This window comes from Haliotis asinina, chromosome 1 (assembly GCF_037392515.1).
Source record: "Haliotis asinina isolate JCU_RB_2024 chromosome 1, JCU_Hal_asi_v2, whole genome shotgun sequence".
Lineage (NCBI taxonomy): Eukaryota > Metazoa > Mollusca > Gastropoda > Lepetellida > Haliotidae > Haliotis > Haliotis asinina.
Window position 1 is genome coordinate 3,153,038 of NC_090280.1, and position 144,179 is coordinate 3,297,216.

The window sequence follows — 144,179 nt, forward strand, 5'->3', positions numbered from 1 at the left end:
ACACCGGTATTGTATCACACTTCCTTCCCATTCCACCAGAGCGCCGACTTTACCTGTGGGAGGACCTCGAGAAAGACCCTTTTATCGAACACGCCGTGAGCTCTATCAGCTGCGGGCTGTACCACAAATATGGTATGTTGTTGGCTCCAGTGACGGCGGCGATTATCACGGCAAAACATTGTCAATTTGAGAGAAAGAATAATAATAATAGTATAGATGGATGCTGCACAGGAAACCCCAGTGGAGGAGACCCCACCCCCAACAGTGACGGTGGAGACCACTTCAACAGTAACCAGGCAGAAGAATCCTAAGAGAGTAGCTGCCGGTAAAAAACGGTGGTGTAACCAACATAAAGTAACCAACCCAACCCGACTGTTGTTGGCTGTAGGTGTAACTGCTGCCGTGGTTATAACATGGTTATACGTGGTGGTACCCTCCCACAGTGAGCCACCACCCAACAGTGAGCCCCCCACGCCGCCGGCAGGCCCCACTATTGATCCGCATATCATGTTATAATTTTAATATTTTATATCATATACATAATGTCTGAGGGGAAAACGTTCGTCAACGACGCATACCACGCCACAGTGGTAGCCAGTCTAGCAGTAGGGTACGCTCGGTTGACTAAAATGGTGCTTAAACAACCAACTATCAAGCTAGATTTCAACCTGCAGGATATGGGTATGCTCATAATGAACCTTGGTATGGCGATGGCCACAAAAGACATCCTAGTAAAACAAGGGATCATACCTGATAATATAATGAAATAAATATAGGATGGCCACGATAGCTATGATGGTCGGTGGGGCGTTAGTGAATGCCCTGGCATTTTCCGGGAGTAATTTCCTCTTCTCGAAACTACGAGATGATCACGCGGCTGAAATACAGGAAGAAAGGAAGCGGCACGATCTCGCTACTGAGAAATTACAAAGGGCACAGGCTGAGTACGCTAAAAAACGCCTCCAGAGGATCGATTTTATTAACGAACAACTCCAGCGTGAAAACCATGCCGTTCAAACATTCAACGATGTCGATGAAGCAATGAAAGAATACTACCTACTAACTGGTAAACAATTGGAACCGCTCAATAAACCCACACTCGCTCAATACTACACACCATCCAAGGGACAAATGAATCGTGAACTGGGCTTCATAGTGTTGGGTATAGCAGCTACTGCGTTGGTTGCGAAGCAATTAAATTAAAATACCTATATAAGTAAACATGAGACCCGCTCCATACCGATGCGAATACATACTTATGGGGAAGACCGAGGCCTGTGGTAGGAAATGCAGGAATCAGGGGTTCTGTTGTTTCCATATGGGAAATCCTAACTACACGTGTTCTGTGTGTGGTATCGGGGTTAAAGGACATTACTGTCTATGTAAAGCTCACGGAGCGAACGTAGTCAGACATCAACTCATCTACGAGAATAAAAAAGGCTACATAAAAGAACGTAGGCGACTGCTCAAGATAGCCACTTAAGGGTTACCTCCCCTTACTGTGAACCAATTAGACATTGGTTCTCTTAGGTGTAAACACGATGTCTACTGTAAGCGAGCTCAAGCGGGTCGCAAAACAGAGAGGTGTCATCGGGTATTCTCGAATGCGGAAGTCAGCATTGTTGAGATTACTAGGTTTAGAAGCCCCTCCTACAGTAAAACAATTAAAAGCTCAAGCAAAACAGCTTGGACACACGGGTTATTCAAACCTGGGGAGAGCCGGGTTAACCGCATTGTTATCACATGCCCCCGTTCCCACTGTAAAACAACTGAAAGCCGAGGCACACGATTTGGGTTTAGGAGGGTATTCCCGTATGAGAAAACCACAGCTTGTAGAATTATTACGACAGAATAGAGCTATTGACCTACAATTCGTGCGCACTGAGCACGCCGTAGGCAATTATTTGAGAGGTTGGCGCATGCGCGTTGATAGAAACATAGACATTACAGATATCAAGCCTCTGATAGCTGATAAGGTCAACCAGGAACTAAATAACCTAGGAAGTATCAAGTTTCAGATCACAGTGAAAATGTCGCTCGATAAGCAGGTTGGGAGTACCACTGAGTATGTTCAGCCTTACTTCCGATGTAAACAAGAGGTCGTCACACATACAGAGACCATTGATACATCAATCGATACCAGTTTTCAGCAGATACGAGAATACCTAGAACGCTACACACACTTAGGGTCCGGGTGGGCTGTAGATAAAATCGATAATGTCTATCTAGACATAGCTAACTACGTGCCGTTCAGAGGAGGGTCATACCTAGCCTTGCCTCCCTACTATAGGAACAAACATGCCATAGTAAACGTTAAGAATAGAGGAAACGATTGCCTGAGGTTAGCTATCAGGTCAGCCTTATTTCCAGCTGGCACTCATTCAGATAGGCTTTCTAGCTATCCCCAAGACGATGGGCTTAATTGGGATGGTATAGATGAACCAACCCCAATATCCCAGATCACTAAAGTAGAAAAACAGAATAATCTGGCTATAAATGTCTTTGGGCACGAAGGTAACACAACAATAGTACACAGGGTCAGCCCGGTGAAGGATCGCCAAGTTATCAATATATTCATGATCCAGCGAGGTGAAAAGTATCACTACACGTGGATAAAACATCTCAGCCGGTTGTTGCTCGACCAGTCGAAACACGTTGGGGAAAAACACTTTTGTGTACGATGCCTACACGGTTTCAGTCGAGCTGATTTATTAGAATCCCACCGGGATGATTGCCAAGGTGTGGGGCAGACGGCCATACGAGTCGACATGCCTAAGGAAGGTGAAAATATCCTAAAATTCAGTAACCACAAGAACCAAATGTCTGTACCTTATATTATATACGCCGACTTCGAAGCCTTAGTTGTGGGGGATTCCCCCACACCCACCAGTGGTGCCGCCGGCGAGGCTCCCATCACCCACAAGACACAAGAGCATAAAGCCTGTTCGTTTGGATACATTGTCGTCCGTTGTGACGGGGAAACGAAAGCTCCGGTAGTGTATAGGGGCCCTGACGCGGCTGAAAGGTTTCTAAAGTGTTTGCAGGAGGAAGAAAAAATTATTAGGAATGCATTGTATAGAATCGCTCCCATGCGTATGACCCGAGTCGACAGGCTAGCTCACGCTAGTAGCACTAACTGTCACGTGTGCGACTCACCACTTAACGGTGATTCGGTGAGAGATCACTGCCACATAACTGGTAAGTATAGAGGCGCCGCTCACAACGCGTGCAACCTCAAGCTTAAAATCAACCCTAAGACAATAAACATCCCCGTTGTCTTTCACAACTTGAGAGGGTACGACTCACACTTGATCATGCAGGCCATCGCGAAAATCGATGGTAATATAACGTGCATCCCCAACAACATGGAGAGATACATCTCCTTCAGTTTAAACGGACTTAGGTTCATTGACTCGTTTCAGTTCCTCCTGTCGTCACTCGACAGTCTGGTCAAGGCCAACAATACCTTCCCTATCACCGATCGATACACAGACGCCGAGACTAGACCCCTGCTTATGAGGAAGGGTGTGTACCCCTATGAGTACATGGATAGTTGGGCCAAGTTCACCGAGACCAGACTACCCCCTATTGACTGCTTTTATAGCAAGCTGAATGAGGCGTCCGTCTCACGAGATGATTACTCGCACGCGACTAACGTATGGAATAAACTGGGTTGTAAGAACCTGGGTGATTATCACGACCTGTACTTGAGGACAGATGTACTTCTGTTAGCCGACGTGTTTGAAACGTTTCGGCGGACGTGTTTAAAGCAGTATAAACTAGACCCCGCATGGTATTACACCAGCCCAGGTCTGTCGTGGGACGCCTTGCTTAAAAAGACCGGAGTTAATTTGGAATTGCTCACAGATTACGACATGCACCTATTCATTGAGAAAGGCTTGCGAGGTGGGATTTCCATGGCATCCAAACGATACGCTAAAGCAAATAATCAATACGTGAAAGGTTACGATCCTAACAAACCAACCAATCACATTCTCTACCTCGACGCAAACAACCTGTACGGCTGGGCCATGAGTCAGTATCTACCTACAGGAGGATTCGAATGGGTACCCCACGTTGATGTTATGGGGGTTGCACCAGATTCGAACAAAGGTTATATCCTCGAGGTTGACTTAGAGTATCCCAAGGAATTACACACATCACACAACAGCTATCCCCTTGCACCCGAACGTATGAGGGTTAACACAGACTGGATGTCTGAGTACCAACATAACTTGTCAGGTGGGCGTGTGACAGACGTTGAAAAACTCGTGCCTAACTTAATGAATAAGACCAAGTACATCGTTCACTATCGCAACCTACAGCTGTACCTGTCGTTGGGTATGAGGCTGACCAAAATACACAGGGTGCTCATGTTCGACCAGAGCCCATGGATGGAGCCCTACATCAGAATGAACACAGACCTACGAAAAAAAGCCACCAGTGATTTTGAGAAAAATCTCTACAAGCTCATGAATAACTCGGTGTTTGGTAAGACTATGGAAAACCTGAGGAAACGCGTAACCGTGAAGCTGGTTAGATCTAGTGAGGAAGACAAGCTCAGGAAATTGATAGCCAGTCCGGCATTCAACCGTAATAAAATATTTACAGACAACCTGGTTGCCATACACATGAAGAAAAGCCACATAAAATTCAACCGACCTGTTTACGTGGGGATGAGCATCCTCGATTTATCCAAACACCTGATGTACGACTTTTACTACAACGAGCTCAAGAAACAGTACGGCGACAGGTGTGAAGTACTGTACACTGACACGGATTCCCTACTAATGGAGATTCGAACCGAGGACGTGTACGAGGACATGAAAAAACACCTCGATTTATACGACACCAGCGACTACCCTAAGACCCATGCCCTACACAGCACGGTAAATAAAAAGGTCCTAGGTAAGATGAAGGACGAGTGTGCTGGCACGCCCATAGCCGAGTACATAGGTTTGAGACCTAAGATGTACTCCATACTGAAAGCCGACAATAGTGAGATCCGGAAGGCTAAGGGGGTTAAGAAGTATGTGGTGAAACAACACATCAAACACGCCAGATTCAAGGAAGCCCTGTTCAAGACCCGTACCTTTAGACATAAAATGAACACACTTAGAAGTGATGGGCATAAGATATACGGACTGACTATAAACAAGACGTCCCTGTCGCCTATGGACACGAAACGTTGGATAGCTATTGATGGTATAAACACATACGCGTATGGACATGAAAAAATTTGAGGCTATTTACTACAGCCCGCGTGGGTACTGGAAAGGAGCTAGCGCAGTAGATAAGCTAGCTAAACTAGCGCGAGTACCCCCGGAGGAAGCCAAAGCGTGGCTTGAAAAACAAGCCCTGTGGCAGATCTATTTACCGGCACCACGCTACGTGCCTAGAAGGAGGTTCGGTATTAACATACCTAATAGCATTCACCAGGCAGACCTACTGTTCCTACCCCACGATAAGAGGTACAAGTATGCCTTAACCGTAGTGGACGTAGCCAGTCGTTACAAGGAAGCCGAACCCTTGACCACGAAAGATTCGGCCCAGGTAGCCAGAGGATTTGAACGCATATACAAACGCAGCCAACTGACGTGGCCAACAGAGCTGCAAGTTGACCCCGGACGGGAGTTCATGGGTGCCGTGTCACAACTGCTAGCCAAACACGATACAAAGGTCAGGCGTGGCACGGCCGGAGCCCATCGCAGCCAAGCCATAGTTGAGAGATTTAATAGGACTTTGGCTGAGCGCTTGTTCGGCTATCAGTATGCTAGGGAGATGACCACCCCTGGAAAACGATCGACTGAATGGGTCACGAGGTTACCCAAGGTGGTGTCGGTAATCAACCATGAAGTCACCCGTCTCACCGGTAAGAAACCGGCAGACGCTATCAAACTAAAATCAATAGTTGCAGAGTCGGCCGCTCCATTGCGTGGGAAGGAGAAACAGATACCAGATAGGGCTCTAGTGAGGTATCTATACCAGCCGGGGGAACACGAGGGTGATAGCCGTAAGCGAGCCACCGATCCTATATGGTCAGTCAAAACTTACAACATAGATAAAGTGGATATGAAAGCCGACGAACCTAACTTGTACTACTTGAGGGATGGGCCGGGTAGGGGGTTTGTAAGAGAAGAATTATTGATCGTACCGTACGGCACAGTGTTACCTCCTACCAAGGCACAGTAATTACCGCCAACTTTTTTGTAGTAGGGGTAATAGTAGCAAGAGCTAATGGGCCCACCAACGTCTTATTTAGTAAATAAGGCGTTGTAGAGACATTTCTTGAAAGTGGTCCAGAACTATCATTCCCTATACTACTCCTCTAAGAAAGTGAGTGAATGAGCTTGTAGTGCTATTACAGCAATATTACGGCGTCGGCAACATAAATGGGCGTCGCCCATAGTACCCATGTGGGGAGTGGAACCCGGATATTCGTCGTGATAAACGAACGCTTCAACCACTAAGCTATCTCACTGACGAAGGAATTCGTTTGATGACTACTTTTGAAATGTCACTGATGAGTATTTTTTATACGTAACTGTTGAGGAAATTCCGTTATTTTCTCATTAATAAGAAATACATTATTCCGCATTTATTGCATCACTTAAAAGAAATCAACTCAAATTGCACACGGCAAATGTATCCTTTATTCACTTATATAATTTATATAAAGGTATGTATTTTCGATGTATTCCTGTGATGTGTTTGCATCTGTTAATTCTGTTTATGCATGTATTGCAGATACGATATTTTAGTCATCGTCATTTTACGTATTGCTGTCTACAGTGTAATTCAAACAATGGGCATATTATGCCCGCTGTTCATCTATTCGTGGCGTGGATGTGTGTTGTGAGGTACACTGCAACAGACTTGTGATGAGTGTAACACCTACAGTTAGGTCATTCGTTTTGCCAAACCAAAGGTTTTCATTAGATCGCAGCCACTATTTTAATCAGTTGTTGGCGAAACCTGTCACAGATAAGGGACGCAACTACACAAGGACTCAACAAATGTTGCAGCTTGTAATTGCCAAAAGAAACAATGCAACATATCTACCAATCTCTCCAGATCTGGAGATGTTCCACACAGGAGTTTGTTTGATTCCACAGATGTGAAGTAAGGAATGCAGTTAGATTCAGGGTATGTTTTTGTTTGCCTGTACTGATGTGCATGGGTAGTTGTTACGACATCTCATGACAGTTGCACGTCGTCCTTCATGCAGCCCGTCCTTCGGTGTATGAAACACCAGTAAAATCTACACTTTATACATATCTTTACGAGTATCTTCTGAATATTTTGTTATTAATTAAGTAATAATTATCATTGGGTCACAACATTTAGTGTTTTGGATGGTAATTATGATGGGGCACATTTCGGTTTAATAGATAGTCAACACTTTTAGGATTCTGGTTTTCCGGAATTTATCTGCTGTTGGTTTTTTATGGGTTTACTTCTTGGAGATGTATTATTCGAGGGCATTCTACAATGTTGACGATTGTCGTAAGTGCCCGAACTTTCGGGAAATGACTGCATATATATAAAAAGGCTGGTTGCCGTGTTGCGAGGAACACTCATTCATATTTACTGGAGTTACATCGCCAACAATCATCAACGCCTGGCCTACAATAACCGCTGTCAGACCGATCGCTGTGTTTACATTCTGCGTAGTTGATTCCCTCTCACACCAAGACTTTGGTGAGTTTGCTACTAAATATATTTTGTGACCCATTGCCTTAGATTTTATCACATATATATTGTATTTGAAATCTCTGTTGTGAAATTGACTTTGTATACCTTGCTCTTGTTGCATAATGATACATAATTTGAACGTTTTACGACTTGTCTTTATTCTGTTTTGCTGGTTCACAGAGGATTTCTTACATTGTTTGCCATGGTAAATTCTTAACCGTAACAAAATTGGGGGCTCGGCCGGGATAGCAATCATTTGACATTTGAGACCTTTTTATGAAATCTATTTCAAATTGACTTACATCAAGCAGCAATATTGACAGATGACTTAAGTTGGCGCTGATCCAACTGTCACTGTTTCGTCGGAGAGTTCAGTTAGTACAGAAAAGTTGGAGGATGAATTTCCGGGTATTTTCCCTCTTCTGCAGTGACTCGTTCAATGTCGAAAGGCATTACTTCCAAGACTTGCAGAATGATACCATTTATGATTTGTCAGATACATGCATGGATCATTCTTTGTATGAGGTAGAGACAGATGACTTATCATCAGAGACTAGTAGCTCTTTAGGACTTCTTGTAAGTCAGATAGTTTGTCAGGTGGTGAACACATTCTTTCCAGAGAGCAGCTTATTAGTGCACAGGGTGAGGATGTTCAAGTGCAGAAGTTGGCTAGAGTTATTCAGTTATTTCAGTATTGTGAAATTGACTTTGTATACTTTGCTCTCGCTGCATAATAATACAATTTGAATGTTTATGACTTGTCCTTGTTCTGTTTTGCTGGTTCACAAGGGGATTTCTTATATAGTTTATCACGGTGAATTCTTAACCATAACAACATACATGTCCGACGAGATTGCTGGTTATGAAATCCTAATATATTGTGATCAGGCGCGTAGCAGGCCATTTGTTTTCATGGAAACACGATAGATTGCAAAAGTATCTTTTCAAACAGTGTTGAGTTTATCAAAAGTTTATAGCAAAAACCAGTTGTAAGTGCCGGCATTGTCCGAACGGCAGCTACGCCCATGTTGACCATAGCGTTCCTAACGTAATACATTCGATGATATAGTACAGACCTTGTGCAGTCACAGGTCCTGGATTTACCAAAGCAATGCTAGTAGTTCTAACTTTATCTAGTGAGTTCGGCAGGACATGGTGTGGAGTCCATTTCTGATGTCTCTTGCTGTGGTATTGCCGGGACATTGCTAAAACTCACTCACTCACTCGCTTACTCTAGACCTCTCTACTGCAACATAACACAACCAGAGTGGTGTTGTACATATTTTATATGCATGTATTTCACAACATAGAAAATGTATTATTTCAATAAATACTGTACATAAAATATGTATGTAACACCCAACATGACGACAACGATGTAGCAGCTTCTACAACCACAATGCAAAAAATAGAAAATATAGAACTATAGAAATATCTCATTCCTTTATGTGTTTAACCCCACCTACAGTATGGGCATGTTGTTGAAGGGGATAACTAGTGACAGTTCCAAACTACATCCTCTTAAATATCTAATGACTACAAAGTTGAAACGCTTTAAACACGTGTAACAAAATTTACTGCAAAATTAGAGGCGTTATAAACTATTCACTATTCAAAGTAACATTTAATAAAATTAATCAAAATATGTGTTCATTATGACATAACGTTAATAATGTTTTTCTACTGGCAGAAACCTAATGGCAGGGCAAAAATACTACTTTATATTATGGTTTGAAGACATTGGCAGATCAGTTGACCTGTGTATGGAAGGAGCTGTGTAACATCATTGCCAACCTGTACCGTTATGCACGAGTGACAGCAGATGATGGCACTGGTATGGCCAGCGATCTTTGGAGGGCACGCTCACACAGACATTACACAGTGAGCTGGGTAAACGAAAAACCGTGTTATTCACATCACAGAAAGATCAGGCTGATTTTGTATCTCTTTGGTGTGACGTTCACAGGTCTCTGGTCATTATCAGAAAAATCTGGAATCTACACAAGCTTTAGGATCAACTCACATAATCCAGATCTGGAGATGTTCCACACAGAAGTTTGTTCGATTCCACTGATGGCAATTAGGAATGCAGTTTGATTCAGGGTTGTCTCAAGACGTTGTAAGAGGGGTTAGTGTCCTAATGATACAGTGCGTATGGCTACGGCTGTTATAGCCAAGAGTTTCATATAATTACCTGTCGAATAGCGCTACTCAAGACGGAGAATGTAGGAACTATTTGATGTATAAAGTTTAATATTCCTATCTGGTGTGCGAATCTGGTGTGCGTCTATATGTCACAGGAAACAAGTATAATCAGGGATTATGTCTAATCACTGAAATTGAAACTTTCAGTAATTTGACATAACCACTGAGTGAAACAGGCATTAGACACCGAAAATGTCAGTGATTATACATAATCACTTACTATATTTGTTCCCGGTAGAATACATGTAATGGAGGCGCATCAGTAGATATGAAGATGCCTCAATGCCTTCCATGAATACAAAGGCACATACAGGTATGCACGCACGTGATCCGTGCTGAAGCTAACTGACTAACCCAACAATCATAGCTGAGGGAGTAACAACGGGGACATTAAAGGGACACGGAGAATATATATACTAGTATTGTCGTTGATGAATCGAACGTGATTTCTCCCTTGTCCTAGGCGTCGCAATATGTGCACATTTGAAAGATTATACCGTTACAAACTACTATAAAAACACTTGCACACCCGCACCCTATTTCTGTTATTCAGTTCACCGAGGTAACATATTTCAACATGCTTCCCTGTGAGTGGACATCACTCAACTATAGACATCTTTGACACAACATTGTCTGGGTCATTACTGGCACTTTGTACTGTCTGTTTACGTTGTCTGTGTCACACCTGTAACAGATGCAACACCCGCAACAGCAACAGTCTGGCACCCGGGTACATAGTCACTGTAACATGAATGCATGCAGACACTGGGCACTAGAATATCTAGTTGTGTAGTCTTAGTAACAAGAGCGTGTGCGGACACTGCATGGACACCCAATTGCGTAGTCATAGTAACGTGAGTGCATGCAGTCAGTACAGAGAATGAAATTAACGACAACGTCTTCCCTCATTAATGTCACATGGTCGCGCTGTGTCAGACGTCAGCGATGTCACAAGGCTGGGTGGACGTGGGCACAAGCGGGAACAGAATATGCACGTCAAGGTCTGGACGGAAGGCACTGATATACAGCAACACGCGGTGCTGAGAGTTCGGTCACAAGATGAGATCTTGAGGAGGAACTTGTCAATAAATAGTAACAATTATATTCACTGTCGTTGATGCTCATACTCCAGTGAAAGGTCATCTGGAATTCACGTATATCACAGCCGCAGCTACATAGTATTTGGTTCCAAGAAATTTATCCCACGTGACGTGCTGGGATTACTCCTCTTCCTCGTCTATAGTATCTGACTTAAGCTGTTCGGTCATGTCACCGTGGTCCTGGCGCTTCCTTCGCTTTTTCCTTCTCCGTTTTCGCCTCTCCTCTGCATTTTCCTCACCGGTGTCCCCACCACCGTAATGTAAGGGCGGTAAGTGGTGTGCTCTAGGAGTGTCATCCGGGTCCTTAATTGATCTGAAATGGTTAATCCATCTTATAGTTGAAAATGCGTTAATAAAGAAATCATATTTGGTAGCGGGGTTTTGAATAGCACTGCTTTAAACAGTACTTCAAGAGATTCGGATCTTAAAACCCGAATGTGGTGGAGAGAGGGAATAGTAGGCCAAGACGGGACTCGAACCCATTGCTATATGATTCTGGATCACCCTAAGAGACACCTTGGACAGACCTGCGTTACAGGACTTGGCAACGCATGATGCCGGAACACCTTCAGCAACCTACAGGTGATATGATTTACATTGGTCTTCCACTATGATAGATAGATGTAATAATGATTATCAAACAGTATTAATACACTAAATAAACAGTCATCACAATTACGATTCCCCAAACAGTGTGCACAACATGCATGGTACATAAGACACTACACGCACGTCGGTTGCTATGGAAACGTACTGGGATCGGAGTAGCTTCTAGACCCGTTGTGTCACCTGTAGAGAGTTTAACTGGTTTAGCTACATTAGTACTTACATTATGGGTCCCCCAGCAGGTGCTCCGTTTGGAATCGCTCCATTTCCAGAGGTTTCATCTTCAATACTGAAATCAGTTCACACATAGCAATCAAGTATGGAAGTTAGGTACTCCCTGCTAGCACCAGCAGCACCTGAGTTGGTATACTTACTTCGGTGGTCATGGTAGCCGTGGCTTGGATGTATATTTGAATGAATGTATTAGGTTGAATAACAAGTACATTATCACCGTGTTATTGTAATATGCATCCAGGTCATATTTAGGATAACAGGTTTGGTTCATGTCATTAGGATGTGTTTTATATGAATCTATGGTTGCTGAATAAAGTAAAGTGACATGAGGACGGAGAAACCTACTTGATTGTCGAACACATATGGATATGGTCTAGTTCAGATATTGCAAAGGATAAACATAAAAGACGTATATAATAATGACACTTAGAAACGAAAGAAAAAAGAAACAACTTAAAAGATTATTTTATTTAACTTTATAACAATGTATATGCAATGAAATAATAACAAAACAATAATCTTATTCATATTTTTATGAGATTCAAAAATATCACATGCCCCAGACGACTTATTAAACATATACAAGTCTCTTGTGCTTATCTACCTGTTGTCTGTTGTGAAGTTATGTAACGTTATAATAATATATTGTAATATATATTGTTTCCCACTACGCAAAGAGCTGTATGACACCACGCTCGTCACTGAGGCGTCCAACGTGTGTCACAGAAATGTTCACATGTGGACAAACATATACTAGATGTTTACATTTATATCATGCGACCCTAAATACTTACTTTAATGTCTAGTGTCTGATCTCAGATTTAGCAACACCACTGTCATGTCACTAAAATATTTGTATCAACAAAATATCTCCTACGACGTGCCTATGTTTGGAGTCATGGCCACATGTTATTGAATACATAACGACATAACAATAACAAACTACCATTGTCGCCACCAGGAATTTTTAAGAAGTCATTTACATACGAACACAAACTATGTTCAATAAAGAATTTGAAAATGTATAATAAACATGCAGGTACCGGTTTGGTCTCCATAATATAGTATTTTCTGAAAGAAATCTGTTCCATATATATTGTCTTAAACCAATCCAGCATTTAACACAACTAGACGTCCCTAAAGAATCCCTGCCCTCTACTAAACACTCCACTAACTTCACTCGAAATGTCGATATACACATATGAACATACATGACGAAGTTCTTATTACATCCCTTAAGGTAATATAATAACACATTGTGAATACATCATAACACTGCTGCCAAGGTAAACGTGACGTTAACTCACAATATGTACATACTCGTATAAAGAGGTAAGGGGAGTTACACACAGGAAGGGAACACACACACAGAACCGAGAAACAATGTTAGACTTTCAGTAACACGCTACTCATGTTAGCTACACACGTGCAGTGTTGTGAGACAGTATAACACAATGAGAACGCAGATTTTTCTCGGTTTCAGATCTTCTAACAAACAAGACGCTAGTACAGAATATGGAACACCAAAGAGTATGGATTGCATCACTTTCAAGGAAGCAGAACACATACTGAACTGCAAAAGGAATGCATTTCTGGCTTTTTGTCAAGTTGTTTTCTTTAGATATAGTCCGTTTGGCTCAAACGTGGACAGATGATTTACAGTCCAGCTGGAAAACTAATAAACATATAATACTCAATGAAACACTGATTGAACGCTTTGGGGCCTGACGGAGTATGAAAGACATAAACATCAACGCTTAGTTTTATGACTTCATTTTTCTTTCTTTCGCAGTTCAATATACATGTGGGTACAGTCTGTTAGTAAACATTACATGTGGGTACAGTCTGTTAGTAAACATTACATGTGGGTACAGTCTGTTAGTAAATATTACATGTGGGTACAGTCTGTTAGTAAACATTACATGTGGGTACAGTCTGTTAGTAAACATTACATGTGGGTACAGTCTGTTAGTAAATATTACATGTGGGTACAGTCTGTTAGTAAACATTACATGTGGGTACAGTCTGTTAGTAAACATTACATGTGGGTACAGTCTGTTAGTAAACATTACATGTGGGTACAGTCTGTTAGTAAACATTACATGTGGGTACAGTCTGTTAGTAAACATTACATGTGGGTACAGTCTGTTAGGAAACATTACGTGTGGGTACAGTCTGTTAGTAAACATTACATGTGGGTACAGTCTGTTAGTAAACATTACATGTGGGTACAGTCTGTTAGTAAACATTACATGTGGGTACAGTCTGTTAGGAAACATTACGTGTGGGTACAGTCTGTTAGTAAACATTACATGTGGGTACAGTCTGTTAGTAAACATTACGGCATAAAACACAAGATGGAAGACATTCTTAAACATAATTATTCTGATCAACAGGTGTACGTTTTAAACTGTGCTGTTGTATATTATACCTGGACTGTAGGCTCGAATTGCAAGAACGTTTGTTACATAACCCATGATCGTACAGCTTGTTCAGCGTGATCTGATCAAGTGAAAACTTGTGACCGTTTCACAAGTCGTTGGGTCTATTTCTGTGAAGGGGTGCACCTTTGTCAGTTGATTGTCAACAGCCAGGAGAAGGTTGCACTTCAAAGTCTGGACGGAAGGTACTGGTATCCAGCAAAACTCCCTGCTCCCTAGTCAACTCGACCTGCCGTTTGTGTCGACTAACCTACTGGGTCATGCATATGCAGAGTAGCTCAGGTCAAGCTGAACGGGCCTAACAGTGTCATAAGACAACTATCACCGGGCGAATACTTGGATACACTCACTGAATGAGGGATTTTACGCCACTTCTGTCAATAATCCGGCAGATGACGTCATGTGGCCCCCATAACGTCCCTGTCTACATATATTGCTCATGACGTATTCATATATACGGAGTTTGCATGATGAAGTAATGGAGTGTAATGTTGGTCATACCCTGGATGAATTAGTTCGTCTACTCGCCTCTTGTAGCCATACCTCAAGAATATAATACAGTGTAAACCCACAGTCATATAGGGAAAGTAACAGAGATAATCGTGGTAAAATGTTAAGCTTAGCGCTTTAGCAACCAATATACATTGGATACAATACCATGTAATACACACTACTAAGGTCATGAGTTTATTTACAGATATATATGGATAGGGTAGAAAACACAGCACACAGGGATTCTACTTCAGTATCTAAGGGAAACACAACATATCTAGACTACCAAAGTACATATTGCATGATAGAGCCTCGTTCTCAAACGTAAGACGCTGTGATTAAGCTCGGTTATGTTCTCTGACTCTCGCATGGGGGCGTTAACAATGAAATCTGTTCAGAATATGGAGACATTCTCGCATGGGGGCGTTCTCATTGTAATCTGCTTAGAATATGGAGACACAAACAGGACATGATACATTTACATAATGGTAACGTTTTGTCAAAACTTTACGGAATTGCATTTAATCTCATAACTGAGAAGTGGCGGACATGCAATATGACACCGTCAGTACCTCACGGTGGGTATACAGCGCGTTCCTCCATCACCTGTCCTGATACAGTACAGATATTGTACACACACAGCACATCGGGCTAACAGAGGAGCGTGTCTACTATCCGTTCATCAGTCCAACAAAGACACGTGGAAGTGAACAACTCTCATAAGGCCACGAACCTTGCATCGGGGATGGACACCGTCTGAACCCAACAGGTGCCCGTTAATGGAACTCTTCAAAGCAGATACACATGTAACAGCAGAATGCTTCATTTTGTGTCATGTGATCCGAGAATTCGTTGGTCCAGGCACTCGTGTCCTCGCTACTGAACTACATATGTTCGTGGGTGATGGGGGAATCCGCTGTTTCTAAGCCGTGAAGTATTGACGGTGTTTCACCTGTACAGTTTTAAAGGTGTTAGTTGTCTCAGATCACACGATATGCATACAGAAAATGAACATGACATGTGGATAAAGTAGTGTATTCAATATGTCCCTTATAGACGTGTAGTTCCACTTGTGGTGTATACACGGTGAAGTAGGTTCTGTTGTGTTTTCAGGCATACCTCACTGTACACCACACGAACAATATGATTTGTGTTTATGCATATGGTTGTGAAAGGACGGACCAAGTACTGGCAAACAGACAGGTAACTATCACACGCTACAGTGACAGAAGCGGGCACACAGTGACTGTATATACCTCATCTTGCCGTGCTCTTTATTGACATGATTATTGACATTGACGTGCACATCCTGCCTCGACACAGCTGACCATTGTGGGCGGGGTCTACAATACAGACATGACATGCAAACACATATAAGTGAGTCATATATATTAGTGCCAGCATTTCAATATCATCTGGCTCCTCTGCCGGTTTCTAAAGTACACGCTTCATGCTATGTACATGCATCCTTTATTGGTGCTGTGTAACCTCCCACGATACAATGTAACATTCCATGGTGCTGTATAACAATTCATGATGGAGCCGTGTAACCTCCCACGATACAATGTAACATGGTGCTGTGTAACCTTCCGTGGTGCTATGTGACATCGTGTGTGGTGTATGTTACACGTGAGTCTTGTGTCTCTCTATCTCTGTGTGTAACGGTGCGAGGACGTGTGTATGTGTGTGAGAGAGAAAGAGCGAGAGAGAGAGATCGAGCATGAATGTGTGGAGGGGCTGGGGGTCTAAGCGTTCTCCCTCGATGTGACCATACACACATGCATGATGTGCTTTACGTACCAATGTGTTAATGTTGTGTGTACAAGGCGAGTCGAGCCATGCTATGTATGGTGACTTACATCCATTCCTCTCACCTGGGCCTTCCATTTACTAAAGACAAAGATGAATTTGTTAGATACCCTGTCATACCCTGGGTGGGCGTATACCCAAGTGTACATGGACATGAAATATCGACTACTCTAGAAGTAACTGACTTGAATAGATGTGTTAGTCAAGTGCAAATATATACGTGCATTTGTACAGCGTCTATATCCCATGATTTTATATCATATGGAGAGTATATGCAAGAAGCTACAATAAGCACTCGATTATACAATATGTTATTTTTTCTATATTAGTCTGGGAGTATTATATTCAGAGTATTTGCATACTAAAAACATTTAACACAGCAGCAACACAATCTAATGATAAGTAAACATTCTTACACATACACATGTCATACACGTCATACATATGTCATCACATGAGCAGCTTTGACTGAAAACGGTGTACAACATGTGGTAATACACTGTGAGATTTTAACGCCGCTCAAACACAGTTAAAGTTTAGATATAAAGTTAATTGTTTTTTCTTGAAACGAATGACGTTTGACATGTATTACCGAGACAGTAACGTCATTGCCGATGGGAGCGTTGGCTTTCAGGCCGTAAACTGTTTCGTTACACCTCCGTAATATTTCCGTAACATTGCAGAGCTCCAGATACGCTTTTGACCATATGAATATGGTACCTATTGTTTTGAAACTACGTGGTATTTCCAATTTCAAGTGGGTATTCTTTTACATACCCACCGTCTTTTCAAAATCCGGGTTTTCATTTTAAATCAGTATAACAGACGCAACAGTTATTAATTCAATACAATATTGAGACAAAAGACTCCCTGCAATGCTAAATTATAGCTCATACAGCTAACCCATGTGTAGTTCCAAAAGTTAATTTAGCTCTACACACCTCTTTTAATCGTAGAATATTTGTTGTTCTATTGTGGCTAAATATCAGTACAATCATAAATGCCTGAAGGGAATATAAATCTAGTTAGGGTCCATACAGGTATGACGATCCTCAGTATTTGTTTATGTTGTATTGTCCTAATTTTAAATCCTATTTTAGAGACATATGCAGGTTTTACTTCTTATTACTCTCATGTACTATTTGCTTTATTGTCCTTTGTCGACAGGTTTCTAAAATTTGGGCATGTATAAAAATTGTTATAAGTTACGATATGGCTGCAATACTGCCGCTGTGACTTTAAACTTGACCTCACTCAATCATTACCTTTGTCTGCTGGAAGAAATATTATTTGCCTTAGTCTGCATCCGTTTGGTGTAATACACGATACCAAGATGGCTATTTAATGATATAACAGTCAGGAATTCACTCTATAAGTTAGGTTTTTTTTATTTTCAAAACCTTGTTCCCATCGATTTGTTTCACTTTCAGATAGCCAATGTTACACACCTGGCAACTGATTCTGATTTGCCTATTAAATTAATTGGTCTCTTTGCTGAAGTTAATGACACTTATCATTTTCAATTTGTGTACAGAAAGCTGTTATTGGATTCGTCAATATTAACAGATAGGACAATCAGTGATTTGTTAACAAACCAAGCTTGGCCTCTATCTCTGTTGCACATTTCAACTGTCTTTAGAATTATTCAAGAATTTGTCAATCGTGATTATTTAGACATCGAAAAGCTTCAGTTTCGACAGGCTTGAACTGATGTGGTACGCAACACGATTTTGACGTTATGTTATTTTAACTAAGCATAAACATAAATATTCAGTGTTTTTCATACCCTGGCATTTATTTTCCTTGCGTAATGCAACCTTTCTACAGCGTCTTTTACGCAAATACGCAACTTATCTGGAGCTCTGTCAGTAACATGTCCGTAACATCTCTGTAATGTCTACGAACGTAATACTGGCGCTGACAGCGCCGCACCATGTACACGCGGTGATGTAGTAACCAAGTACCCGGCTCGCCACCCTTTAACTGCTGGGTAGATATGGCAAACAATTTTACAAACACAATGCAGTTTTGTAACATTAGTGAGTCTTATGGTTTTGTCAAACCATTCTGTTAGAAGACATTAGCATCACATGTTTAAATAACATCACACGGTTAGCACGCAATGACACATTCAAACACAGATAGCAAGTATAATTCAAGACACAACAACACAACACAGAACAGATCTTCATTAGGCACGACAGCACATGTGTTATTTACACACGCAGTCATCGTCAGTATTCAGACGTATATAACACATAGACTTCAAGACCAACAGCAGAGCACAGAACACGTGTTAATCAGGCGTATGGAACATGTGTTAATGGATCACACGTGGATCAGCGATGACCTTCACCTTCATTGTCTGATTCCAATGTCGTATGGCTCCTCTCCAAGTATGAACAAAGCACACGTGCTAATAGACACCATGACACAGATGTTAACAGACGCCATGACACAGGTGTTAATGACACATCTAGACATGTTTAGTCGGCAAACCTGACATACGGTTTCTCGGCGTCAGTAGAGGACGTCTCCACAGCTGTTGGCGTAGCCTCCGTCTTGGCCGTTATAGGGGGAATCACAGGAGCCACGCGACCTTTCGTCTCTTTCTTTTTGCCGCATTTTCCTGGGACAGAAAATCCACAAATTGCATACAGGAATCCGGTAGGGGGGGATATGAGTGTGGTTTGAGGTGAGGATTTGTAAAGTGGATGTGCAGTGAAGGGGGATGTGTCCTTTTGTTGCGTAGTTCACGTTCCGATGCAGGACATACTGACTGTGTATTTAATTTACTTTGTGTTCATGTTTCCGACAGGAAGCAGACACATCGCCCAATTCAGTGGTAAGCTTACTCGCTCACTGACACACTCATTCACGTATTCGCACACTCACTCTCGATGACATCATCCAACAACCCCAGACACACACACGCCACCCACCCCCCACCCCACTTCCCGGCATACAGAATATAGAGGATGGTGTTAGTATTGAGAGGAGCGAAGTTCAGTGGTGAACCATGTGGCCTGGCAAACGCATCTATCGACAGTGTAGTTTAAAAAGGCGACCTACACGTTTCTTTTGTGAATGTCAGTCTGAGAAAGAAGACAGGGACAACATGGCGTCACATGCATCGGCAGGTAGTGTAAGCTCCAGGACGAGTTAGCACACGAATCATTGTTTCGATTCGCACAATTGGGCATAAATTGGTTTAGATTTGGGCATATTTGGATGTTTGTGTTTACACGGAACCGTACAGCTTCAGAATTTATCAACTACACGAGATCGGGAGGAAATGGTAACGTGGATTATACGAACACGCAAGCTGTACACAACTACATCTAACTGTTTCCACACAAATACACAAGTGCGAGACAGAACCGATATAACTAACAGCGGAACAATACATTGTGTTGGTCCTGTGATCGGGTCAGAAATCAGGTGAAATGAAGTGACGTCGAGGTCGGACAGTTCTTGGATGGGTGACTGTGTTGGGCGAGTTGACACCTGTCAGTTTCGAAGACTTTGGTCCTGCCCAACAGCGAAGCACATGTGATACATGTGGTCTCACCTTAGGCAGGTGAGTTTGTTCAACATTGCCTCTGATCACCCAGCCTGGGTTATCCTGAGTAATGAGTGTGGCGCTTTGAGCATGCTCCTCCGGGATGTGGAATTCAGCGCATTACAAATACCTGGTGGCAATATAGGTATAACTTACAAAAATCTACAGCAGTGTATGAAACAAGGCTCGTCCGAAAAGGGCTAGAATTCTCACGGTCTGGTAAACAATTTGTTTGTTCCACGTATAGCTGAATAAATTCACCATATCTTGGGATCTGGTCTGGTTAATCCATTTTCGGCTGGATGTTTTGGGCTTATGTCGTATGCTGATCTATAGACATTCAGGTTGATGTATGATGGTCGCTTATGTTACTGAGAGTTTCACTGATAACAGATCTCACAGTCCGCCTGACACTAAGCGTGGTGAGGAAGTGAGAGGAACTTCAGGAATTGTGGGTTTGTGATGCAATGTTAATATTTCAAGCTAGACAGCCGGACTGGTAACTTTACAGAAAATGCCAATTCGGATAGAAACGTGCGTGTCCGGTTTCCAGCTAGAAAAAAGACCAGGTAATTGAATACTGTGTGTATTATAACGTTTTTTCACGTGGCCTTACAATAGCGTTTGTCAGTTCCAGTTCCCGTGCGAGTCGATGTTGTAGAATCAGCCTCAGGGCAGGAGGAAGATTTTGACCTACCTAGCGCTAACAGGCAGTGCACCGAGTTTAGGTAGACTGAAAGTACGCGCGTTACGACTGGTTAGTGTAAGTGGTTAAAATAATTTTTATAATGCCTTAAGCACCTCAAAATGACAAAAGAACCTGTCTGATATTATGAAATATACAGTTAGAGGAAAAAATGTCTACCAGGCCCCCGGACCGGCCACGTTTGATATTTGACCATCCGAGATGAAAGAGAGTTTATGTGTATGTATGTTTACGTATGTCTGTCTGTGTGTGTGTGTGTGTGTGTGTCTGTGTGTGTGTGTGTGTGTGTGTGTGTGTGTGTGTGTGTACATGTGTAAGTGTCTGTGTGTACATGTGTAAGTGTCTGTGAGAATATATATTGGTGTGATTTTTTGTAAGCCATGCAAAATAACAAATCTGATCAACATGCCAATAGGAGACAAAGCACTTTGTACAAAGCATGGGGTGCGCTTAAGAGGTCTGTTGGTACATTAATTAAACTAAGATCGACAACACGTGAAGTTAGTTAGATACATTCAGAACACGAATTTGGCACAACACTAAGATACGACTTGTGATGTGAACGGGCACGTACAAAAGTTAACAAGTCAAATGTGGTATTGGGTGAGACATGATTCAGTGTGTTATATAATCAATGAAATGACAACATATTAACTAACAGCAGTGTGTACAGTAAAACCTCCAGAATGCCAACCCTGATAATAGGGATACTACATTCTGGACGACTCTTAATTTGAACATAGTGACATTATAAGTTGTTCACTGGTCACGAGGGCGACATTGGTTGATGTGCCCTCCATGTCTGGTTATGTTCTCTGAGGCCTTCGGACACGGGAAACATAAACAAACGCAGAGGATACATCTACTAACGGGACCCGACGAACCTGTAAACAACGTATTTATCTTACCGAAAACCCCAGTGTTAATTTTGAACTTTAGGGATCGGATCGGATAGGGAGTACCAGAATTAGGCAATCAGCTAATACCAGGTTTACAGTTATCTCCCTTCCATCAGACTGCATTCGAAAAACATCGTTATAATTTCCATACATCATACGTGACTAAATTATTCGAGATAATGCTTTACAAACATGGAAGTACCAAATGAATTCCTACAGTTCGGCATTCTTAGCGGGTAACGTTAAAGAATATGTTACGCGCCTGTAAGCGGGGCACACTGAAAATAACAGACCATCACTTAGCCAATCAGAAAATAACAGACCATCACTTAGCTAATCAGAAAAAAACATTTATGTGTGAGATAAGATAAAATCGCTTTTCATGACTGATTAACCCGGAAATATATTTTACTTTCACATTAACGAGGTTTAACTGTACACGTGACGGAGTTACAGTATGAGTACATAGTGACGTATCTTGTCGTCTAGCAGTAAGGGGAATGACCATATCTGTAATCAAGCAAGCGGCTTATAACAGAATCAAACTGCAGGTTTATACATCAAAAGCAGGGAAGTATCACTTCGGGTATGTCGAGGGACAAACCACACATCATCCTACGAAGTAAAAGCGACATTTATGAGTTAGATCCGGAGGAATGTTAGTAAACAGGACCCGTTCTACAAACCGACCACAGCGTCCCAATAACCGGATTGATAAACTGAACGATGAGACGTTTTACGAACGGTTATCTCAGCGCCGAGTCGGTGTTGTAGAACCGGGCTGAGGGCAGGAGGAAGATATCGACACTAAATCCAGATTGAAACATGCAGAGTTCTGTCCCTTCTGAGTCTTAGACCTTAGCCAGTAATATCTACCACAGATTGCCAGTAATATCTACCACAGATTGCCAGTAATATCTACCACAGACTACCATAGCTTCACACTTTAAACGTTTCATTAGTAACAGATGTTTCTAAATATATGCAATCATGTCTTTCAAATGAAGCCTCTGTGTTCAAGTGATGAACGGTCGAATAATACTGGTTTAAAAATGTTTCTTGCATTTATAACAAAAGGGGAGAGAACTCAGTGACCACAGTTACGAAAAGAGGATATAAATGTCGCATTTACCCTGTAGTTTTAGAAACGGCCGCCGCCGCCGAGAAATGGAATGTGAAAATATATTCATGACATCAATGCATGATTTCCATTTGTCCATTCACTTCAACAGGATATATATATGTATGTACATTGAACACCAACGTTGTTATCACTACAGTATATATACCTTACACTGACAAGAAGAATGCAACGGTCAGACAGTCAGATGTGATGTTTGTACCGTCCTCGACAGTAAAGGATATCTGTGTTATGGCATAAAGTGTACATTCCTCAACAGTATAGTATACCTGTGTTATGGTGAACGTTGTACGGTCCTCGATAGTACAAGGTATCTGTATTATGGCAAACATGTACCGTCCTCAACGGTACAGGGTATCTGTGTTATAGCAAACGTTGTACGGTCCTCGACAGTATACGATGTCTGTGTTATGGCAAACATGTACCGTCCTCGACAGTATAGGATATATGTGTTATGGCAAACATGTACCGTCCTCGACAGTATAGTATAGGATATATGTGGCAAACATTCGGGACCTGCTCCCGTCACCAGAGTATCGGGTGTGCGTCACTCTGTCACACTACATGCCTGTTTTAGGTCACGTCTCTCAAATCGGTGCGGTGGAGCGGTGGGTGTAGCATAAAGGTTAAAGCGTTCTCTCGTCACAAAGAAGACCAGGGTTCTATTCCAAACACAGGTATAATATGTAAAGTCGATTTCTGGTGTCTCAGCCTTGACATTGCGGGAATACTGCTAAACGTAGCGGAGAACCAAACTCTCCCATTCACTCAAATCGGTACCTATCTAGTATAATAGCCAGAGGATGCCATGCATATTTATGGAGTTACATGACGCACTCAGCAATGGACAACAACTTGCACAGATGTGTTCAGCTTTGTTAATATATTTCTTAATGACCTTGGTTTTATACAAAAGCTATAAAACACTTATATGTGATGAGAATCGTAAACCATGTAGAGAATTTGATTAAATTAAAAAAAGGAATATGACCTTTAGAAGTAAATTCTTACTCCTTCATCACCTGTGGTACATGCGGTTCAAAGACCGTTACGTGAACACACATATAGTTAAACCATGACACTAAGAAGTCTTACACTACCGGAAAGTATCGCCACTGTGTACTGATGGGAAGACAATAAACTGCTCTGTGCAACGTCAGTAGACCATACAGCCAGCCATGTACTTTGTCGGAACGAAAAACAAGAATGAAGATGTATACATACCTTTCTTGAAGCAGACTATTATGACGACTATTACTATGATGAGGAGGATAAGGAAGAGTAGTACAATTAGAACAATGATCTCCGTGCCCAGAGCTGCCGTTGAAGCGCCAGTGTCTGAAACAAGGGAGGCATGAGGCTGAGTGAGTGAGGTGGGTGTAAGTCGCAGGTGACGGAGGGCCAGTCTACGAGAGGCCAGGTTCAAGTAATGCAGAGTGGACCTTAACCAGTCTAGGGAAACCCAGGTGCCTACCACCTGGCCAGAATCCTGACCATGGGGGTTCTACGATACCAACCATTGCTCACAAGTTTCTAGAAGTCCAGACGGAAGCAACCCTTAAAGGGTATGTCTAGGTCTTAACCGGGAATATGAGTGTCTTAGAAAGCGGCGCCATATTCTTGTCGGTCATCGCTCAAATGCATCCAGCATGCTTCTCCCAAATGATAACCTGAACAAGTCTATCATTTCAGAACATGGGGTGCGAAGGAATGTGTAATATAACAGCCGCCTACAACACTGTAGGTATTCCAGGATATCAAATGACTATGTCCTTATGACATCGTGGCTGCAGTCGATGGAATACTGATGTTGTTAACGTCGTTACCGCCTGTCTGTTCATTTGGGTGCCTCTCTGTTTAACATTTGTATCAGGATCATACTCCAGAAGACGGGTTTATTTTAACACATAAACCACTTATGAGTACTTAAACCATTCATATCTAACTAAACTACTGATATCTTTTTAAACCATTGCTATCTATTGAAACCACGGGTATCTACATAAACCACTCATGTCGAATTATGCAACTTATGTCTTTTTATATATCTGTTTAAACCACTGATATCTATTTAAACCACTTATATCTTTTATAAAATATACCAACTTGGTGGACTCGGTGTTGTTTCCAGCTGCAAGATCAAGTCGATGGGCGAGGACGACCCAATGGCGTTGGTTGCAACACAGGTGTACTGACCAAAGTTGTCCACTGTGGTCGGCGTGATTTTTAAACTGGCTCCAGTCTCCGCCAGCTGCGAGCCACCGAACGACCACTTGTACGAGGAGCTGGGAGGATTAGCCTTGGTCTGGCAGGTCAAGGTCGCGCTATTGCCAATGGTAGTTGAGACGATGGAGTTCTTTAGGATACTACGAGGGCGATCTGTCAACATTGCACATGAAAATAATTTGTAATAGCATGAAAGACACAGCAACTTCAAGTCATATTTGCTTTTTCTTTGAGTGCCATTTTAGAAGTTGAGAAGTATCATATGGAAGGAACTCTATGGATAACAGCTTCTTTTATCCGTGAAAGCGACTCTCCGGGACAGAATCTTGCTCGCGTGAATGTAAGAAGTTGTTGTTCTATATCACATTTACCTTTGACACAATATTGTTCTTGCTTGTTAGCTTAGCATTATGTAAATGGAAGTCTGACATAATGTCATCATCATACAGGCGACACATTGTTGGATGTTATCTGCACACTAACAGTGTATATACCTACTTCAATGTAGAAAAAAGTACAAATTATTATGTGTTTGTGTGAGTGGGTGTCTGTATCCGAATATTAGTTTGTATGGGATTCTGTATGTGTGTATGAGAGAGAGTTTGTCTTCTGTGTGTGTGTGTTTGTGTGTGACCTGGACGTGAGACCTGATTGTGCGTGTGCTTGCGTGCGTGTGGTGTGTGTCTGTGTCTGTGTCTGTGTCTGTGTCTGTATATGTCGGTCTGTGTGTGTGTGTGCGTGTGCGTGTGCGTGTGTGTGTGATAATGAAGAATGGTGATACTGCCTCCATCCTCCATACATTTCCAGTGAGCGGCTAAAGCGTAGGGATTATGTCGGTTATTGTTGAACTAAATAATTTTCATACCAACTAACAAGTCTTGATACCTACTCTCCATGAATACACAATGTAGATTTGAATCACAGTCATTCCCTGTACGGCTTGGTTTCAGTGGGAGGGAAGCCAGTAGTACCTCAGGCCAGTGAACCGTCAAATTTCATCAGTGTTATTTCTCGTGGAACATGTGCTGACGGACCCTACTCACATATTAATATCAAGAAATAATAGTGACCCCACAATGCAGGGGGAGGGTAAGACTCACTGACCTCTCATAGCTTTCTGGTCATTGCTGGACCAAGAAACACTGATTGCAACAAAGATGGGTTTACTGTAGAGTTGTATGCAATACCATGATTCAATACTGCAACGAGTGTGACCATTTTCTGAGGCGTTGTTAATTGATACAGTACCCGTGAAGGCCCGGGGTAGAATAGGCCTTCACGAACCCATGCTTGCCACAAAAGGTGACTCAGGCTTGCTGACTTGGTCGACACAAGTCATCCAGTTCCCAATTACGCAAATCGATGCTCATGCTGTTGATCACTAGATTGCCTGGTCCAAACTCGAGTATCTACAGACCGTTGCCATATAGCCGGAATATTGCTGAGTGTGGCGTAAACCTCAAATCACTCACTGCCTACATCAAATCTATTATCCTGGAAACAACTGGCATGAAGTCAACTCTTCAATACTTACATGACACATTTATGTCAATGCTAGAATTTGTCGTGCCCTTCACGTTCGTTGCTTGACACATGAAAGTGGCATTGTCTTCAGGCGATGCGGACGATATGGACAACGTGGCGCCATTTTGATAGAAATCTCCATTACGCAACCAGGTGTAGGTGGCGGAGGGCGCTGCGCTAGAGGAGCACGTGACTGAAATTGTCTCCCCCTCAGTGACATTGACCTTAGATGGTGTCAGAGAGACTTCCTTGGGAACAACTGGGAGAAAGCATGGATCATGACATGATCAGACAGAATTCAGTTGACATTTCAGGACCAGTTATATAACTACATTGCGATCGTTACCTTGTCAAATGCGAAACAAAATGAAGAGAATGAAAGGAGACCAGCAGCAGACCTCAAGTATTTGTGATCAAGAATGACAACATTATGATTAAAACCAAATTAATCTTGCTGCTTTCATTTATGATGTGTATTCGAAATATTATGACGTTAGCACAAACATATATGCACACCGTTAGACTCACACATGTGTAAAGACTTGGATTAAACGTTAGAAGGCCACAACCATGAGAAGGGATACACACAGAATGCAAAGAAACAGTGCAGAACAAGTGCAGAACAAGTGCAGAACCATGTGAGAAGTGATAACTGTTTCGTTGATCCACTGTGGCAGGGGACCTGGTTAGAACACGTCGACATGGGAACAACGTACACTTGTTAGTATCCAGGATACCTGACCAGGACCACAGACAATGTAGATCTAGACAACGGTCGTGAGGAAGGCATACAATGGGCATATATTTGATGTTGTAACTATCAGTTACCCTAAACTGGTTTTACCAGCAGAATAAGGGCAAAACGTTTTCTTAGGTCGATGCAGTATTTCAGGATTATCATCGGGTTGCATTGAACTCGGGGAAGAGGGGCTGTTCACGAAAGAGGAAAGTTATCAAGGATCACACACTAGATCACATACTGGAATGTAACCATCACTTATACCCTGACACAACCGTTCTGTACAACACACCTGAAATAGTCAGTAAAAAGCACTGTGGGGTAAACAAAATACGTGTTAAAGCGGACATATTTGTTAAAAGTGCATAACAAAAATCACAACAAACACAGCATAAAACGTATTTTATTTATATAAAAAAATGAAACAAACCCAAATTATTGTGTCATGGTCATGCAAGGCATGTGTTAACCCACACAGAATCAACTCAAAGCACCACGGGATCGGCAGGCACAACACTGACCACGGCACACAACACTGACCACGGCACAGCATTACTTACATGTGACCGTCAGCGTGACATACGACCCAGTTCCGGGTCCAATGGCGTTTTCTCCTTCGCATTGATATCGCCCCGCGTCGTCTGGTATCAGACTGTCAATTGACAAAGAAGGACTGACAGGTGTGCTGCCTGTGTATCTGGAGTCAGACATGTCTACAGGTTCCTTGGAGGAACCGTTCAGCATGTTCCAAGTCACTGACGTGACGTTAGGGTTGGCGTCGATCGTGCACAGTATTGTGACGTCATCTCCCGTGTCGGCAATCAGGGCTTCATCCAGGGAAGACACACGTGGGGAATCTGAAAAACAGATGTGACCCACGACTGTGAATATACTTGGCTGGGGAATTCTTCTCTGTCGCCGTACAGACAAATGCTGTAAGAAAGACCAATACTGGAGACATCATTCAAGTTGGTAAGTCTATTATCACTCATTAAACACCTTTTGAGCATACGCGGATGTGATGCTATGTAGAGGTCACCTCTATGTGGAGGTTACTGCAATGTGGAGGTTAGTGCTACACAAACAAAACATCTTCACAGGTTCTGAATACTTCTTGATTTATATTTCCTATTAGGAAATGACGCTTCCAGACTTCCCTTTACTATTGGAAGGAAATGCTAGTCATCGTGTTTCGTTGAATTACAACTTGTGGGGTAATCAGTCTGCAAAGACGCGTATTCATTCTTTAATATTCAAATATTTCATGGTAAATCTGAATGATAAAACTGATCGGTTCATCTATTAACAATACAGAACTGGTGATTTTCAAGACGAAAACCCTGTCACTGTACTTACATTGAATATCCACGAGTGTTGAAACCTCGGTCGTTCCCTTCGTGTTATTAACTTTGCATGTGTATGTCCCAGAATCCTCTGGTGTTGCGGAAGTGATGTTAAGGTAGGCGCCATCTTGGTATTCAACTCCTTCTCTCAGCCACTTAAAACTAGGCGAAGGTACGGCGTTTGCTGAGCACGTGACCAATATAGCCTCATTCTCGCCTACCGTCACAGACGTTTGGCTCACAGTGACGTTTTCTGGCTCGTCTGGTAAGGTATTAATATTATCAAATGACTGATACGGACCATGCAAGTTAAAAACGATTTGTACAAGCATTAGAAGAAGCCGACGTAGTTGTCTGGGACCCTAGCACCACCTCATACGTCAGCCATTGATATACTGTATGGTTACAACAGGTCGGAAAGGTGCGGACGCTTTGTGGACCAGGACACTGCATTGGAAACATCAAATATTTGATATCCTTTACAAATATATTGTAATGGGAACCGATGTACGTGACTCATGTTTAGAAGCTATGGACACATGTTAAAATGCATTAACTACACAATCTTCACTAGTTATGTTCAAACGTGAACTTACAACACTCAAGTCCCAGCATGACAGACTTACAGTGCATAAACCATTGCTTGATACAGTCTAGACACAGTGTGTTTCAGAAATGGCAAGGTCCTGCGAACTTACGAGACAAAAGCATACAAAATGAAGCAACCGAACAATGAACGAACGAATGCAGGGACAACGAACCGGTAAACGGCAACAATATGCAGATTAGACTGGTGCGTTCTGCTTGAAACGAATTGCAGTACACCACAAGAATACATGCACATTTATGCCAGAAATCAAGAAAATAATTCATCGGAAACAGAAGGAGACCAAATCATGAAGTTCTGAAGCAACCGGACAATGAAGGATATCCTGAGTTTTGAACGAACGTAGGGACAATCAAGGACGGCAAAACGGAAATAAGCAGATTAGACTGAATGTTGCCATGTGCACTTCATCAATCTACACACTGAAGTAATAAACAGCAAAAGGAAAATAAACAAGGTACCACTCCAGTTAGTTATTGCAGTACAATAACGTAAAACATGAAGTCATGTCGCCATGGAAACGGTGCAAAAGTGAAGATGTGAGTGCAGGTGACGTCATGGAAGTGATGTCAATGTGAACACGTGCATACATGCAATAAGGTGCAAATACAGCTAGCGACCGTTAGAACAATTGGTTCGTGGATCCAAGTAGAAAAAGAAACAACAGTGCAACGGACGACAAGGGCACCCAGAAAAATGTAACTTACAGCTGATCGTCACTAACACAGCTCTGCTCGATTCCTGACCTCTTGAGTTATTAGCTCTGCAGCTGTAGTTCCCAGCATCAGCAGACGACAACGCTAGTATCGTAAGACCGGGAGAGTCGCTCGTCCCGCCTCCATACTTGCTGGTGTCCGAAAGGTCAAGGACGGCAGAATCTTTCACCCATTGAAACGTGTTTACTGCTGGGTTTGCGTCCACGACGCACGGGATGGTGAGGCTCTTGCCTTCATCAGCGCCGAATGCATCCCCGCCCGGTATTGTAACTCGTGGGGAGTCTAAATAAGCATAGATAGGACATCAGAGCTGGCCAGAGGAACAGAGCAAGCTTCTTTCCTTACTCTGAAAACACACATTCTTACAATAGATGATATCAAAGGGTATAACAGTTTCGACATACGGCATCGTGCGTGCATGTTGTTGATGCAAGCAGACAATTCTAAAAAGTTGACAAACCGTAAGCATTTGGAAACATATGCATGATAAAATGACCATTGTATTAGTGCTAGCATCAACGGACATTCACAAGCTCTTAGTGTGGTCATAACAAACATTTGTCACGTTGTTAATGTCAGTATACCATGCACCTGTCATGCTGTAAGTGTCAGTATACCACGAATCTGTCATGCTGTTAGTGCCAGTATGCCACGAATCTGTCATGCTGTTAGTGTTAATATACCATGCACCTGTCACACTGTTAGTCTCTGTATGCCATGCATCTGTCATGCTGTTAGTGTCTGTATGCCTTGAATGTTTCATCCTGTTAGTGTCAGTATACCATGTGCCTGTCACGCTGTTACTGTCAGTATACCATCCACCTGTCATGCTGTTACTGTCGGTATATAGGGCACCTGTAATGTTGTTAGTGTCTGCATAGCACGCATCTGTCATGCCGTTAGTGTCACTATGCCATGCATCTGTCTTGCTGGTGGTGTCAATATGCCATGCACCTATCATGCGCTTAGTGTATGTATGCCATGAATCTGTCAAGCTGTTAGTGTCAGTATACCATGTACATAATATGCTGTTAGTGTCAGTATACATCTATCAATCTGTAACCCTGTATATTTCTGACGATATTTGATATTTGTGTCTGCTTCAGAGTACAATGTTAACGAGTGTAGGGCATTACACTGCACGTTAATCCAGACTGTCTCGGTGATGTTCCCTTTGGAGTTGGAGCCCACACAGGTCACGTTCCGGTTGTCGTCTGGTCCAGCTGAGTTGATGACGAGGATGGGACGAGATGCTATAACCTGACTTCCTGCTCTCCATTCGTAGGTGGGTGGCGGTATAGCGGCCACGATGCAGGTGAGAGCGAGGTTGTCACCTTCATTGAGGGTTTGCGTGCCACTTGGATTGATAGCAATACTCGCCGGGGGATCTAGAAGAAAACCAACGGAGGAACCCTTTATCCACGCTCAAATATGTAGGCACAATACCGGATCAATGCAGGACAAGTGTAAGGTAAGCGCAAACATAGGAAACTGCCGGCCCAGAGTTGCACCAACGTAGGCAAAGTAGAGGAGCAATGTAGGTACAAATAGATCAATGTAGGTACAGCAGATCAATGTAGGTACAGCAGACCAATGTAGGGATAGTAGAGGAGCAATGTGGGCACAATAGATCAATGTAGGCACAGTATGGATCAAAGTCAGTTCTATCTGACTTGTGATTGCTAGCGCAGCCATCGACCAGGTCTCACTGATATGATGTATAAACGTATTTGACTCAAGTATTGGTTATTAATAACAGCTAATAAACATTTCAAATGCTTTAAGCGAAATGTTCCCGGTCCACTGATACAATACATAAATGCGAGAGGTCCATCATATTGGCAACCCAGTCAACGTGTCTAGTGTCCATAACGAGACGTGTGTCCTTTTTACCACTGAATCTTCACGGGTTGATACAAACACTTATACCTTTAACAAACCAATTTTAATATTTCTCATTTCCTCTCCACAAAGTCTCCACAAAGTCAGCTCCTTGGATTACTTTGCTGAACGGGACAATCAGTACACATTTCTATGACGAGAAAGTCATCTTGATATGAGCAGTACTGTTGATAGTAGACAGTGTGGATATCTGAATATCACTACCATTCTTCATGGTGTGCGCTACTGGAAGAGGGAGTACAACTGATTGACAGACTTGCCAAGCCGCTTATGTGTGTCAGAAAGATTCACCATCTTTGCTGCACACTGTGACCCTCCAGTTCCCCAGACAGTATACAGTGGCTACATACTGGAGTAATTCAATCTGTGAATCAACCCTGGAGTAATTCAATCTGTAAATCAACCCTGGAGTAATTCAATCTGTGAATCAACCCTGGATTAATTCAATCTATGAAGCAACCCAGTGGTAATAGTCTGTGAATCAACCCTTAACCTTACTGACAACCTGATTACTTGAATATATTGATGGCAACAAATAAAGCCAAGTTTTGAATGATTGGTCGGCATGGCACGTTCCACCTACGCCTGACTATATTACACGTTTTATTTATTTACATCAGTATACATGGCTACTTACAGACAACACGAACGGTGACATTGTTGCTGCGGGTCCGCCCCATCTGATTGGGGACCTCGCAGTGGTAGGTTCCCGCGTCACTCTTCTGGATGTTGGAGATCGTAAGGTGGGGTGAGGTGACGTTGGCTCCCCCGGAATATGCAGGGTTCGTCCTGTCGAGGAACTGGGAGTTCTTATACCACGTGACCCCGAAAGGGATGGGGTTGGCGTACACCGAGCACAGGAGAGTCACTGAAGATCCTTCATCAACATCTTGAGGGGAAGAACTGGTGTTGATGATCGGAGGAACTGCGAATAAATAAATCTGCGCATTGGGGATCATGCTCCTCTATCTGAGGATTGGTGCTAAATGATAGCAGGCATGAGGCTGGTAAGTGAACTGAGTGAGTCAGGGACATTGGTTTTACGCCATTTCAAGCAATATTCCAGCAATACCACGACAGGGACACCAGGAACTGGCCTTACATACTGTATTTATATGAATCGAAGCCGGGTGAGCACACGTGTGAACCGGGTAACCTCGGGTAACTTTGGGTGTGCAAAGTTACGTCCCCTGGGTGTTTAGTTTTACAGTTTTCAATCCTGATTTTGTGTCCAGGTTTTTCAAGAGTATCTTTATGATATTAATCGAGGTGGTAAAGGTTTGAGACGCTAACGGACATAACTAAATACAATTCAAACCCCGCCAAACTCACTCACTCATTCAGTAAATATAAACTCACATTTCACGCTGATGCCCACTATGACTGATGCCTGTCCCTTATCGTTCGTCGCCTTGCACGTGTATCTGCCGTTGTCATAAGGCGTGGACGCTGTGATACTGAGGGCGGAGGTGTTGGAGACAGGGTTGGTGCTGTCAGTTTCGAAAAACCACTCGTAGGTTGGTGACGGCACACCGTCTGCAATGCACGTCACCAGGACGTCGCCTCCAGCGTCCACCTCGAAAGCGTTTGGTATTGTCCGGATATTCGTGGGAGCATCTGAACAAATATATCACATGTATGAAAACAAAACAATCTTTTCGTAAAATGGTCAGTATAGAGCAAACGTTATGAACAACAAGTTCTGTATTTCGTGAGTGCGACGTCTCGATATAGAAGTTTGCACCGTTGTCAAGCAGCAACGGTATAAGAATCTGTATCGACACGTTTCACTTGTTATCCATATGTTAGTTCTATACTGTTAGTTCTCAATCTGTAAGATGCCACTCAAACCAGTAAAATGGTCATGCCATCATTTTCTCATGTTAAACATTGGTACACGTCCCTGGAGCCATCATGTTGTCACAGTAGCTAATGAAGTTATCCTCAGCATCGATTGAATTATTGAGTTTTACGCCGCTTCTGGCAATATTCCAGCAATATCACTGCGGCGGACACCAGAAATGGGCTTAACACAATGTACCTTTGTGGGGATGCGAACCCGGATCTTTAGCGTGAAGAGCTAAGTTTTTAACCACTAGGCTATCCCACGGCGTTGTCTTGTCTCGCTGGTCTGTGACAACAGCCTGTGTAACATGGATCTGGATCAGGCAGTGTCACGATCTATATAGCGAACAACGATCCAATCAGGAGGGTTCTGATGACCCGCAGTCTGACAAGCATGACCACCTAATCCACGAATTGTACTTTTCCCAGGAAGTACTGACTCATCGACACCTATTATCATTATTCAAATCTACCGGGTACCCATGTATACAACTTACAACTTATGGCAACAGACACCGCATTACTCCGCGTGGTTCCAAGGACGTTTCCAGCTTCGCACTGATACGACCCTGCGTCATTCGGCTGGAGGTTGAATATGGCCAAGGCTGGGGATGCAACCGTTCCTCCCCCGTACTTCGACCCCGTGGTGATCGGTAGAGTCGTGCCGGAAACAATCTTGTACCACGTCACTGACGTCTCCTTGGGGTCAGCGTCGATGTTGCATGGAATGATGAGAGACGTGCTGATGTCGGCACCATACGACACGTTTGGAATTGTGACCTTCGGTTTATCTGGGGAAAATATAGCATTAATATGTGCTGGAGGCCCACGCCCACGCACGCACGCACGCGCGCACACAGACACACACACACATGCAAGCACACACACGCACGCATGCATACACACACATACAAACACAACTCCACACGTCTACTCACATCGGACGGCGACGGTGACGCTAGGGCCGGATCCTTCACCGACAACGTTGGAGACGATGCAGACGTACGTCCCAGCGTCCTCTGCCTGGGGGTTGTTGATTGTGAGACTGGGTAAGCCCGGGTCGTCGCCATTGAGGAACCTCCCTGACGACCTGTCAAGTACTTGATTGTCCTTGATCCACCGGACAGTGGTCGGAGATGGCTTAGATGCATAAGAGCAGTGCAGATTGCCAGTGACCCCCTCTGTTAATGTGTATGTGGACGGACTGGAGGAAACGGTCGGTTTATCTAAAATGTCAGGATGGGTTCTCTGTAAATACTGAATAAGTCCCTTGTATACGTCAGAATACGTTCCTTGAGCGTTCTACCTTACAATCTCAGTCTTTGAACTGTGATTTCAACTTTGCCACAAACGCCTCTCATCAAGGTGGTAGTATATAACGGGACAACTGATAATCAAGACGTCCACTTCGTCACTCACTCACTCACACAGTGGCTGTTTGTTTCATAGAAACATCGGCAGATTGTAAACGGTTTAGCTAAAGTCAAAGAGTTGTTTCTTATAACATGCCCTGTACATTACATCGATAAGAATTCAAGACAATATACATGCCGTGTACATAGACTGTAAGGATATGATGATCTGCAGGTACACAGTCCATGCTCCATCTATAGACCATGATACATTGTATATTTGACACAATCAGGGCTTTTTACCAGCGCCATTTATGTTATTAATCATCCCTTCATTCACTCCGCCCCACTCACATTGAACTGTGATGGTTTTTGTGACCCTTCTCCCCGTTGTTGCTGGGTGGGACATGTCGCAGTGCAGCTGAATGCCATCGTCGGTGGCGGTGAAGAAGCGGTAGAGGTAGTTCACGGTCCTGTAGGTGCCGTCATCGTTGACGGTGGTTGGAGGGCTGTACCCGTTTGTAACTGACGACGATGAGCCAACTCGCCACCTGAGAGTGGCCTGAGGTACAGCACCGTCAGCTACACACGTGTACGTGACGTTTTGGCCAGCGTTGATGGTGGCGTCCCCGAGTATCTCCGGATACTGACTAGGCGGAGGGACTGCAGTAATAGTAATGATACTTTCATGATCCTGAATACTGATCCTAATGATCATAGAATTAATGCAATACAACACAGACAATCACAGTCTACATGCAGTACAACACAGACAATCATAGTCTACATGCAGTACAACACAGACAATCATAGTCTACATGCAGTACAACACAGACAATCATAGTCTACATGCAGTACAACACAGACAATCATAGTCTACATGCAGTACAACACAGACAATCATAGTCTACATGCAATACAACACAGACAATCATAGTCTACATGCAATACGACACAGACAATCATAGTCTACATGCAATACAACACAGAAAATCATAGTCTACATGCAGTACAACACAGACAATCATAGTCTACATGCAATACGACACAGACAATCATAGTCTACATGCAGTATAACACAGACAATCATAGTCTACATGCAATACGACACAGACAATCATAGTCTACATGCAGTACAACACAGACATTCATAGTCTACATGCAATACGACACAGACAATCATAGTCTACATGCAATACGACACAGACAATCATAGTCTACATGCAGTACAGCACAGACAATCATAGTCTACATGCAGTACAGCACAGACAATCATAGTCTACATGCAATACGACACAGACAATCATAGTCTACATGCAATACGACACAGACAATCATAGTCTACATGCAGTACAACACAGACAATCATAGTCTACATGCAATACAACACAGACAATCATAGTCTACATGCAGTACAACACAGACAATCATAGTCTACATGCAATACAACACAGACAATCATAGTCTACATGCAGTACAACACAGACAATCATAGTCTACATGCAGTACAACACAGACAATCATAGTCTACATGCAATACAACACAGAAAATCATAGTCTACATGCAGTACAACACAGACAATCATAGTCTACATGCAATACGACACAGACAATCATAGTCTACATGCAGTACAACACAGACATTCATAGTCTACATGCAGTACAACACAGACAATCATAATCTATATTTCAGTACAACACAGACAATCATAGTCTACATGCAATACAACACAGACAATCATAGTCTACATGCAGTACAACACAGACAATCATAGTCTACATGCAATACGACACAGACAATCATAGTCTACATGCAGTACAACACAGACAATCATATTCTACATGCAATACGACACAGACAATCATAGTCTACATGCAGTACAACACAGACAATCATAATCTACATGCAGTACAACACAGACAATCATAGTCTACATGCAGTACAACACAGACAATCATAGTCTACATGCAATACAACACAGACAATCATAGTCTACATGCAGTACAACACAGACAATCATAGTCTACATGAAGTTTGTTTGTGGTTGAATGCAATGGGTAGCTATAGTACAGCTCAAGACGGTGCCAAGAAACGATACTTAAGGAGTGAGTTAGTGAGTGAGTTTAGATTAACGTCGTATTCAGCAATACTGCAGCTATATTGCGGCGGTCTGTAACTAATTAAGTGAAGACCAGACAATTCAATGATCAACATCATGAGCATCGACCTACGCCATTGGAATGCGATGCCATGTGTGAACCAGGTCAGCGAGCCCGACCACCCGATCCCGTTTGAAGACAACCATGGTTTACAGCATGGACCCCGTTTCACAAAACTCTCGTAACGTTTAGATCTCGTAACTCTTCTCGTAACTTTTTCCCACTTCCTATGTTACAGTATAGGAGGTACGAATGCTATGAGAAGATGTTCGACCCCGAACTTTACGGATCATCTAGGGAATGAGTGAGTGAGTTAAGTTGTCGCTGTTAACGGGATGTTAACACTGGACGTATGTTGGGAATGGAACCTCGACCCACGGTGTGATGAACGAATGCTACCCCACCGCCATAATATAAGGGTCCAAATTAGAACGATTCTATGACAAGAAAACTTATAAGCACCCGTAACTTTAGTAGCTTGAAAGTTTAATTTATATACTCATATGAAGTCATGTGGGGGAAAGGTCATGCTACTGATAGTATGAGTATGGTGTTATATACCGCTTTCAGCAAAGTTTCAGCAATGTCACGATGGGATACACCAGGAATGGGGTTCACACATTGTACCCACGTGAAGACTCGAACCCTGTCATAGACGTGACGAGCGGAAGCTTTAACCACCGTCACTATATACAGATATGATGATTACGACCACAAAGTCTACCTGCATTAAACCTGGACAATTGAGGGGACAACGAAAGGGAAGTACTAGTAACTGTCGGTTTGCGTGACGTGCTGGGTAACGTTTGGATGACGTAAGCTGTGAATACGTACGGATGAACAGAATGGCGGACAACATACGTACCCTGAATGTAAAAGGTGCCAGTAACACTCTTTGTTACCCCCGTAGGCAAGGAGCCCCTGCAGGTGATATTGACTCCGTTGTCCTCCCACCTGGCAGTCAGCTGGTAGCTGCTGACACACTCGTAAGACACGATACCTTGGGACGACGTGCTAATCACAGTGCATGCCGTGTCTGTACTGAAGGGACTTAGCTCGTCCCCTCTCTGCCAGACATACGTTATCTGGGCACCGTTAACGATGGAGCTACAGCTGAGGGTGTAACTCGTGCCAGCCTTCATGGGGGTTGGCATGGAGAGAAACGGTGTGGTAAAAACTGGAAAAGTTAGTACTACCATGAGAATTTCATGAAACTAATGATGTTGACAGTGATGATGTTGACTAATGATGGTGATAGTGATGATGTTGGCTAATGATGTTGACACTGATGATGTTGGCTAATGATGGTGATAGTGATGATGTTGGCTAATGACGATGGCAGTGACGATGTTGGCTAATGATGTTGACAGTGATGATGTTGGCTAATGATGGTGATAGTGATGATATTTGCTAATGACGATGACAGTGACGATGTTGGCTAATGACGACGACGGTGATGATGTTGGTTAATGATGTTGACAGTGATGATGTTGGCAATGATGTTGACAGTAATGATGTTGGATAATGATGGTGACAGTGATGATGTTGGCTAATGACGATGACAGTGATGATATTGGTTAATGAAGGTGATAGTGATGATGTTGACTAATGATGGTGATAGTGATGATATTTGCTAATGACGATGGCAGTGACGATGTTGGCTAATGACGTTGACAATGATGATATTTGCTAATGACGATGACAGTGACGATGTTGGCTAATGACGACGACGGTGATGATGTTGGTTAATGATGTTGACAGTGATGATGTTGGCAATGATGTTGACAGTAATGATGTTGGATAATGATGGTGACAGTGATGATGTTGGCTAATGATGGTGATAGTGATGATGTTGACCAATGATGGTGATAGTGATGATGTTGGTTAATGATGATGACAGTGATGGTGTTGGCCAATGATGGTGACAGTGATGATGTTGGCCAATGATGTTGACAGTGATTATGTTGGCTAATGATGGTGACAGTGATGATGTTGGCTAATGATGGTGATAGTGATGGTGTTGGCCAATGATGATGATAGTGATGATGTTGGCAATGATGTTGACAGTGATGATGTTGGATAATGATGGTGACAGTGATGGTGTTGGCTAATGATGGTGACAGTGATGGTGATAGTGATGATGTTGGCCAATGATGATGATAGTGATGATGTTGGCAATGATGTTGACAGTGATCATGTTGGATAATGATGGTGATAGTGATGGTGTTGGCTAATGATGGTGACAGTGATGGTGACAGTGATGGTGTTGGCCAATGATGATGATAGTGATGATGTTGGCCAATGATGTTGACAGTGATCATGTTGGATAATGATGGTGACAGTGATGGTGTTGGCTAATGATGGTGACAGTGATGGTGTTGGCCAATGATGATGACAGTGATGATGTTGGCCAATGACGACGACGGTGATGATGTTGGCAATGATGTTGACAGTGATCATGTTGGATAATGATGGTGACAGTGATGGTGTTGGCTAATGATGGTGACAGTGATGGTGACAGTGATGGTGTTGGCCAATGATGGTGACAGTGATGATGTTGGCCAATGATGTTGACAGTGATTATGTTGGCTAATGATGTTGACAGTGATGATGTTGGCTAATGATGGTGATAGTGATGATGTTGGCCAATGATGATGATAGTGATGATGTTGGCTAATGATGGTGACAGTGATGATGTTGGCTAATGATGGTGACAGTGATGGTGTTGGCCAATGATGATGATAGTGATGATGTTGGATAATGATGTTGACAGTGATGATGTTGGATAATGATGGTGACAGTGATGGTGTTGGCGAATGAAGGTGATAGTGATGATGTTGGCCAATGATGGCTCATGATGATGGGTGAGTTTAGTTTTACTCCACTTTTAGCAATATCATGGGAACACCAGAAATGGACTTTTGAAATGAAATGGAGCATTCCGACTGAGTGTGACAGGTAGACACAGGCTGTCAATGGTTACATGGAAACACGGGGACGATGATGACAGGTATATATCAGCGTAAAAGTGAGTAAGGCAGGTTCGAAACGACGTTTACCGGTATCCAAGGATGTAGCCGACATAGGCATCACATGTGGGTAATCGAATGTAAATCTTCGGAGTGACGAGAAAATACTTCTAGAACAGGTTACCCTGTTATTGTTTGAGCAAAGTATCGTAACTGGCGCTCTCAAACTAATGGGAATAACACGCTTGTGTGAGAGAAAACACAGTCTCTAAAACCCAAAACAGCGGAGTTTGAGTGAATGTTGTTTTATGTCGCAATCAGCAGTATTCAAGATATATCACTGTTGAATAGTTTTCGCAAACACGGAACTTGAGAAGATGGGTACTTGAACCAACATGTTGGTCGGTTCGGTTGGCTTGTGACGACGACGACGATGATGAATGAATGAATGAATGAATGAATGAATGAATGAATGAATGAATGAAAAGTGATTGTTAATCCAACACAACAGTACATGTCTACCTATACTAAACCTAAGTACAGACTGCATCACTATTATCATATAAGTCTAGTGACATCTATAACCTGTTGAGAAGACATTTTCGATAATTAGAGTTCAGAGTTTGTTTTCAAGGCAATTTACTTGCCAACCCGAAAAGTGACAAAATCGAAAGAAAACATTCTTAAAACATTATTACAGATGTTTTACTTCGATGCCCGGCACGCAAAACCGAAATCGGTATTCTTAATAGAACACTCTCAAAATAATGACAAATGAAATTCGCTTGCCATAAATTGCAGAGTTTGGAAATCCCTACACAGTTTATGGATTTCAAATATTTCCATCACGACAGGTTATAATGTCGGGTATTAGATTCATATTTCACTCATAAATATTACAAGCTGGCTACAGTTATCAACACACTGTGCGAATACTACATATTATTCGATAGACTTTGCCATGAAAACGTGCAAGAACTTAGATTTCCTAAGATGATCTAAAGAAGAAACTAACTTTGTTTCCGAAGCTTCAAGTGCATATTACTTGTACATGTACTTACTTTGAGCTGTTGATATTGAACATAGAGATAGCACCATTGCAAGCCCTGGCAGCAGGGAAGGTCGGGTTCGGGGCGTCATGACGTGGAAGCTGTAGACGCTGCTGTTGTTACTGTGGGTAAAAGGTGTCTGGATGGCTGGCAGATATCAGACCATTGTTCTGAAAGAAACAAAATGTTGTTTAAATACGTGTTTTTCAAATGGTTCTACGATCTTTCTACGAATCGCCACATCAAATGACAAGTTTATACACACTGTATAACAGATTTGTATACAAAACTTAAGATGACTTCAATACTGGAATTCCATAGACAGGTTGTCAAGAAAAGGTTTGTTTTAGTCATTGTTTGTGAGTTAATGTTTCACGTCTACTGACCATGTTTCTAACGACGGCAGCAAGTATTGTAATCCACAAAACACACATGTACAAGGTTATATGGAAAAGGAGAGTTTTCATATATATATGTTAACATTAATATAAAAACATATAGACTATACAACTATGGTGAGCAGGACCAGTATACAGCTGTAATATTGCGTCGCAAAACTAAACTAACTGACTCTTCAGCAGGGAGCATTAATTTGACATAAATCATATAGCGAGATGACTTAAACACAACTTTATAAAGAGTGCCGTAACACCTGGCATACATCTGTGTTCGATGGCACCTAAATATGAAACAACCCGTTTTAGTTATTTGACAGTGTGATAGAGTTTTTGACACGACCAACACAGTTGTGGTTTTCATGTTACGTTACCAGGTTTTCAGTGACTGTGAAGGTTTGGTAACGTGTTTAGTCAAATCTACCTTTTATCTGCATGCTGTCATTGCCCGTTTATTAATGATAAAGTGTTTCTCACAAAGAAAACAGTAAAGTGATTTTATGGGCATAATGTATTTTTTAGATCCACTTAATAACAAATAGAGAGTGAATTTTGTTTTACCCCGCGTTTAGCAATATTCCACCACTATCACAACAGGGGGACACCAGAAATGTGCTTCACACATTGTACCCATGTGGGACATAGAACCGCGATTTCGTCCTAACGAGTGAACGCTTCAACCCCAAGATACCCCACCGCCCCTCAAAGGTAAGGGATAACGTCGCACCTCCATTTCATCCTTAAAAGGTTTATTTCATATAAACGTTACACCTAAGATCAAACTTACAGAGAGGTAAAAATTCCTTTTCCAAAGAATTTGGAACACGAGCATATTTTTACAAATATTCAGGTTAAACTGGGATCCTGGTAAGAAGGGAGACAATCCTTTCGGTAATCTACATATTAAAACATCACCGACCTGTCTTCTAGGGCGCATCCACCTGACATAACCTGTTAAAACAGAGTGTGTTTCGCGAAATAACTCACAGTACAAACTCCCGTGGGACGTGCTGCAAGTTCCAGAAGCTTGCATGGAACTGCTCTGCTTGACATTCTGTCAGCTATATACATGTAGCGATGCGATATATTGTCAGCGGTTCACGAATCTTCTTCACAAATGTATTAAGCTTTTATCGGAAATCAAGCAACACAAATGAACGAATGTCTTACGTGTGTAAACACACTTCGATCGGCTATTTGACCTACATCACTGACGCTGGTATGCTGGTTCAATTAAGTGGTGCGTGTTTGTCATACGACAGAGCATTGTCATTCCTTTGGATATTGGCACAACAGTAGGGAAAGTAGGTCATCACCAAGAATGTTAATTAAACGACCGCTTATGGTTAGAATATATATGGACTGAAGGGGGAAACTGGTAATTTCCTAATAAAAGAGTACATAGTTGTAGTATTTGATTATTGGACCAACAGACATGTTTTAGCACTTTGAAGAAAAACACCAACATGGGCGTTTTATGAATATATGCTTTAAGGAAAGTAAAATGTAACATGGAGACTATTTTAAGACAGTGAAAAATGAAACGTAAATATTGATGAGCTACCTGTCATACTGACATGAACTCAGAGACAGATCAGTTATGGAACTGTATCGTGTAGCTGAATATCAGTGGTGACAGCTAAATAGTAAGTCTTGCTTCACCAACATCACCTGTCACTCTCACGGAGGTGACAGCTAAACAGTACGTCTCGTTTCACCAACATCACCTGTCACTCTCACGGGGTTGACAGCTAAATAGTAAGTCTCGCTTCACCAACATCACCTGTCACCTTCGCGGGGATGACAGCTAAATAGTAAGTCTCTCGCTTCACCAACATCACCTGTCACTCTCACGGGGATGACAGCTAAATAGTAAGTCTCGCTTCACCAACATCACCTGCCACGTGGTGAGTTATGTAAACACTGACTTGCGTCGTGTGATGGACAATTTAGCAGCCATGGCACTCACTAGTAGCATTATAAGTATTGGTGTCCAACGTCGACCATCGCCATCCCCCTTCCCCGCACCCCTACTCCCACAACCCACCATCAACCCCACACCCCGCACTACCTTCCCATATGATGTACAAGTAGTCATCAGCAGACCGTCCAACAATGCCTCCTGAATGTTTTACCTGACTTCAAAGACTTGATTGTGTTTCAATATTAAACTCTTTCTTAAATGATTATAAAATTATCTTGTTGATACTTTTATTCTTAAACTATATTAAAGACATTTCTAGTAAAAGAAAGTGTTATTCCTGTGAATACGTGTATATAAAAAATGCATATGGTAAATGTATAAACAAAAGCTATAATACCGATCCCTGGAAGACAAAGACCCCAAATATATATATCTTCTCCCATTTAAACGAAATATACATTGCTGTGTCTAATCTAGGATATTCGTAACGATTGTGCTTCTTCACATGCTATTTTAAGTTTCGTGAAACAGAAGTCTGCTACTGAATGTATCAAATACTGAGACGTATTCATAAATGTTCAAGATGACATAGACAGTATATAGATATAACAGTTTAACTATCATCATCAAGTCCGAAGATGTCTATGGTACAAGAACGTGTGCGTGTGTGTGTGTGTGTGTGTGTGTGTGTGTGTGTGTGTGTGTGTGTGTGTGTGTTTTAAGTGGTGGAACAGGGTTATTGATAATCAAATCTTCTTTTAACAACTGCAAACCACCACCCCGGAAGCGAGGCAGACAACAACGGGAGTTTGTGTTTTCCCAGTTCTTTACAAACGTCAGTCAACAGATAAACACATCACACTATAACTAAACTAACCTTTCTTTTCAAAACATGTACAACGTTGTATATGTTCCACACAATGAGCGCCTTTCTTCGGTTGTATATCTCCATTCCTAGCTACTTGAACGATAGACGTGATGCACAATCCGCCGTTCAATACTGCGGTTTCCATGGAGACGAAGCACAACAGAGATAGTTCGATATACTCCACGTGACTGCTGAATTTGTAAGTGGCGTTCTCGGATTTGTATAGAATCATTGATTTATGCTGATAGGAAGTTGCGATTTTTATTTTCGTTTTATGACGATTGACAGGTCACGATTCTGTGCTGCTCTGCCGTGAATAAGCTACTGGGTGTCTGAGTTTGTCGACGACAGGGGGCTTGTCATGCAATTACATCGATTCACATGGCATGACATGTCATCGCTCCTAATGGAGCGACGCTGAACAATGCATTGCATGATCTTCATACAATTATATGTCAAAGGCCGAATTAGTTCCAATTTCTTACACTTGTACGACATCCTTCATAGTATTCGCGTTGCCTTGCCAACCGATCCGAACAAAATAACTGCTCGACCGTCACGATGTGGCCTGTTTCAGTTGCACCATCGCCATTTACAGTCCCTTACATTGTTTGTGTTCAGCAATGTCTCTCACATTGTTCAGCTATTTTCTGTCCTCGAATAGTGTCCTGGGTTATTCTGGATATCTAAATTTATAATTCTCAATCTGGATTATTTGATGCCGTTATAGCTGTGGTCCAATTTGAATGACTCGACTCTATAGAAGAATATGCGATAAGCATGACTAGGATCCAGACAAAACCCTATTTCCATAAGACCAAATGTCCATCGACAATGCCATCTCTTCATCGACAAAAACCACCTCTTCATCGACAAGACCATCTCTTCATCGACAAGACCAATCCAAAGATACGAAGACCTATCTATCGACAAGACCACCTACCGATCAACAAGGCCATCGAACCAGCGACAGAACCACCCATCCATCGTCAAGACCATCTAACCGAGACCATTTACCATCGACAAGAACATTTATCCATCAACAAGACCACCTATCCATCAACAAGACCACCTAACCATCAACAAGACCACCTATCCATCAACAAGACCACCTAACCATCAACAAGACCACTATCCATCCACAAGACCACCTAACCATCAACAAGACCACCTAACCATCTCCAAGACCACTATCCATCAACAAGACCACTATCCATCCACAAGACCACCTAACCATCAACAAGACCACCTAACCATCTCCAAGACCACTATCCATCAACAAGACCACTATCCATCAACAAGACCACCTAACCATCAACAAGACCACTATCCATCCACAAGACCACCTAACCATCAACAAGACCACCTAACCATCAACAAGACCACCTATCCATCCACAAGACCACCTGTCTGCAGCCAGCAGGTATTGGGTCTGTTTTGATGAGCACGACTGGGCCATTTGCATGTATAACTTCCCATAACCTAATGTGAATATATGGATAACTCAAGAAAACAAACGCAGTACTCACGTACAGCTAATGAACTGCGAGATTGTACACCGTTGTTATATAGAAATATCAAATTACAGTCGCTTACGTCATTTGGCACCGTGAAGACAGATTGATTTGGAACATTAAAAGCAATCTTTGAAGAAGTGTGGTATGACAACAGGCGTTGATATTGTGCATTATTGGTGTATATGCTAACACAGACAGCACATGATTGAGGGACTGAAACGCCGTTGTCAGGAGTTTTATCTTCACACTTCCCTTTTTAATCAAACGTCTGACTGTTATGTAATCACAACACAACACGCCCCTCCAGGGCTTCATGTATAACTGAATAGAAGGGCTCGTACTCGGCAGTCCTTGACTTGATGGGGTGCACATGTTCACCTGTAACTAGTACAAGCAAAGACACGTTATGGTAGATATTTCAATATTTGCCGCATCAGTGACGGACGAAATGGTTTGGTTCAGGTTTAAACAGATTCCGTAGGATTGTTTGAACGATCCTGTTACTTATGTTCAACCAAATAGACATTGTCATGTCTTGTTTTGAAAGCACGGCCGACCGGATAAACAAAAATCTCCTGCATCACTGTTGTCCATTATAGGCTGGCACGATGTCGGTTACTGGCAGTGCTGTTATAAACTGTCTTAAAGCTAATGGTCACTCACTCAGCTACCGATGACACACTCACTGAACCATCAATCACTCACTCACTCAAGTACCCATCACTCACACATAAGAAGGGCGTACGAAGTCGTGTAAACAGAAGTCACTTTTTATGAGTCAGTGTTTGGTTGGTTATCCTGACACTGAAGTAAGACAACTTAAACATGTCATGCCACCATCTATCTTTAGTTAATGGATAACGAGTATCTGCTATTCCCAGCCGTGTTTCCGCCCCTACAAACTCAAATCCAAGACTAATAATAGTAATATTCCTTTAATGTATCACATTCACAGAAGGACAGATTGTCATTTCCGCCGCCGTTGTAGTCCTCACAACGTTCCCGTGTTGGTCCTGCCGAGTACGCAGTTCATCAATTTTGATAGCGTTGCACATGCCCATACGTTTGTCTTCGCAGGGATGTCGCTTTGAAGAATCTCCACAGAACATGTAAACCGCCCCGACATCACACGGCCAACAATGACATAATCGATTATTTTACTATAAAGTATGAGCAGAAACGAACACAGCGCTGAACAAATATTTGATCACTTTTAAGCGAACATAGCCCGATCCACAATCTGATGTGTCAGCGTTTGTATAGTAGGGAAAAACTAGATTTAACAGACTTACATATTTTGCTGTGAAGATGAAGCACTTGTTTAGGAAAACAGAAAATCCTATTGATAGAATTAAAGACACACACATATACGACTGTGCAAATACCTTAACTGTTTATAGTGACTGTAGTTCTGAAAGGAGCACACTGATCTGAAGAAACATTGAGATTTACAATGTGCGAAAGATGTTTGAATTATCTTATATTTTCACTTTGAATATATTACCGAGCAAACTTGTCGATGTTAGCAAATTAAAAGTCAACAGTGAATGCTAAACCGTTAAGTGTGAAAGTCATCAAAGGGAAATTACTAATAGAGAGGGCATTTCAAGAATCTCAAGCACCGACCAAACATATGATCCTTTTTCACACTACTGGGCAAAAGTAATTACACCATAAGGAACTGGTTTTACCAAATGATGACAACGTTGTCAAAACGTTACCTAGCTGAGAACAGATACAGAAAAATGGCAAACTTACCGGTCAAAGGCTCAGTTATACTCCGCCAACAAATACACGAACAGGAAACAACCGTGCTTCATTCTAGATCTCAGCCTAGCATTAATGTAGTATTAATGTAGTATTAATGTAGTATTAATGTAGTATTAAGAATATGCATCCTAACTTAACTTTATTTATAGAAACTCTGAAAGAAATACTTTTTGTCGAAAAGCATATATGCCAGCCCCAAAATTAAATAGAAAACTTCAATCACAAATGGAGAGTTCTATCCGATATTTTAAAGAATTTATATGTATCCATATATACCTGATGTCATTTTTACTGGCCTGTATATATTTATTATCATAATGTTGATATATTATCTGTGCATCATTTTTACTGGCCTGTATATATTTATTATCATAATGTTGATATATTATCTGTGCATCATTTGTCTATATGTACAACACATTTGTATACATAACACTGTAATCATGAGAACCAATTTAAAAAAAAATACTAGTACCTGATTAAAAACATAAGCAACTATGATGTAGTCAACATGACTTGAGGGGGGTGACCTTATCGTTAATGCCTTGGCACATGGGTGATCATGATAACAACTATAAGACTATGTCAGCTTCAGAACATCGCGGAAATTGGCAAGAAAATTACCTTTTTATTTTCTGAGTTTAGAGTTTCACCAGTACCTCGTCACTGTATATGTCAAGTATATATATAATACGAAACACAAGCCTGCCTTTTGATATATAATCACTTGTGACGATAAAGAGTCATTTTGGATCACTACTAGTGCCCTCTGCTCATTACGGGTCAGTTCGGAAGACTATTTGTGCCCTCTGACCATAAATCATTACTGGTGATTTCTGATATCATCATCACTGGTGCCTTCCGACCATTTGGGATCATTTCGAACCATTTTTGGTGCCTTCTGACCATTGACTGGTAAATATAGAAAACATGTTTTTCGTTAAGGTATACAGAGCTAAGCACAGTCGACTTACGTCTCGGCGGTGACGGCATTCCAACAGTCGTCTATCGCCTCGTCTCAACATGTTCCGTGCGTTATACAAATCAAGGCGTGAACGCACAATAGCAACGCTCCTCTACCTGGTGATGCGCCCAAACACAGGTGGTCGCCGTCACACCTGACTAGTATTGACAGTGTAGGGTATTCTGTCGGCCCTTCATGTTGGATTACATTTGTAAATATTGCCACATTTGGCAAGTGAGTGAAGTATTTATGCTGTAGGAACGCATAAGGAGATATTCAAAGGTGATCACGAGAATACTGAATTTTATAGCGACTTGCCGATACATTAACCCGACTTCAGGCCGGCCAGGCGTTGTTTGTTACCCAGATGACGGGCGCCACTAACGGATAGGTAGCAATAAGTACGGTAACCATTTTCTAAGTTGGAGGGATTTCATTAGATGATCGTAATTACCTAATACTGTAATGATCGCTTTGAAGAACTGGTCTCAGAGTAGTTTATGTGTCTACCTGCTCCATGGTGTTGGGCTTCCCCGACATGAAGATATACAGAAGATATCTAGCTACTACAGACAGCTCTCTCACTGAAGGTATAGTCGGCAGAGAACCACACACCCCGCCCCACGTGGTGCAATCTGTCACCAACCTGTCAATCAAATCATATCTAAACCTTTCTAATGTGGCACAATTGTGGATCCGGTCATCTGTCGTGGTTACGTGTTTAGTTTCATCGTAAACCAATTGCATGGGTGTCAATACCTGGATAGTCCGGTTTAGATTATGTCCATATTGCCATCATATTGATTAATTCAAATATTTATAAACGAAACAGGGACCGACCAGAACAAGCCTCACCTACCATGTACAGGTGTCTCCAGACGGGGGTCTGTTTAACCGACTGCTCGGCATCACGTCCCGAGAGACCTTCCTAGGGTACAGTGAAAGCATTCCTACATTAACTGTCGCTTATAAACACTGAATGAACACCGACTGAGTGACACAAACACCAACATGGGTAGAACATCCTTTCATTATACTGATTTCAACAGCATGACTCCCCTCGCTACCGCCGTGCCAAATATGTCCCCACAGACACAACCATGATGCCTCTGTTTCTGTACATGACAGACTTGTCTTCCAAGATACGCCAAATTAAACACGACACCCTCTCTAGCATTATAGTTTGGAATCTGTGTTTGCTACAACACAAGCATTAATGAGTAGAACATACCCCAATCAGTAAATGTTAAAGATAATAGCTTCTTTGATATACATTTGGGTCGTGTTTCGGAACACACCTGTTCAGTGTGACCGCTGTTTGTGTCCTGAAGCTGTGTGTACTTTATAATCGGTCAACTTATGGGAAACGCCTGTCAGATAACACAGCTGTATTACTGGGTGGTCGTGACAGAATAATAAACATGCAGAAGTTCTGCCACTGTGACAGCAAGAAACAGACGTGAAAACAGTTATTGTGAGATCAGTGACCTTAGTGAGTGAGAGTTTAAGTTTAAACCAGTTTTAGCAATATTCCAGCAATATCATAGCGGGGGACACCAGAACTTGGCTCCACACATTGTACCAATGTGGGGAATCGAACCAGGGTCGTCGACACGACACGAGCGAATGCTTAACTTCTCGACTATCCTACTGACTGATGAAGTATAATGTTACTATCATGTACGTACAAACATCCCAGTGTAAGAAAGACATTAATAGGTTTACGTTCATAAGCAAAAGCACCGTTTAAGAGTCGTATTACCAACAGTAATGTAATGACATGTTACATCCCTACCTCGTCTCCGACTCTTCACTTAAATGTTAATCCTAAAGGTTTTCACTCCTGCCTTGAAATAGAACTTTCTGTAAGTACATTATAGTGCTGTCGTTTGTTTAAAAATGCGTCCCAGCAACCACGTCAACAAATATTACGAGGGAATTAATCCATGTTTTAACTATGTCCCGCATGAGTAGCTCTGTTTGATTCATCACGACAGTGAAAGGCAGGTTGACGAGGCGTGAGTCGAAGCTCATCTGGATGTGTTGGAGCTGGCGGTTTGTTTACAGTGAGGCAAGATGGCAACCGGCGTTCAGACGTTGGAGAAGATGTACAACGGTTTTGTTTGTTTGTTATTTGGTTGGTTGGTTGGTGAACATTAAATGCATCAATGCTGGATGATGATGCTGGATGATGGCGGGCTGTGAATAGTTAAATCGTGACCAAAGATCCGGGCTTCGAACACTGGCAGTCAACGAGTCTGATCCTTATATCTAAAGGCCAGGGTCGATGGTGGCGTAGGTAATTGTTGAAAGTGTTCGCTCGTCACGCTGAAGACATAAGTTCGATTCCCCACATGGGTGCAATGTCAGGAGTCCATTCCTTGTGTCTGCTTCCGTAGTACTACTGGGAATAATTCTGAGAATAATTCTCTGAATAATTCTTTTTACCCACTCTTACGTGCGACTGAAATTAACTGCTAGGGACCTATTGTAGTGGATTTGAGGGTTCTTTGTAGGTCGCATCAATATGTACAATCAACGATAGTCTGTGTCTCCGACAGAAATGGTAAATTACTTTCTTTCTAATATGAGAATAGATTTTATTCTTGAAGGATTAATATGTTACTGATTTATTGCCACTGAACGTGGTTTACGTTTGGCCTATAAATGCTTTACCTGTGACTGTACACGTACTAGTGTTGGAATTCAGATGAGAAAACAACGTCCTTTTTTACAATAGAACACTGAACAGAAACTGTATTTCAGGCATTCCACGCTTTCATGAGTCATGTCGCTTTCTTTTTAAAAACATGTTCGTTTGTTAAAATCAGTTTGGCTCCATCAACGATTAATACACGTCTTAAAATTAGATGGAAACACACTGTTCAGAGTTCTGGCAGATCTGTGATTTTAATGAAGATTTTCACAGTTTCAAAGTATTGGCAAAAATGAAACGTTCATGAAAAACAACGATTGTACAACAGATCAGTCAGTGCGGAGGGTGATTGTATCATGAACACAACGATTGTACAACAGATCAGTCAGTACGGAGGGGCGATTGTATCATGAACACAATCACGTGAGACGAGGTGTCGCCGTTGAGCGTCTCCACCATATCATACATCACTTAAAGAACGATTGTCTTCTTATTGTGACTCCACATATTTGTGTGGGGTGTAGAAATTCACTTGACAGGGTGATATTGCGAAATTAAAGACACACCGTCACTACAACAGACTCACGTATGACCACACACCGTGCCCCAGCAGGATTGTTGTAGCCAGTACAAGTTATCAATTATTTCTGTCTATCATCAAACATATGAAACGTCTCTTGTGTTGTCCAAGCTGTCAGCAGTAGGGTGTTTCTCAATGGCAGGCATGGTTGTGTGAGTTGAAGGATATGCGCTATTGTTAGTATATATGGTTAGTTCCACCCAACTGTTCACAGCATGTCTCCAGGCTAGTCACTTTAACTTCAAGTCTTAGTTATCTATATCAAATGTATGTCATACTATATATCTGAGCGTTTAAGCATATATATATGTACAATGTATGTGATACTATATATCTGAGGGTTTAAGCATATATATGTAATGTAAGTCATGCCATATATCTGAGGGTTTAAGCATATATATGTAATGTAAGTCATGCCATATATCTGAGGGTTAAGCATATATATGTAATGTAGGTCATGCCATATATCTGAGGGTTAAGCATATATATGTAATGTAAGTCATGCCATATATCTGAGGGTTAAGCATATATATGTAATGTAAGTCATGCCATATATCTGAGGGTTAAGCATATATATGTAATGTAGGTCATGCCATATATCTGAGGGTTAAGCATATATATGTAATGTAAGTCATGCCATATATCTGAGGGTTAAGCATATATATGTAATGTATGTCATGCCATATATCTGAGGGTTAAGCATATATACGTAATGTAGGTCATGCCATATATCTGAGGGTTAAGCATATATATGTAATGTAAGTCATGCCATATATCTGAGGGTTAAGCATATATATGTAATGTAGGTCATGCCATATATCTGAGGGTTAAGCATATATATGTAATGTAAGTCATGCCATATATCTGAGGGTTAAGCATATATATGTAATGTAAGTCATGCCATATATCTGAGGGTTAAGCATATATATGTAATGTAAGTCATGCCATATATCTGAGGGTTTAAGCATATATATATGTAATGTAAGTCATGCCATATATCTGAGGGTTTAAGCATATATATGTTTAAGCATATATATGCAATGTAAGTCATGCCATATATCTGAGCGTTTAAGCATATATATGCAATGTAAGTCATGCCATATATCTGAGGGTTAAGCATATATATGTAATGTAAGTCATGCCATATATCTGAGGGTTAAGCATATATATGCAATGTAAGTCATGCCATATATCTGAGGGTTAAGCATATATATGTAATGTATGTCATGCCATATATCTGAGGGTTAAGCATATATATGTAATGTAAGTCATGCCATATATCTGAGGGTTAAGCATATATATGTAATGTAAGTCATGCCATATATCTGAGGGTTAAGCATATATATGTAATGTAAGTCATGCCATATATCTGAGGGTTAAGCATATATATGTAACGTAAGTCATGCCATATATCTGAGGGTTTAAGCATATATATGTAATGTAAGTCATGCCATATATCTGAGGGTTTAAGCATATATATGTTTAAGCATATATATGTAATGTAAGTCATGCCATATATCTGAGGGTTAAGCATATATATGTAATGTATGTCATGCCATATATCTGAGGGTTAAGCATATATATGTAATGTAAGTCATGCCATATATCTGAGGGTTAAGCATATATATGCAATGTATGTCATGCCATATATCTGAGGGTTAAGCATATATATGTAATGTAAGTCATGCCATATATCTGAGGGTTAAGCATATATATGTAATGTAAGTCATGCCATGTATCTGAGGGTTAAGCATATATATGTAATGTAAGTCATGCCATATATCTGAGGGTTTAAGCATATATATATGTAATGTAAGTCATGCCATATATCTGAGGGTTTAAGCATATATATGTTTAAGCATATATATGCAATGTAAGTCATGCCATATATCTGAGCGTTTAAGCATATATATGCAATGTAAGTCATGCCATATATCTGAGGGTTAAGCATATATATGTAATGTAAGTCATGCCATATATCTGAGGGTTAAGCATATATATGCAATGTAAGTCATGCCATATATCTGAGGGTTAAGCATATATATGTAATGTATGTCATGCCATATATCTGAGGGTTAAGCATATATATGTAATGTAAGTCATGCCATATATCTGAGGGTTAAGCATATATATGTAACGTAAGTCATGCCATATATCTGAGGGTTAAGCATATATATGTAATGTAAGTCATGCCATATATCTGAGGGTTAAGCATATATATGTAATGTAGGTCATGCCATATATCTGAGGGTTAAGCATATATATGTAATGTACGTCATGCCATATATCTGAGGGTTAAGCATATATATGTAATGTAAGTCATGCCATATATCTGAGGGTTTAAGCATATATATGTAATGTAAGTCATGCCATATATCTGAGGATTTAAGCATATATATGTTTAAGCATATATATGCAATGTAAGTCATGCCATATATCTGAGCGTTTAAGCATATATATGCAATGTAAGTCATGCCATATATCTGAGGGTTAAGCATATATATGCAATGTAAGTCATGCCATATATCTGAGGGTTAAGCATATATATGTAATGTAAGTCATGCCATATCTGAGGGTTTAAGCATATATATGCAATGTAAGTCATGCCATATATCTGAGGGTTAAGCATATATATGTAATGTAAGTCATGCCATATATCTGAGGGTTTAAGCATATATATGCAATGTAAGTCATGCCATATATCTGAGCGTTTAAGCATGCAATGTAAGTCACATATGTCATATTTGGGATTTCACTTTCTTAGTAAAGTACAAATTCTAGTACTTTTTGTGGGGTTGAGTCCCATCCGGGATTAGAATCCGCACTCTCAGAGTCAGGCAACTAATCGCCAGCACAAAAAGTCAGCCGCCTAGCCCGCTCAGCCACCGCGACTTCCACAAAAATGAAAGTCGGACAACTGGTAGTCTAGACTGCGTACTTTGTGTACCCCTCTGATAAGTGTGAATTGGAGTATCTAATAAGTGTTAATGGCATCGTGTAATCATACACTGTATGTCATACTATATATCTGAGCGTTTAAGCATATATATACAATGTATGTCATACTATATATCTGAGCATTTAAGCATATACATCGTTGTCTGTCGATGTACACGTTGTCTTGTCTTAAGTATGTATTTCAGTATCTGGAAGTATATCTTCAAGTGTCTGTCAGTTTACTTCGATTGTCTGCCAGTGTGTCATTGGCCGTCTATAACTGCACCTTTAATTGTCTTTGACTATGTACATTTGAGTGTAGGTGATGATCAGCATATTGTCTGTTGTCTGTTAAAGTGTGTTTGTCCGTCTGTGCTTGTATCTGGCATTGACTCTAAATGTGTGTTTACTTGTACGCCACTGTCAGCAACATGCCAGCATCGTCAGGGTGGGGGCACTAGAAATGAGCTTCACACATTGTACCCGTAGTGGGTGGAAACCGAACACGGGTTTTTGGCGTGACGAGCGAATGCTAAAACCACAAGGCTAGCCCAACGCCCCTATAAATGAGAGTGTATGTCACTATATGTGTTTGGTTGTCTGTCACCACTCTTGCACATTTGGGCCTATCATAAGAGGTGACTAACGGGAGCAGGTAGTAAGGCTCGCTGACTCGTGTCATCGGTTCGCACTTGCGCAGATTGATGCTCATGCTGTTGATCACTGAATTGTCTGTTCCAGACTTGATTATATACAGACAGTCATCATATAGCGTAACATTGCCAAGAGCGGTCTTAAACAAGAACCAAAGAGTATGCCCATGAGTCTGTGCTTGAGTCACTATTTCTTTGACTGTCAGTGTTGGGAAGAGCCAGCCACATATATAAAGGAGGGAAATGGTGCAAAGATGCTTACAGAGACAATTCGTTATATATATATCGAACAGTCTGTGTAAGCATCTCTCCATGAAATCCTCCTTCCACCCCCATACGGCGGTGACGTAGTGCAGTGGTTAAAGCTCGATTCCCAACATCAGTACAGTATGTGAAGCCCATGGTATGGTATGGTATGGTATGGTATGGTATGGTATGGTATGGTATGGTATGGTATGGTATCCCCAGTCGTGATACTGCTGGAATATTGATAAAAGCGGTGTAAAGCTCACTCACTTACCGCATCTATATAGGGGAATCTGTATCATGTTATCCTCTCCTCTCTTACCAAACAGAACGTACCTTCACAGGACTCCCCTGGCTTCTGCTCGTTTATCAAACGTCTTAACTAACCACCGAAATAATATCCAAATCCTTGTAAGAGTTTACCCAGTAGATTAAACTAAGGGAAACTATCCACTGAACACTCTGCGGTGTTCAACAATTAGGAGGTAGGGAGATACACAGGCTGTTACTCACAGGAACAGAAGCAAAAACACTTTCCACATCCAAGTCGATTGTAGAGCTGTGACTATATCCCGAGTATATCCCTGTTTCAGCAGTATTACAGCTGCACGATGTTATTTGTTAAGAAATCGTGTCTGGACCGATGCGATCACAGAGCATGTATTAATGAAACCACTGTAAATCTGGACGAATGTCTTCATAACACAGTGACAGTCCTGTCTAGCTCCTGGTCCTCCCACTTCTCCTAGAGATCCTTCCTCGTCCACGTCCTCCAAGACGGACATGTACATGGGCTACCCAACTCCATTATGTGTATGACCTTGGGACATGTCCTTTAACCAATATGCCTTGTTCCACATCTTACATCTGGCACGCTGTGTGTATGAGGATAATCGTCAAAACGTCCACCACTCCTAGCCTCACTCCGGATTCCAGGTTATGTCCTTGTAATTAATGACAATCTGGAATACATGCTTCGTCTCAGAATTCAACATAATGATCGTTCGTCACCGAGTGTCCATGGATGTAGTCAGCTAATACAATAGACAACAGTCTGCATATCACCACTGAAGGGCGACAAATGAGCTATTATTAGCTTACCATAGGTGTTAGAATCAATAGCTGAGTGGCACACAACCAGGCACATTTCCACATGTATGCCCCTTATGTTACTTAAAATCATTAATATTATTTGACAAGGAGGCGACGCCGAACTACCTACTGCCGAGTCGATCACGGTCGAGCTGTATTTCAGAATACAACTGTTTTACTTCAGATTGAAAGACATGCATGTGTCGATCTATCAATCTATTGATCTATCGACCTATCGATAATGAAGTACACGCCCTCCTGACAGGAGCAGGATCAAGTGGATTCAGGAACGATTATTTCTGACAGTCATGGTGACATCTATATTTGATACTGTCATCATGGCATCTATACTGATATTGTCGTCATCATATCTCTATCTGATATTGTCGTCATCACATCTCTATCTGATCATGGCATTTATACTGATATTGTCGTCATCACATCCATATGTGATACCGTTATCATGACATCTTTATTGGATATTGTCGTCATGACATCTGTATTTGATACTGCCTTCATGACATCTGTATTTGATACTGCCTTCATGACATCTGTATTTGATACTGCCTTCATGACATCTGTATTTGATACTGCCTTCATGACATCTGTATTTGATACTGCCTTCATGACATCTGTATTTGATACTGCCTTCATGATCATCATTAGTATTATCATAAGAGTTATTAAATATTATATTCAGCAGCAAGACAGGGATGACATGACTGTTTGTATTTATACACAAGAAACTATCAATACACTTGAAGTTCATTGTTCATCATCACTATCATCATCATCATCATTATAATCATCATCATCATCGATGCCATCACCACCTTTGCTGTTAGTTTTGCCTGGTATTTGAAGGATATTTATAATTCTTCCGTCACTGTTACTTCCTACCTTTTAATCATAACTAACCCATGTCGCCCACTGGTGGTGCCGGGTCCTGTGTTGTGACCGGGAAGGTCTATGAAGAGACTTTCTCGTAGCTTCGGCTCACAGACTGATGTAGTGAAAGACGGCGCAATGTGCAGGCTTTTAGCTGTGAGCAAGCATCTTGAAAAGGACCTTTAAAGCCAGTTCATCCAACCTGACCTCTAAGTGTATGATTGTTGGTTGTACTTCAAAATGACCATCCCTTCCCCAACAAACCGCCAGCCAACCCTGTTCACCTTCTCTGACCACTACCCTCTCGGAGTCCCTTGTTTGAATCTTGTTCCATTACGGAGACAGGAGGATAGGAATCATCTTAATGCCTCAATGCTGCTTCCCTGCACACTTTAGTACAAAACTCGTCCCTAATCGAGGCACTTTCAGTACATGGTGACACACTGAACACCTACTGTGTCAGATCACATTGTGTCATCGACACACACGTCGTCCATCTGTTGACAAATCAATGCAGACTGTATAGTCGCTAGCTGTCTACATTCCAGTCAATACTCACTGATGTGGCTGAGAATGTATTATACGATGAACACCTGGCAAATCTGAACGAAGGAAATATCTTCAGCCTTTAACACCTTCAGCTGAGGCCTAAATGACAATTATAGTATTTATAATAATGCTAAAATCAAGACAATGTCCCTCCGGATGATGATGGTCGAGACTGGTATCACATCGCTGCCATATGTCTTGAATATACATGTCCAGGGCTTTGTTTACTGGTTTGTGTGTGTTTACGAACGGCTGTTCAAGCCACCCCTATAACTACGATACACATCTACCGTGCAGCGTCACACTGACGTGATAACCATTGGTGGATGGGCCGCTGGCAGCTTGAGTAAACACAGACAATCTCCGTGGTTGGTGCCACGTCAAGTAACGTGAGCGGCACGTGTGAAGCGGCAAAGCCTTTGCTGACGCAGCAGTGCTCGATTCAGAGTGTCAGGCATCGTGATCGTGTAGTCGCTCAAGTAGTCCTCTAATTAGGATTCATGTTTTTGTTTTTGTTTGAAAGCACCATGTTGGTGCTTGGGACTTTCACGAACCCTGTATGTGAACACACTGATCGCTTTAAGGAAAGAACAAGACCAAGTGTTCCTGGAGAAAATTCCCACGTCAAGATGAACGCAACATCTCTATACAAACCCTCTTACATAATCGAACAGGGCAAGTATCGATCTGTAATTAGCGCTTGGGAGATATAGCGCAGGTGGGCCCTGGGTTATTGCATACTTCCAAGTTCAAACACATGGAAATGTACGTGTTGGTCGATACTAAATAACAATCTCCAAGCAGCGAAGTCTAATGTGGAAAATCAGTTCAGTGAGATGGATTAAAGTGTTCACCACATCAAAAAACATGGTTCGATTCCGCTAATGGACACATTACCTCAAGTGCCGTGGTGTAACCTTAATGACATTATGCTGACAGCGGCGTCGAACCAAACGGACTCTTCCCACTCCAAACCAACTCGCGCTATATTCTCCCACCTGCCAGATGGTCTATATATTCGTCTAAGCGTGTCATGTCCGAAAGACGAGTCATTAGTTAGTGGTCATCTCACTCAAGCGTGTTGTAACATCTTACTGCCAGCATACGAGGGGATATAAACACGTTCTAACTATTGCCATGAATTTATTGAGATTTTTTATGGCAATCTGAAGGTAACATCAGTGATCCTTATGTAGTTAAAGGACTAGACACTATTCCTAAACACAAGTATGGAGAAGACTGAGTCTTATCAAGTTTTTGCACATGTTGCACTTGTTGCACTTGTTGCACTGCCCGATTCAAGAGGGGATTAAATCTGTTCAGATGGCCCATCTAATGATACTGTTGTGGGATGGAAAATGAATTTTCAGACCGAGTGTATGTCCCTCGCAGATCAGCAAAGAAGAGGACACAGTTAACGATACCAGTGAGGTCATCCAGGACTTAAGAGTGTTGGTTTTCCATGAAACATATGGTTCTATCCAGGCGGTCTGCCCTAGGTCAGGGAATGGTGGGAGAAACGTGTGACTCTCGATGATGGCGAGTTTGTAGCGAATTCTTAAGAACAAGACATCAAAGTAAAGTTTCTAGCTTAATACTACCTCGTAGTGATTAGAAAATGTGTATACACCCTCGTACTCATTCGTCACATTAAGACAACTGACACGTTTAAACGTTTTGTTTCACTTTGTTTAAATATGTCTAGATTTGTCATTTCAGAGCAATGCTCGGGACAGTTTGTTAGACTGTTAATGCATTTCCCACCCTGTGTCTATGACGTCTCATGTCGTTATGCGATATTTACACAAATGTGGCTTAAGTGCTATTTCCATCATGAAAAAATTATTTTTACTGCTGCAATTCCGACCGGTATACAAAACACACTAGTGATGACTATTACGGCAAATGGGAGGTTTGAATATTTCATAAACCTGGCCATTCAAGCAGCTGATTGCCATAACAGCTGAATAATGCAAACCATTTCATACAGTCGATACAGTCGTGCAAGAAAACATCGAATACAGGAGTGAGTGAGTGAGTGGCGGTTTACGCCGTTTTTAGCAATACTCCAGCACTATAACGGAGGGGGACACCAGACATGGGAAGTGCTCATTGTACCCAAGTAATACTCCAGCACTATAACGGAGGGGGACACCAGACATGGGAAGTGCTCATTGTACCCAAGTAAGGAATCAAACACGGGTCTTTTGCGTAATAAGCGAAAGCTTTAACCACTGGGCTAGTGTTACTGCTAGTGGTACAGCTAGTGTTACTGCTAGTGTTACTGCTAGTGGTGCTGTTACTACCACAACCAGGTTCACTGTCTGCAACCACCACTATCTGCAACCACCACCATCTGCAACCACCACCATCTGCAACCACCACCATCTACAACCACCACCATCTACAACCACCACCATCTGCATCCACCACCATCTACAACCACCACCATCTACAACCACCACCATCTGCATCCACCACCATCTGCATCCACCACCATCTGCAGCCACCACCATCTACAACCACCACCATCTGCAACCACCACCATCTGCATCCACCACCATCTGCAACCACCACCATCTGCATCCACCACCATCTACAACCACCACCATCTGCAACCACCACCATCTGCATCCACCACCATCTACAACCACCACCATCTACAACCACCACCATCTACAACCACCACCATCTGCAACCACCACCATCTACAACCACCACCATCTGCATCCACCACCATCTGCATCCACCACCATCTACAACCACCACCATCTACAACCACCACCATCTGCATCCACCACCATCTACAACCACCACCATCTACAACCACCACCATCTACAACCACCACCATCTGCAACCACCACCATCTACAACCACCACCAGCACCATCACTGCTTCTCATCTACTGCTACTACTGTGCACTTAAAATAAAACAACCCAATCTTTATGATTAAGCCGATTAGGTGTATCGGAAAGTCATGCTCACCGTCTTGGCTGAAGGTTGATCATGAATCACCGTATTGTATGGTGCAGACGTGTAGCAGGGCTACAGTACGGTGTTAAACACAAAGCTGACAAAGACAAACAGTTAAATACTGCTCACTTAACTCACATATACACATCACACAGATATTTAACAAACAAACCGTATAGTATTAAACTAGTGATGCCGTACTTGAAACACACAAAAAAGCACCACAAAAGAGAAGCAGTATGTTTCGAATACCATAAAACGTTTTAACCTAAGCTTTGACTCTACTCAGTTCCGTCGAGACAGCCATTACAGCAAGGTGAAGGTCACCATATCCTTAATGCGTATTGTCACGTCAATGTCAAAGATCCCAGCAGCTCGAATTACATCAGCTATAACGTTCGCTCGAGTGACACTACGGCTGTATTGTAAATAATTAAGGCGACACGAGCATGTTGTATTACTATGGCTGATGGGGCTATAAATATTTATATCAACACAATCTTGGAAGTCATTTTGTCCACATATTCCACTTTAGGGAACTTCTTAACTTAGTTTGGTGTTTTCCTGTTACGGGACTAACATTAAATGAGGGACAAACGAAGGTACACCGAGGTATATTCATATAACTGACAATCGAAATAAAGGTCTAACATTGGGTGATACTGGATAAACCATATCTCCTCCCAGCATCGGGCTGTTACATGTACCCGGTAGCTAGTTAATGGCCTGTGAACATGTATTGTTTCCGTGTACACCTGACAAGAAACAACTTTCAAACCATATTAGGCGCCGGTCTACCATGTTTAAAGTTTTATAGATGAAAAAATGATTTTGAAAAAAATGGCGTGTTTATGCTGGAAAAAAGCAAGGCTGATGACTTTGAAATACATGAAGGTAAGTTTTTGCCGTCTTCCCTCGGTTCATGCACAGTCATGGCATGGTTCAGTTTAGTGTATAACCGAACATTGTCTCCAAATTTTACCCACGACTTATCCTTGGGGCAGCGCTCGCTCCTCGCGCCAATGGATCGGGTTCGATATCTACATGAGTACACAGCCTAATTCACACGCTCTTGATATTCACTACACGACGTATTATATTTTCTACTAATTCAGCCCACTCACAGGGTTTACCTGTAAGGTAAATCTGAGTGGCTGCAGTAAGGTATAAATCCAAGGAAAGATTCTATCTGTTATTGAAGTTGGTTGTTATTGTTAAGATCCATTCGCCGCTATCAATGGATGTATACATGATCCCGTTATACTGAGGGTGTTTACTGCACGACCATTTACCTGATGAGTTTCTCTTCTGTAACAGAAGCAGTATACAGGAGACATATTCAACCTTGCGTGAAGGTTGTTGGTAACTCATACCCTATTACTACTACAGAAGATTTGCCGTGACACCGCATACTGCAGTAGGTCAGTCGCTGTGTGAGGAGACTTTGGTAGTGTCATTGCTGCCAGAAAGGAGGCAGTTTTCAAAATGTGAACATAGTGATTGATATTATGAAGACAGCAACGAAGGGGACTGATTACAGGGGTCAGGTGTGGATCGCCTGTCGAAATTTACCGGAATTACCACTCACTAGGTGGGGGAAAATCACTCACTAACTCTCAGAAATGTGGGTTGTTGGCAATAGTCACTATTGCATGACACGAACAAATATCAGATGGGGACAGATCGATAAATCGATATCATCCGAGCACACATTGCCAGGCTATAGGGGTCCATTGGTCATCAATCGTCAAGTGGTTGAAATAGAAGTTTGAATGTTTTATCGAGGCAGTTCGCAATGACAATGTAATGATGTTCAGAGAGAATCAATCAGCCTTTGTTGTGTACATTTCACCTGTCAGGCCTTGCGAAATAAACCTCCTTGTCGTGTTCGATATCAGTTAATCCAAGCAGTAAATATTGATTTTCAATTTACACGTGGAATAGAATAATACAACCGTCAGAAAAAGACGGCTATGTCAGACCATCGTTTTAAAGATGTGCATCGAGTGACGATCAGAGACTGGAAGAGTACCACGGGGGCCTAAATACTGTGTAGAATCGTCTTGTTCTCTGCTTCCATACGGGCTGCTTTCTCAGGTGTGGAGGCCTTGGACGGGTCAGGCAAACCTAACGGCTGGCGCTTGGTAACAGTAACAAACTTCAGCATGATTGTGAAGTGTATGTCTTAATATGTGATTGATTTACTTCAGTTAGAACTCGCAGATGCAAGTAAGCTTTGAAACTGTCAAACTAAACTATGTTTTGAGAATTAGGCAAGTCGCAAAAAAATCGTCACGCAAAAACGTGTGTTGGTCGCCACTCGCAAAAATATCGTGACGCAGAAACGTGTGTTGGTCGCCGCTCGCAAAAATATCTTGACGTAAGAATTTCGTGATATACTTTATATCCCAATAGAACACTCATCCCAAGAAACGTGAGCAATGTATTTTGATAAATGGATGGAAAACATGTGCTGGTAAATAGCATAGTGCTCTACCTTTATCACTCTGAAGATCTCGGGAGCTAGTGTAGCCTAGAATTTAACTGTTCGTTCGTCACGCCGAAAACCCAGATTCGATTCCCCACATGGGCACAATGTGTGGAGCCCATTTCTGGTGTCTTCCACCGTGATACCAATGGAATAGTGTTAGGTGCGACTAAAACCAAACTCACTCACTCACTCGAAATGTTATAGATGTATTATATTTCCTGTACAAACGTTCATAAAACGACATAGTTTTTCTTATAGCATCTTTCTATGCACGTCGGATATCCGTAAACACTGTTTTAACAAGTGCTTTAATAAAGTTATACAATCTGTGATTTTGTCAACATTTTGGCTATCATATTCAACGCCCTTATTGTCATAAGCGATTGATATTGAATTGTCCCTTTATTGCGCGTCTCGTTAACATCATGAAGGTCCAACAACGACATTACATACTCCACCAAGAGATCCGTATGTCAATATACACACAGTGGAATAGCTATTTTAAGGCAATCCTGCCATGAAAAGTCGGTGTAGCCAGGGGCTGTAAGTAGTGTGAGATCGGATAAAAGAGTATATTTAACACGAAACAACAACTGCTTCGCCTTCTTTGTTGACAATCACCACCGCGGCATGCGTCACCGTGGGCAACGGGAGTATTGTGTGTTGGTATGATTGAATATTAGGATTGAATGTCTCGTCGGGTGGTGGTTTGTAATTGAGACAGCAGGTGGAGATTGGGGGCTGGTTAGTGTGTGTGCTGCTGTGAAATTGTTGGTGTAGTGTGAGGCGGGGGTGGTGGCATTCTGTGTGGGCTGGTTACTGTGTGTGTGTTGGTAGCATATATACATACGTGCACGCACATACACACACATTTTGTATGCTGAAACATATTTGATCAGTCATCCGAGACTCACTCCTTCAGGTCGCGGGACGCAGTATGCGGCTGTCCACCTCAGTCGCCGCATGCTACAAGGACAAGGTCACCTGACCTGTGGGCTGTTGACCGTCAGATCCCAACATAACTCTTGAGGTCATTCTTTAAAGTTCATTGAACAAAGGAGTGCAGTTCATTGATGCTCACGTGATAGGAAAACTGACCCACCCCTTGTACGATTGCTGTGAGTGAGATACACGTGTAGCATTCATTGTTGTAAGTTTGTAAGTTGACCCATCGGAAAACAATGTGGCGAGTGAGTTAGTGAGTTTAGTTCTACGCCGCATTCAATAATATTATATATGGCGGACGTTTTTTAAATAATCGAGTCTGGACCAGGCAATCAAGTGATCAACAGCATTAGCATCGATCTACACAATTGGGATACGGTGCCATGTGTCAACCAAGTCAGCGAGCCTGACCACCCGATCCCATTAGTCCCCACTTATGACTATTGAGAGAGCGACAGTGTGAGAAAATTGACGTGAACCACGTTATGGAATCTCACTATGCCCAGACTATGACTCTAGTGGTTGACACACTGAGCATCCTCCCGCACTCCCGAGCCATTCCTATCGATTCCAGCCCTAGATGCTGAGTTGTTCTGTCCATGACCCCCCGGGAATGTCTGTGATCGGGAAGACAATCAATACAGCTTCTGTGTTCCTTGATCCGCTTACTGAGGTGACACAGTATGTGATAAGTAATCTCGATTAGGGCGAAGCTGATTAATTATCTAGCCATGTTTATGGATGGGTGATTACAGGTGACGTTAGCACTGGGGCGATTGGTAATCTTCATTAGGTATTGTTTGTAACCGCATCCAGCCCAGATTATGGATAAGCATGATCAAGTTTCCATGTGATGGTAGGCGATATCTATCAGGATCTGTTATTGCTTGATTGTACCATAACCCAGTCCGTGATAGTTTCGGTGAAACAGATCGTGTAAACAAGGTGATGTTTATTGACAGTGTTGTGACGTCATCGAGTTAGTGAACCATACCTCGAATGAAGATGTTTAACACTATGACATAAATCAACAACCATTGTGTTAGTTTTTACGAAACGCTGCCATCGTTTCCAATCTGTAGTCATGTCCCTTGTCAGGAGGATGGGGCCGACATATGGGTGATAGTTCTCCCTAATGGGGTGGGTCGTCACTTGTTCTCAGGCGTGTAAACAACAAGAGCCCAGAACCCAGCACCCAGCACCCAGCACCCAGAGCCCAGAGCCCAGAGCTCTGAACGTGACCGCATATGTGGCGGAACGTCTTTCAAACACAGAGGCTCGTCTTTCAAAAACAGACAAACTGTGGGGTTGCGCAGCATTGAGAAAATGACCATTCTTCTTATATGCGAACGAAGCGTGCAAAGGCTGGCAACATACTTCCCTCGATTCGGATCAAACAAAACTATTTCATGTCAAAATGAAATATCGCCACTATCAAAAGTATACACCCATTTCTTCACTGGCTGGTGCTCTCACATTTCCAACCCCATGTTGAACAATTACTCACGTGAAGTATTTTTTATTCTACATTTTAAGCGCAACTCGTGATAAACTCCAACAGGTTCATAATAAAATTAGGCAATGTGGTATTTCTTTTTAATATCTGCTTATTCTTTTTCCGTCATTCCATTCAACCGGAAGCTGGCAGGGGTAATTACAGGCATCGGGGGGCGTAATTCTGCACAACGCACCATTCGAGAAACTGACTTGTGAAGCCTTCACCGATTTACTTCACTTACATTCTACTGAACCGATCAAGCGTGTCATTACGAAAGTGAGTTTGAATGAGCTATATATCGTCTATATTTGGATACAGTGTTTGTGTCCTTGGAGTCGCTATGGTGTTGTCATGTAGAATTTTTCAATCGCATCTTCGACATGTTTACCATAGCAACCAAACAAAAGGACAACTGTTGATGAATACTGACTGTATATGATGCGTGTTATTCAAATGCTATGCATACACGTGTTGATGGTATGTGTAAACCATCAGACGTATCTAGTAAAACATACGAGAATGGGTGGGGTGTCCTTCCACCCTCGTAGAAATAGGAAATGTAAAGTAAACAGAAATATTTAACCATCTGACTGCAAATTAAAATTGGTGCTTGAAATATTACTATGGCTTGTATGCTTTGATAAATTACGAGAAGGAGACTTAGGGGAAAATTAGACATTTGGAACACCAAGAGAAGATCTTATAGAGAGTTTTAACTATGCATAATGTTTATATCTGTGTCGGTATTGTTACGAGTGTGTATTTTCTGTATATTTTTGTTATTAATTAAGTAATAATTATTATTGGGTCACAACGTTTAGTGTTTGTATAATAATTATGATGGGTCACATTTCGTTAAATAGATGGTCAACACTTTTAGGATTCTGGTTTTCCGGAAATTATCTGCTCTTGGTTTTCTATTTGCTACTTCCGGGAGATATCTAGAGATTTCTACAGTGTTGGCGATGGTCGTATGTGCCCGAACCTTCGGGAAATGACTGAATATATGTATAAAGGTTAGTTGTCGTGTTGAGACACGGACACACATTACTGGAGTAATATCTTTCTGCATCTGTCAACGCCTGAAACTGCTGTCAGACCGCTCGCCATGTTACATTCTGCATGACTGTTTCTCTTTCGCACTGAGACTTTGGTGAGTTTGATATATATATATATATATATATATATATATATATATATATATATATATATATATATATATATATATATATATATATATATATATATATATCTTAGATTTTGTCTCACTTGCATTGTATTTGAAATTGGTATTGTGAAATTGACTTCTGGCCTTGTATAACTTGCTCTCTTTGATAATAATAATACAGAATGGTTCAGGGGGGATTTCTTACATCATTTGTCACGGCACATTCTTAACCGTAACAGTATATAATAGATCCAGTCTCCTACCATAGTGGGTTAACTGAAAACTTGTAAAATAAGTCTTCTGGACACATTGTAGACCCTAGTTGTTTGTTGTAACATCAATACATGCTAGCCATGCAATAACTGAAGACCAGTTGTCCATTTGTCTGAACACATCTGGCTGATTATTTCATCAGGGAATGCCGATCTCTTGGACAGCACTGCACCTGTACTAGTCCTGCCATGAAAAGTCGATGTGGTCAAGGGCTGTAAGTAGTGTGAGGTCGGTAAGGATGAAAGAGTATATTTAACACACAACAACCGCTTCGCCATTTTTGCTGACAATCACTACCGCGGCCTGTCACTTTGGAAAAGAACGAACTACAAGTGTAGGTATACAACATGTTACCCAGATGCGTATACGGTTTGCTGACAGGTGTACCTAAATGACATTTCACAGCAAGTGCCTAAATCAATTTCTCGTAATAAGAGCAGTCACTCTGGAAAAGCAAGAAATGCACATGTACATACATACGTTCTACCCCGAGAGTTGACTGATAATTCACCATAAATAAAATCGCTACCAAAAACAATATCTCCTAATAAATCGCATCCACTTGTTTGAAGATATCACAGCCGCAATACGTCACTGTAGAAAATCTGGATTAAACAAATAAATATACTTGAACGTAATTAAGGAATGAACTAAAACACTTATAATATATTCTCAAGGTGAAATTCAGATTCAAGAATACTCGTCACGGGGAAAAAGGTGTTGTAAACACATGTATTGTTTGCTCCTAGAATGTAATTATGTACATCTGGTAACATTTCAAACTCTGTAACAAGATATCTCCATATCTATCAGCATGTTAGGTATCCAGCCAGAATCAAGAGTTTTCAGTGTTCAGTCGCCAGTCAACCCAGCAACAGTTAAGGCAGCAGTTCAGTACGTATAATGACATTTATGTAGAAATATAAGTCAGTTGTGGCCAATAACACAAATACATTGTAAAAACCCGTAAAATATTATTTCCGATGTAGAATAATATCCTTTCAACGTCAAATGTTCAGAATACAGTAATACTATACAACAGATCAGAAGTGAAAAATAGAGACACAAACACAAGGTGTGCCGTGACGACATGGTTTGTGTTACTGTCACCACACGGTGACCAACAACCTACCTGGTAACGCTCTGCCTCCACGTGCCGACAAAATAAAATTCCTGGAATCGATCACACTCGAAATATCCCAGCGAAATATCCACAGACACCAAGTATCTTGTTCCTGTGTGTTCGACAGCAACTCCTGGTGGGAGAATCAGCTCCCAGCTTTTCCCTTGTTAATCCCTTCTAAAGAAGTCTCCATGTAAACACTCGCCCTGTCTCAGCCTGTTCCGCGTTTTGTGGACCGCTGGCCATATGACAACGCGAGACTGGCTGAACGAGTTTCTGTTCTCTGTGGAATGTTGGCGGGATATATCTTCTCATTACCTGGCTCTGTTATTGTTTAGCGACCGGGTGGATAAAACCACAAGCGTGAATTGCGATCAATTGCTAATGTGTTCGGGTAGAGCTGGGTGAAGGAAGGTACACTCACGAAGGGAATCGTGACTACAATGAGAGAAGAAATTGCTTTGCGGGTTTACCTGTCTCGTTCCAGACAAATGTTTCTTTTCTCTAAATTGCATATGTGGTGTGTTGCTGTTTGCACTGAACAATGTCCATGCTGAATGACGCTGGTCTGTAAATAACATAGTCAGGACAGAGATTCCAGTGATCGACATCACGAGCATCGATCCATGGAATTGTTTTACGATGACATGTGTCCGCCATGATAGCAACCGTGGTCATTGCGTCTTCATGCATGGGTTACTGGGGACAAGTTCGAACCCGGAATCACCGCTGTTAGTTCAGTGGACGAGTAAGTGTCCAAGAATAGATCTAGAGGGGTTTTGTTTCAAACGGTTATTATTGCACTAATTAAAGAACCAACAATTTACTTAGACACTCCCTTCACAGAAATGATCCATATAAGCGCCCAAGTGTAACTTTGAAAGCTGGATATTGGCGCTACTAGTGGACTCATCTGTATTATATATTTTGTTGACAGTTCTGAACTCTTTTGAAAAAATAGAATTATCACAATTTTCGCAAGCAAGATGTTTTGAATTTTGGGTCATTTCTTTTGGAGTGTACTACAGTGGTGTGAGTCGCGCTTGTTAAGGCTGAAGAAGTACGACGGCACCAGAAAGTGGATTCAGGTACCCGTGACGGGATTCGAACCAAGGACCTCGACGTGAACAAGGCTTTATGACCAACATTTCTGGTCTTTGGAGAGATCACATAAACATTTGTGCATTTGGCCGTCAAGTATTGCTAACGAACACAAGAGAGTTATTATAGCTCGTGTCTCTGGTCTCTAATACCGGTGGGTTCATGGTGACCTTTGACCCAGCTGTTACGGTTGAATAACCAATAATCTTCAGGCAGCAGCCCTCGACAATGGTTGTCGTAGATTGGGAGAGACACTGTGGCGTATCGGAATACACATTCATTCATAGCCAATATAAAGAGGAGAATGCAGGAATTATACTTTTCAGCATAGCACCATTGATTATTTTGATAAATTAATTCAATACAAGTACAGTCTGTTTCGATGAAAATGATACAATCACAATCTAACTCCAAATGTGTTCATTATCAAACGGTCATTACAGAGAAGAGTGTAAAGAAAACATCAAGACAACCCTGGAAAAAGTTTCATAACTCCAGAATAAAAAGGTTACTTAACAAATTATCATCATTGTTGTTTTGATTGTCCGAGTGACGTTTCACAAGGGGAAAGTGACAGAACTGTTGCAGGAACAGCTGATAGTGCGTGCGCATCAAATGAATGAAAGCAGAATGGCAACATGCGCAACACAACTTGACGTCACACCTCTGTTGCACCAATTCCCGTGACGTAATACAAAACACGTTGCAGAGTGAAAGAAATTGAGGAAAATATATATCTAAGTTTGCATATATTGGCATTCTAAGTTGTCTCCTGAGATCAAGTATGTCACGACAAGTTGGTGAAAGTTACAACAATCCGAATCCGTTTAGTTTCCTAAACAGCCTTTACAGTTTCGTGTGAAATGAATAGGCCATGCAATGAGTAGACTAGTAAAACATTTAACTTACTTAAAATACATAATGTAAGTCCGTTCTCATTATGGCCGACACTTCGATCCATTTTTTTTCACAATTATTCTTAATCAAGTGTGCATGCGGTAGTCACCTTGTCTGACAATAAACCCTTAATTTTGTCTCGAAAAGATTATAAAACAACGTTTTAACGCAAGGTTAACCTGATTACGAGAAACCGATTGTTTGAGAGATTTATTTAACCGGCTTTGAGAGTAGGATTAAGCTACATAAATATTTGGTTTGGATAAGGTGGTAGGTTTTGTAATCTAAACACTGTTTGTGCAACAGCTTATATTATGTGTTACCCACATCGGTGTGCTGTATTAACAGACCATTAGACTGTGGAAGTGTGACAAAGGTAAGTGATGGGCGGATACAGCTTATTGACGAGGAGGGGACACACACACACACATGCGACGCACATCCCACTAATGATGAGACTGTCGTAACTCGAAACATCCGGCCACCACTTCTGCATCCAAATTAGGGTATAAGGAAGATAAATACGCCTCAAATATTAAATAGACATATAGGGATCCGAGGAAGAGATGAATGAGTACAGCTATCAACATAATCTGAACAGTGTATGGACTCTAACACAGCCACATCACCTGATTAGTTGTGTGTGCCGACCGGTTATACATTCAGTGAACCGACAGGACCCCGTTTAAATGTCATAGGCACTACGTTTGACCGTAAGCTTGCACGAGTCGTCTCCCTTGACAAAGAAAGTCACACGTCGTCTGGGTGTGTGATCACACAAGAACGACATGAACGGAGTTACGAATGAGACGTCAGGGTGAACAACAGTGATATCGTACTCAGCAGTCTGAGAGTGTCTAGAGCGTCTGTATTAACCCTGAGAATCGAAGAAGATTGCTGGGATAGTGGTAACGCGTGGGTTTTGTGGGTGGGGTTAGGGATGACGTCTGGACTGGGTTTAGGGATGCGTTGGAGGTGAGGATGGGTTTATTGATGTGTTGAGGTGGGTATGGATTTCGGGATATGTTGAGGTGGGGATGGGTTTAGGGTTGTGTTGTGTTGGGGATGGGTTTAGGGTTGTGTGGGGATGGGTTTATGGTTGTGTTGGGGTGGGGATGGGTTTAGGGATGTGTTGGAGAATGAATCCTCTAGCAATAGAAGGATAGTTGGGGTGCCGTTATGGGGGATGTTTTGGAGTGGGGTGTTTGTTGTTAAAGTCAAGCTCGGCAATGTTCTAACTATATGACGGCTATTTGTACACAGTCAGCTCTTGACGAGAGAGCTCATGGATTAACTAGGACGAGCATCGATCAGCGGAAACGGCATACAGAAGACAGAAAACATCCAAGTCAGCGAATCTGACCACCCGTTAGTACCCTGCAATAATCAAGGATTATGTATTTGTTTCAACAAGATACGATGTTTTCAACAAAAAACCCAAAAGATTTGATGTTAATATGCTTTATAACTTCATCATAATTAACCCGGGGCTATTGACGACTGTACATTTGACAGCTTGAAACTTAAGACTCCGGATCCACTAATACTCGATTATTTGCAATATTCTAGCAATATCGTGGCGAGGAACACCAGAAGGAGTAGAAGACGAACAATAATGTTTATTGATAAACAAATTTTACTTATTACAGCTGTAGATACGATGTTTCTGTGTAGATGCCAACAATGGCATCAATTAAGATCGAAACGTGGAATCTATTGCAAAAACGAATTTTATCCACAAATATTGCTCTTCTTCATCATACCAGCATCCAAATGTCACTTAAAACCAGTAAAAGAGCTTCACACATTTTCCTCGTGTGGGGAATGAAACCAAACCTTCGGTGACTCCATCCTAAGGAAGCAGGCAGATGTTCATGTAGTAAGTAAACTGAAGTTCTAGGAGAGTTTGGTAACCAGTAGCGTTGTTGTCTCCGTCCAGACGGACAGCGCCCACGAATCTGCTGCAGTAACTTCCAACGTAGATACTGCCGTTGTTGAAGATCGCATTGGAAGCGATGTAGTCCAACTCGTACACATGTGTGGTTTCATTGCCCACAGGAGACATTCGCATCACACTTTTGAAGTGATTGAAATAAACAGCACTGGCAAACGGGTCCCAGCTAGCGGAATACATGTAATCTCCGGTGTAGACAACCTGTAGTGCACCTTCATAACTCACAGAAACTAGGCGCGTGGTGCACGCCACATACATCACCGTCCTTTGTGCATCAACGGCAATACTATATGGCATCCATTTGACGCTCACAACATTCCGGAAGTCGTGACCCTCTGTTGACATCCGGCTGATAGAGACGCCAGGTCTGCGTATACTGAGGAACACGAGTTGTCTACCCTCGTCCACACCCATCCCGTTCACAACAACACGACCTTTTACTACTCTTGTTTCCTTCGTGTCCAGATGATAGGACGTGATTTGAGCCCGGTAGTGTGTCGCCAGTAGGACCTGTCGTAGCCTGACTACATAAGCGATACTCCAAACATCCTTCAAGTTGAGGGACGGCAAACTCTCGACTGTCTTACTGCCAAGTTGTACTTCCTTGGCGGGAGTGCGTTTTATTCTGTTAGGGACAGCAAGCATACGTGTTCTCTGAACCTGTACCGGACCGGACGTCGTAGACGGTGTTGTAACCTCAGTGTGTGTCAGCGGCATTGACGTCGTATCACCGCCATAATCACTCATTCCCTGTGCTGTCCTACAGCTGGTATTCAGCGCCACCAGGTCCTGCCTGAGCCCAACGTTCCCTTTCATGACAGCAGACAGTTCGTTTAACGTTACGTTCCGGTGTTTCCGTAAGCCTTGGAATCTGTTGTCAAACTCCTCACGGAGTTTCATCAGAAAATCTCCGTACTTGTCCTGTTCCTTCTCTTGATCCTTTAACCGATAAGAAAGTTCACGGATATTTCTTTCCAGTTGAATTACACGTGCCTTCAGTGTACTTATTTCCTTGAGAACACGACCACTGACAACCTCTTCAATAGCGCCGTCACTGACAACGTCTCTCGCTGCCTGCTCCAGCAGCCTTTGTGTCAATTCTGGGGTGAACGTGGTGGTCAGTTCTTCTTTCAGTGACAACTCCAAAGAGTGAAAGCGGTCATCTATGTTCCCTTGCATAACGTGAACCTCCTCCTTCAGGTTCTTCAGTTGTTCTTGGAATGATCTCTGGACTTCACGGTCCTGTGTAGCGCCACCACACCAACACAACCCCAGGGCACAAACAGCTGCAACAAGTAACCCCATTGTGTTAGACACAAGTCACACTCCCTTCTGCTACTCGGTTACATTGTTGTCACCAACACTTGCTGACGAGTGTTTGGGGAACTGTTTATAACCTGGGAGGGTCAGCATTAATGGTAATCTGGTGCATGAGGCAAGAGGCATCCGCTGTCAAATGTCAAATATAATCATACAGGATGTACATAATTCCTGTACTAGTATACCAATGTGTAGCACTCATAGATGCTTATTCATCACCGAAGTATTTCCACATTAACACATGTCCTGTAGTATACTGTCCTGTAGTGATGTGTCTGCTTCGCCGTCACATACCTGTCTGCTTGGCTTTCGCGTCAAAGTGGCATGCGGCGTCACGCAACCAATGCAGTTTTATAGGAGAGATTTGTTGACGCTATGGATAGGGGTTGGTCAGCGTGGTGGTTAGAGCATTTGCTCGCCAGGCCAAAGAACCGGGTTCAGTTCCCATATGGATACAGTTCATTTCTGGAGTCCCCAGCCATGACGTATTGCTGGAATATTGATAAAAGCGGCGTAAAACCAAACTCACTCACTCACTGGAGATGTTAATATGGCTTGTAGAAACGTGCGCGGGGGCGTGTGGTCAATCCAGACTGAGGTTTCGGGATCGAGCCTACCTGTGACCGGGTGCAAAATCCTTTCAATCTCAGTCACAAGCCGTAGTGTACAGTACACAAAGCTGTATTCTTAAAGAACCAACAAATCCGTTGGTGAATGTCCAGATGGTGGCCACAGAAATATAGTCAAACACCTAGATGAGGGTACAGTACCTTGCAGTAAAACATGGATAAGATACTGTCCCTATGTGTCTCAGTCCACCCAGCTGTGAATGGGTACACGGTAAGGATGGGAAAGTCATTAACTCAGTGCGCATAGTGACGGCAAGAGTTGCAAGATTCCCCAGAGATGAAAATACGATTTACCGTTGAGATTGACAATTAACGTTTGAGAGAAAGAGCGCCTGTCTGCAGCTCAGTGGGCTAAACAGTCTAGGACAATTTACAGCAATAAAGTTCAGCTATGATAAACTGTTATGGAGCGTACGTACAATATGCCGTAAATTGTTGTTGTTGTTGTTGTTGTTGTTGTTGTTCTAGAATATGAATTGTTGCTTCAGTTTGTGGAAATTATCCAACAATTAATAGTGTCGTTACAATAAGGATAACAAGTACATTTAATATACGTTGTTTTCTACCGTTGCTCAAAGCCCAGGCTCAGCGCTGTTGATGTTTATTACCTTTTAAAAATAACAGCACAGAAGGCTTGCCGTTATTTGTTGTTAACTGAATAAATAAGTTTTATTTTGGAAAAAAAAATATGAAGGCCACGAACAAAGATAGTGTTCCTCTTGTCCGAAACAGAGGCACCTGCTACATTTGAATACAACACGGTCGGTGTTGAAAGGTGATTGTTAATTGTTACAAGTCTTGTATTACATTCCACTGTTACCGTTATGGTTCAGCAGAGGGATGCACAGGCTACTACATACAGAATTGATCAGTAGAGCGATGTACTGGCCAGTACACACAGAACTGATCAGTAGAGCGATGTACTGGCCAGTACACACAGAACTGATCAGTAGAGCGATGTACTGGCCAGTACACACAGAACTGATCAGTAGAGCGATGTACTGGCCAGTACATACAGAACTGATCAGTAGAGCGATGTACTGGCCAGTACACACAGAACTGATCAGTAGAGCGATGTACTGGCCAGTACACACAGAACTGATCAGTAGAGCGATGTACTGGCCAGTACATCCCGAACTGATCAGTAGAGCGATGTACTGGCCAGTACATACAGAACTGATCAGTAGAGCGATGTACTGGCCAGTACATACAGAACTGATCAGTAGAGCGATGTACTGGCCAGTACATACAGAACTGATCAGTAGAGCGATGCACTGGCCAGTACACACAGAATTGATCAGTAGAGCGATGTACTGGCCAGTACATACAGAACTGATCAGTAGAGCGATGTACTGGCCAGTACACACAGAATTGATCAGTAGAGCGATGTACTGGCCAGTACACACAGAATTGATCAGTAGAGCGATGTACTGGCCAGTACATACAGAACTGATCAGTAGAGAGATGCACTGGTCAGTACACACAGAACTGATCAGTAGAGCGATGTACTGGCCAGCACACACAGAACTGATCAGTAGAGCGATGTACTGGCCAGCACACACAGAACTGATCAGTAGAGCGATGTACTGGCCAGTACACACAGAACTGATCAGTAGAGAGATGCACTGGTCAGTACACACAGAACTGATCAGTAGAGCGATGTACTGGCCAGCACACACAGAACTGATCAGTAGAGCGATGTACTGGCCAGTACACACAGAACTGATCAGTAGAGCGATGTACTGGCCAGTACACACAGAACTGATCAGTAGAGGGGTGCACAGGCTACTACATACAGAACTGATCAGTAGAGGGGTGCACAGGCTACTACATACAGAACTGATCAGTAGAGGGGTGCACAGGCTACTACATACAGAACTGATCAGTAGAGCGATGTACTGGCCAGTACATACAGAATTGATCAGTAGGGCGACGTACTGGCCAGTACATACACAACTGATCAGTAGAAGGATCTACTGGTTACTACATACAGAACTGGTCAGCAGAGCGATGTACTGGCCAGTACACACAGAACTAATCAGTAGAGAGATGCACTGGCTACTACATACAGAACTGGTCAGCAGAGCCATGTACTGGCTACTACATACAGAACTGGTCAGTAGAGCGATGCACAGGCTACTACATACAGAACTGGTCAGTAGAGGGATGCACAGGCTACTACATACAGAACTGATCAGTATAGGGATGCACTGGCTACTACATACAGAACTGATCAGTAGAGGGATGTACTGGCTACTACATACAGAACTGATCAGTAGAGGGATGTACTGGCTACTACAAACAGAACTGATCAGTAGAGGGATGTACTGGCTACTACATACAGAGCTGGTCAGTAGAGAGATGCATTGGTTACTACATACAGAACTGGGCTCTGTTCCATGAAGCGGTGTATCCCTTAGGTGATCGTCATTCCCACACTTCAACTCACTCCATATTTTAACATAGACTTAAGACAGTCGAAGTGCTCCGAGTCGTATCTCGCCAATACAATAAATTAAGAAAGGGAATCCAAAATGTATTTGTAAGAAGGTATGACATTGAATTTATGTTGGTTCCTCTTGTGTGAAGCCGACATACGTGGTGTCCAGCGTAAAGAAGTATGCTAGTAAATCTTCAATAGTATGTGGCATTTCAAGAGGCAGTGATGCATTCAGCTGTATAATTCATTGTCGAACTAATCCCTAAGGTAACACAAGTTGTCTCCCTTGGCAAGGCAACCCATTGCGTTTTCGAGAGACGCTTTAGTGTTTGATCACAGGGACATTAACTGGGTGATTTCAGATCACAAACATATACATTGGTGTCAAAATAATTCAAGAGTGTCGACAGGTCCGTCTGGAGAGCGGAAAGTCGTGCGTTCGATCCCCTGCTGCGTCATACCAAAAGACGTTAAAACATGGTACTTGTTCCCACCTGGCGCCCGTCATTCGTGTCTGAGTGGGATATTCATGGTATGTTAGTGAGCTGGCACTACAAAACCCAGCTTGAGTGTGGGTTAGTACATGCAACCACGCATGATACACGCATTCAGGTCGTCTTATGAGCGAAATATTCATCAGTACGACTTTACATCATTTCACCTCATCTCGTGTTTAATTCATAAATATATTACATGACTGGTCGTAAGTGAAGTCACACATAGAGGTTTAAAGTCAATCGGCGCCTTTACCCTCCGACCGCTGACAGTAAGTTGGCTGACTTCGTGACCATGCTCCTACATCGCTGTTGTACTTCCGTGTAGGTATGTATATATGTCATAATCAATGTATATAATCAGGCAGTATATAAATTGCTTGATTCACTCATTTAGTTGCCAGAACTTTTCAGTAAAAAAACAATCGACTGATATTTCAAGCAATTTGTAAGCTGACTGAAATTGAATGAGTGAATCGGCCCATTTATAAATTGGCTGATTTTACACATTGCCTACAAACAGTACGTAGTGTATAGTCCTGTGTTTGAAGAGAACTACCCCCACCTTGATACATGTGAGGAATGCACATACCCGAGGGAATTTTCACTATGAATGAGTGCTTTAGTTTTACGCCGTTTTAAGAAATATTCCAGCAATATCTCATTGCTTCACACATTGGGCCAATGAGGGGAATTCCGCCCGGGTCTTCAGCGGGACGACGGGATGTTTACCACTACGCTACGCCACTGAGCCTGGTGTGATCAGTCATTTTTGGTTCATGTTTCGCGTCTATACGGAGACATATAGTGTTTCATCAATGACAACCCGTGAAGATCCGGTTTAGAACTGATCTTCAGTACCTCATGCTTGTCGTAAGAGGTGACTAACGATATCCGGGGGTCAGTTTAGCTGACTTGGTTAATAAACATGTTATCGCACCCCAGCTGCTTAGATCGATGCTCATGCTGTTGATCACTGTATTGTCTGGTCCAGACTCGATTACTTGCAGACAGTCGCCTTATAGCTGGAACATTGCTGAGTGTGGCGCAAACCCACTAACTCACTAATCAATAACGCGTTGTGAATCTCGTTATATACAGAACCGAGCATTAAAAAGTATCCAGCAAGTTAATGGTGGCTAACAAAATACGGACAAATGGCTACTGAGATGTACTCTACAACTTAGACGTGTTCTGAATACTATTAGTATATTTGCTATGTCTTGGCAGCCTTGAAGATGCCGCTTTTGGAAATATAGCAGCTATATCAGGCCGAGGGACACCAGAAATAGGCTTCACATAAACAACAGAGCAACCAAACAACCAACGTTTTGTGACATATAACGGCTAAAACTGCACGTAAAGTAGAAAAAATGTATTGATTGTTGTTATTCATGCAAAAGTATTCGGTACACGTCAGTAATCATTGTGTTTTTGCTTTCTTCTATTTCTTATTACAAAGACATCCTGAGTATCTGACTGCATCACATCCATGCTAGTTTTCAGATTCCGCCTAAAACTACATCACACAACCGTGAAACAGATGGAAGAATCCATGGCTTCGTGGCTCGCTCCAGCGTCATGGCCACCTGCAGGTGCATCACAAGACGCACGTGCAGGAGTAACCACAACATGTTCTGGCAGCTTGGAACCAAAAACAATGTTAGGAGGGAACTGATCGTCCGTTAACATTTGAATACGCCCAAAGTTGATGATAATTTGTCCACGTTAGTTTGCCTCCTTCAATATGTTGGTAACATCAGCGGTAACATCAGCGGTAACATCAGTCACATGGGCACCGTGTTTTGAGCCGTGACATTTTACGGCAGATTCCTCAATAGTTAAACAGCGTTTCAAGGCCGTTATGTTGCTATGGCAACCCCCGGCTCATCTGTCGACAGCGGGGATCCTGTAAATATAAACATATCCATAAGAATATAAGAAATTGAGAAATTTTGTTCTGTTAAGGAAACTGTATTAAAATACCTTGTGTTAAAATATTATATGTATTTTCGTATTCTGAGAAAAACAACAACAACTGACAAGATCAACAGCTAGAAACAAGCTGTTTATCCTTGGTCTCATAGTAAACCGTATCTAATAAACACCATTTTAAGGCGCAGCCTGAAAGTGTACTGAACAACAAAAGGAATGCAACTGTGGCCTTTAAACTGAAAACATGAACGCATGTTGTTCTGAGCTTTCAATTCGAAAACTGCATTTCCTTTGCTGTTCAGAGCATGCACACAGAAAGAGAGAGAGTGGGAGAGAGTGTGTGTGAGAGAGAGAGAGAGAAAGAGGGAGAGACAGAGGAGGGGGGGGCGTGGGGGGAACAGTTCTTAGAAGCCAACATGGATGGTGCAAATATTATCCAATCAGAGACTCAGTCCCGTAGCCTTAGTTTTGTTTACCTCCGGGCTAGAATGGACGTAAAAAATTATCAAGAATTTGAAATGGGAATAAAATGATCAGCGTAGGGGTTCGTAAGGTACATATACTTTACAGACGTCAAATGATTGTAAATTTATCCAACTATCAAAGCGATGGAAATGTTTGCGAGACCGGAGGCGCGCCGACACGCCATTTTGTTTCGATTTACTGACACACTTGTTTTAGATGTTATATTTAGATAGGTGCTATCCTTATAAATATACAGAGTCGGGCGCCTGTGCATCCAACCTTGAAAGCTTTGATATCTATTGATGTTGATCTGTAAAGTGACTTAACGAAATGCCGCGGTGGCGATGTTGTTTTAGGTATTTACAACGTGTGGGATCCGCACATTTATACATTTGTAATTTACCTTACACCCAGACATCATGCTAAGGCTGCTTTGTGGTAGTGAACAGACTCACATGCAATGTTCGCCGAGACATTAAAACGGATTTTAATTTCAGAGAAGAGAGGTTTATTATCCATGAAAAGGTTTCAGCAACGTAATCAAAGGTCAGTTATACTCATGAGTAGCAAATTTAATGTTATTTTCTGACTACAATAAGTAATAATCCTTATCTGCGACACAATGTTTTTTCCAGTTCTAAGCATTCTTTTTCAAGTAGGGCGGTGGGGTAGAACAGTGGTTTCGCTCGTCACGCTGAAGTCCCGGTTCGATTCCCCACATAGATACATTGTGTGAGAACCTTCTCGGGTGTAATATCAACTCACTCACTCTTTTCCAGGTGGTGATTCTGACATTCTGGTCGTTTCGTTTTCTTACAAATTCTTTTTTTGTCAGCTACCTGGACCATTAAATGCACTTCTAGCGTAACGTTGTTTGGCTCAAGACAATTATAGTGATATCTGGTAAACATTATCAGTGAAATACTGTTGGGGTATATGCCGTGTTTAAAGATGATATCTTCACACCACGCACCTTTCCCACTGCAGGCTGCCGAGTCCACCTGTGCTGCTCTGGGAAATACGAAGAATCAAGTCAGTGTGGATGAGTTGATCTTTACACAAGACTCATTTTCTATTAAGTTAACAAAGTATGTCATGGGAACATACTCTGCCAGGGGCAGTGTGACATGTTTTGACATTCTGGTGTTGCTTTATGAAAGTTACCATTCTCGTTTCTCGGTGAACACCTACATTTGCTATAGCAGGTTCACAACGAGTGAGTGAATTTAATCTTACGCAACACTCAGCATTTTTGCAGCTATATGGTGACGGTTTGTAAAGAATCAAGTCTGGACCAGACAATCCAGTGACTAACAGCATGAACATCGATCCACGCAGGTGGGGTATGATGGCTTGTGTCAACCATGTCAGCGAGTCTGGCCACCCGATCACCTTACATGGTTATGTAACATCAGTTCTAACCCGCATCTTCACTGGCAGGATCAAACTGATGGCGTGAACTCCATGTGTATATGGAAAAGAAGCCTCATTGTGATTTGAGATTTAGGCTTGCATCACTTGGGGCATTTGCATTACAGACGGGTAATGACGGGAGGGGTTGTGAGAGAGTATGGTTTTACGCCGCTTTCATGGCTCTTTCGGCAATATCACGGCAAGAGGCACCAAAATGGTCTTCATTCTTTGTACCCATGTCGGAATCGTAACTGGGTTTTCAGCGTGGTGGGTGAACACTTTAACCACGCGGCTACCCCTGGGATCGGGGATTTTGAGAAATACCAATAAATGTAACATGTGCTGTTGTTTGTACTTACTCAGTCACTATGTCTGGATTAGCTGGAAGACAAAAGACAAATATAAACCACGTGCTAAGATGCTAAGTACGTGTGATACTACTATCAAAGCCCAAAACCGTTCGTCATTTAACCCACATAAACAGTGAGCAACATATTCTTACCCAACACCCCGTTGTTTATTTTGAATTGTTTGACGCACGGATACAAGACAGTTTCCTTGGTTTTGCAGACGACAAGAGAAACAACGGATTTAGAGTTATCTCCCTTCCAACGATTTGCATTCGCAAAATATAGGTAATGTATGTACATCGTGACTCAATGTTATTCGAGGTAAAGAATTCCTACCACGAACTAAAAGTGCTTTATGGTTCAACTTCTTTATTCTACAAGGTCACAACGTTTCGAGACAGATTCTAGTCTCTTCTTCAGGTGAAGTGAGGGTTAAACTAAAGGGTTGCAGTATATATACACATAACAGTAGACTGATAACAATGGGTAACAAGATATACAGGTTAACAAGATATACAGGTTTCTATTAATTGATGTACAGGCTTCAATTGATAGATGTACAGGCTTCTAATTATGTACAGGCTTCAACTGATTGGTGTGCAGGCTTGTGTTGATTAGGTTAACGAGTTACAGGTAAAGATGCTTGGATAAAGATTGGTCACTGAGGATAAGGTGGTTCCATGCATTGGGTAAGTAAACACCTCCGTCTCTGTTGCAACCCCAACCACAAGATTGTTTGGGACAACACCAGGACATTAGTTAGGAACGCCAATGACTTAAAAAAAACGGAAGCTCCTAGAAGCCATGGCAATCAAGCGGAACAATCCCTCAGTCAACAGAGACGGAGGTGTTTACTTACCCAATGCATGGAACCACCTTATCCTCAGTGACTAATCTTTATCCAAACATCTTTACCTGTAACTCGTTAACCTAATCAACACAAGCCTGCACACCAATCAGTTGAAGCCTGTACATAATTAGAAGCCTGTACATCTATCAATTGAAGCCTGTACATCAATTAATAGAAACCTGTATATCTTGTTAACCTGTATATCTTGTTACCCATTGTTATCAGTCTACTGTTATGTGTATATATACTGCAACCCTTTAGTTTTACCCTCACTTCACCTGAAGAAGAGACTAGAATCTGTCTCGAAACGTTGTGACCTTGTAGAATAAAGAAGTTGAACCATAAAGCACTTTTAGTTTGATTCCTCCAACTTCTAAATGCCTTTGAAACAACTCCTACCACGAAGTACTACATGAGTTCGGCCCCAGAGGGGTACACAGAAAATTTACTCGCGTGTAAGTGCATTGAAAACAATAGAGAAGCGTTCAGCCAATCAGAAAACGACATTTATGCGTGAGATAAAATGGAAAATGTTAACGAAATTCAGTAACGTACGTGTTTGTGACGTATCTTGTGTAATGCTGACACGTCTCGCTGAGGTACGATGACGTCGCACCAAGAACACCAGCAATATTATACTGAGAAGCAGCGCCGCGAAGCCGGCACAGAAGCCTAGGATCTGTGCATATCCAAACCTTGGCCCTGATTCATCCGGTACTGATTCTGCTTCCGGTACTTCCTCTGCCCTAGCCGGTTCCAGCATATCTGCAACATGTATATACGACTAATCAATGCTTGTGGGCACATTCACCTTTTAGCTGACATCAGCACGATTCCAACCTTTCTATGATCGAAGCTGGACCAAGCAAACCGATGGTTGATAGTATAATGAACTACATCCTAATATCTACCCTCTAAGATGTGGCACACAGGGGCAGTCATTAATCTCAGTTGCAAGACTGAAAATATGATGCCATCCAAGGCAAAGTCTATCGCTAAATGATGGTTTACAATATTGGTGAACCCTTCGGTTGTGATTGAGATTGTGATTCTGATATCGTGCCATGTGGTGAATCGAAACTGGGTCTTCGAAAAAATTCGGCTTAAAACCATACGCACTCACTCGCTCACATTAAGGTTGGTATAGGTCCTCGGTATGACCAGCGAACACTTCAACCACTCGGCTACTCGGCTGCCCCTGGTATGGATCACGAAAAGAAACTCTGAATATAGGCTAGCACTTACCGCAGCATGAACAACTTCCTACCAACTGCCGCACCATGATTACCCTCTTGCTAACTGCCGCCGCATGATTACCCTCTTGCTAACTGCCGCACCATCAACGACCTCTTGCTAACTGCCGCCCCATGATTACCCTCTTGCTAACTGCCGCACCATCAACGACCTCTTGCTAACTGCCGCCCCATGATTACCCTCTTGCTAACTGCCGCACCATCAACGACCTCTTGCTAACTGCCGCCCCATGATTACCCTCTTGCTAACTGCCGCACCATCAACGACCTCTTGCTAACTGCCGCACCATGATTACCCTCTTGCTAACTGCCGCACCATCACCGACCTCTTGCTAACTGCCGCACCATGATTACCCTCTTGCTAACTGCCGCACCATCAACGACCTCTTGCTAACTGCCGCACCATCAACGACCTCTTGCTAACTGCCACACCATGATTACCCTCTTGCTAACTGCTGCACCATCACCGACCTCTTGCTAACTGCCGCACCATGATTACCCTCTTGCTAACTGCCGCACCATCAACGACCTCTTGCTAACTGCCGCACCATGATTACCCTCTTGCTAACTGCTGCACCATCACCGACCTCTTGCTAACTGCCGCACCATGATTACCCTCTTGCTAACTGCCGCACCATCAACGACCTCTTGCTAACTGCCGCACCATGATTACCCTCTTGCTAACTGCCGCACCATCACCGACCTCTTGCTAACTGCCGCACCATGATTATCCTCTTGCTAACTGCCGCACCATCAACGACCTCTTGCTAACTGCCGCACCATGATTACCCTCTTGCTAACTGCCGCACCATCAACGACCTCTTGCTAACTGCCGCCCCATGATTACCCTCTTGCTAACTGCCGCACCATCAACGACCTCTTGCTAACTGCCGCACCATGATTACCCTCTTGCTAACTGCTGCACCATCAACGACCTCTTGCTAACTGCCGCACCATGATTACCCTCTTGCTAACTACCGCACCATCAACGACCTCTTGCTAACTGCCGCACCATCACCGACCTCTTGCTAACTGCCGCACCATCAACGACCTCTTGCTAACTGCCGCACCATGATTACCCTCTTGCTAACTGCCGCACCATCACCGACCTCTTGCTAACTGCCGCCCCATGATTACCCTCTTGCTAACTGCCGCACCATCAACGACCTCTTGCTAACTGCCGCACCATCACCGACCTCTTGCTAACTGCTGCGCCATCGCCGACCTCTTGCTAACTGCCGCACCATCAACGACCTCTTGCTAACTGCCGCACCATGATTACCCTCTTGCTAACTGCCGCACCATCACCGACCTCTTGCTAACTGCCGCACCATGATTACCCTCTTGCTAACTGCCGCACCATCACCGACCTCTTGCTAACTGCCGCACCATCACCGACCTCTTGCTAACTGCCGCCCCATGATTACCCTCTTGCTAACTGCCGCACCATCGCCGACCTGATTAATGTGTGTACTAGTTATATTTATGTGGCAACTTTTTACAATTATACAAAATTGCAATTCATCGGTCCGATTGTAACTTCCCCACCATGACCGACCTTCTAACTAACTGTCCTACCATGACCTCCAACTAACTGCTGCACCATGATCGACCTCCTGCTGCTATATGACCGTATTATGTGTTCTGAGACGTTGGGTGTAAAGATGTGCATCACTGATCTGGGGCTTTCCTCACACTTCATACTGATGTTCAAAGCGGCATAAAACACTCACTGACTCATATATACATGGGTGGTAACTGTAGATACTCGCACTAGTTGTGTGTTGGTTTGTCCGTGATGACAGATGATCATGATGTTTGCTTCACTGAGGTAGTCGCCGATCGTTTTACCGTTCCCTATTCTGAAACTGATGCCTTGAAAGTGTACCGGCGTGTTTTGTTAACAATCATAGGTATATCAAGCCCCTATTTTCGTACATCTGACGTCAGTTTTTAGATTAAATTTATAAACAGCTGCATTTGTATTAAAAGTGTCATGTTTCCAATTAAAATGGAAACATTCTTTTCTCGATTTTTCCCCCTGCGATATCTTTCACAACAGTTTTACTCAAATGACACACAACTTGGGGTTTGTCAGCAATTCAACCACAGGTACAACCAACAACATGACCCTGGGGACCCTATTGTCATTTGACACAGCGAAATGGATTTCCTTCCCACGTCACGAACAGTTCTCGCTAAGATTGTCACTGTGTCATGGAAAATTCAGTTTATAGTATGTGACACCTGCAGATGATTGTGCTCCTTAATCAAACATACTATCAGCAATACAGAATTGCCTAGCACAAACTTCGACATGTCCAGTGTCTGTCGTACAATGTTACTAAAGCCCAGATTGTTGTAGTCTTGCAACGTATGTCATATTTGGGATTTCACTTTCTAAGTAAAGTACAAATTCTAGTATGTGTTTGGTCGAGTCCCATCCGGGATTAGAACCTGCACCCTCAGAGTCAGGGGTACTGTCAGGTACCTAATCGCCAGCACAAAAAGTCAGCCGCCTAGCCCGCTCAGCCACCGCGACTTCCACGAAAATGAAAGTCGGACAACTGGTAGTCTAGACTGCGTACTTCGTGTACCCCTCTGATAAGTGTGAATTGGCACGGCTCCCACGGGCAAAAGCTATGATTGCACGATGCCATTTAGAAAGTCGTGGAAGTCGCGGTGGCTGAGTGGGCTAGGCGGCTGACTTTGTGTGCTGGCGATTACGTGTCTGACTCTGAGGGTGCGGGTTCGAATCCCGTATGGGACTCGACCAAACAAAGTAACAGAATTTGTACTTTACTGAGAAACTGAAATCCCAAATATGACATACGTTGCATTTGCTCACTTTCTAAATGGCATCGTGTAACCATGTTGTAGTCTGTTCAAACAACTTGTAAGCAAGAGTCACATTGCGCTTGGAAAAAGAATATGCATTGTTGTTTCTTGGAAGTTGTGAAGTGTTCACGTAGGGCTGAATACTTGAGAACTGAAGTCTTCACTGCTGTCAGCTAGTCTTGTGGGTGAGTGAGTGAATGAGCTGGGTGTTACTCCTGCAATGTTCCAGCAACATCAAGACGGGGACATCAGCTTCGTACATGGTACTCATGAGGGGAATCGAACCCAGGTGTCCAGAGTGATGAGCCCTATCTTGTGGAGTGTGTTGTGTCACTCTGAGTCATAGATCATGACCAGAACCAGCGTAGGTGGTCTCACTGGTGGATGTAGTCTCATCTGTCTACTTTTTTCTACTTGTTGTAGAGGTCAGTCAACTAAGTGACCAAACTATGGCTGTTCAGTTTTCAGAACTTGAAGTATTTCAAGGCAATATCGGTGACTGGCCTTTACTTAAACTCCGATCTGAACAGAAATACACTTATATCACGTTTGTGACATTAGACGTCTGGACTGCAGGCCATTACGTTTTCACGTCAATATAAAACAGCCGTTGTGATGACATGAATTATGGGTATCACAAGTAAAGTGTAGCAAACTGATAATATTTCTGTCTTTAAAAATGAAAGCAAATTCGTCAATCTTATCCGCACAGGGTATTTGATCTTTCTAATGACGTCGCATGTGTATATTTAATACTTCTAGATATAGATTACAGATATTATTCTGAATGAAAATACCTTTTATCTATCATTGTTCGTTTATGATCAAATGTTAATTGGTCACAGTATACATAAACAAAATCACGACATAAAAATCCAATCTGCTGCAGTTTTGTTAGATTTCAGTCAGATTTTGAGTCGTTGTCATCTGAGACTTTAAGTTGGGTAAAGAACACGCACAGGCTGTTAAAGTCACCACACGAATCATCTGTTTGAAATGCTTAACGAGGAATATTTAACGGATTCCGACTCTAAACAAAAACTGCCCTCCTTTTATAGACCAGCTTGTCGTCATTAAGAGACATAAAACGACAATTACAAACAGCTCACAACAACTTGATAATAGCTAAAATACCAACTCATCTCGAGCACCCCGTTCGCCACAAGATTCATTGGTGTATACTTTCACAAGAAATATCGCTAGTGTTTGAAGGACTAACAAACAGACAGACAGACAGACAGACATGCGGGTGGTTACATGAATAGCAGGCGCTGTATCAAATACTGTGGCACGTGAAACATAGTCACTCAAGTTACATACGGACTATTAACATCTACCTGTGCACACCTGTGTTGCACTTCAGCCGCATGTGGCAGTCATGTGACACCGACGACATTTCAGTGCTGAATTACAAGCTTAGTTTTCAGTGTTGCATCACGGGAACTTTGATGCCGCTCAGAGCGAGAGACCACGATTCTGTGATTATCGTTGTATATTGTATCAGGCACCAGTGTGCATGTCTGGGTTTATGTAGCATGGTTTTATGGTTCTGTGGGTATCGTCGTGTCATGTGTATCTCGGTATAATCCTTGGGTGCAATGGTGGACTGTTGTGTGTATCTTGGTATAATCCTGGGGTGCAATGGTGCACTGTTGTGTGTATCTTGGTATATTCCTGGAGTGCAATGGTGCACTGTTGTGTGTATCTTGGTATAATCCTGGGGTGCAATGGTGAACTGTTGTGTGTATCTTGGTATAATCCTGGGGTGCAATGGTGAACTGTTGTGTGTATCTTGGTGCAATCCTGGGGTGCAATGTGCGTGTGTATCTTGGTATAATCCTGGGGTTCAATGGTGCATTGTTGCGTGCATCTTGGTTTAACCGAAGGTGTCATGGTGCAACCCATCGCTGCCTCCTTCACAATCCATCCCGTCTCCCTTCACAACGCATCCTATATCCCGTCGAGATCTAGGCCTAGATTTTCGATACTGTCATAGGGCTAAAGTAGTTGTAAGTGTCATACATTTACAATAATTTACGACTATCTCAGGTCTAAGAGAGCTTCGAAAATCTAGGCCCAAGACATGCTATACTTACTGATGTATATTTCCTTGGACTTGATACATCCGACTTCATTGCAGACCTCCAACCCATACATTCCGTAGGTTTGCTTGTTAATTTCCTCAATGGTTAGCTGAATATCAAACACCTCCTTCTCAATACTCTTCGTGTAAACCAGAAGTGTTTCAACGGTCTCGTTGATGACCTGCCTGTAGCCGGAGTAGGGCAGTGTCAATCTGGCGTCTTTGTACAGCCAGGTAACGCGCAACGTCGGCAATGGTGACAGTACACGTTGGGTTAACGTCACTGACGTGGCTATCCTTTGTTTTGACAAGGCGTTGGTTTGCAGGAATACAGGAGCTCCTGAAACGAAAAGCTTAACATAAACAAAGGTGTGATTTCGTTTCTTTGAGAATCCACACAAAAAAACGGTCAACTCCTTTCAAGCGTGCTAAATTCACAGGTGCTTAACGAGTCGAACATGATTCATCCTGCACGCAAGTCTTTCATTCTAACCCGGATCTTCACGGGTGTTGAGCATCCACCTGAAGGCCTGTGGATCTTTTAAACGCCCCATTTCATGTTAGACCCAAAATATGTTGCACATCAGGTCTACATTACCCCGGATCTGTCCTGGCGATGCTGCTAGTCCTCAGCCGTCGTGGATTTGCATGATCAGAGTGTTATATTCTAGGTTACACTTGTGTCGAAAAAGTACAGATTTGTCAGTTTGGGTCCCATCCAGTAGTCGGGCACATAATCGCCAGCACACAAAATGAAAAATGTTTAATGCATGTAGCGTCTTTCCTCCCACTAAAGGTGCGGTAGAGTAGCCTCGTGGTTAAGGCGTTCGCTCGTTACGCCGGACAGACGTGTTCCATTCTCCAGCATGTTGTCTCCCGTAATGATATTGCTGGAACACTGCGAAAACAATACTTACTCACTCACTCATTCCTCCCACTAAATAACATGACAAAGGGGAGTCTCCACAAACACAACTGATACGTACCACGGGGTTCGAACGTGATATCGCTGGGTATCGGGTCCCTCCCCAGCTTACGGAGGGCCTCGTTGGTAACGCTGCAGACATACACACCCTCATCCAAGTAGGAGGGTCGAGGAAGACGTAACCTTGATTCCATCCGTCGCTGTTCACCTTGGAGTTCTCGAATCAGCTCCCCGTTATACATGTGTTTCCAGTCGCTGAATGTCACGTGACCTGGATTGGCCCGAACTCTGCATATCAGGACTGGTTCCACGGTTCCGTTTTTGTCTGCGAGGAACTCCAAGGATACAGAGGGAAGCGGGGGATCTGCAAGCAAGAGTGAGTTTAATTTACGCTGCATTTTACAACAATCCAGCAAAACCATGTCGAGGGCCGTAGAAATGGACTTCATAGATTGCTCCCATGTAGTGAATCGAACCTGTGTCTCCAAGGTAAACGCTTTAACCAATATGCATGGGTGGGTGGACAGAGGGATGCTTTGATGGATGGATGGATGGATGGATGGATGGATGGTTGTTTTCCATTATTTGGGGAACGTATTGTGAAAGGTGAAAAGACCATTTGTTAACAGGCTTGGAATAAATTTATTCTGGAGATCAAGTGGCTTTATGTCTAATGTCTAAATATATGCAAATAAAAAAATAAGACCGACCTATTTTTTCACAAAAATGCAAGGGTTTGAATCATACATTTCTAGTGATATTCACAAAAGAAAACGTTTTAATGTGTAACGTGGGAATGACAGTTGAGGAGGAGGGACCGGTGGGACACTGAACAGAGTACATTTAGCCTGACAGAATGGTATCCCAACTGTATAGGTCGATGTTCACGTTGTGTGGTGCCTGGCTCTGAGGGTGTGGGTTCGAATCGCGGAAGCACATCCAAGGACTTTCCGTGATCAAAATGGCTAAACTTTAACTGACCTTTGAGCTGGATTAATACTAGACATTATAATATCCCAAAGCTTTTGTGTATCCCCGCCGTGCAAACACGAACAAGATTTGTAGACTTGACTCATGGAGACACGCTGACAGCACACCAGCAATCGATTTAAATCTGTTTGCATTCAGCAGAATTATGTTCGGATTGAAATCAATTTTCTATTCTTGTCACTTGGTCAGTTATGTTGAAATGTGAATATGGTCCTAGCACGCTATACATTCCATTAGCGCCAATGTAAGGAATGCTGTAGATCGGCTTTATGCCACATTGGGCTCCAGTTCGGTGGCATCTTGGCGTGTAACGTAATGCCGGTGGGAAGTGACTCTGAGGACCTTAGTCTCCAAGATCATTGTACGATGAATGGGGCGGTACAGCCGACCTTACCATTCATGCCGACTGGGTGTCATGGAAGTATGGCCGATAAACGACAGAACGGAGAGATGCCGGACAACTGGCAGACATGTAACTCTATGTGTAGACTCTAAACTCTCCTACATAGCACGTCCATGATGGGGATGGGGATGGGGATGGGAAAAGGGGAGGGGGATGGGATGGGGAAAGGGGAGGGGGTGGGGGCTAGCGGCTTCACACAGCTCATTGTAAGAGAGGACAAACATCTGGTTTCATTTCATGAGTAGTGCTTATTTCAGCTATGTTCACTAACTTTCACTCCGTTAACAGACAGACATTATTCTCTACTTCAGGTAATAGGTAGGCAATACAAACAAAGGTTAAACCTGCTGAATGTTGTCTACAACTTGTGATGTGTTTTACAAAGGTGATTTAGCTTTCATGTTAGAACATTAATTCACACATTTAATTTTGAACATATTGTCACTTGACCCCAGTCTCATCAAGATTTCAGTTGGTTGTTGGTTCATCATACAACTTGGCAACTTGTGCAGTTCTGACGCGATGACGTCACAGACTGAACTGGTTCAAGATATCAAAGAGAGCAGAACATCAACATATATTGATGATGCGAGTAAGCAGACTGGTGGGATATGCGAATGAGTCACAGCAAGGCTGTTTGTCAAATATAGTCTGGCTCTTGTTAGGTTCAGGACAATCTATTTTATCAAGATTAGATTAGATTCTTAAATCGTCAGCGATATATGATACATTGTAATTAGAGTTCTATTTTTCACCATGTGATATATAATGTTCAGCTGATGGAATGTGTTCAGCTGATGGAATGTGTTCAGCTGATGGAATGTGTTCAGCTGATGGAATGTGTTCAGCTGATGGAATGTATGTTCTTAAGACCAACAGAGTACTTGGCTTGTGGGGGGATTTGACAACAAATTACATTCAACATAGCAAAAGAGTCGTGTCATTATATATGAGACGATGGTAATTTTGAATAAAGTGATATTTTTTAGTGTTGATTTCCACGTTGAAACTAGTAAACATTTAACAGGCGAATTATCAGCCAAACCAGTGAAGAAAAGGTGATAAAACTGACAAATGTATTCTTAAATTAACTCAGTTCAGTAATCAGTACAAAGACGATACAAAGACGGTACAAAGGTATCACAGGAATGAACGAGCTATAAAGATGCAGTAAACACCTACAGGCAGTATGATACAAGGGCATGTGCTCGCCCCCCGTTAATATTCCAAGAAAAGTCTAAGAAATTTGACTAAAGTCTCGCAGACAGATGATTCTAGAGTAGGCTCTCCACATCATTCTACTGTGTTATTCCCATAAGGTCGTCTGTTATGTCTAAATACAGCTGCCCGATACCCGTAGTTCTACACACACAATGTATACCAGTTGACAAGGGATAGTTTGGTTTCACTCTGCTTTAGCACTATTGCAGCAATAACACGGCGGAGGACACCAGCAATATCACGGCGGGGGACACCAGCAATAACACGGCACACCAGCAATAACACGGCGGGGGACACCAGCAATAACACGGCGGGGGACACCAGCAATATCACGGCGGGGGACACCATCAGTATCACGGCGGGGGACACCATCAGTATCACGACGGGGGACACCATCAGTATCACGGCGGGGGACACCAGAAATGGGCTGCACACACTTGAGACGGGACTGGAATCCGTGAGTCTTATCCATGCAGCTAGTACATGCTCAAGGTGCTGGAGTGTGTCCCTGATCAACGGATGTCCTATTCTTCTGGCACTGTTTTAAGCAACTCAGTTCCCTGGGAAGTTTTCAACACATGCAGCCTGTTAGGCGTAACGAGTAAAAACCTCGACCTCACAGTGTGAACTGGGACACACAGTTATAGTATTTTGTCCAATGAGACTGCACGCTTCAGTACCCGCAACTACATGCACACGTGTCGGATGCGTTCGTGTGCCCACCATCTGGTCACATACCATCGAATGACATAGTTCTTGTACTGCCCACCAGGGGTCGTGACAACACTGAAGAAGCCTGCAAGTAATGGTAGCTCCAAGGTATTACCCTCGGTCACAAGTAAGAATCGATCCAGCTACCTCTCGCATGCAAGACAGAGCATTAGACAGCCCGCTCACCTTGTCCTTCTTCACTATCCCACTTCCCCGCCACCCACACAGAATAAATGAATGAATGAGATGAGATGAGTTGTACTGTGTGTTATATTAATGTTTTGTGACAGTTGCAGGATAATTATGTGGACTTCACTGATCGCCCCAAAACGCATCTTACACCACGGAATGCACGGACGTTTGGATTAGACAGCGTATTAGTGTTTGGGCGAATAACTTGAGACTTGAAACCTAATCAGCGAAATGAGTTTTTTTTAACACTTTTTCCGTTTGATTTCTGACTATCGTTTTGTTTTTACCAGGTTATTGATATCAAATTGTGAAAGATTTAGACGGGAACAAAATTTGGTCAAAACGCTGTCACACCCAAGCATTACCCACATTTCGCCAGTAGTCACCCGGTAACTAAATGACTGGACAGCACTGGGATAGTCAGATTGGTGCGAGAGACATTACGAAACTAATATTGCAAATATGCAAATTGAACAAGTTTTCTAGGGATTCCGAGATGGGTACTTACACTCTACTTCCAGCTGAGCCTGTCCAAATCTTGCTTTCATTGTCTTTGAGTTGGTCACTAAACATCGGACAGTCCGGCCGTGGTATGTCCAGTCGGGCCGAAGTGTCAGAGACTGGCTGCATCTGTACTGCGTGGAGTCGAACTCGGAATGCGAGGCTGCTGCTGTCAGGTTGCCGTAGTGCCACTGGAAGTCGAACAGGTGGTCACACTGTGACGTGCAGGTTATTGTCATCCCACCATGGTCTGTGGTCGAACCCCTGTATCCACTCAGGTCAACGCCAGTCGGCCACACTGCACGTCAGTGAGTGAGTGAGTTAATGGATACATCACCTTTAGCAATATTCCATCAATATCAATCATATCAGAAATAGGCCTTACACGTTGTACCCTTATGCGGAATCAAACCCGTGACTTGAGCGTGACGAGCGGACACTGAAACCACTCGTCTACCCCGCCGCTCGTCCGGGGTAAATGGGTTAGTGAGGGTTAGCGTATGTCCGGTAAAGTAACTTGGTAAGCAAAGCATCACATAAAACGCTGGCAAGGAATTATACTTTCCAACAGAACTGTATTCTCGGAAATTGAAAAACGTTATATCGCTTAGTAAACCGAGGTACAAAAGAACCCGTAATTTCGAAAATATTTTGACATATGCGGGTAGCATGTGAATCATTTGCCCAAACACACCAAGTTTTGAGTTTTTTGTTTCTGATACATGTTTCTCGAAATTCATGTCTATTGGTGACTGCATGAGCAGTCTTCTTCGGGTGCCGCGACCGTGTCCTATTTCTGGGATGGTCAGAGGTCTGAAACGGCTGAAAAGGATGGCGATGGTTTCTGGCAACGTGGCTGTTGTTTGCTGCCCTGCAGGACATACTGACGGTTCTCTCTCGTTGTACTGCTGATAGCCTTAGCATTCTTCTTGTGTACTTTTCGTTGCAATGATGTCAGTTATCTCGCGGATCACCTTCTATACATTTAGTGCATGGATTGCACGTGCAGTCACCAATCAACGTGAATTTCGTAAATATCCATCAAAAGCAAAAAACACTGAAGTTGGAGTGTTTGGGTTCATGATTCATATGTTGTGCGTTTGGTATATCATACTGATCTCAGATTTCAGGTTTATTGCTCTTCAAACTATTTTCGATATTACTGGTGTACAGTTTCCTTTGTACGTCATTTTATCATCGCACCTTCACTAATGACCCAGAAAATACAACACTCAAAACATATAGATAGCAACACTCCATTGTAAGTTTTGAACACTTGAAGAATTGTTTGACAAAACACCTGATGGGAGGGTGACCTTCACTTCTGCTTCCCGACTTCGTAACTTCCGGTAAGGGTCTTGACATCGCCATCTTGTTCCGTTGACTGCGCGTAGAGCCGTGAATGCAATGGACACCGTCCTTTTGTCACACGTGTAGTTAAAGCCCGGGGGTGGTTCCCGCTGGATAGTGAACTTGCATCCCCCAATATACTGGACGGTGGCGTCACCGAAGTCCTGGTCATCTGACGACCATCGCACCAGGGGAGAGATATACGGAAGAAGGCAGGTCAGGTTTAAATGACTGCCCAGATTGGCGATCTTTTGGGAGGTGACCAGGACAGGAATGTCTGAAAGTGCCGATTGCATGATCAGTAAACTGTTGACTGTTGACTGTACGTTTGATGCTGTTTTACACCGCAGTCAATAGCACAACTTCTACTGCTAGACACATATCAGATGATCCTGACAAGACAGGCGGTACAACGAATTGGGCGAGTACACTTGGCTGCTACAGGTAGCTTGACGATTATGCACGTGCAATACATGCTAACCGTGACATGAAATCAACACCGCATATTCCTTCGAATGATAAGACTGCAATTTCAGGCATAAGATACTGATATTCCACGCTAACACTTAGTTAAGACGAAGACAAATAGACGATTGGGGCATTGATAAGCATTTTAGATATTCAACAACTTTGTTTTAAAAAAAACAGGAAAATGTCATTTGCTTCGTGAAATGGATCGGTGGTCCTAAACATATTTGCTCAGTATATTGTGTTGATTCAATTCGTTGGGATTGTACCTGTTCCCAAATCGAGTGTGCTATAACAATTCATCCGTGAAACGCATGGGGAAAATGAACTTCTCAATATTTATCAGACAACCTGTCTCCCTCTTGTTTCAAGTGGATCGTTCTGTGGGGCGTTCCCAAGTATGCTAATTGGGGTCATTTGTCAGGTCGTGAATCATCTTATATGTGTTTACAAGTAGCAATATTCTGAGATGGTATACGTCCTTTGTAATTACTGTTATTAATGCCCAATTTTCTTTGTATCACACCAGCAGGTATATCTTCAACGTCCTACAACTGCTAGTCAGTGAGTGAGTGAGTTTTGCTTTACGCCGCACTCAGCAGTATTCCAGCTACATGGCGACGGTTTGTAAATAATCGAGTCTGGACCAGTCCAGTGATACATGTGCCACCAGTGTTTCCGTTTGTTATTTATACCTCAGATATACTCAGATAGATAGATATACTCTCTCGTTGTTACACAGTAATGGAAGGATTCCTGGTCACGTGTAAAACCTTTCTTGACCAGCACGTATCTGTTTCTCCGAAACTGGCATCATAAATGAACAGTTGATGTGGATCTATTACCTACTACAACGGTTATTGTGACCAACCTTTTAATGTTGACCTGTCTGTGTCCCTGACAACATTAATGTCAAAATACCTGTAACCCTGACAACGTTAATGTCAACCTACCTGTAGCCCTGACAACGTTAAACCCGTGAAGGTCCCGGGGTAGAATAGGCCTTCAGCTACCCATGCTTGCCATAAAAGGCGACTATGCTTGTCGTAAGGGGCGACTAACGGGATCGGGTGGTCAGACTCGCTGACTTGGTTGAAACATGTCATCGGTTCCCAATTGCGCAGACCGATGCTCATGTTGTTGATCACTGGATTGTCTAGTCTAGACTCGATTATTTACAGACCGCCGCCATATAGCTGTAATATTGCTGAGTGTGGCGTAAAACTAAACTCACACACACACCCTAACAACGTTAATGTCAATCTACCTGTAGCCCTGACAACGTTAATGTTGACGTACCTGTAGCCCTGACAACGTTGATGTTAATCTACCTGTAGCCCTGACAACGTTGATGTTGACGTACCTGTAGCCCTGACAACGTTAATGTTGACTTACTGTAGCCCTGACAACGTTGATGTCAATCTACCTGTAGCCCTGACAACGTTAATGTTAACCTACCTGTAGCCCTGACAACGTTAATGTTGACTTACTGTAGCCCTGACAACGTTGATGTTGACGTACCTGTAGCCCTGACAACGTTGATGTTGACTTACTGTAGCCCTGACAACGTTGATGTTGACGTACCTGTAGCCCTGACAACGTTGATGTTGACGTACCTTTAGCCCTGACAACGTTGATGTTGACGTACCTGTAGCCCTGACAACGTTGATGTCAATCTACCTGTAGCCCTGACAACGTTGATGTTGACGTACCTGTAGCCCTGACAACGTTGATGTCAATCTACCTGTAGCCCTGACAACGTTAATGTTAACCTACCTGTAGCCCTGACAACGTTGATGTTGACGTACCTGTAGCCCTGACAATGTTGATGTTGACGTACCTGTAGCCCTGACAACGTTGATGTTGACGTACCTGTGGCCCTGACAACGTTGATGTTAACCTACCTGTAGCCCTGACAACGTTGATGTCAATCTACCTGTAGCCCTGACAACGTTGATGTTAACCTACCTGTAGCCCTGACAACGTTGATGTTGACGTACCTGTAGCCCTGACAACGTTGATGTTGACGTACCTGTAGCCCTGACAACGTTGATGTTGACGTACCTGTAGCCCTGACAACGTTGATGTTAACCTACCTGTAGCCCTGACAACGTTGATGTCAATCTACCTGTAGCCCTGACAACGTTAATGTTAACCTACCTGTAGCCCTGACAATGTTGATGTTGACGTACCTGTAGCCCTGACAACGTTGATGTTGACGTACCTGTGGCCCTGACAACGTTAATGTTAACCTACCTGTAGCCCTGACAACGTTGATGTCAATCTACCTGTAGCCCTGACAACGTTAATGTTAACCTACCTGTAGCCCTGACAACGTTGATGTTGACGTACCTGTAGCCCTGACAACGTTGATGTTGACGTACCTGTAGCCCTGACAACGTTGATGTTGACGTACCTGTAGCCCTGACAACGTTGATGTTAACCTACCTGTAGCCCTGACAACGTTGATGTTGACGTACCTGTAGCCCTGACAACGTTGATGTTAACCTACCTGTAGCCCTGACAACGTTGATGTTGACGTACCTGTAGCCCTGACAACGTTGATGTCGACCTTCTTGCTCTTGATATGATGAGTGGAGTCGTAGCAGTACCACATCCGTCCGTCGGAGGTGATGGCGTCCCTGATCACCAGACTGGTTCTATTTCCCTCACAACTAGTTGTAAAACGTTGGTCCTTGTGCCAGACAACTTTACACTGACCCGCAGTGTTACGTCGGATGTCAGCCACGCTCACCTCGTTGTGGTACCAGATGACGCGATCAACTTTGACATTGACGGTGCAGTCCAAGGCAAAGGTCGTGCCGGGGATGACTGTGTCCAGGTCAACTTTGAGGTCCGGCTTCAAGACATCTCAACATTGAAGGTACACGTGTCTTTAGTAGGCATTTATGATTTGATAGGTCACAGAGACATAGCCCAGATCTTGAAAGAAACTATTCCTCTCAACTAATTTTGTCACATTACAGAATGCTTTTGAAAATATTATACGCTTTTAAAATTATGTCGAAATGGTAGAAAGTCGAATGTCGAATGGTCGGCACTGGCACTCAACAGTCGAACAATACTTAAACAGGGTTGTATTAAACTAAAATATATAATTTGAATAAAACATATACACTTCTCATCAAAGGTTTAGACTCGCTTAAAACGCTTACTATGTGTGTGTGTGTGTGTGTGTCTGTGTCCGTGTGGGTGGAGTGTGGGGGTGGGGGTGTGTGGAGATGACCTGCACGTGGATCATGCATTACATGCTGAGAAGCATGTACAAATATCGTGCATGTGAATAGCTGCGTTTTGGTGTAAAGCTTTGTTAAAATCTGTTCAACGTTACGAATTTGTTTTACAATACATCATCAGTTCATGTGTAAATAGTCCCTGGAAACGGTATGGAATATTTTGCAAAATTTAGTTTACACCTGTGAGTCTAAACTTTTGGTGGGAAGTATACTTTTTAAACAAAAAGGTTTCCGCATAATACACAAGCTCTGATTGGCGGGATAGATATCGGTTCTTTGAAAATCAGTATGTTTGCTATTTAATCGGCACATTTCAAGCATGGTGGGAATAACATACTTTCAAATTAATTTCTTACTAATGTATTTCCGGACACTAGTATTTGTCACTCAAACATTAATTTGTGATGGCCTTGTTTGTACCATCTTTCTAGTTTTAAATCTGTACCAAAAGACGCTCACTGCATCAATTCTACATGTAATGCTAACAGATATGACGAAAGATTTAATCAGTTGCTTAGTAAAGTATATACACAAATATGTTTTCATTTGCTTTAACTGCATACATGCTTCGTTAACTATCCCTATCATGTGGGTCACCGTGACCTCCTAAAGGTCACGTATATACCAAATGTTGATCAGGCGTTGCATGTTATAACGGTATTCATACATGAAATGAACCAGAGAATGGCACGGGCATTACGTAACGACGACACATCACAATAGGGAGACTCTTCGCACGGACGTAACTCTTCGGACGGTTTATACTTAGTCACATTAAGTGAATGGCTCTTAAAGACCACTCGTTAGACGTTCAACTTGGAAGTGGCTCACAGAACTTAAGCGAGTTTAGAAATGGAGTAACGGTTTCTTTAACGGAAAGACATATGAGAATCTGGTGGATATATCGCTCTATCTCTTGTACATTATAGTCATATTATGACTGAGTTTGGTTTTATGTGCCTCTTTCAGAAATATTCCAGCAACACCACGGCGAGGACACCCTAAATAGGCTTCACTCATTGTACCCATTGGAGCAATCGGATCCGAGCCTTTGATGTGACGAGCGAGCATTTTATCCACTAGACTACCCCTTCAGCTGATTTTAACAGTCATTTACCGTGGATGGAATTCAGTTAAGAGAAATAGCACCGGGGGTACTCCTCAGGTTTCTGTATCTATGTTAATAATTACTTCAATCGATCTTATTTCGGAAAATCAAATATATATTTTTACCCCTTCAGCAATGTTTGAATACCTACCTCTATCAAATTTACTGATGTCACGAAAGAGTTGGGATTTTATCATCGACAACTGACAACTGATCCATTGATGATATCATCTATTAAACTGATTTAACTATCCATCCAATTTTTGTTGTAATATTTGAAGTTATCTTAAGCAATTTGCTTCTGGGACATAAGAAAATACTAGTTCATCCCCAACTATCGTATGACAATTGTTGTATTCTTGCACTGGAGGATGTCACTGTTTTCGAATTGTTGTCTGTACTTCTTGGATTTAATAACTAAATAAGTTGTCTTTGTTGACTTTAAGCGAACAGACATGGGACATATACATATATATATAACCCAAAACGCGCATTTATCATTCTCACAACGCAGATATGACAACTCCTCCACACATAAGAAGCCATTCGTCAAATGGGGGCCTTCATTTCGTGTAACAATATCTCAGAGTGACGTAAAACATGGTCTGGAAACGAGTGACCGATAGAATGAGCACGAATTACTCCATCACAAAGGTCGGGTACTGGCGTCGCTCAGTGAGTGGCGAAATGTTTGTTATGTTTTTTTGTACAGTATTTGTACATCACTAAAACTGGGTGAGTGGTTGAGTGGGGAATCGAACCCGGGTCTTCGGCGTGACAAGCGAATATTTTAACCCCTAGACTTACTCTTCGGCCCCCAACATCTGTGTACACGCTTAGTCAGCACGTATGTATCTCGTGAGTCACTGCGACCTCCCACAGGTCAACACGTGTCACGTATATACCAAACCAATTAATGTATCTTGCCATGGTAATTAGTCGACTGTTTAGAGTTCTGTTACTAAATGTGTCGGAATGTCACTCCTATTGTAATCCAGCAGAGCTGTGTCACACCCAAGGCTGTGTTCGGGACTTTCCAGTCACCTTAATTTTTTAACTGATTGACTGAGTGAGTATCGTTTTTTGCAATATCCCAGCAATATCACTGCGGGAGATACCAGAACTGCACTTCACACACTGTGCCCATGTGGGGCTTCGAACAGGATATTCGGCGTGCCAAAATCATTAATGTTGTTCAAAATATTAAAACGAAGACAGTTTGTCTTACATCACGAGCACCCTCGTCTGTCCATATCTACACCAGGCATACCTCACACTTTACTCCACTTGTACTGTGTGTTTAGACAAAGTGTGATTAGGTCAGCATGTTTAGAACTGTCTGTGTCAGCAATGGAATTCCTACGTAGTGTGTGACATCTCAGCATTTAGATGTAAACATATGAAATGAGCTACCGTCTCACACCCTCAACACAAACATGTTTTTCATCGTGGAACAAGAAAGTATTTTGCAGTTATGGTGTTAGTTCATACTATATCACGTTTGTGTTCCCGGACACTATTTCACAGGGAACAAAATATGGGATTACATGGGATTATCACGGAAAGGTGATTTCATCAACTGGCCCACTAGGAGTCGAACTAGTGGTCGATGTCATTAACAACGTCCTACGTCATCAGTGAGACTATTCGGCCAAGTGGCGACTTTGACAACTGTAGTCTAACTGAGTTATCTCGGATTGAAAGTACAACGTCGTCTACATCATCAGTGTAGTTACAGTACCGAGCACTCACCTTGTCCGTACTGGAATGTGACTCTTATCTGATCGCTGTATTTCCTTCTCTGTGGTTCAGCACACAACCACTTTGCCGTCGTAGATTCCAGTTCCGTTAGATAGACTGAGCTCTTGGAGCAAGATATCCAAATATTGCCCCGATGATTCTTTGTTAGACCCCAGTCACAGCTTCCACCCTCATACATCTGAACGGAAGCAGCAATGGCGCCATCTTTGTACCACGTGATTTCCCGGTCGTCATTATCCAGCGAACACTGTAGTGTTAGGTTGTCTCCCTTGATGACCTGTACTGCGAGAGGCGAAAACATCACGATCATGAAAATTGGAAACAATTGTGATACACAGGGATGGAGAGTAACTTCAGCAAGAAACAACGTAAGTTAAAACCAGTAAGTTGGCAGTGCCTGGCGCCCTATTAGACTAATATTAATAACGACTGCATAAGATCAACAAGACCCTCAAGATGTACCAAAGGCTGTCGGGTATTTTTGGGAATCCGAAATGATGGGTGTAACCACCTTGCTTACTATAATGTTATTCTTTAAGACAATGTGGTGAAAAGGAGCGGTGTCTGGTTACCAACTACTGTCGGCTGTGATTATCACAGTCTGTATTCTTCACTGTGTCAGACGTTCATAAGTCGAAATGTTCAGCAAGGTGAATCCTTGGTCGAACTTCTCATCACATGGATTTCGTAGGTTACGACAAGAAGATAACACGTGTAGTCCTAGTTTGGGACTCTTACTGTAAATACCGCATAAGTCGCGTCATCGAAAGACGGGGAGTGCTATTCTCGAAACGTTCGTAGCGCCACGTTCTTAACACACTGGCTACGATCAAAGTTAAGAATTCTTAGGGCTACGAACGGATCGAGAATAAAGGCCCAGGGCCCTAGCAATTCTTGACAATGATCTTCGCCAATGTGTGAAGAGTGGGCTTAAGAGGTTCGTAAGGCTACGAACGTTTGGAGAATAGCTAACCAGTCTTGGATACTGTGGTGGCAGTACGCGAGCCCTATTTCTGATGTCTCCAGCCATGATACTGCTGAAATATTGCTGAAATATTGCTGAAAGCTGACCAAAACTAACACCCACACTCAAACACATGCACACACCATCACCCACCCCCTACACATATACACACACCATCACCCACACCCTACACACATACACACACCATCACCCACACCCTACACACATACACACACCATCACAAACCCCCTACACGCATACACACACACTACACCGCACCCACACCAACAACACCACACCACGCCCACGCCCACGCCCACGCCCACGCCCACGCCCACGCCCACGCCCACACCGCACGGTCAACACGTCACACAATATATCCTGTGTGAGAACCAGTAGGTGAAGGGTACAAAGGTCAACGCATCACACAATATACCCTGTGTGAGAACCAGTAGGTGACGGGTACAAAGGCTAACACATCACACAATATACCCAGTGTGAGAACCAGTAGGTGAAGGGTACCAGAGTCAACACATCACACAATATACCCTGTGTGAGTACCAATAGGCGAAGGGTACCAGAGTCAACACATCACACAGTATAGCCAGTGTGAGAACCAGTAGGTGACGGGTACAAAGGCCAACGCATCACACAATATACCCAGTGTGAGAACCAGTAGGTGACGGTTACCAAAGTCAACACATCACACAATATACCCAGTGTGAGAACCAGTAGGTGACGGGCACAAAGGCCAACACATCACACAATATACCCAGTGTGAGAACCTGTATGTGACGGGCACAAAGGCCAGCACATCACACAATATACCCAGTGTGAGAACCAGTAGGTGACGGGCACAAAGGCCAACACATCACACAATATACCCAGTGTGAGAACCAGTAGGTGACGGGCACAAAGGCCAACACATCACACAATATACCCAGTGTGAGAACCAGTAGGTGACGGGTACAAAGGCCAACGCATCACACAATATACCCAGTGTGAGAATCAGTAGGTGACGGGTACCAAAGTCAACACATCACACAATATACCCAGTGTGAGAACCAGTAGGTGACGGGCACAAAGGCCAACACATCACACAATATACCCAGTGTGAGAACCAGTAGGTGACGGGTACAAAGGCCAACACATCACACAATATACCCAGTGTGAGAACCAGTAGGTGACGGGCACAAAGGCCAACACATCACACAATATACCCAGTGTGAGAACCAGTAGGTGACGGGCACAAAGGCCAGCACATCACACAATATACCCAGTGTGAGAACCAGTAGGTGACGGGTACAAAGGCCAACACATCACACAATATACCCTGTGTGAGAACCAGTAGGTGACGGGCACAAAGGCCAACACATCACACAATATACCCAGTGTGAGAACCAGTAGGTGACGGGTACAAAGGCCAACACATCACACAATATACCCAGTGTGAGAACCAGTAGGTGACGGGCACAAAGGCCAACACATCACACAATATACCCAGTGTGAGAACCAGTAGGTGACGGGTACAAAGGCCAACGCATCACACAATATACCCAGTGTGAGAATCAGTAGGTGACGGGTACCAAAGTCAACACATCACACAATATGCCCAGTGTGAGAACCAGTAGGTGACGGGCACAAAGGCCAACACATCACACAATATACCCAGTGTGAGAACCAGTAGGTGACGGGTACAAAGGCCAACACATCACACAATATACCCAGTGTGAGAATCAGTAGGTGACGGGCACAAAGGCCAACACATCACACAATATACCCAGTGTGAGAACCAGCAGGTGACGGGTACAAAGGCCAACACATCACACAATATACCCAGTGTGAGAACCAGTAGGTGACGGGTACAAAGGCCAACACATCACACAATATACCCAGTGTGAGAACCAGTAGGTGACGGGCACAAAGGCCAACACATCACACAATATACCCAGTGTGAGAACCAGTAGGTGACGGGTACAAAGGCCAACACATCACACAATATACCCAGTGTGAGAACCAGTAGGTGACGGCAGCCTCCTAACTAACTCACAGCCACAGCGACTTCCACATCGTGTGCTGGCGGGAAGTTGCCTGATTCTGAGATTGAGAGTTCGAATACCGGAAACAACAAACGTACTAGTTATAGAATCTGTACATTACTGAGGAAGTGTAATCCCAAGTATAGTACATGTTACGTTAGGCCACATTCTAAATGTCACTCTGTATTCGTGGAAGAAAGCAAACATCAAACTTACTAAGTCATCTATACGACCAAAATAGTAAATATACGCTAGAATACACAAAATTCGGGAGATTGCATTGCACGTCTAAGAATCCTAAAGATTTCACAAATAAACCACATATTTGAACCCACCATAGATCTGACTTGAAAGTCGCTGGCGACTCTCAGTGTTTACGGCAAGATTGAGGCAGCTTGGGTATAAGCACAGCGGTGAGCTACAAATGTGAAGATGTTACCTACCGTCTGTACACTGAATCTCCACCACACACCACAGAATGCCCAGGCACCAAACCACAGTGTCCATGGTCCCACAGACTGTGACAAGACGTAACCCTGAACGGCAAACAGACACAATGTCACGGCAACACATCAGCTTGGTGCTGACTGCAGGGAGCTTTGGTTAATACGTTAATTACGCTAATCAAGATGTCGTTAGTTGACTAAGTAGTACGAGAAAGTTGGTACATTAAGCGTGAGAATGGTGGCCCTGCAACGACCATGAGGTATGAGACGAGGTGGTATGGCGGCATAGTCGTTAGGGCAATTATTGACTGAAGTCAGTCTCATTCAGCAGTCACTTCACATGATGGCTTTCATGGATGCTGATGTACTTGAACACAACTCTCATCTACACCCAGCTCAATACCACGTTTAAAACGAGCCTTTTGGAGTCATTTCCCTTACTTGTGCCAGAATTCTGTGATCGGAGGTTGGAATCCAATCACCGCCTTACCTAACCAACACCACTCATCTGGGATATCACCGTCTTACCTAACCAACACCACTCATCTGGGATATCACCGCCTTACCTAACCAACACCACTCATCTGGGATATCACTGCCTTACCTAACCAACACCACTCATCTAGAATATCATCGCCTTACCTAACCAACACCACTCATCTAGAATATCATCGCCTTACCTAACCAACAGCACTCATCTAGGATATCATCGCCTTACCTAACCAACAGCACGTATCTGGGATATCACCGCCTTACCTAACCAACGCCACTCATCTGGGATATCATTGCCTTACCTAACCAACAGCACGTATCTGTGATATCATGAGATAAGATGTGGGGCGCACAAAGTATGTTCAAACTTTCGGACGCTTAAAATGAAGTGCACAAAGCCAAAAGTAAGATAACACCAGCAATCTGGACGGGCTGTTGAAATGTAATAAAGAATCAATGAACTGTTTGAGAGGCTTTCTAGAAGTTTTAAGTAATAGGAATGGCAAGGCTTTATGGTTGATCAACTTCTTTATTGCATAACAGCGACGCTTCGGTATAAATACATATATACTATTGCAAACGTGATATGGTGAAACAATCGTCACGATAACGCAACAAGAAAACTGAGAGTAGCACTACACATAAAAAGACAGCCCATAAATAGAGTGCTTATTTTCATTGTTAATCAGCTTGTATTATCAGCCATTGTCACTGTCAGCAATCATGTACCTGTATATCCCGCTGCACTCAGTCACCACTTCATGCGTGACAAGGGTAGTAGCTTTACCGAACCGTCGCTACCATACAATATACAAGCTCAACACTTGTCATTCCTACATCAGTACTGGATAAACAGTGGGTACATCATGTCACCATTCAGCTAGTCATCATAAGTGTACAATCTGAGAGTCGAGGGAGTGGATCAGGGATTTCCTGAGATTCCAGTCCGGAAGAGGTTTCATACACCCCACAAAGTTACCATTATCAGCTTATATTTACAGCATTGAAAGGGCCCGGGGCCCAAAGTACATGTTTACCTAGAGCAGCAAAGGGTGCAGTAGAACTGAACATATCTGAACATAGATAATATGACATCTGTAATGCAGAGGATCTGATATTCACTGCATGGTCTGCATACATGGTCTGTATACATGGCCTGTATACATGGCCTGCATAGATGGTGTGCATACATGGCCTGTATACAAGGTCTGTATACATGGTGTGCATACACGGCCTGTATACATGGTCTGCATACATGGCCTGTATACATGGCCTGTATACATGGTCTGCATACATGGCCTGTATACGTGGTCTGTATGCATGGTCTGTATACATGGCCTGTATACATGGTATACATGCAGGTATTGTGTGACTCTTTGCGAGATGGGGGTTCTACATAAACTGTTCTTCTGGTGTAAAAGTAGGAATATTTCTTCACGTATTTGTTTCTGGCATTCGCACACAATGAACAAACACGCAAGACAAGGTATTCATCTTCTACCTCCTGATAAGTACGCTATTTCCTCACTCGGTTGTCCCGTGATATCCCTAATTTTCTGCTTTTTTATATTAGGAGATCGTGGGAAGTACATCTACACCGGATATTGCTGTTCGCAATGTAACAGTGAGCATGAAATATTTAGAACAGGAGCGATGATTTAACTTAATAAACAGAGTAAAGTATTACTTTCGAAAATCTTTTAACCTTTGCCTTAACGATATAAACTAACGCCCAAAAGAAACTCCACCAAATATTTTTTTCTGGTCCAAAACAAACCTTAAGCGAAAGATGGTAACACCGAATGTTTTATTGCAAAAATCAATCATTCAGTAATAGTACTTAATGGATAACAGGAAGAAAAACGACGCAGTTCCTGATCTAAGATCACAGGAATGACACTGGGGTGCATTATCCAGGATTCGATTACCAATACAGGATCGACTGGGAGCTTTTACAACTTTTTGGACAGCACATATTGTTCAATGCCGGGTGTGGCCACCTCTAGCACTGATGCAGGCCCGAATTCAGCTTCGAACCGAGTAGCTGAGTCTTGTGACGTCTTAATTAGGGATCAGAACAGCAGCCAAAGCGTTCCCCGCCAATGGCGTTTCCGAATATGATGTCCCAGTTATTCCCAAAGGTGGGACAGATCTTGAAGAGCTGGAACTTGCTTTCGGCGCCAAAGTTCACTCTTTGCCAGTATCGCTGCTGCCAGAGTGGGACAGTCCTGGTTCATCTCAGTCTGGCACGTCGGCGTTGGCACGTCAGTGGCATGCCCTTGAAAGGTCGGTCGGCACTGAGACCATGAATGCGGAGTTTTCTGGTCACACTCTGGTGACAGGATGTCCAATACTGTTGGCGCTTGATGACGTCACAGTTACGTATCGGTTCCTCAAGCACAATATCCGTATATACCTGTCTTCATGTTGGGTAGAGACCTTCAGTCTATCTCTCTTGACTGTGGCATGTCTGCATTACTGTCAATCTGTCTTAGACGCGTGACAAGTCTTCAATGGTGGAGTTGCAGCATACTATGGTCCTAGCCACATGCTTTTGTGTGTGTTCCCTCTATAACATGCCGATTGCTATCTCCCTCTGCTCTGTTGTTATACGACGCAGGTTCCTGGTTGTCTGTCGATTGAAATGGTGTAAGAGATCTAGAATACACCTGGATAGCTTGTATACGCTAATATGAAACGGGTGACTGTGCACAGTTTCCGTTTAATTCGTGTAAATTGTATGAGTGACAAACGTTCTGGTTACTTACAGAGGATGTCGTTTTCATTGATCACGATTTTATCTGGTGTTAGATTGTGATTCATCTGTACTATTTTAGCTCAAACACGCTGTAGTTGTGAAAAAATGCAAACAACGAAGCAGCGTGAGGTCATTAACAACTATGTTCTCAGCTGAGTTAAAAAATCAATACATAAGCTTCATACCGCAGGGGGTCCCTTTCCACACAAAGTGTACGGCAACTTTCCCGGGTCTTAACGTGCTGTAAAATATCGTTTCGCTGATGTCAGGCGCGATCCTCTCTTATTTAGTATGCTGTTGCTGCTACTATCACTACTACTGCTGCTGCTACTGTTACTACTACTACTGCTACTACTGTCACAACTGCTGCTGCTACTGCCACTGTCACTACTACTACTGCTGCTCCTACTGTTACTACTACTGCTGCTATAGTCACTACTACTGCTGCTGCTACTACTGTCACTACTACCACTACTACTGCTGCAGCTGTCACTACTACTGCTGCTGCTGCCACTGTCACCACTACTACTGTTGTTACTGCTACTGTCACAACTGCTGCTGCTGCCCCTGTCACTACTACCACTGCTGTTGCTGCTACTGTCACAACTGCGGCTGCTGCCACTGTCACTACTAATACTACTGCTGCAGCTGTCACTACTACTACTGTTGCTGGTACTGTCACTACTACTGCTCCTGTCCCTGTCACTACTACTGCCGCTGCTACTGTCACTACTACTGTTGTTGCTGCTACTGTCACTACTACTGCTGCTGACGCTACTGTCACTACTACTGCTGTTGCCGCTACTGTCACTACTACTGCTGCTGCTGCCCGTGTCAGTACTACTACTGCTGTTGCTGCTACTGTCACTACTACTGCTGTTGCCGCTACTGTCACTACTACTGCTGTTGCTGCTACTGTTACTACTACTGCCGCTGCTACTGTCACTACTACTGCTGCTGACGGTACTGTCACTACTACTGCTGTTGCCGCTACTGTCACTACTACTGCTGTTGCTGCTACTGTCACTACTACTGCTACTGCTGCCCGTGTCAGTACTACTACTGCTGTTGCTGCCCCTGTCACTACTACTGCCGTTGGACCCCTGAAGGTCCCGAGGTAGAATAGGCCTTCAGCAACCCATGCTTGCCATTAAGGTGACTATGCTTATCGTAAGAGGCGACTAACGGGATCGGGTGGTCAAGGCTCGCTGACTTGGTTGACACATGTCATCGGTTCCCAATTGTGCAGATCGATGCTCATGGTGTTGATCACTGCATTGTCTGGTCCAGACTCGATTATTTACAGACCGCGGCCATATAGCTGGAATATTGCTGAGTGCGACGTAAAACTAAACTCACTCACTCACTCACTACTGCTGTTGCCGCTACTGTCACTATTACTGCTGCTGATGCCCCTGTCACTACTACTACTGCTGCTGCTACTGTCACTACTACTGCTGCTGCTACTGTCACTATTACTGCTGATGATGCCCCTGTCACTACTACTACTGCTGCTGCTACTGTCACTACTACTGCTGCTGCTACTGTCACTACTACTGCCTTGGCTGCTACTGTCACTATTACTGCTGCTGATGCCCCTGTCACTACTACTACTGCTGCTGCCCTTGTCACTACTACTACTGCTGCCCCTGTCACTACTACTACTGCTGCTGCCCCTGTCACTACTACTACTGCTGCTGCCCCTGTCACTACTACTACTGCTGCTGCCCCTGTCACTACTACTGCTGCTGCTGCCCCTGTCACTACTACTGCTGCTGCTGCCCCTGTCACTACTACTACTGTTGCTGCCCCTGTCACTACTACTACTGCTGCTGCCCCTGTCACTACTACTGCTGCTGCTGCCCCTGTCACTACTACTGCTGCTGCTGCCCCTGTCACTACTACTGCTGCTGCTGCCCCTGTCACTACTACTGCTGCTACTGCCCCTGTCACTACTACTGCTGCTGCTGCCCCTGTCACTACTACTACTGTTGCTGCTGCCCCTGTCACTACTACTACTGCTGCTGCCCCTGTCACTACTACTACTACTGCTGCCCCTGTCACTACTACTGCTGCTGCTGCCCCTGTCACTACTACTACTGCTGCTGCTGCCCCTGCCACTACTACTACTGCTGCTGCCCCTGTCACTACTACTGCTGCTGCTGCCCCTGTCACTACTACTACTCCTGCTGCCCCTGTCACTACTACTGCTGCTGCTGCCCCTGTCACTACTACTGCTGCTGCTGCCCCTGTCACTACTACTGCTGCTGCTGCCCCTGTCACTACTACTACTGCTGCTGCCCCTGTCACTACTACTACTGCTGCTGCCCCTGTCACTACTACTACTACTGTTGCTGCCCCTGTCACTACTACTACTGCTGCTGCCCCTGTCACTACTACTACTTCTGCTGCTGCCCCTGTCACTACTACTACTGCTGCTGCCCCTGTCACTACTACTACTACTGCTGCTGCCCCTGTCACTACTACTACTGCTGCTGCCCCTGTCACTACTACTACTGCTGCTGCTGCCCCTGTCACTACTACTGCTGTTACCGCTACTGTCACTACTACTGCTGCTAGTGCTGCTCTATGCCACTATTACTTCTACTGACTGAGTAGGTTACAGTTCATTATACAGTTCATTATTTGTTATTTTAAGTATAACTGAACGTTTGTGTAAGAAACACATGATCTTTGACCATGCTTTTCCTACTGTTGAAACCACACGGCGACGTTGTAATATGTTTTATAGAATACCAACAGACCCACACGCCAGCAGGCACGCACGCACAATCCAAATCCAGGAGGACACAGACGAGAAGTAGAAATCAAAAATGAAATCTTTGACTCGCGTACCCATCGGTGTAGAACCCCACAGTTACAACGCGCAGTCCAAAACGGTCGCCGCTTTGTGCGTCGTCGCGCATGAAGCCACGTCACAGTTTGATTGACAGGTATTTATTTCTGACTCGGCGGCCTTGCTTCAAAAGCCCGGGACAATCTGTTTCCACCTGAGGTGGGCAATGGCTGATAGTTTGTTTATGTTTGTTTGTTACTTGCTTCACTGTTCATTAGCAACATGTAAACAAAGGTACATATCAGACCTGGTTCACACCTTCACCCACAGACGCCAATCAGAGATGATGAAATCCGAGGATTATCATGCCTTTCCTGTCAGGATCAGCTCGGGATTAGTCTTATAATGGGGCATACGGTATATTTTAATGAAAACAGTGAACTATTTTTTTTATTGTAAACTGCTCCATTTGTGCTTCAAACGTTACTGGCATATTTCAACGGACTAATCGTCCAATAGATGTGTGACATAGAATCTTTCGTTTGGATGACTGCTTGTTTGTTTGTTTGTTTGTTTGTTTGTTTATCTTGTTTTGTATTGGTTTTTTTGTAATTATTTTGTTTGGTTTGATTTTGTTTTGTTTTGTTAGTTTTATTCTTTTGTGTTTTTTTTTGTTTTTGATTTTGTTTTTTCTTTTCGGGGGGTTGTGGGGGTGGTAATTGGTTTGGTTTGGTTTGTTTTTTGCCATGTTTTTTTCTTTGTTTGCTTGTTTGTTTTTGTTTGGCTTTTTTGTTTTTTGGTATTGGTTTTGGGGTTTTATTCTGTTTCTTTCTTTGTTTGTGATAGATAACAATAAGATAACAATAAACGTCTGTCCTAACACCCAGCCTGTCAGATTAACCACGGTTGTTACACTGCGTGCAGACAAACCCTTCCCAGGAGTTCTAGTTAGGGATGTTCACGCAGTCTGTGTGGCATAATTTAAAGGAAATAGTTTCAGTGGGAGAAACTATCATTCGTTAGACTGAAGTTCATTTTTTGACTTGTATGATATTCTATAAGTTGTCCGTGTCTGTTGTATAACGTGACACTCATGTCTGCAGTACAATGCCCAATCTACATGACAGCGACAAGTGTTTGTAGTTTGATCCCCACTCAGCAGTGTGTTTTATCTATTTGACAGAGACCATTGTTTCCAGCTTAATCCCCATTCAGCAATATCCCAGCTATGTGACAGATACCCGTGTTTTCTGTTTAACGTCACTCAGCAATATTCCAGCTATGTGACAGCGACCCGTGTTTGTTGTTTAACGTCCACTCAGCAATAGTCCAGCTATGTGACAGCGACCAGTGTTTGTTGTTTAACGTCACTCAACAATATTCCAGCTATGTGACACCGGCCAGTGTTTGTTGTTTAACGTCACTCAGCAATATTCCAGCTATGTGACAGCGACCCGTGTTTGTTGTTTAACGTCCACTCAGCAATAGTCCAGCTATGTGACAGCGACCAGTGTTTGTTGTTTAACGTCACTCAACAATATTCCAGCTATGTGACACCGGCCAGTGTTTGTTGTTTAACGTCACTCAGCAATATTCCAGCTATGTGACAGTGACCAGTGTTTGTTGTTTAACGTCACTCAGCAATATTCCAGCTATGTGACATCGGCCAGAGTTTGTTGTTTAACGCCCACTCAGTGATAATCCGTAGAACCGAAGTAGACTAAGCAACTGGTGTTAAAGTGCATCACACAGACTGGCCACCACCCCATTTGGTCGCCTGCCATAGCCAGGGAGGGTCTGCTGATCAGTGCATGATCAAACAACGATGATCGACGATGCATAATAGAACTCGTTGTTGTATCAGGAGTGACCTCAGTGACTACAGGGCATCTCATCTCTCCGATATATGTAGATTTCACACAGTTCCGTTTCCCACTACAGTCATTTCTCCCAAACATTCTCAGGAACCAGTTCTTCATCTCTTGTATCAGATAATCATCTTGGCACGAACGCTGAAAGTGTTCGATAACCGACAGTGAGTGAGTTTAGTTTTATGTCGCACTCAACAATATTCCAGCTATATGGCGACGGTCTGTAAATAATCAAGTCTGGACCAGACAATAGAGTAATCAGCAGCATTGGGGTACGATGACATATGTCAACCACGACAGCGTTACTGGAGATCAATTCTAACGTTGACTTTCACGGGTGGATCATCGATGTGGTCGTATTGTGTGGCTTACAGTTGGAAGACAGCTCTCAAGCACAAGAATCCTACTGTACAGATGGGTAACGGTAGAAAAGGGTGTCCTGAAGTATCCTGTTCGTTAGCTCCACAAGATTTCGTCACGTTACTCAAGACATCTGTCAACGTAGAACGCTTCATTCACTCTGGATACTCCCCGTAATTGTGCTACTGGCCTATGGCATGATCCAGCGAGGCAAATGAGGCACACCGGGGACTGCAAATCGTGCCGAACGTTCCAATTTATCGTGACGATGTCCATATTTGAGCAATGGTGTTACTGTAACATTTGTGCTGCTTCGGGATACACAAATCCGAGCAGATAAAACTTGTAGTTTAAGGACAAGAAAATAATCAGAGTATCAAACATATACACTCTGAAACTAGTATCTAACAATTGAATATAGATACTCATAAGTGTACACAATAAAAATGGACTAAAGACCGCCAGCTACCAGGCCAAGGACGACACTTCTAACTGCAGGGTAATCCAGGTGGGCTCAGTCACTCCCTGGTGATTATCTGACGGTTGAGCCATTCAGTTATATAAAGTGCCATGTTTTACTGCCACTGATTGAATGATGACTTACATTAAAAAGGACCTTTTGGGATGACACTGTGGTATATTTATCCCTTGTAATGGTAAACTCGGTACAGTCAAGCAGGACAGTTATGTTTGTAATTGAAGATTCCTCATCTTTTAATAAGTACTCATGAATATATTGTTCAAAGCCAATGCGATCTCGTCTTATAAAGCTTATGACAGCTTCAGATCTGGACTGACAACCCAACTACGTGTAACGTGAAAGTTGGTTAACCTACTTGGGTGTCAACTTCTTTTTACATTTCAATTCTGATCGCTCATCCATTGATATGTTTATAATCACTGCACGGGGTTAAATGTGGTGTCACAGATTTAGATTTAGACTGACAGTTCTGGAATATGTCCTAAAATGTACTGCATCCGCATGGGCTTTTCCAGAGGGGTTTAACACAGATTGTTATGAGTGAGTGTGTTCAGTTTTATGCCGCACTAAACAATGCGACGGTCTGTAAATATTCGAGTCTGGACCAGACAATCCAGCTGTCAACAGCATGAGCATCGATCTACGCATCTGGCATACGATATCAAGTGTCAAACAAGTCAGCGAGAAATGTTGGAGACATAATCAAGTATAGAACAGATTGATCCCATCCCCCACTTCGAGTTGGACACAAATTTTGTCACACCGAGTGCCTCTGGGATTGAAAGTAAGAACTTTGCTTCCTTTACAAATTTAATAGGGTAAAAAATCTCAAAGTAAATCTGTGTAATTGTGAAGCTTATGTTTTCGACACAGGTGATTGCAGTTAGTTTTCGATTTTGAAAACCTGAATACATTTTAATATACCTTATTTCCCTGTAGTTTAGTAGGTTGGATTGAAATTGATAGACTCTGCATGCTGGTTTTAGCAATAGCATTTTCATGTGATTTCAAACACGCTAAATGGCCATACTTCTCTTTTAACGGAAACTACACTGGCCCAAAAAAGAAACGCATAGGTGAAAATCCAATGTTATGAGAGATGATTTATTAACATAAATTGCACAAAAAGTAATGGAACTTGAGCAATGATAATTCACACGGGTATTAACAAATGTGTGTCAAGACATATACAATCATTCACAGTGGTATTAAGCGTCTCTATTTTCCATGGCATAGTGAGAAAGTCAGTATCTGGTGTGACCACCACGGGCATCAATCACTGCTCTGCATCGCCTGGGCATTGACTGTATAAGACGTCGTATCCGCCTTTGTGGGATTCTTCTCCACTCATCTCGCAACGCATTCACCAACTGTAGACGTGTCTGTGGCTGCGGCTGTCGACGTCGTAACCGTTTACCCAATTGGTAGCATAAATGTTCAATTGGGTTCAAATCCGGCGATTTTGACGGCCATGGAAGAACTGTAATGTTGTTGTTGGCAAGGAAATCTGTGGTAATGCGTGCTGTGTGCGGTCTTGCATTGTCGTGCTGGAAAATTTCCCTTCTAGCGTCAATTGTAGGAACAACATGACGGTTCAGAATTTCATCCCGGTAGCGTACAGCATTGAGATTCCCTTGCACATGCACCAACTGTGTCCTGCCGTTCACAGATATGCCTCCCCACATCATTACACCTCCACCACCGTGTCTGTTGACCTCACGAACGCACTGTCGAGCATATCTCTCATTTCGACGTCTGTAAACACGCATCCTTCCATCATGTCTGTACAGCAGAAAACGTGACTCATCGCTGAACCAGATCCTCCTCCAATTCAAGAGGTTCCATGCCCGAACGTTCCTGCACCACTGAAGACGTGCACGACGGTGATGGGGATGCAGAACAGGTCCTGCATGAGGTCGCATAGGTCGAATTCCATGCTCTCTTAGGCGATTCCTGATGGTTTGTGGAGAGACTCTACGCAGCCCAGGAACGTGATCAGCGGTATACGTAGCAGTGACGGCCCGATTACGCAGATGAAGCACCCGGATGTAGCGGTCTTGTGCTGGAGTTGTCACCCTTGGTCTCCCACTCCTTGGACGGTCTCTTGTCGAGTTGTGTTGCGTGTATCGTTGCCAGAGACGGGAAATCGTGCTCTGCCTCACATTCAGACGTCTGGCAACTGATGACTGACTTTCCCCAGCTTCCAGACGTCAATGGCTCTATTTCTGTTTTCTTCATTTAACCTTGGCATTTTTCGCGTCGCATAGAAAGAAATTCGAAGAATGAATCGCAACAGGACCTGTCCCCTTTTATAGCCATCATAATCAAGATTGAGATCCTGCATTTGCACGTGCATAATGCTTTCAGATTTTCCCACGTGCAGAATACAAAGCGTTTTCAAGGTGCTGTGGTGTGGCGAATAATCACCAGAGGTTGTGTTTGTTTGTCTGTTTTGGTTGTATTGACTTTAAAAACACTTAATATTTACATTAATTGTCATTCCATTCCATATTTTCCGAAAAAATCTACTTTAAAAATGAGATTTCAGCTATGCGTTTCTTTTTTGGGTCAGTGTACATTTATATCAGTAAGTAGATTGTTGGTTTGAAAGAAAAAACCCATTCGATCATTGATCATGCGTTGCACGATCCTTCAAAGGCAGCATGCTATCGGTACGGCATGTGGAACAATTACCGCAACACGCCAAGGTGTCTCCAAACAAAATTCTAGTTAGTGCTTCATGTGTTCACACATGTATGCTGTCAACTACATTTAGCTTGTTTCAAGAGCGGTAAAAATCTAATGAATAGAAAATCTCCCCCACTGTCGGAAATGAAGTTAGCAGTTTTCTTTCCTTGCCTTTTTTTTTTTTTTTTTTTTTTTTTTTGATATTTTAATAATTAGGATACACATTTAGAACAAGAAGAAGGTTAACCATCGCCTGCGTGAATTGATTTTAAATACATTTTTTCCAAGATGGACGTTTAGTGTTTAAATTTACGCCGCGTTTAGCACTTGAACGTATTTAGATTGTTGACCAATGGAATGACGACAGAAGTGGTGCTCGGTCTCCCACGCTTCCATGCCTCCCAGGAAGCTTTACTGTCACATGTGTGAGGAATGTGTTTGTCATACAGTTTCATATAAAGACCAGCAGGTGCCCGTATTGTAGAAATGTGGTCACTGCCCCCACAGGTGGCATCGTGGGGTGGCCTTTCAAATTCATCAAGTGAGTTAACGTAACTGTTAAATCGTATGCCGACTAGGTTCCTATACGCTACCATGTTCATATGTGCATAAATCATAATTTGAAATGGGCATCTATAGTTTACCTGTAGCGTTTGTAGTTGTACCACCCAAGAGAGTGTGTTGTGGCTGTTTACATCACAAATATGATACGGAGTTCTCGCAGTTGATCATTGAAGAGTTGAATATCGGCCTGCTGAGCTCAAGATGGCGGATTGAATAACGTGCAGAAAGAAAAAGCAACGTGCAGCGTAAGGCGACTTCCAATGGCTTGGAGATGAATTTAGGACATCGATAGTCTACTTAGGAACATCCAAGTGTCCGTAGAGTAGAGTTAAAAAAGAATTATCTACATTGAACTTCTTTAAGTTGTATATTCATACCTTGGTGAGTCAGATGTGGACAAACGTTATGGATAAGCTACTCCTTCATTCAGGTCGTGCTTATCTACATTGAACTGACGTAAATTGTTTTACATGTTTCTGGGATTTAGGACCAAACTTCTGAGTTATAGAATGATATTGCCCTTCATTGACTATATGGTCAAGCTCTATGGGTGATTGGTCCTGGCTGTTCCCTGAAAGGTCCCACAATTCATGTTCCCTTTATCTGCATTAGGAGGGGACTCAGTTTTCATCTGTCTGAAGGAGATTTAACACACTCACACACCGAGCTGGCACGCTCTTACAGACTCACACACCGAACGTCAAACTCACTACCTCACTTTCTATATCATTATCTCGCCTATACGTTTTCTCTATCGCCACCTTGTGGGCAACTCTATACATGAATGATTATTGTCATCACCCCCCCCCCCCCCCCCCCCACCCCCCCACCCCCCACCCCCCCCCCCCCCCCCCACCCCCAAACTGCGACACCATCAACATACTCAATCTTCCTGGGGACGGTGGGGTAGCGTAGTGGTTAAGGTGTTCACTCGTCACGTCGAAGACCCGGGTTCGATTCCCCACATGGGTACAATGTGTGAAGCCCATTTTCTGGTGTCCCCCGCCGTGATATTGCTGGAATATTGCTAAAAGCGGCGTAAAACTTAACTTACTCAGTTAACTCAATCTTCCTAGCGTGACTCCAAACAAACGCAGACACGCACGTGACCAATTGGATTTGATTCCAAGACAAAAACTGAAAATGGCTGTCTGCTTTTCATTTACAACATCATTCAGAGGTTCGGTTAATATCTCATATCAATAAATTCAGCTCGACTGTGACTAACATGTGTCTTTAGACCTTGAGAAACATCGTCTGTAGATAGTTACTGCCCAGTTATTATTGTAGCCAGGGATGGTCATTCTAGTTTAATGCTATCCAGTTGGTATGATCAATGACGTCAGTAACTGAAGTCTACAAGTACTGGATGAGAAACATGGACAGTGGGCATTCACATAGGGTTGTTGATGTCGCTGTAAAACCAGGCGTTGCTAGGGAACAGCAAGCGCTTTCTCGCTGGACTTTAAATAAATGTCATTTCACCCGAACCCGTAAAGCAAGACATAGGCTTCGTGTACTAGCTGCTGGTACTAATGATGGAATTCTAGTGTTCAGGCAGATAGTGTGAGGTAGATAGTATGAGGTAGATAGTATGAGGTAGATAGTAGGTAGATAGTATGAGGTAGATAGTAGGTAGATAGTATGAGGTAGATAGTAGGTAGATAGTATGAGGTAGATAGTAGGTAGATAGTATGAGGTAGAAAGTAGGTAGAATTCTTACTGAATTCATTATCGAATCTTGTACATCTCAATTACCGTGTCGAATAGAGTTTGAATTTTAACATTAAATCAAAAGTTATTTCAAATGCTTCAAAACTTTTGTCTGAAACGTTATTATTTTGCTAGGGCAGAAAATGGAGTGTTTTCGGTCCAGTGAAACCATGATTACTGATACCTAGCAACGTCCGGATTTGCTTAGATAACGGTTACCACCAGTGTTCCTAGGCTTGTAGGGGAAGATTTCCAATTTCAAATAAGTTTTTTAAAAATTCATAAGATTTCCTTGTCTGTGATACTTCGATACGTTAGAAAGGCTGGCCGGGATTAAGTCAGTTTGACCTTACGTGATGCATGTCGTGGTTTTAGATCTACAGCAGCTGGTGGCTGCTCCATCAGTTGTCAGGTGAATACTAAGAGTACAATGCAGTAGGACTGGCACCAGGCAACATTCTGCAATTTTCATTGAAAAAACTAACTTTTGTCTACTCGTGAAAATACGTATAACAGGGCACCCTTACATTTAATAATGCATTGTGTACACGTACCTGTATTGTTGATTGCTCCCAGTTCTTCTACTCTTTGAGGTAAACCTTTTAGGGATACTCACAGACTCAACCCATATTTGATTCAATAGAAGGTCAGCGAATCAGGGATCTTGTGATCATTCAGTGTTTGTTTTGAAACTTGGAAACCTCTGTCCAGAGAGAAGTCGTCTTTGTATAGACGCAGAAGGAAGACCACCCCTGCATTGTCTGATCAGACATGTCACCCGAGAAGGAAGACCACCCCTGCATTGTCTGATCAGACATGTCACCCGAGAAGGAAGACCACCCCTGCATTGTCTGATCAGACATGTCACCCGAGAAGGAAGAAGGGCTACTACATCTCATCTCTGGTCGGAAAGAAAGTCACAAGGAAAGAAGTCACAGAAAATGTCACAAATTTGGCTAGGACAAAAGTCACAATAACCAGTTATGTGACATTCATGGTATACTGGACCTCTTTGTACATTTCCACCGGCTAAGGTTCTTGAGATCTGTATGCTTGTCTTTCAAATTCTATTTACAAGGGGCCTTCATTGCTCTGAATAAATAATACAAATATGTGTTGTCGCGAATTCTGTTTTATTTTAGAATACCGAAATATGGTTTGTCTGTGATGAAAAGATGTGATGAGGTTTTAGTTTAAATTTGGGAGAATATGGATTTCGTTATTCGATTTTTCAGTGATTTATACCCATATAATTGAACAAACCGAAAGCATCTGTTCAAGTGTCATAAGCGTGAATATGATGTATCTATATCGGTCTTCTTTAGGATGCGAAGAGAGACATGTTGTGGCGCCGACGTGATATAGCTTATGCCAAAACGGTATTTTCAGTTTGGAAAATAGTTAGACATATTCATTTCTCTGTAATTTCTGAACGTTTTTTCGGCTGTTTATGTGAGCTGAACACCATGCTCAGGGTTTTCGCTTAAACTTACTTGTTCTCCACATCGTACTTCCCGGCCGTCGTACTTGGGGTGAAAAATTCACGTCAGTACGAAGCATACGTATAATCGTCCCGCCACCTGGTGCAGGGCGTAGGCGAGATCACACACCATCGATTTGTGACAGTAGGGTCGTTGTAAATTAAATCAGTATGAGAAAACCCACATGTTTTAGGAAAATGGACCTAAGATTTCATCACGTCAGTCTCCAAACAACGTGTTTACCACGTGGTGACCATTCGATCAAACCGCTAACGCCCTCTCATGCTATTCCATTCACGAATCAACCCATTGATTGATTGATATTGACTCGGCTGTGAGAAATTGACACGGTGACGAAGCAACTCTGGCTATATATAGCACTAGACTTTATTACTCAGGGGACTTGTGAATGGGGAGGAGGTATGAATGGAAAGACGGTTTTGTGTTGGGTCCGTCCCGATATTGATTCGTAATCTCAGGTTCAATCACTGTGCTGTTTAAGCATTAGTAACATTCATTACTCTGTCATAAAATAGATGTGGGACAAAATATTCTATAAATACGAAGTCAGCTGACGTGATGACGTCACAGCAATCACGCGATGACACATTCAGTGCTTATGCATGTAATATATTTGTGATGATATAGCAAGTTGTGAGATGACAGTTTTTATGGAATAGTTTGCAAATACATGACTGACGCATTGTACATGTGCGAATATTACATCTAATTCAAAATTTGCAAACGTATATTGAAATAAAATAATTGTTTCAACTTCTCAAATACTTCACACTATAATGAGAGTCGCACTGCTTTTAGACAATGGTACATCATAAGGTACTGTGTCAGAAGATATGACTCAAGGTTGAGTGTGAAGTCATTTCATCCTACATTTCATCTAGAGACAGTGGGGAATGATGCCCGCATGACCTGCTCAGAACTGATGATGTGACATCAGCATGACGTCATCACTAATGTTTACAGATTGTTCTGTATAACAACTGACCCGTGAAGGTCCCGGGGTAGAATAGGCCTTCAGCAACCCATGCTTGCCATAAAAGGCGACTCAGCTTGTCGTAAGAGGCGACTAACGGGATCGGGTGGTCAGGCTCGCTGACTTGGTTGACGCATGTCATCGGTTCCCAATTGCGCAGATCGATGCTCATGTTGTTGATCACTGGATTGTCTGGTCCAGACTCGATTATTTACAGACCGCCGCCATATAGCTGTAATATTGCTGAGTGCGGCGTAAAACTAAACTCACTCACTCACTCACTCTATAACAACTGATTCATGTGAGTGATTGTTCTTGTGACCTGTGAAGATGACGATGTATTGTTGTATGTCGTGACGTATGGGAAATTAGAAAGAGGACTTGATTTGTGGTCGAACTGTCGTATCGAGGGGGATCTGAGAAAAGTGCGAAATATATCAGTGAAATTAGTTGCAAACTTTCTGGAATCTGGACATTTTACTGAGCTGCTTTGGACACTTGAAACTATTAACAACGATAATGTGAATTAAACAGGTAAACGAACTGAATAGGGACAGTACGACGTAAAACAATATTTTCAAATGCTATAGATGGGCTAAGTTTGTCTAAAAATGGCGGCACATAGTAGTCCGGGATTTATGCACACATGACAAGTAAGTTTTCCTGGAATATTGAAACTCACCGCCGTCCTTGTTAATGCCTCGTCATGCAGAAATATGCTTGAAGCGAGATTATGTAGACTACCATTGCTAGCACTGACATTAGTGACAAACTGTCATGACATCACTCAAGTATTAATGCTGAATGTGCCAATAGCTAGTTATGGCATCAATGCCGGATTTGGGTTTCCGCCATTGTTTGTGAACATGTATCATCATCTCAAGGTCGCATGGACAGCAAGAACGACATATTTCTTTAGGTCTACAATGAACTTTGTAGCTGAGCGTCAGATATAGACAGCAACTAACATCATGGTAGTCGTGGTCGTCGTCGTCAACGTAGTTGGCGTCAATATTCCATTCATACTGCTTACAGCCGGTACCCCATGTACTAATGAAATGAAACCGACAGTCCCACGTGTCTCATTACGAGTGACCAGTTTGTGTCGACAAGTTGATCAAACTGTTACGACTTCACTCAGCCGTGTCCAGCTACGTCTTGTGTGTAAACGTGTGGAATAACCTCATACATACAAGTAAACTGCAGCTCGCTCACGTGAAAATACCCATAACAGCTTCAGAAACCATGGGGAATATACACAAATATCCCCGTGTACGTACTGGTGCAAACCTCGCCACTGTCCTAACACAGCGAATATCGACAAGACTAAGTCACGCAGAAACAACTCCTATGCCACCATTAAAGGTATCGGCCAGATCAAACGATAACAGTATTCCTTGTATGACGTAACGTTACAATGTGCCAGGTCTAATCCCCGGCACCTTTCATGTTCTGTACATAACTTCATGTTGTTCTTTTTAAATGAAAATGTTAACACTGGTAATATCCGTAATACATCGTTGTGAATAATAAACAATGCCATTAGGAAAGCGATCAAATGTAGACGTTACACTTTGGGATTACACTTTTTTAGTATCGTACAGCTTCTAGTACTTTTGTTGGTTTGACTCCCATCCGGGATCCGAACCCTCACTCCCAATGTCAGGCATCTGCCCGCCAGCACACAACGAGAAGGCCGAGGTGGCTGTGTGGGTCAGATTGCCGACTCTGTGTTCTGGTGATTTAGTGTTTAAAATTGTTTCAATAGAAAGAAATATTGTCCCAGCATTTTTTATGTACAATAAATATCTAGTTTGTAGTTGTAACTATGACTCACACCCACTTCAGTCTCAGGTGGTTTCAAGAGAATTGAGACTTTACCTGCTTGGTCATACCGTTCGTGTGTCAAACTTTTACAATCTTCCTGAAACATTCACATAATGTCTATATCAATGGCAGTAAAACTACATCGTTTGTTTAGCATATAATATTACAGTCTTCGACTGAAAACACCCCTGTCTTCGTTTTCACGTCAATAGAATACATAGAGATTTATGTTTACAGTTCAATGATCAAACTGTCACATATATCAATCATTATTTCAATACTGAAAGGCCCGAGTCCTATAGTATAAAGACATATCATATTACACATCATATAAAATCATATAATATCATGATATCATATAATACCATATATATCAAACCATATCATGTCATATCATATCCTATATATTCTAACATGCCAAATCATATCACATCATTTCATGTCATAATAATTATACATGTCATACTACATCATACCGTCATAGCACGCCGCCTCATACATCATATCACGTACCAGATACCAAATCGTATATCATATATCATGGCATATCAAATCATATATATGAATCACATTCAATGTAATGTGGTATTATGTCAAAGTACACACTTCCCAAGGTCACACATATATTTATATCATTCATAAAACACATTCAATATGCATCACATTTATAGCACAATTGCTTTGTGAATAAAAACTGCAATATGTTGGATTACCTTTTCAATTGAACACGTCAACGGTGAGGAGAATTTATCAATCGATGGATGTACAAAATTGAATTCTTTCTGTATTTTCTCCGGAGTGTATCAAATGTTGGACAAACAAGAAAGAAATGATATTCGTCTTCTGTCACGTTGTTAGTGCAACATTTACATAATCTGTCTTCTCTTTTTATATTCATAAATCTCCTCTTTTTCAGCCAATGATATTCTGAATTTCTTAATATTTACAGATGATAAATAACCTTAAGTATAAACGTGGGTTTTAACATTGAATAATAATTACGCTTTTTTGATAATGAAATAGTCCCCAGCCACTTTTGTTAATAGATGTCTGTTAATCTTTGCGTGAATGTAATTTAAAAAAAAGAGACGGCGAAAATACCTTTAGACCGTGCGAAATGTTATGAAATCCAGTTGAGAAAAGCAGGTTTTGATATCCAGTTCTGCTGTCCATTTTCATGAAACAATAACATCATATCATAACATCTTTGGTTATCAAAGACTGGATATTTATCAAACGTTTAAGTCATTAAAAACAGATTTGAAATTAGATATCTATGTAATTCGCATAACGTATCGGATCTGCCCGACACAAGCAGAAAATAATATGTATTGAATTTATTTGTATGCATATGTCATTTCGGTGTGTCTGATTCGGTGACTCGCACAAGACACGTGATTTTATCAACGTATTTCAATTCATCTGAATAATCATTTTTATACTTCTTCTCACGAAATAGACTTTGACGTATGCATGGTTTTGTTAGCGGTATGGAGCTGACGGAATATACGACCCCTTTATGTGTATTGACACAGGAGGGCGTACACGTAAGTCTGTGTTGTGCGGTTCAGTTGGCTTGTATGCCGTACTTCCCATCAGACAAAACAAGCAATTAGTGGCCAGTCACGCTGCACTGTGTGCGTTCATCGTTGCGACGTAGATACCTCACAACTAGCACGCCTTTGGTTTTGAGACTCACGCTTGTATTATTCATGTCTCGCTATCACGACAAAACTGACAAAACTTGTGAAAAATTAAAAGATATATACGAAAAGAATTCGACAAAAATCGGACAAATGTGTCTGAATACTTCGTTGTTTTTAGCGACTCTGCTAAGAATGGAACCTGCAAAAATACGTTGGCCTGAAGGAGTGGTCTGATGTGTGTGTGTGTGTGTGTGTGTGTGTGTGTGTGTGTGTGTGTGAGTGTGTGTGTGTGTGTGTGTGTGTGTGTGTGTGTGTGTGTGTGTGTGTGTGTGTGTGTGTGTGTGTGTATGTGTGTGTGTGTGTGTGTGTGTGTAATACCGTCGACAGGTATTTCTTCTGATCACATAAATATCGATATATTTCCATAGCATATTGCCATCCTAGCTTGATCAAATATGATAAGAGAACTCAGGGTACTGACACCACCCTGCGATATATCATCCACACATCCTTTCCCCCAATAGATTATATGTACCAACTATCATCGGGGTGGATAAAACGTGAAAGCTCCCCATGACAGGTGTTGTGCACTTTTTCATATAAATATGTATGTGAAGATTCTCCTGTCAAGGATCAGGGTTAAAACAGAGTTAAGCCAGTCTTGTTGAACGAGCAAAGGTTGTTGGACACAATCTGTACGTTTTGCCTGATGTACTTCACGATTGTGTAGGCCAGTGTGTACGTTGTATGCATGGAATGTTTCAGATGATGGAATGCACCAATTGCTGGAATGTTTTGACAAGTGTTTGTCATACACCGACTGCAGCTGCCCGATGTTGATGTTTGATGGTGATGTTGACGGATGCGACGAATCTGGTACATGCATACGTGCTCATTTCCTGCTTGTGTGTACATCGAGGAGTTGTGCAATATACACGGGTGTGTGGTTCGTGATTGTACGGGTCTAGCAGGATACGGTCTCCTTCACACCAACACCTGGTGTTATCACTACATGTATGTCTAGACACGATATGTTTACAAACAACAGCATACAGCTGCATTACAGCTGCTACAAATATATACCGATCATACTGTGACAACTGTACAGTCGATTTGCTTTTAGATTTTTCATGGATGTGGAAAGGGTTGTGTCGCTTCTATTGTATTTAAAACAGTCCTTGAAAATAAAATTTATGAAACCGTTCCCCCATTATGTATGGATGTTTGTTCGAGCTGAAATAAACTTGATGTTTTACACTTCCAACTAAGGGGTGAGTGAGTGAGTTGGACTTTTAGAAGTAGGGCTGGGACACAAGCAATGGGCTTCCCACTTTGTACGCATGTGGTGAGTAGAACCTGCATCTTTGGCTACCCCATTGTCCTATAATAAAGGAAAATACACACTAGGAGTTTAGAAACTGCCCACATGCGGCACCCATCCACCCCGAAACCATCTCCCAAAACAAAACAAAACTGCTTTAATTTTTTGAAAGTGATTGTGACACAGAAGACATCCCGACATGCTACTTTTCATAACCGTTTTAATCTTTCATTTTATGTTGAAAACAGAATCGGGTACATAGGGAGTTGTTTTAATATATATTCATATGTTAACCACACCACACCTCTAGACGTCTCAAGCCCAACAAACGCTTGGTCATCTGTCATCAGTATCCACTTATATAAATGGAATCTTAAATGTTTAATTCGAATACCGTCCCTTTCCGTCAACAACAGGAGTCATTATTAGACCATTGGCAACCTCCAGCTAGCTTGCAATATAAGGCGATAGGCCTACCAGGGGTGTAACCAGGTATATTTGGTACCGTTGGATAGCTTGGATCTCTGGTTCTCCAAAACCAATGTTGACAGATGTAAAGGTGTCAGACGTTTATATAGTTTTCAAGCTAGTTTTCAGAGAACAATGAAATGCTGCTTTAAACATTTGACCTTGCTGTGTAATTATCAGTTATATGACCTTGAACTTGACCTTTAAACGATATACAAGCCCCTGTTTGTAAACAGTTGAATTGTATGTCAAACAAACAAATACCAAGACATATGCATAAAGCAAAATATTAGTGTTATTTTTTTATTTACTCACATACAGAGCGGAATTAAAGTCCTGGTTGCCCCTCCCAAAAATATCACATTGTATGACACTTTTCATTTTGGCAACATATGGTTTTATATTTTGACTGGAAATATTCAGTGTTGGTCAAAATTTGTTTCAAAATAGAATAATATGACCTTGACCTTATCAACGTTGAAGTTGTTTATCTATCTACATGTATTTATCACCCAGAGTGCTGTATATAGAGCACATGTGTCGTTCTCGGTAAGCAACATTTAGCAATATACAAGAACGTTGTAATGGATTTCTGTGAACATTAAAACTGCATGGTAACCACAGACACGCCGAGAATCCCATGTGTCCTAACAATTACTGGTCTGAAATGTATTTTGTCAGAAAGTTGGGTCTATGAGACGTGTTGTGATACCAAATACATGGTGCCGTTCTTATCACGTATGTATTCAGCAGTTAAGGAAAATGCAGGATAAAACCTAAAATTCCAAGCAAGAATAGTAAGAAATCGGATCACTGTGACTTTAAACTTATTGACCTGAACATTTTCATACCCATTAATGAACAACTTTAGCATTACACACTGGCTTCAAGACGAAAACACATCTGTTTAGGACCTGTTACAAAGTGTAGATGATGCATTAGTCTGTCACACAAACTCTGACGAATACATACTCACTGCAGCCCCTGAAAGTGCAGATTACCACAAGTTTAGGGTCTGTCCAAATCTGCTGAATTCTCAAACGAGGATATAGCAAATCATTTTTAGCTGTCGCGTGTGTTTACCGATTAACGGTATCCGGTGGTCAGGATTGCTTATGAGGTTCATGCGTTTCATCGTATCCCATTTGCGCTGATCATCCATTCTAGATTATTTACAGACCGCTGCCACATAGCTGGGATATTGCTAAGTGCGGCGTAAAACAGAACGCACTCTTCATTTCATCTTCCTTCTTCATTTTCGTTTCATGCTTAATCTCGTCTCTCCTCTTTTTCATCCTCCTTCTCCCACTTCACCTTCTTCTTCGATCTATAAGTCATTATTCACGCGTCCCGTCAAGACCAGTTTGTCCTTTGTTTAGACAAATGACCTGTTCGATATATAGAATGCATCATTCATTTGTTGTGGCGAAAGTCGACAACAGATTGTATCCGTATGTTGACCTGCATGTGGTGTATACACAGTGTCGACTGATAGGGGCAGTGGAGTACACGTGGGCTGGAAGTTCCAGTACATTCGAGACGACCGGATTGTAACATTCGACACTTTGGGAGATGTCAAATAATCAATAAGCGTTTTCGTGACACAACCGATACCTCAACTCATTATCATCGTCTAAGCATGATGATGCATTCCTGGAGAAAAATTTCATAAAGTCTTCACTATATTCTGGTAGTATATGGACGACGTCATCGTTGTGTTCAAGAGAAACTGTTTCACAAGGGTAAATACATATTGTATTTGCTGTTGATTTGGTTGTGTCTTTCTACATTCTTTTTCTTAGTTTCAGGGAATATGCACAGAAACGATTCATGTTTGAAGTTTACATCCACAAAACTCTCTCTCCTCCTTCTGTGCATCACTTAGCTGTGTTTTGGGCCTGTGTTTCTGGAACCGTAGATAAACATATACACACATACACATACATATGCATACATGAGCATACATGGACATACATATATACACACGGACAGTCATATACACACATGGACAGCATGGCCATTCATATACACACATAAACGTACTTTAACACACATGGACACACATATACACACATAGGCATCCATATACACACATGGATATGCATATACAATATACATATATGAACATACATATACTAACATTGACACATATGGACATACAAATACACACATAGGTATACATATAGACACATGGAGATGCATATACACACGTGGACATACATATAAACACATACACAGACACACGTGAACATACACATACATATACAGATATGGACATACCGATATACACATGGACATATATATACACACATGGACACGCACACACACGCACGCGCACACACACACATACATATATATACCCAAATGCACATACACATATGGACATGCTTATACACACATTTGCATACTCAAACACACATAGACATCCACATACACACATGGACATGCATATACACACATTGACAGTCATATACACACATGGACAATCATATACACACATAGACATACATGGACACATAAATACACACATAGGCATACATACACACATAGACATACATATACAGACGTGGATATACAGATACACACAAGGACCTACATATACACTCATAAATATACATATACACACATGGACATACAAATACACATGGGCATGCATTCACACATAGGCATACATATACACACACGGATATGCACATACACACATGGACACATACATGGACATACAAATACACGCACAGGCATACATACACACATGGACATGCATATACACACGTAGAGACACATATACAGACACTGACATACATGGGCATACATGCACATACAAAAACACACATAGGCATACATATATACACACATGGACATCCATGTACACACATGGATGTACATAGACATACATATATATACATAAACACACATAGACACACATAGACACACATGACCATGAATATACACACATAAACATACATATACACACATAGACATAGATATACATACACAGGCACAGATAGGCATACACAGACATACAGGGACATACATAAAAACACATAGACGCACATAGACGCACATAGACACACATAGACATACATATATACACATAGACATTGTTACGAGTGTCTATTTTCTGTATATTTTTCGTATTAATTAAGTAATAATTATTATTAGGTCACAACGTTTAGTGTTTTGAATGATAATTATAATGGGTCACACTTCGTAGAATAGATGATCCGCATTTTTAGGATTCTCGCAGCAGGTTTTCCGGGAATTATCTGCCCTTGATTTTTTTTATTATTTGACTTCCGGCAGACATTGCTAGAGCATGCTACAGTGTTGGCGATTGTCGTATGTGCCCGAACTTTCTGAGCAATGACTGAAAGTGTATATATAAGGGCAAGTTGCGTGTTGTGAGGGACACTTTCACATTCATTCACTGGAGTATATCATCATCAATCGCTGCCAACGCTTTATCCGTCAACGCCTGATCTACTGCTGTCTGACCGGTCACTGTGTAGCATTCTGCATGACGATTTCTCTGTCACACTAAGACTTTGGCAAGTTTGCTATCTTATGTTTTGTGACCCATTGCCTTAGATTTTGTCTCATTTGTATTGTATTTGAAATCCATATTGTGAAATTGAATTGTGACTTTGTATACCTTGTTCTCTCTTTGCTAAATACTGTATTTGAATATTTTTAGACTTGTCTTTGTTCTGGTTTGCTGGTTCACAGGGGATTTCTTACATTGTACGTCACGGTAAACTCTCAACCGTAACAAAATACACAGACACACATATACACACATAGACATACATAGACATACATACACACACATATATACATATAGACATACATATACATACATAGGCATATATGCATGCATGTGTGTATATATATATATATTAATTAACACAATATATATATGTATGTATGTATGTATGTATGGATGGATGGATGGATGGATGGATGTATATATACATATGTGTGTATGTATGTATATGTGTGTGTGTATATATATATATACATACATACATACATACATACATACATACATATATATATATATATATATATACACACACACACATGCACACACACACACATGGACATACATAAACACACACAGACACACATGGACATTCATAAACACCCATAGACACACATACACACACACGCGGACATGCATCTCAAGAAATCTTTATTTCAGTACTTAATCAGGCCACAGGTCTATAGTACATTACAATACCAAATATACAATCAGACATAGTACAGAAATGTTAATAGAATTGTAAGATAAAAATTTAGTTACATTTGGGTATGTAAAGGAATAGCATTTCAGATATATTCCTCTAAGTTGAACGTAAGTAGGACATACAGGCAGAAAATAATACTCATCTTCAGCTGAATTTAAGTTACAAGCATTGCAAATTCTTTGGTCCCTACTAATGTGTGTATAACATCCTGTTTCAATACAAAGATCACGAGAGAAACAACTAAGAGATGTTCGGAAAAGTGGACATATAGATACGGACATACATAGTAAGTTGTTCACTGGTCTCGATGGGGGCATGAGTTGAGGTAGCCTCTATGCTTGTCCCTTAACCCACGGCCCCGGTAAACCGCATACTTGCCTCACCCAACACCTCAGTGTTACTTGGAACTATTTTTCACATTGGTTTCATATCACACACTTCAGCCAGGCTGTGTGAATCAAACGATTCGAATCTTGTATCTTGCTATTGTCTTACTAAAGTCGCTGTGACGTAATTTCCCTTCTTAATATTTACAGGGGCTACGTTTGACCGTTTTGTCAAATTTATTTATTAGAAAGACAGTCAAATGTTTTCGTAGCCATCGCTAGATTTTGCGGACGACACAAGAAAAGCAGATTTAGAGTTATCTAACTTCTATAGATGTCCATTCGCAAAGCATCGGTTATTTCCGTTCATCATACGCCATTTACTGTTATTCAAGATGAAAACAAAAGTAACTACCACGAAGTCCTGAATGAATTGCTATTGGCAGCGGGTATATTGCAATGTACCACGCTTGCAAGCGCATACAAAGACTGGTATACCTACACACATACACACGTGTGGTCACACACATAGATACGCATGCATCCACTAAACATACATAGGACCCATGAAGGTCCCGGGGTAGAAAAGGCCTTCAGCAACTCATTCTTGCCATAAAAGGCGACTATGCTTGTCGTAAGAGGCGACTGACGGGATCGGGTGGTCAGGCTCCCTGACTTGGTTGACACATGTCATCGGTTCCCAATTGCGCAGATCGATGCTCATGTTGTTGCTCACTGGATTGTCTGGTCCAGACTCGATTATTTACAGACCGCCGTCATATAGCTGGAATATTGCTGAGTGTGGCGTAAAAGTAAACCCACTCACTCACTCACTCACTCAAAGATACATACATAGATACACATTCTGCCAAGCACGTCGCCCTGTAAGTTGAAATATTTTATTCGTGATATTTAACTCCAGTTTGACCTCACCACACCTTCCTCGCCTGTACAGTCATTATTCTGTGATATCATTATGTGGATTTGGAGGGCATTTCAGGTTTATTGTGTCATTAGCACAGTGTGTCAGTATCAGTTTTACAGGTGTGTTAGGCTTGTGTGTAAGGTTTCCTAGCAGTCACAGTGTCTGTTTTACAGGTGTGTTAGGCTTGTGTGTAAGGTTTCCTAGCAGTCATAGTGTCTGTTTTACAGGTGTGTTAGGCTTGTGTGTAAGGTTTCCTAGCAGTCACAGTGTCTGTTTTACAGGTGTGTTAGGTTTGTGTGTTAGGTTTCCTAGCAGTCACAGTGTCTGTTTTACAGGTGTGTTAGGCTTGTGTGTAAGGTTTCCTAGCAGTCACAGTGTCTGTTTTACAGGTGTGTTAGGCTTGTGTGTTAGGTTTCCTAGCAGTCACAGTGTCTGTTTTACAGGTGTGTTAGGCTTGTGTGTTAGGTTTTCTAGCAGTCACAGTGTCTGTTTTACAGGTGTGTTAGGATTGTATGTTTTTACACGTGTGTTAGGCTTGTGTGTTAGGTTTCCTAGCAGTCACAGTATCTGTTTTACAGGTGTGTTAGGCTTGGTGGCAGAGACAGGAGCTGTTTTACATGGTGCGATAAGTTTCTTAGCAGTGACAGGATCTATTTTAAAGTGTGTGCTAGGACTGTCTGTGACAGTATCTGTTTTACAAGGTTTGGTACCTGTGACAGAATTTGTTTTACATAGTGCGTTAGGCTTGCTAGCAGTGCCAGAATCTTTTAATAGTAGTATCCGATTTACAAGGTGTGTAAGTCTTGCTAGAGGTATCTGTTGCAGACAGTATCTGTTTTACATTGTGTGTTTAGCTAGTTCCCCATGTAACGAAACATACGGTCAAATTTAGAACAAGTCAGTGATAACAATGGCATTGATCGATGATCCAGTGTCAAACATAAGTTGCCACATGTCAAAGCAGAGGGCACTTTACGTATTTTGCATAATAAAACACGTGTACAAAAACACGTCACTAATCATATCAGTGAGCCTAAGGACTTTAAATGATACACATTTAGGGGTAATATATGGATGTCACCGTCTTTGTTCTAAGAAACACAACAATCCCCCATCAGCCTACTTAGCCATATTATTAAAATATAATGTATTAGACAGACAGGTTCTATATTCCACAGTCTCTTGCATGAGAGACACTATTTCAGCATCTGGCGTACCGTAGAAAACCCGTGAAGATCTGGGTTAGAACTGGTCTTCAGTAGTACATGTTTGACACAATAGAAGACTAACAGGACCGGGTCGTCAGGCTCTCTGGCTTGGTCAACACATGGCATTGTATCCCAATTGCGTGGATCGATACTCAAGATGTTTATCACTGGATTATCTGGTCTAGACTCGATTATGAACAGACCGCCGCCGTATAGCTGTAATGATGCTGAGTACGTCGTTACACAACAAACCAAACAACTTATTGTAGAAAGCGGTAAGTCATAATCCCGAGAGGTAGCTGTCACGTCACCCAGTGGAGCCACAAGTTGCAAGATTCTATAACGATGGTAGTGAATGTTTATGTGGGTCTTTTATAGGAATGTATGCTACTTTTTCTGCTTACAAGTCCAAATGATCATATGTAAATGTTATTTTTATGGATATGACCTTCCGACCATCTTGCCAGACCAGATTATCTGAAGATGATTGGGTGCGGAGGGGTAGCATCGTGGTCAAACCGTGGACCTGTCTGTTACATTGTTGTTAAATATGCATAGCTGCTGTCATTTATTTGGAGACATGTTTGTGTTGGGCTTGTCTTTACAGTTTAGGAATACATACTTTGTACAGGAAAGGGAAACACATCACAATGTTCAAGGAGAATGAAGTTTACACAAATATGTGTTGCTACAACCGTCACGAATCCTGTCAGGGACAAGCATGGGCTGCTGAAGAACAATTCTAGCCCGAATCCTCATGGGTGGCAAGCGTGTTGTTGCTGAAGATCTATTCTAATAGGGATCTTCACTGGTGATAAGCATGGGTGCCGAAGATGATTTCTAACGTGGACCGTCATGGGTTACATGCATGCATGGGTTACTGACTCTCAATTCTAATCTAGATCTTGACAACCGATGTGAGAAAAAATGTCCGAAGTGACGCGGGAGTGTGACTGCTGAACGCTCCCTCTATCCCGGAAATGATGCTGACAAACCTAGAACCAGAATCCTGCTATTAAAGGTTTCTGTAGCAGGGACGCAACTCTGCACAGCAGCTTCCGGTGCATCAGACAACACAACCACTGTGCCACAGGATTCTACATGCATTGTTTGATGTAGATGTTTTTCTCACAATTACATACTGCTGCACAGTGAAACTACTTCCATTTTTGGCCATTCTGTGAACGGCACGTACCTCTGGCAGCTCCGACCATGGTTGTCCTTTTCCTTATGTGGTTCCAATAAGTGTTACATGTGATCTTATTTGGTTCCAATAAGTGTTACATGTGATCTTATGTGGTTCCAATAAGTGTTACATGTGATCTTATTTGGTTCCAATAAGTCTTACATATGGTCTTAATTGGTTCCAATAAGTGCTACATGTGATCTTATTTGGTTCCAATGAGTGTTACATGTGATCTTATTTGGTTGCAATAAGTGTTACATGTGATCTTATTTGGTTCCAATAAGTCTTACATGTGATCTTATTTGGTTCCAATAAGTCTTACATATGGTCTTATTTGGTTCCAATAAGTGTTACATGTGATCTTACTTGGTTCCAATAAGTCTTACATATGATCTTATTTGGTTCCAATAAGTCTTACATGTGATCTTATTTGGTTCCAATAAGTCTTACATGTGATCATATTTGGTTCCAATAAGTCTTACATATGATCTTATTTGGTTCCAGATGCAGCATCAACTACTTTACTATGATAACTGATCTCTTTTTTCATCCGATGATCATAACACTCCCCTTCCCCTCGTTCAAACGATATAAGCACTTCCTGTCGGCGTATAGGCATCGCCCTACCCTAGTGTATTGCCTACACACGTGTGAAGAGGTTACAGTGAACTTGAAAGTGTGTTAGTGTGCTACAACCTCTGCTGAAGAATGTGCTCCTAGGTCGTAACAAGTGTTTCTCTTGTGGTACGGTAATGCCGTCTAGTGTATTGAGTCACTGTGAAAGCAACAACGATGTTTTGAGGTCAGGCTAGTTGACAGCGTTCCGTCATCGAGGTGACCTTTGGTAGCCTCCCAGCTGGAATGTTCCTTCAATATGTTCATGATTGTAACTACATTCAGTAGTGTTATACATGGGTTCACTAATATGTGTATATGTTATATTCCTTATCTGAGGAGAGACGACACGTAAGTCTACAAAAGAACAGTTTTAACAATGACAACGCATGAAATATTGACCCAGTCGTACATAGGAATCATTGTTCGAACCATTCGTTGTGTTGAAAAAGGTAAACAAAACTTGTCAACAATCATACATGCAGAGCAACCTCGGGCATCAATCAACAAACTTCTTTGACGTAAAATGCAAAAATATGTTGCATCAACACGAAACAGTCAACGATGTCAAACGTATGAGCCCAGTGCCGAGAGCGTTTACTCGTCGTGGAGAAATAGATGTACTACTCGCTCACCCCTCTGTGCTCCTCTCAATTATGAATAGTGTATGAGTCCAAATGACATCGGTTAACTCATGTCCATGTCTTGCACCGAGATTTGTTTTAGTCAATCAATCCCTAATCAGAACTAGCCACCACATGCCCACAATACAAGCATATTCAATGTTCAACAGCAGAGGGGATTAAACGTCATATTAGCGTGATAATAAACAAAGCAACATTTCCAATTAATATACGATAAGCACATAACAATAGCTGGTTATATTTGTGTTTAATAAAATAATTTGTTTCGTAAAATAACTGAGAATAACAGATCCAAATGTAGGCGAATACAGTATTCGCCTTCCAGGACATTTATTTCACAGTATTTTAACACAGTCGATTTGCTTCGAGAAAATATGTCAACTCAATTTTTTTTAGGGTTGCACATTGTTTCTGGAATGTTTCAGAAGTTCGTGCTTGACCAAACGCAACCAAAAATGATTGTGAACGGTTTTATCAATCAGGATTGTCATGATGTGCGTGGATGTCATGCAGCACGAATATCAGGCACAATGATTGTTTCTCACGCGCAAAGCATGATTACAGCATGTGACTATAAAACACCCAAACGATTCTCACAATTTCATCCACGATTTTTGCAAGTGCTGTACACGAAAACGGGACGTCTCAACTTTGCCAATCGCATTCAGGCAATTGGACGATTGCAAGCTGGCGAATCAAAGGGTGAGGTGGCAAGGATCTTCAACGTTCATCCCAGCACAATAACTCGATTGTGGGATCGATTTCGTCAACCAAATTCGACAAATGACCGTACAAGATCTGAAAGACCTAGAGTCGCCACGCCTGCCCAAGATCGGAACATCCGGGTAACCCACCTACGTGACCTCCATCATACAACCCGGGACACAGCACAAGAGCTTGGAGCCCGAAGAGTGTCCAATCAAACAATCAGGAACCGTCTCCGAGAAGTAGGAATACGTGCCAAACGTCCAAAAGTTGCTCCCTCCTTGACACGACTACATCGACGTCGACGAGTGAGATGGTGTAACACGGTGCTGCCATGGAACCTGGCAAACCGGAGTCGCATATGGTTTAGCGACGAATCTCGTCTCTACAGACGACGTCATGAACGTTTTGCTCCTAACTGCATCAGACAGGTGGACAGATTGATGAGTGTTATGGTGTGGGGGGATCTCATACAACCACAGATCGGAACTTGTGCTTGTCCAAGCAATCGGACGCCCAGTCGGTACATCGACCAGATTCTTCGTCCGCACGCCCTTGTTGACCGTCAACGGCAGCTCTTCCAACAGGACAACGCCACACGCCACACGCCACACGCCACACGCCACACGTCACACAGCACCGTACCACCGTAGACTACCTGGCCAATAGCAACATCAGATCCTCGGATCTAAACCCAATCGAACACCTTTGGGATCAGATCGATAGACGTCGTAATCCACCACAGAATTTCAACAGTTGTTCTACATGCCACAGGAGGAATGGAGAAGGATTCCACAGCAAGACATCCAACGATCTGTACCCAGGAGGTGTCGGGCAGTGGTAGCAGCTGGAGGTGATCTTGTGAGGTACTGACTTCAACACCACCTGGTGGACAGCAGTAATGACTGTGATGACTGTTATTCTCATGAAATATGGACAAGATAGCAATGCATTGCTCCACAAATTTCATTCATGTATCTTTGTTTTCCGCTGATCTACACCTCCTTGAATAACACCAAAGTTTCATTGATATTTGGGGCTTGCGTTTCTTTTCTTGTAGTGTATTTCGTATGTTTTATTAATGGTTTGAGTTCATTTATAACGAACACTGAATCGGTTGTTGAGAATTGTGTGCTACTTTTGCCAATCACCTGTGGCCTCTTTCAGAGCTTTGGCAGCAGCAGGGTTTACACATGTGTACAGGTATGTCCGAAACGAAACCCGAAATTGAATCGTCCCTGTTTAGACGGCAAACTGAACCGACAAGGTTTTCATTTTCAGTAAATTGCAAATGTAGATTAAATACCTTTACCTATATATTATCAAAGAACTGACTTTCAATTTTACATTTTGACAAGCTCATGGCACAAATACTTTCACTACAAACATTTCCAGCGACTGTTCCTTATTGGAAATGAACTCACCTTTTCATCCACACTGCCTCTTCAGGTAGAAAAGTCTTTTGTAGCCTTTTCGTGTACGTTTATGTGTAACATACGGTTCATTGTTTCGAGGGGCAAACATTTTTCATCGTGTGCTGAACGTTGTAAACGTCAGCCAGTCCACCAGTACGGTACTCAGGTTCTGCTGAGGACGTTTATCTTAACGCCATGAGAATGGATGAAGTGCATGGGTGTGGCGCAACTATGCCACTGTTTAACTATATATATTCTGCCTCTGAAGTTAGGGGGACTCACCCGTCATTACATTTGCATATAACGCCGATTCGATCAGCCAGTATCTGGTAGTTCGTATTGCTGGTGTGTTGTTAAATTTCTCGGCTATCTCCTCTCTTAAATAGTTTGGACTATGGTGCTTTACGTCGCATGAATTATATTTAGTCCGTGTGTTATACAGGATTGTTCTCGTTCCATTTGTTTTGACTGGATAACCTTGACCCGAGTGAACCTTTAATGCCGAGACCCACACACACCACACACAAACGACACACATCGACATGTAGTATAATACATGATACCATGACAGATTAGTGTATTCTACATCTGCTGATAAAATTGCTCAAGAATAATAAAATTTCGGAGCCATTTCATATAAACCAGAATTTTTTTGTTGAAGCCACTTCTGATATATGGACGTTCAGTTCCACACCGCCACCATATGAGGAGAAGATCAGTGTGACGTGTCAGTTGTACCTCGACGGGTTACGCTCCATGTTCTTGTGTATTTCTTCCGGTGAGATTTGTGTTCACGCATCACCGATGGGTGTCGTGTCTGGATTCAGCAGCCACTGAATTATTGAAACTGACGCTTACACCCAGGGCAGAGTGATACAAACCGAGTATAGTTTACACCGCTTTAGGTTTGCCTGGTTTAGATACAGACGTAGTTCGAGCCCACAGCCAGGATAGGTACACCAAGTTAATTATCTAGATAGCACAGTCAAGGCTTTACTGGTTGGATACTCTTCTCTTGTACTGCTACAGATGTAACTTTTAATGTTCTGTTAAATCGTAATGTCTACTGTTCTGTACTGCTCACTGTCGTAATGTCTACTGTACTACTGCACTGCTCACTGTCGTAATGTCTACTGTTCTGTACTGCTCACTGTCGTAATGTCTACTGTTATGCACTGCTCACTGTCGTACTGTTTACTGTTCTACTGCACTGCTCACTGTCGTAATGTCTACTGTTCTACTCCACTGCTCACTGTCGTAATGTCTACTGTATTGCTCACTGTCGTAATGTCTACTGTTCTATTGCACTGCTCACTGTCGTAATGTCTACTGTTCTACTGCACTGCTTACTGTCGTAATGTCTACTGTTCTATTGCACTGCTCACTCTCGTAATGTCTACTGTTCTGCACTGCTCACTGTCGTAATGTCTACTGTTCTATTGCACTGCTCACTCTCGTAATGTCTACTGTTCTACTGCACTGCTCACTGTCGTAATGTCTACTGTTCTATTGCACTGCTCACTGTCGTAATGTCTACTGTTCTATTGCACTGCTCACTGTCGTAATGTCTACTGTTCTACTGCACTGCTCACTGTCGTAATGTTTACTGTTCTATTGCACTGCCTGCTGTCGCAAAGTCTCCTATTTTATTGTACTACCTGCTGCCATGATGTATACTGTTCTATTACACTGCCTGCTGTGGCGTGTGATCCTGTGCGCAAAAAGTACACAATAAAATTCTATCATGAAGAGCCTCCAAATTAATCACACCCCGACCTCCAGAATCGATTGGCATGTATAAACGATTAAGAGAGGAACGATGGTGGTGTGCTCTGTTATCAAACATGATCCTTCTGATCAGGCGGTCAAGACTCTGGATGTCTTGTTTTGTCCAATCAACTACCAGGGTCCAATCAACTACTCCAAAGGAATAGGAGAGGACTGGCACAACAAAAGTATTGGTGGCTTTGACCTTGTTTTGAGCATTTAGCTCGGATCACCAGATTTTCTTCAAACGAAATTTATGCTCGGCCCGAAGTTTATCTTGAATATAGGCATTCTGGAGCTTGTCTCGCACTTCCATTCCAAGATAGGTGTAGGCCTGATCTTCCACAAGATGCTCAATAACTCCTCCCCCTTGTAACGTGTCCGATCCATCATTAGTTACCTTGCCACGTTTCAAATGAAGAGTATTACATTTGTCCAAATGTCCAAATGTCATGGCAATATCATTAGAGAAGGACTCGACAAGGAGAACCTGTTCTTTCAAATTGGTCTCCCCTTTGGCAAGGAGCTCGGTGTGATCCATGTAGAGGAGATGAGTAAGAGATGTTGGGGATTTGTGCTGAGGAGGTCCGGGATGGTAACCCTCCTCCCCGTTGAGCAGAGAACTCAAAGGATTTAAAGACAGACAAAAAAGCAAAGGACTGAAGGATTCCCCCTGAAATATTCCCTTTCAGATTGGAATAGATTCCGAAGTCTGCACCTGCCCTTGCGAGTACATCTGAAGTTGGGTCGACCAGCAACTCATTAAAGACTTGAGTAAATCAAGTAGTCGCTCAGGGAGGTCAATGCACTGAAGAGACTTCAGAATCCATTCGTGAGGGACAGAGTCTATTATTACTGTTGTAATGTCGTCGCATGTTCTTTTGCACTGCCTACTGTCGCAAGGCTATTTTTCCGTTGTACTGCTTACTGTCGTAATGTCCACTGTTCTGTTATACAGTATTCTGCTGTTCTGTTGTGCTGCTATAGTTGACATGTCTCCCGTTCGATACAATATTCTGCTGTTCGATTGTACTGCTACAGTTGTGTCACAGAGTAAACCATTTCAAGTTTCTTTAAAACTTCATATTACATATAAACGAACTGTTTGTTTCAACGCATGCAAGACCCTTATTTCTCAACGCTTTCAATAGATATCAATTAACACCATCCTTCGTCGGTGGATCGTACGTTCTTATGTACATGTGCACAGGTCACTAACCTTGCACTACGTACAGTATGAAAAATGAGTCAGTCAGAGAGACCACTCAAGGAGACTTGTCAGACAGACGAGATTGTGCGGCTAGTGGGGGCGTTGGCCAATGCCGTCGCCTCACCGACGATGAAGAATCGCCGTCCGTCCGACTTCTGACTGCGTGTAAGTGACAGAGCGGGTCGCACATCGGGAACATTGGCCACTCGGTCCCGATGTGCGTTTTGTCTTCATGACGACCATTTTATGTACCATTTCAACCATTATATCCCAACCATGGCTGCTTCTGTCTTCAACTCAACCGCTGACTTTGTCTTCCCTCTGTCAACCATCCTAGATCCTACCATCCTATAGTTTTCCCACCGGACAACGGACGCTCTTGGGCAGACGGTAGAGACATATCCGAGTAGCGTGAGCTTGATAAATCAAGTGACTCACGCAGATTTCCCCTAACCCTAACTCGCATCAAAGCAGCCGGTAGTTCAGAGATGGTTGGAGACAAGAGCAACGTCAACGCTGGACGCCATCTTGACGGAAGAACGGAGAAGATAGTCTGGTCGGCCGAGCTGTTTGCTATCATTAAAAATACAGCAGCCCATACCTAGCAAACTTCACAAAATCATCGACAACAAACAACTTTCAACACCACCCCTCAAGATCATGTCAACAAGCCTCAAGATTCTTCATCAAGTGCTTCACATTATGTGCGTGTGACAATGTTTGCGAACGTTTTGTGTTGTAAGTTTCTCTCGGATGCTCTTGTTCTTGCCAGGTATGTGGAATCCCCTCCGAACGTTTCGTGTTTCATGTGTATTTATTTCTGTCCACTTTTCATCTGTTGAGTATGTACTGCAGCCTGTATGTGATGTTTTTAGACGTATATCTTTAGATTAGTTTCTTAAATCGGTTAGGCTCTTACTACATATCCTACTATACATAACCAGTGAAAGTAGCTAGCATCTAACATTTGCTACAGTTTAAAGATGCTAACGAGTATTTTGATGAGCTCTTTCTAGTGAAACGTTCGGACTTCAAATACTCGAATATAAGAAAACTGAAAACTTTCGAAGTCGAGGTCCTCGTTTGAAACATGTCATATACATTTGTATAACTACTTGGTTGGTGTGTTGTCTAACACTGGACTGAGCAATGTTCTAGCTCCATAACGGCGGTCTGTAAATAATCAACTCTGGACCAGGGTCCCATTTCGCAAAGCTGTAGCGGCACGACTCAAGTGCCTACTACACTACGACATACACTTACGACAGGCGTAGCTCTACGACTGAAGTGCCTACTACACTACGACATACACTTACGACAGGCGTAGCTCTACGACTGAAGTGCCTACTACACTACGACATACACTTACGGCAGTCGTAGCTCTACGACTGAAGTGCCTACTACACCACGACATACACTTACGACAGGCGTAGCTCTACGACTGAAGTGCCTACCACACGACTACATACACTTACGACAGGCGTAGCTCTACGACTGAAGTGCCTACTACACTACTACATACACTTACGACAGGCGTAGCTCTACGACTGAAGTGCCTACTACACTACTACATACACTTACGACAGGCGTAGCTCTACGACTGAATTACCTCTTACACTATAACATAGACCTACCACAATCGTAGCGCCGCGACTGAAAGTCCTCCTACACTGTAAGATAGACCTACCACAATTGTAGCGCTGCGACTGAAAGTCCTCCTACACTGTAACATAGACCTACCGCAATCGTAGCGCCGCGACTGAAAGTCCTCCTACACTGTAACATAGACCTACCGCAATCGTAGCGCCGCGACTGAAAGTCCTCCTACACTGTAACATAGACCTACCGCAATCGTAGCGCCGCGACTGAAAGTCCTCCTACACTGTAACATAGACCTACCGCAATCGTAGCGCCGCGACTGAAAGTCCTCCTACACTGTAACATAGACCTACCGCAATCGTAGCGCCGCGACTGAAAGTCCTCCTACACTGTAACATAGACCTACCGCAATCGTAGCGCCGCGACTGAAAGTCCTCCTACACTGTAACATAGACCTACCGCAATCGTAGCGCCGCGACTGAAAGTCCTCCTACACTGTAACATAGACCTACCGCAATCGTAGCGCCGCGACTGAAAGTCCTCCTACACTGTAACATAGACCTACCGCAATCGTAGCGCCGCGACTGAAAGTCCTCCTACACTGTAACATAGACCTACCGCAATCGTAGCGCCGCGACTGAAAGTCCTCCTACACTGTAACATAGACCTACCGCAATCGTAGCGCCGCGACTGAAAGTCCTCCTACACTGTAACATAGACCTACCGCAATCGTAGCGCCGCGACTGAAAGTCCTCCTACACTGTAACATAGACCTACCGCAATCGTAGCGCCGCGACTGAAAGTCCTCCTACACTGTAACATAGACCTACCGCAATCGTAGCGCCGCGACTGAAAGTCCTCCTACACTGTAACATAGACCTACCGCAATCGTAGCGCCGCGACTGAAAGTCCTCCTACACTGTAACATAGACCTACCGCAATCGTAGCGCCGCGACTGAAAGTCCTCCTACACTGTAACATAGACCTACCGCAATCGTAGCGCCGCGACTGAAAGTCCTCCTACACTGTAACATAGACCTACCGCAATCGTAGCGCCGCGACTGAAAGTCCTCCTACACTGTAACATAGACCTACCGCAATCGTAGCGCCGCGACTGAAAGTCCTCCTACACTGTAACATAGACCTACCGCAATCGTAGCGCCGCGACTGAAAGTCCTCCTACACTGTAACATAGACCTACCGCAATCGTAGCGCCGCGACTGAAAGTCCTCCTACACTGTAACATAGACCTACCACAATCGTAGCGCCGCGACTGAAAGTCCTCCTACACTGTAACATGCACCTACGACTGCCGTAGTGCTTTGAAATCGCTGTAAAACAGGGGTAAGAAACCTTTGTTTTAGGAGTATAAACAGGTTACTATCTTTCTTGCGGAGAAATATGTGTTCACGCACCACCGATGGGTGTCTTGTCTGGATTCTGACACCACTTGTCACTGATGATGTTACTTCAGTCAGCAGCCACTGAATTACTGAAACTGATTCTTTCACCCAGGGCAGAGTGATACAGTCTGAGTATGTGTTACATTTTATATCGTCGTAATATTTCCTCTTCTGTTGTACTGTGCCTAAAGTCGAAATGTCCACCGTTCTATTGTATTGCTACAGTTGGATTGTCAACTCTTCTATGCTACTGCCTACTGTCGTACTGTTCTGTGG

The 144,179-nt window shown here is 42.5% G+C and overlaps 2 protein-coding genes across 5 annotated transcripts; both read right to left on the reverse strand.

Moving 5' to 3' along the window:
- Window positions 1-8,963: 8,963 nt before the first annotated feature.
- Window positions 8,964-69,082, reverse strand: LOC137286317 (hemicentin-1-like). 4 transcript variants are annotated; one of them, XM_067818111.1, is made up of 19 exons: window positions 68,844-69,082; window positions 41,335-41,492; window positions 38,170-38,481; window positions 35,499-35,807; window positions 34,731-35,018; window positions 34,290-34,583; window positions 33,307-33,564; window positions 32,585-32,872; window positions 31,182-31,433; window positions 30,037-30,327; window positions 28,736-28,984; window positions 27,940-28,236; window positions 26,651-26,899; window positions 24,997-25,269; window positions 24,115-24,228; window positions 19,091-19,211; window positions 16,030-16,116; window positions 11,830-11,895; window positions 8,964-11,313 (listed from the first exon to the last, which is right to left on the reverse strand). In XM_067818111.1, the coding sequence occupies exons 2-19, from the start codon at window positions 41,411-41,413 to the stop codon at window positions 11,121-11,123; spliced, it is 4,020 nt and encodes a 1,339-aa protein (XP_067674212.1). In that variant the 5' UTR covers window positions 41,414-41,492; window positions 68,844-69,082; the 3' UTR covers window positions 8,964-11,120. The 4 variants fall into 4 exon arrangements, with proteins under 4 accessions (XP_067674212.1, XP_067674202.1, XP_067674228.1 ...); XM_067818101.1 differs by lacking the exon at window positions 68,844-69,082 and having other exon boundaries at window positions 8,972-11,313; window positions 19,082-19,211; window positions 41,335-41,484; XM_067818127.1 differs by lacking the exons at window positions 16,030-16,116; window positions 68,844-69,082 and having other exon boundaries at window positions 8,972-11,313; window positions 41,335-41,484.
- A 9,947-nt stretch (window positions 69,083-79,029) lies between these two features.
- LOC137277915 (uncharacterized) lies at window positions 79,030-105,298 on the reverse strand. The gene is made up of 11 exons (XM_067809956.1): window positions 105,190-105,298; window positions 101,735-102,025; window positions 98,162-98,488; window positions 95,100-95,426; window positions 93,807-94,097; window positions 89,843-90,145; window positions 88,870-89,196; window positions 83,238-83,447; window positions 81,842-81,863; window positions 81,043-81,080; window positions 79,030-79,578 (listed from the first exon to the last, which is right to left on the reverse strand). The coding sequence occupies exons 1-11, from the start codon at window positions 105,251-105,253 to the stop codon at window positions 79,532-79,534; spliced, it is 2,247 nt and encodes a 748-aa protein (XP_067666057.1). The 5' UTR covers window positions 105,254-105,298; the 3' UTR covers window positions 79,030-79,531.
- Window positions 105,299-144,179: the final 38,881 nt, after the last annotated feature.

What these genes read in the sequence shown, in the direction of transcription:
- LOC137286317 (XM_067818101.1), bottom strand. Translation starts at nt 41,413, where the DNA reads ATGACGCCCCGAACCCGACCTTCCCTGCTGCCAGGGCTTGCAATGGTG. An exon ending in CGTCACCGTCGCCGTCCGAT is followed by an intron (nt 34,584 to 34,730) that starts GTGAGTAGACGT and finishes TATTTTCCCCAG; the next exon opens with ATAAACCGAAGGTCACAATT. An exon ending in TGTGTTAGTGACGATCAGCT is followed by an intron (nt 28,985 to 30,036) that starts GTAAGTTACATT and finishes ATACCTTACCAG; the next exon opens with ACGAGCCAGAAAACGTCACT.
- LOC137277915 (XM_067809956.1), bottom strand. Translation starts at nt 105,253, where the DNA reads ATGGACACTGTGGTTTGGTGCCTGGGCATTCTGTGGTGTGTGGTGGAG. An exon ending in ACAAGATACGTCACAAACAC is followed by an intron (nt 81,864 to 83,237) that starts GTACGTTACTGA and finishes TTTGTCTTCCAG; the next exon opens with CTAATCCAGACATAGTGACT. An exon ending in GGCAGCCTGCAGTGGGAAAG is followed by an intron (nt 79,579 to 81,042) that starts GTGCGTGGTGTG and finishes TTATATTTACAG; the next exon opens with GATCCCCGCTGTCGACAGAT.